This window comes from Balaenoptera musculus, chromosome 11 (genome assembly GCF_009873245.2).
Source record: "Balaenoptera musculus isolate JJ_BM4_2016_0621 chromosome 11, mBalMus1.pri.v3, whole genome shotgun sequence".
Taxonomy (NCBI): Eukaryota; Metazoa; Chordata; class Mammalia; order Artiodactyla; family Balaenopteridae; genus Balaenoptera; species Balaenoptera musculus.
In genome coordinates, this window is record NC_045795.1 from 101,178,195 (window position 1) to 101,319,380 (window position 141,186).

The following is a 141,186-nucleotide window of genomic DNA, read 5'->3' on the forward strand; positions in this document are numbered from 1 at the left end:
ACCTATTTATGAAATGGAAACAGAATCACGGACATAGAGAACAGACTGGTGGTTGCCAAGGGGGAGGAGATTGGAGGAGGGATGGATTGGGAGCTTGGGGTTAGCAGATGTAAGCTATTATATATAGAATAGATAAACAACAAGGTCCTACTGTATAGCACAGGGAACTATATTCAATATCCTATGATAAACCATAATGAAAAAGAATATTAAAAAAAAGAATGTATACATAGGTATAACTGAATCTCTTTGCTGTACAGCAGAAGTTGACACAACATTGGAAATCAACTATACTTCAATAAAAATTGTTAAAATAAATAAATAAATAAAAGTAAACTAATTAATAAAAATTTAAAAATTAAAATTAAAAATTGAAAATAAAACAAACAAACAAAACAGGCAGGGCCACACAGTGGCTATACAAGGGGGTGAGTTTCTGCAGTGGAGTCCTAGCTCCAGCCTCCATGACCTTGGCCAATGACCTCTCTGGGCTCAGTCCACCTTGTTGTAAAATAGGGATGTTTATTCTGTTAGGAACCGGGCCACACAGCAGGAGGTGAGCGGTGGGCGGGCGAGCAAGCGAAGCTTCATCTGCCACTCCCCATTGCTCGCGTTACCGCCTGAACCATCGCTCACATTACCACCTAAACCATCCCCCTCCTCTGTCCGTGGAAAAATTGTCTTCAGTGAAACCGGTCCCTGATGCCAAAAAGGCTGGGGACCGCCGCTGTGCTATAGGACTTACCACATACCATCCAGGTGCTATGAGGATTACATGAGGTACCCTATGCAGGTGCAAAGAACAGAGCCCCAGACATGGAAACGGCCAAGATGAAACTCTGCCTATTTCCACTACTGGGTACCAGACATGGCACCGGGCACCTGACATACATCACCACCTTTCTTCCTCACAACGCACATGCTAGTTAGAAAGCATTATTCCCATTTTACAGCTGAGGAAACTGAGATTCGGAGAAGGAACCAGGCCTGCTGCCCTCCCTGCCCCTCAAACTGCCCCATGTGTTCTGTTGAACAAGAGGCCAGAATGTCCACTCTCAGGTCACTGCCCACCTGCCTCCCAGCGCATGGTCATTCTCATTCACATTTCCAGGCACTGGGCTCTCGGGAGACTGCAGGGAAGGGCACAGGGGAGGCCCTGCTTCGTCTGTCGTGCAGAGACCTGGGCTGACCTTCAGCCAGTCCACTGCCTTCCTTTAGTGCCCCCGGTACCCCTTATGCAAATAAACAAATACCTAAAAAAGACAAATTCCAAAAGTGAAAGTGCTATGATGAGAATAAATAGAAGAATAAAGAGATGAGGGTGGGCAGGTATTTATTAGCTAGGACAGCCAAGGAAGACCTCTCAGGAAATACAATTTGAGTTGTTGAGGAAACAACTCAAATTGGCTGTCTGAGGGAAGGATTCCAGAAAGAGGAAACAGCAGGTGCAAAGGCCCCGAGGCAGGCATGTGTTTGGCAACTTGGAGGAACAGTGAGGTGGCCAGCCCGGCTAGAATGAACTAGAAGAGGCAGACAGTGTGAGGCTGACACGAAGGATCCCTAGGAATGAAGTCTGCCTCTCAGGAGGTATCAATTCTCCCAGAGCAGGGCAGATCGTGTTTGAAGGAGAAAACAAACAAGACACAATCACTTTTGATCCAGGACATTCTGCATAAAAACCAGCACACAGCTGCTGGGAATATGAACGGGTATCAAGAATCAAACATTAAAAATGCACATCCTGGGACTTCCCTGGTGGTCCAGTGGGTCAGACTCCACGCTCCCAATGCAGGGGGCCCGGGTTCGATCCCTGGTCAGGGAACTAGATCCCGCATGCACGCCGCAACTAAGAGTCCACATGCCACAACTAATAGTTCACATGCTGCAACTAAAGAGCCCACGTGCAGCAACGAAGCTCCTGCGTGCCACAACTAAGACCCGGTGCAGCTCAATAAATTTGTTAAATATTTATTTATTTTTTGAAAAATGCACATCCTTTGACCAGGCAATTTTAGCTGCAAGAGTGATGAGATGGGGTTTCCCTGGTGGCGCAGTGGTTAAGAATCTGCCTGCCAATGCAGGGGACAAGGGTTCAAGCCCTGGTCCAGGAAGTTCCCACATGCTGCAGAGCAACGAAGCCCGTGCGCCACAACTACTGAGCCTGCACTCTAGAGCCCAAAAGCCACAAATACTGAGTCCTCGTGCCACAACTACTGAAGCCCGCGCGCCTACAGTCCGTGCTCCGCAACAAGAGAAGCCACCACAATCAGAAGCCCACGCACCGCAATGAAGAGTAGCCCCCGCTTGCCGCAACTGGAGAAAGCCCGCGCGCAGCAATGAAGACCCAACTCAGCCAAAAATAAATAAATTAAATAAATAAATAAATATAAAAAAAAAAAGAAAAAGAGTGATCAGATGCATTTAATTACAGTGGGCGCGAGGTGGTGGTAGGGGAAGGGTATGGAATCTAGTAAACACTTTGTGTCAATGGAGGGTTTGGCTGGGTGGATCATTACACTGTATCAAGGCCTCAGTGTTAAGTGGTGGCCGTGTGAAATGATGCTGCAGAGAAATGATTCCCAGCATGGAAAGACGTGCACTATGTTCCATTAAAAGGAAAAACGGCGTTTTTTCCCTTTTATCTAAATATAGATACACACAGGCATAGCAGAAGAGACTGGAAATGCCAACGGCCATCTCTGGGGGAGGAAACTGCAGGCAAGTTTTCTTGTTTTCCTTTTGTTTATCTGGGGGTTTTCCCTCAAAAGTTACTTCAATTCCCCTGAGTTAAAATGGGAACTTCAAAGAGCTGCATGGCTTTGTGGTTCTATAGCTGGTGGGTGCTGGGCCGTGGCTCTGGGAGATGCGACAGATACGGTTGTCACCTCCATGCGTAAGTCTGCCATCCTCAGCCCTGGCTGGTGATGTGCTGACCCCCAGCTGAGTTCTCAAACAGGACACTCTTGGGGGACCCGGGGGGCCTACACGACCCTGGGCCAGCCCAAGGGGAGGGGAGGTGTGGCGGCAGGGCTGGGCCTGCCAGGCAGCCAAGACATCAGTGGCGAGCATCCGCGGGGCGGAGACCTTGGGTGCCCAGCCCCGTGTCAGAGCTTGCCCCACACAGCCTTCCTTCACGTCCCCAGCAACCCAATCTGGGGGATACTGTGGTCCCCACTTTACAGATGGGGAAACTGAGGTTCAGAGAAAGGCACCAAACTACCCTGGGTCTCACAGCTCAGCAGCACCAAAGCCAGGACCCAAACTCAAGCTGTGAGGACGTGTGATTGGATGAGAGGGTCAACTTACAGCCGGTGTCCACCTGCCCATTCACCATCTCTCAGCTACTGCCACAGCCTCACGATGGGAGACCAGGTACAGAGAGGTCAAGTAACTTACCAGAGGCCACACAGCCTGTAAGTGGCAGGACCTGGGGCTCCAACCCCCACTGCACACTTCGGCTTCCACAATGGGAACAGGCCAGAGGGAGCTGGCAAGACAGCCACCTCCTGTCCCTAAGGACTTGGTGGGGAAACTGAGGCAGTTGTGGGTGAGTCTTGGGAGCTGCTGATGACCCCCTTCTTGGGCATGCCAGCCTCCCATGCCAGCCTGAGGATCAGGGAACTGATCAAAGTATCCATTGGAGGTGCCCTCAGAGCCATGGGGTCCCAGGAGGAAGCCCAGAGGGGGCAGTGACTTGCCCAAGGTCACAAAGCACAACAGCAAGGTGGGCCCCCTCCCCGGGCACCACAGGCTGGAGTAAGGGGGTTGTCAAGGAGAATGAAGGAGAGGGGCTGCATCTTCCAGGCAGAGAGAGATTCCTCACGTCTGGCGATCACGTCATCGGCCGGGACGCCGGCCCCCGGAGTCTCCGTCCCCGTCCTTCATGACCTCATCTCTTGGCTGGGCCCCAGCGCAGCGCCTGGTGCCTGGAATCAATACCCCTTGGCAGGGCCTGAGGCCCCCTTGTCTTCCTGCCGGCCCCTCCCGGGCGGCCCTGCCCAGAAGCACATCAGCCTTCCGCCCACCTCCTGCTCCCAGGCAGGGAGTCAGGTCGGAGCTGCCACCGCTCACCGCAGGTTGGAGGTGACCCGGAGACCTTCAAGGGGTTCCAACTGATCCTCCTGCCCAGCAGCTCCCCCAGGCTGCGCTGTCTGTTCAAATCCAGATCCCTCCCACACTTGCCGCCCCATCAGGCAGCTCACACGGCCGCCCTGGGGCTCAGTTTCTTCGTACGTGAAAGCCGGTGACGAATCCAGCTTACAGAGTGGCTTACAGTGCCTGGCAAACAGCAGGTGCTCAATAAATGCTCCCTTCAGCCTGGAGCTTAATAAAGCATGTTCAGGGCCATTATCACTCTTGGCAGCAACCATGAGAAGGAGGCAGGGTGGGGACAAAGGACTCCACTTTACAGATGGGAAAGTGGAGGTTCAGGGAGGGACATATGGAAACAGATTTGGAATCCAGCACTTTATGACTTCAAACTGCAGCTCAAGGCTGCATTTAAGTGCCCAGGCTGGAAAGCCTGTGAAAGAACATGTCACCAGCCCCCTCCTCGTTCACAGGTGGGAAAACCAACCAAGGCCCAGCAAGGTCGAGGGAGCGCCGAAGGTCACAGAGCAAGTCCCAGGTCCGGTCCTGTGCATTCTGGTCAGGGCACACCCCTCACCACACACGTCACTCCCACTAGCCCTGACTCCCCCGAGGGCCACACCTGGCAGTGGGCAGGGGCCGCATGTTGGCCTTGAGAGGGCATGGCCGCTGCAAGAGGCAAATCATGCCCCCCACCCCGAGATGTCCACGTCCCAACCCTGGGACCCCTGAATGTGTTACCACACACAGCAAAAGAGACTTTGCAGATGTGGTTAAATTAAGGATGTTGAGATGGGGAGACGACCCAGGCTATCCAAGTAGGCCCCACATAATCACAAGGGTTCTGAAAAGGCAGAAAAAAGAGATAGGTCAGAGTCACAGGCACTTGCCTCAACAATCGGTCCAGGTAACCCAGAACAATCAGAGCATGGCGTCCTCCTGCCCCAGGAATTGGCACAGAAATGACCAAATCCCTGCAAAGGCCAGAGCCTCCGCTGACTCTGCTAAAAATCCCACACGTGAGGCCTGGAACCTCTGCAGCCACTTTGCCGTCTTGAGGGGGTGAAAAACCAGAGGCAGCGGAAGCAAGAGAATCACAGTCAGAGAAGCTGAGGCCTGAGCTGGAATAGTGGCTGTGAAGAAGGCAGAGGGGCCAGAAGGAGGAAGACTCAGGAGACGGGATGGGAAGCTGGAGCTCCATGCTGCTGGGGCAGGGGGACAGCCTGCAGGAAACCAGCCGCCAGCATCTCAGCTACGTTCTGCCCACAGCAGCAAGGGGCACCCCATGAAGACCTAGGTCAGATTGTGACCCTCCACCGCTCAGACCGCCGGCTCCCGCCTCACGCCCAGCAAGAGCCAAAGTCCTTACAATGGTTGCAAGGCCCACACGACCTGGCTCCGTGACCTCCCTGACCTTGCCTCCTGCCGCCTTCCCCTCTGCCCAGCCCGCTCCACCCTGGCCCTGCTCTGTAACTCAAATGCACCAGGCACACACCTGCCTCAGGGCCTTTACTTGGGCTGTGCCCTCTGCCCAGCATGCCTTCTGCAGATGCTTACTTGGCTCACTCCCTCCTCTATTTCAAGTCTTTTTGCCCAAGTGTCACCCTCCCAGCAAGTCCTTCCATGACCACCCATATCTAAAACTGCAATCCCTGCCATCACCCCAACCCCCTTTCCTGCTTGGTTTTGCTCCCGTTTATTCACTTATATCTTTTGTTAACTGACGGCAGCTCCCCGCAGGCCGGGAGCTTCTCTGCTGAGTGCCCAGTGCCTAGAACATAATCTTACTCGGAATAGCTGCAAAACATACCTGAATCAAAACCAGGAGGGCTCCAGGTAGAAGCTCTGGCTCTGACCCCACCCCCACCCCACCCAGCGCCAGGAGCCCGCTCTCAGGCGCCCCCTAGCGCCCGAGCCGGCCATGGCGCCAGACCTCCGGAGTCTGCACGGACAACTCTGCCTTAAAAAGAGCAGGCATTCCTGGGCGGCCCCCTCCTGCCGCCCCTGCCCCGGGCCTCCGGTGCACGAGGCACATGTGCAGACAGGCCGGCACGAGGGGATTCCAGGAGCCGAGGGAGCAGCCCGCCGTGGGGCACCACCAGCCCCCGTCCCCAAGCTCCCCGAATCTGCTACCTGAGCACTGCTCCTCAGCACCTGGGCACACACACACACAGGCACTCCATTTGGAAATGCTAGAATCTCAGAAATTTGAAAACTTATTTCAATTTAGCCCACGTTCTTTTCTTGAAAGTCTGGACATGGCAGATTGCACAATTCCAGACCCTCAGTCCCCTCAAGAGTCAAAGCAGAAAGGCCCCATGAGATCACGCTATGGCAGAGTCAGCTGGTGGCCCCCAGCACCACCCTCCTCTTCTTTCTCTGATTTTCAGCTGGGCTCCCAGTATGAAGACCTCATTCCCAGCCTCTGCACATCTAGGACTGGTCATGTGACTCAGCTCTGACCAGCAGGATGTAAGAAACAGTGTCAAGCATCAACTTCCATGAGCCTTTCTTAAAAGACATCTGATACCCACACTTTGCCCCCTTTTCTTCTTTCCTCCTTCCTCCTTTCTGCTGCTTAGAAGTCAGATGTGATAGCTGGAACTCTGGCAGCCATCTTGGACCCCAAGGACCAGATCTCCACCTCTGTTTGGTAGGGCCAGGAGATAGAGGGAGGCTGGTCCTCACACGACCCCTACACATACCCCTAGGTTTAGATGTGAAAGAGAGAGAAATTTCTCTCTTGTTTAAGCCATTGCTCTTTGGGGTTTTCATTTACAGTCCAACCCTCTTACTGCCTAGACGGGGCAAGTGGAATGGAGTGAGGCATGGACCTGTGCGCCAGATGATGAGTCAGGGCAGGGCCAGCGTGGAACTGAGGCACCCGCCTTGTCTTCTTGTGAGCCTTGGGCCAGCTCCTCTGATTTCTGCTCCAGTGGGTCACAGGACCTTCTTCGCCCAAGGTCGCCCAGGCCAGCCCGCTGCCTCATTCTCACCCACGGTGATCCCAAGATCCCTAGAGGCAGCCCTGGGTGGAGGCACTGGAGGCCTGGGCTCTGCCAGGGCGTCTACGTGAGCCCGGGCAAAGCCCTTCCCCTCTCTGGGCCGCATGTGTGCTTCATCAGCCCTGGCACTGCCCTCCACATCTGCTTTCCCTAGCCCCCCCCAGGACCCAGGATTCCTGGGTTCTGATTTGCCCTTAAATCTTAAGACCAGAGGTCCTCAGGAGTCCTCTGACCCAAACCCTGTCCCTCCCCTGGCATCCCTCGCACATGGTCACTCAGGTTCGGCTGAGACACCTCAGGTGACAGAAAGAACACTTCTTCCCCGACATCCTAGCTCAGCCCAGCCCTGCTGAGCTCTGACTGGGACACCTGAGGCACTCTCTGGGCTCACCTGGGGACGGGGACCAGGACTCCCTGAGGCTACTCCTCTCCAAGCTCATGGGTATTTGCTGACCTGCCGCTTCTGAAGTCTGCATCCCAGGAAGACGTCCTGCAGGAGATTGGAGGGAGGGAGGGAACTCAAACTCACTGGGCTTCTCGAGGACTGGGTGTCTATCTCCATGGGCAAGGGAGCTGCAGGAGCCGGCCCAGGCCTCGCACGGCATGCGACGGGACCCGGCCCATACTGAGCCCCGCTGTGCACTGTACAGAGCGCTGCTTCATCACAATTCTCTAAGGCACACTCAAGTATTAACCCCATTTCACAGATAAGGAAACTGAGGCGCGGAGGAAACTGTCCACAGTCACTCCCCTGACAAATCCAGATGCAACCCAGGTGTGTCCTACTCCAAGACCCACGCTCTTCCTGACCCAGCCCCAGCGGTGGGGTCTGGGCGCTGGCCCACGGCCTCCCAGGGCCCCTCCCTCGGCCCACGTTGGGACAAGACTCCGACTTGTAGGAGAAATTATGAATAAGGCGAAAGAAAGTTGTCCTGGCCCCTGTGCATGCCTTAAGTATTTAAATTCTTTTTCATAATTATCTCAAATAGTAATTATTGCAGGAGCAGATGCGCTTATCGCAGACAAGAAACCACCTGCCTTCCCATTTTTGTCAAAAGTGGAAACACTGACATTATTTTCGCGATTCGCTTCAATAGCTGTTTTCACTGTAAATACCACCTTAACCACAAGAAAAATACCCTGGGAGACGCTGGAGGTATTCGAGGTTTCGGAGGAATTACTCCAAGAGGGCTGTGGTGTTTCACAAGGACGTGGAAAAAAAGGAGCTCGGAAGACTGCCCACAAAACACCACAGGGAGAGGTGCACCCACTGGGAGAAGGGTTTACCCCACAGGGGTCCACACGCTGCTCCCCCAAACCCCCTCCTTCTCTTGTCCCAACTCCCACCCCCGCCATCACCTCCAGCTGCCCCACCCCGACGGCCCACCCTCCAGAAACACCTCCTTCACCCCAAAGGACATCAAAATCAAGGGGCGCTCCCACAGGCTCCATCGGAAATGAGGGGCCCCAGCTCCAAGAGGAAGCTCTAAGAATTACAAAGGCGGGAAGGGACCAGGTTTCCAAGAATGTGGCATTCCAAGATTTCCAGGTCTCTAGTCCTCCACAGTCTGGCACAGGGGACGCTGGGGAGAAAAAGGAACCCAGGCGCCACAGCCTGAAAAGTGCCCGCCCTCGCAAGCTCCTTCCTGGAGTTCTACAGAGGCCCAGCACCGGCCTGTCAGGGAGAGAGGTGACCTCCCTGGGGGTGTGCAAGCAGGGCCTGGACAGCCACCGCGGGGAGGAGTGTCCACAGCTGGATGATAGGCTGGGGACAGGGGCCTTGAAGGCGGAGGCTCTCTGGAAGGGCAGGATAAGCTGCGGCCACAAAGCGGGCGTCCTGGATTCCAGTCCCGTGTCAGCTGCAGGATGGCCGTGGCCGGGCTGACAGGCAGTCTTGGCGGGGCTCTCCGCCTGGTTCCTGGCGAGTAAAGTTGGGCAAACCACCCTCCCTCTTCATAAGCTTCAGCTTCTCATCTGAACTGCAGGTCTCTCTCGGCTCTGCGCCCGTCATGAACGCGCTTGTCGTGACCGAGTATCACCATGGAGCATTTACTAAGGGCCAGGTTCTGTGCTGAGTCCCTGGTGTGCATGATGCATTTTGTCAGTTTTCTCGCACAAGATTCCCTGCCATTGTTCTGCCATCATCCCCATTTTACAGTTGGGAAACTGAGGCTCAAAGAGTGTAAGCAGGTGGCCCCAGGCCACATAGCTAATTGGCCGAGGCACACAAGACGGCAAACAGACACCGTTACTGGGACCTACGCGCTCCTCGAGATGGAACTCTGTTCCTACCTCATAGATGCAGATTCCAGTCTCCAGGGGGACCCACCTTACCTCAAGAGCTGGAGCCAGGACTGTAGCATGTGTCCCTGCTGGTTAGAAGGGAGGAGCTTGAGAAGAGAGTAGCAGGATGGATGCAGAGAACGGAGAGGGAGGGGTCCAGTATTCAGCCCTGGTTCCCGACGGGGGTCCCGAGAGCCCGCAAGGCGCTCAGATCCAGCCCAGCCTCCCCAGTCCTTCCCAGTGGTGTTCTCTGTTGCCCCCATGTGGCCAAAGGAGTCAACACAGCCTCTTGCAGACGGCTTTGGGGTCTTGGAGCCAGCTTGAGTGAGGAAGGGGTGTCTGCACTGGGCAGGAGGCAAGGGGGCCCTGGGGCGTGGGGCACAGCCCTTCTCTGGAGTCTCACCCACCCCACTCCAGACATGCCGGCACATTCTTACTTCCCGGCTTTTGCCCTTGCAAATCCCTCCGCCCGGGACCCTTCCGGCCTTTCACATGGCAGCCACCTTCCCATCATCCAGGTGTCTGGTCCTGTGACACCTCTGCTCTGCAACCCAGGCCCCCGTGTTCTCCCTGCCCAGACTCTGCTCTGTTGTCCCTCTTCATACTTGTCACCACCTGTCATCACATTCTAATTTTATTTGTTCACTGTCCCTTTCTCCAGCAAAATAATGTCAGCTCCAGTGTCTGGCATACAGTAGGTGCTCAATAATGACTTTTGAACAAACAGCTGCATGAGCATTCCTGTCAAATGGCCATCCCAACCTGCTAACCCCCATTATGGGGCAGCTATGAGTAAAATGGGGGCACTTCCTCACAGGTTTGGGCCCTATCTTCCCAAGGGTCCCAGCCCAAGGGTGCCAACCCAGAGGCCTCCCAGGCCCTCCTGCCCCAGGACAGCCCTGCAGAGAATTAGGGACAGCAGCTGGAACCCCTGAGGCTGTGCTTCTCCTGGCCGAGCCACTCCATCTGTTCACAGGAAGGAGTCTCCAGGAGTTGCTCTCCATCTCAGAGTCCGCTGAAGGATCTGGAGCTGAGCACAGGAACCAAGAAGCTCAGAGAAGAGCAAAGCAGAACTGGACATCCCCTCCCTCATTACAAGCATAAACCTTTGGTAATGTGGCCTGACAGACAGAGTCATTCACACAGCAAGCAAATCTTCATGCCGAAAGGTCTGCAGAAGTGAACCTGGCCTGGATATTGTTTGCAGGAGAGGCATACGGGCTCAGCCCCGCTTCGTCCCACCCTCCTCTGTCTAGCCACGTGACCCTGGGCAAGTCCTTTATCCTCACTGGCTTCAGCTCCTCTTAGGCACAGTGCGGGGCTAGTGAGATGGTCACGAAGTTCCCTAGGACCCTGGCAGCCCCCACCTCATTGCCAATGATCCTGTCCCCATGCTGAATCTGTGCCTTTCACAAGAACCTGCCCCTGATGTGCTTTCCTGGTCCTGCAGCGACTGCCCATGGTGCCCTGCTGCTCAGGGGATGGCAGCCTCAGAAGGGAGCTGTGCCCAGGCCAGGGGGACAGCCAGTGGAAGTGAGGGCTGCCATCCACCTGCCCAGCACCCTTCCAAGATGGCCCGACAGCAGCTGCCATTGCCCTCTTCCGGGTGAATGGGCTGGCCTGCCCCAGGCCCCCCCACACAAGCCCCTCTCCTGCTGTGTGACGGAACTAGACGAGGCAGCCACCCACGTTTACTGAGCACCTACTGTGTGCCACGCGGCATCCTGGATGCGCCTCCTCAGCCCTACGTGAGAGGCGTCTGCATCCCGTTCGCGGGTGGGGAGACAGGTTCGGAGCACCCCACGACGTGCACACAGCACCCAGCTGGCCGGCGTCTCCCAGGCCACGGTCTGGACCCCACACAGACTTCAGCTTCTACAGCTCAACCTCCTAGGGCCCCTGGTCCTTTTCTTCCCAGCAACAGAAAAGTCTGGGCCAAATGTCTGTGGACGCCCCCAGCCAACAGGGTTCACACAAACTGCGTCTCTCAGCTTCCTGACTCTGCACCTCCAGTTGTGTCTCTGGGTTTCTGAGCCCATGAGCCAAACACGCTGTGATGAGTGATAATAATCCCCACTTCACAGAGATGGTGATGTGCAGCCATCTCTCAGGTGAGGAAACAAGGCACAGAGAAGTTAAGGGCTTGCCCACCGGCACTAGCTGCTTAGAGGCAGAGGGGGGATTTGAAGCCAAGACATCCGGCTCCAGGCTCTGTGCTAAAATTTAGAGCGCATGGAGCCCAGAATTCTGGTACTAGAATTTGGAAAACGCAGTATTACAGACACCGAAGAGACTGCAAGCTCCTTCATGGAACGTTTTCGAGAACTCAGCCTTCGGCCCTCCAGGAAAACATCGGTGCCCAGAGATCTCTGCGCACCCGTGCCCTTCGGAGAAGTGGCCCAGGATGCCTTGAGGGGGCGGCTTCCGCCAGGGGCACCTGTCGGTGGGCGCTCAAGCGTGAGCCGCGGCGATGTCGGGGTCTGAGCCGCCGGCCCGCCTCCCCGGGCAGCGATGAGCAGCCAGAGCGAGGGGTGAGGCGGGCGGTCCATCGCCTGGGCCTGGGGGGCAGCCGGGAGACCCGCAGCGCCGCAGCGCCCCCTGGCGGCGTCTTACGGTGCGGCTCCGACCTTCCTGCGGTACCCGGGGAGCCCAGCGGGGAGCCCAACGGGGCGCCAGGTGGCAGGGGAGCGGGGATGGGGCGCGGGGCGGCGGGAGGGAGCGACTCCGCACGGCCGGGCCCTGCCACCTGCGCGAAGGGCGGCCCTTCCGGGGGGCCCGGGCTTCCTACCCCTCCAGACCGGGCAGCAACAGGACGGGAAGAGAGCGGCCACACCCCAGCCCCGGGTCAGGGACCTTCCGGCCGCGATTGGCCGGGAGGCAGAGCAGGGCTTCCTGCAGCGCCGGCGCCCTGACCTCTCAGGGCACGTCTTTGGTGGAACCTAGCGGGGACCCCACCCACCCCCAGCAGAGCTGCATACTGCCCCGTAGGCCTGGGCACTGGGAGGGGGCCCAGCATCGATCTTCTCAAAGCAGAGCTGTGAGCTGATGGAAATGCCAGGGCTGGGGGTGCAGAGAAGGGCAGGGGATTTGCCTAAACACAGGGTTGGGTCCAGATGCCTTGGGTCCCTGGGCCCCTGATCCTCCACCCCACCCGGTGACTTCTGCCCTTCCAACAAGTGTCTCACAAACTGATGGAGCGAATGGCAGGCTGGAGGGTGAGGAGGATGGCCGGCCTTGCCCCTCAACAAGCACAGACCTCAGGCAGCATTCTTCCCCAAAACCAGGCAGCGGGGCCCCCAGAAGGCAGCCTTCCCTGGATCTAACAAAGGGAGGTGGATGCTCCTCCGCTGGAGCCTCAGCCTCTGTTTCCATGGCAACCTCTCTTCCAGGACAAAGCGAGGACTCAGAATTACCCACATCACATTAGCAGGCGGTGCCAGAGGGAGGGCCCAGGCCTCAGGGTACAGAGGAGAAACTGAGGCCGAGAGAGGGGCAGCGCCATGCTCCGAGTCCCCCCCCAGAGCCCCGAGTCGCCCCCATCGTAGCACTCATCACACCACTGGGTCGGTCTAGCAGGGACCCCAGACGGTAATCACACAACTAAATATACAAAATATTATCAGTGCATGTGCTTTAAAGGTAAATAAAAATGGCTAAGAAGACCAGGAATGCTAGGCAGTGGGTCGGGGGTTTGTTGTAGATGTGGGGTCAGGGAAGACCTCTGTGGGGAGGTGACAATTGAGGAAAGACCCACACGAAGGGAGGACAGGAGTCTTATAAGTACCTGGGAATCAAGCGTTCCAGTCAGAGGAAACAGCAGTGCAAAGGCCATGACGCACTAGGCGGGATCAGGAACAGTGAGCCGCTGTCGGTGGACATGGGAGTGAAGGATGTGAGGTCAGGTCAGGGGGTGGGCAGGAGCCAGAACTAGGAGGATCTTAACAGGCTGCAGTAAGCAACTGACATTTATCCTGGGTGTGATGTCAAACCATGGGGGCAGGGAGGGGGGGGTGGTGCAGGAGAGACTGAGAACAGGCAAGTTACTTAACACAACTGCTCAGGCAGTGAGGAGAAAGGGCTGTGCAGACGGCAGGGCTGTGGCTCAGGGATGAGGCTGAGGCCGCTGCCAGGACCCAGGTGAGAGATGCTGGCGGCTGGAGCCGCACTGCTGACGGGAGAGGAAGAGGAGCTGGCTGGGTTCTCAAGTGTTCTGAGGGTTACGGAGGCGGAGAGGCCGGGGAAGAGGTCGGGTTCTGGAATGTTCTGAGGGTCCAGCAGGCAGGGCTCACTGATGGTTTGGAGGTGGGGACTGAGAGGAGTCCAGCCACTCCAGATTTCTAACTGAGCAACTGGGTGACCTTAGACGCCACCTCCGTGCACCCCCTGATCCAACTCTGGCTCACCTGCCCCTTCCCCCCAACCCTGTCCACTGTGACTTCTGGAACTCAGTCTGCAGCCAGCAACCCCCCTAACACCACCTCTCCCTTGACTTCTTGAACATCTGAGCCACGGCCAGTGCCTGAGGAGGCTCCCTCTTCGACCCCGATGCCTGAAGGGATGGATGGGAAGGTGTTCGGCGAAGACCACGTGGATGGGGGAGGGGAGCGCCCCAAAAGAATATGGGGTTGGGGTGGCTGGTACAAGTAGGGAAGAGCCCCCCAGACAGACACAAACAGCCGGTGTCCCCACGTTAACCAACGTGGACGTACACTGTCCGAGGGGCCCAAGGGGTGGCTACTAAGATTTATGCCCATTGACAGTTGAGGAAACCGAAGCCCTAGCCAGTGTCTCAGCTGGACCAGGCTGGGCTCAGCTCAGGCCCGCACTCAGATGCTCGCCCTCACCACGGGAGCTCCCGTCCCCCATCAGTGACAGGGGGACCTGTGTTCACCCTGGGCCCGATCTGTGAGGGCAGCCGGGATCTCAGCATGCCTCTGCTCTTCCTGCCGCCTCCTGGCCAGCTCCCGGCCCTCAGGCCCGGCCAGGCCCCCTGCAGGGATGGCCCAGCGTCAGCCCAAGGGCGTCAGCCCGGTGACCAGCTCTCAGGGTGGGGGCATCGAAGCATAAATCCTGACGTGGCTGACAGTGTCCCGGGGCCGGCGCAGAGACCCACTGTCCCCTTCCTGTCCCCGCCCTTCCTGGTGTGTTTCACAGGGTCACAGTGGCTGGGGTAGGGAGGACAAGCACATAAACCTTGGCCCCAGCTGGGCCGGACCAGCCTTGAGCTTCCGACCTGATAAATGGACAGAGGAGAGGATAAGGTGTGGCCCAGCACTGACCTTTTAGGGCCGAGAGTGAAAGAACCACAAAGGGCTGAGCCCATGGGGGACCCTCGGGGGGACCCCCCCCCAAGGAGCACGCGGCGGGTGTGCAGCTCCCAGACCCCAGCCTGGGACCCCGCCCAACGCTGCCGTCACCACCAGCCAGCCCTGCTCCTCCTGCAGCTCTGGGCCCAGCCTAGACAGTTGAACAAACTCTGATTACCACCTGAATAGCTGGAAAGGACCCAACCTTTCTCTCGAGCAGCTCACGGGTGGGTGCAGGGGGTGTGCAAACATGTTTGTTTATTCATTCAATAAACATTTATTAGTGCCTACTTTATGCTGTGCCTGGTGCTAAGTGCTGGGGAAACAGAGATGATGTTTATCTGGGTAAATCCTGAGAAGGGCTGCCCCCAGGGCTGTGTGGAGGCGGTGGGGAGCAGAGCGGGACGTACCAACTCTATGTGGGGTGGTCAGAGCAGAGGTCTGCAGGATGAGTGAGTCTGCCAGGCATTCCCAGCACAGGGAACAGAATGGGCAGAGGCCTGGAGGTGTGCAGGCGCTCAAGGGAGCCAGGAAGGGCTAGTGCTGGGGTGGCTGGAGCACCAGGATGGATTGGGAGTAATACCAGGCCGTGGAACTTGGATTTGAAGCTGGGAAGGATGAGGAGTCGGGATGGGAATTGCACAGGAGAGGGGCCAACGCTGAGACCCCCCTTCTATCTCGGCCTCAGGCATCTTCCTCTCCTGAAATGACAGGCAAGGATGCTGAGGTTCAGAAAGACCAGGAATCCTGCCCCTCATCATCCATGGCTGCACTCCCTGTGTGTCCTGGGCAAAATACTCAACCTCTCTGGGCCTCAGTTTCTGCATCTGTAAAATGGGGGTGATCACGGGAGGGAGGATGAGTTTGGTGACGCAAGAAGGCAACACGGAGCCTACCTGTCTCCCTCAGACGAGGCAGGGCAGACCCCACCACAATACCACGTGCCACCCCTGGAAACACCTGAGCAAAATCTCCTCTGAGGGCCAGAATGACCAGGCTGAACACGGGGCTGTAGGTCAGGCGGCTGCCAGAACCCAAACACCAGAGACAGACCCCCTACACACACACACACACACACACACACACACAGCACCCCCCACATCAGATGCACTCCACTGTTTCCTCCACACTCAGGCTCACTCACCCACAGACAAAACCACTGACGCCCCATAGGCCCCCGATGCGAGGGAGAGTCTGTGCACACCTGCTGCCCCTTTTGCACCCAAGTGTGCAGATGCAGACAATAAATTATATGGTCAGCACCTTACACGGGGCACTCGCTGGTGTCGTCATTCCTCCTGGGAGGGGGTCGCAAACACTGTGTGCATGTGCATGTCTGCGTGGGCATGTGTGTTTGTGTGTGCATATCTGTGTGCACGTGTGTGTGCCAGAGGCACCTTTGGCAGTCTGGAGGACACTGTAGGTTTTTAACTGCCAATTAGTTTGAAATTATAGTTATCAAAATACTAAAAAGAAGTCTATACTACGGCACAACGTGGGCCTGCTTCCTAACACCATGCTTCCTAACACGATCCAGCGGCAGGTGGTAATTTCAAAGTACTGACGAGCCTAAGCGCTGTTTTGAGATTCCTGAGATGTGATGGGAACACAGCTAATGCTACTGCGGTTTGTTGCCTGAGCTCATAATGAAAGGAAACGCTTCATTTCCATTAGAGGTTAGTGACAAACAAAGGATGTCATATTTTGCGCATCTATATTCACGGACCCCCTGATTTCTCCTCCAGGACCGGGCCGGCACTCTGCCCAGCCCTGCCCGCCCAAGCGAGCACAGCTTCTCCCCGGTCTGCGCCTGCGCGGCCGCCCGCAGTTCCACGCGCTACCGCAAGGTGTCGCCGCGGACCCCCACCTCCACCCCGCGCCCAGAGGAGCCCGCGCAAACCCAGACCTCGCCTCCAGGCTAGCCGACCTCCTGCGACTCATCTCTGCCCTCGAAACCCCACTCTGCACCTCGAACTTCCGCTGTTCCCCCAGAGCCTCACACCTCCGTGCCTTTCTTCGTGCTGGTTCCTCTGCCTGTAATGCCTGCCCTGCTACTCCACCTGGGCCGTGAAAGCCCACTGGAGACAACACTTCCTCCAGGGAGCCTTCCCTGATGCCAGTGTAATAGCTCCTCTGAGTGTCCACAACCCCCGTGGCTTCCTCATCATTGCAGTGACTGTCCAAATAGTTGTACCTGTTTGTGTCCAAACCCCACCAGACTGTGAGTTTCCAGAGGCTGGTTAGGGCAACTCAGTGACTTCTTATTTTTCTGAGCAGTTTTAGGTTCACAGCAATATTGTGTGGGAAGTGCAGAGTTCCCGCATACCCGCTACTTGCACACATGTACAGCCTGCCTAACCATCAGCATCCCCCATCACAGTGCTGCATTTGTTACAACTGATGAGCCCTGTTATTGCACTGTTAGTAACAAAAGTCCATCATTTATACGAGGGTTCACTCTTGGTGGTGCACATCCTATGGGTTTAGAAAACGTATAATGACATCTGTCCACCATTATAATACGTAAAGAATAGTTTCACTCCCTTAAACAGCCTCTGGTCTCCACCTATTCATCCCTCCCTCCCCCCAAACTCCTGGCGACTACTCTTTTTACTGTCTCCACAGTTCTGGCTTTTCTAGAATGTCATAGAAGTTGGAATCATACAGTTTTCAGCCTTTTCAGATTGGCTTCTTTCACTTAGTAATATGCATTTAAGGTTCCTCCTGTCTTTTCATGACTTGATAGCTCATTTCTTCTTAGTGCTGAATAATATCCCATTGTCTGGAAGTACCACAGTTTATTTATCCCTTCACCTACGGAAGGACATCTTGGTTGCCTCCTAGTTTTGGCGAATATGAATAAAGCTGCTATAAACATCCATGTTCTCGTTTTTGGGTGCACGTAAGTTTTCAGCTCATTTGGGTAAATACCAACGATGGCAACTGCTGAACTGTATGTTAAAGAGTATTTTTAGGGCTTCCCTGGTGGCGCAGTGGTTAAGAGTCAGCTTGCCAATGAGGGGGACACGGGTTCGAGCCCTGATCTGGGAGGATCCCCCATGCCGCGGAGCAACTGAGCCCGTGTGCCACAACCACTGAGCCTGCGCTCTGGAGCCCGTGGGCCACAACTACTGAAGCCTGCGTGCCACAACTACTGGAGCCCACACACCGGGAGTCAGTGCTCCACAGCAGGAGAAGCCACCGCGGTGAGAAGCCCACGCACCACAACAAAGACCCAACACAGCCAAAAATAAATAAATAAATTTATAAAAAAAAAAAAGAGTATTTTTAATTTTGTAAGAAACTGCCAAGTATCTTCCAGAGTAGCCGTACAATTCTGTGTTCTCACCAGCAGTGAATGAGAAGGCCTGCTGATCCCCATCCTCACCAGAATTTAGTGTTATCAGCATTCAAGATTTTGGCCATTCTAAGAGGTGTGTGGTGATATTTCCCTGTTTTAATCTATAATTCCCTAATGACATACGATGTGGAGCATCTTTGCACCTGCTTGTTTGCCATCTGTAGATCTTCTCTGGTGAAGTGTGTGTTCAGATCTTTCGCCCATTTTAAAATTAGGTTATTCATTTTCTTATTGTTGAATTTTGAGTTCTTTGTGTTTTTTAGATAACTGCCCTTTATCAGCTGTGTCTTTTGCAAGTGTTTTGTCCCTTGTCCTCCCATTCCCTTGAGCCATGAGCTTTTGCAGTCAGGCACATCTGGGTTTGAGTCTCTGTATGACCTTGGGCAAGTCACATGCTCTGAGCCTCAGTTTCCACTTCTGTAGAATGGGAACAGAAGCCCTCCCTCACAGGTCACAGCAGGATGAAAAGTAATCTTAGCAACGCAGAGCCCCAAGCACAGCGGCTGAACCCCTGTGGTGTCTCCTGGTAGATGGTGGTGGAGCCCAGGCATGTCAGTTCTCTGGGTGGCACCATTTGCCCCCAGTTCCACCATTAAAGCACCTGGCCGTCAATGGTGGTCCCATCCATGGCAGGGCAGGCCAGGCCAGGTCAGTAAATCCACTTGCCAGGAAGATTCTTATGGGTGGGAATTCTTGGTCCCACAGATAGGGCAGAGGAGCAGAGCCCGGGAGACCTCAGCACTGGGGCCACGGACACACCTGCTGTTCAAGGGAGGGGTGATCACGCTGCCAAAGTCAGGGCGCCACTCAGGCCCACGTCCCCCTCGAGGACCACTCCTCGCTCCGCATCTGGTGCCCTCCCCATCTGGCCTCCCCCAGACCTCCAGCCTCTGCTCCCACTACAGCCTTCCCTCCAGCCACACTGGGCCATGGTCAGGGTCTCTCGTGCGCCGCCATGAGGTACCACGGCCCTCCTTGCCACCAGGAACACCTTCCCCCATCCCACCTGTCCAAATCCATCCCTCTGCATTGGTCACAGGTAGAGCTCCCAGGCTGGGCTGCAGCCACGAGGGGGCACCGTTGCCCGGCTCGTGTGCCTGGAAAGTCCAGCCTGCTGGAAAGAACCTCCTCCATCCCACTGGCTCGCAGAAGAGCAGGAGGGGACAACGCCTGCCTCACAAAATCACGGAACGTGGACAAGACAGAAACTCCAGGGCCCCATCCCATGTCCAGTGGACCTTCCGGGCCCAACTTGCACACCTCCCGCGACGGGACGCTCACCATCTCCAGCCAGGCTGTCATCGCTTTGCCATGGCCTGTTTCGCAGGGGCTGTGAGGTTCTAAGGGGCCACGGGGGCTACCAAATCGACACATTTTAAAAGAATAGCTTTACCTTGGGAAACCACAGGAAGGAAGAGGCCTAGGGTTTCCAGAAAAGCTGAAAACCTACAAGTTTGGGTGAAAATTCTCCATGTTTACATGTTGGCTCAAAATTTTCTAAACACTGTGCCAGCCATGCAATGGAGCCCGCGGGCCCTCAGCTCGCCGGGAAGGGCCCTGATGTTGGGGGAGCTCAGTGACTTGGATGAAGCAGGCCTGGGCACCCACGTACCATGCTCAGGACCACCACCACCCCCCTCCCCGCACACAGGCCAACGGCCCTGCCCGCTCCTCCGCTTGGCACGTGTCAGCAAGTGAGACCACCCATGGGCCACAGGGCACAGGAGGCTGACTGGTGCTGCCTTTCTGGAGCGCAGCCTGGGAGGCATCACAGGGTTTACTGTAGGGGGGCACCCCACGGAGGGCTCTGCAGCAACAGACCAGACCCACAGTGACAACGACACAAGTTTAAAGTGGTGCAAAGCAAGAGACTGAATGACACCTATAACAAGACCATTACAGAACGAAAAATACTACCAAAAAAAAAAAAAAAAAAAGCCCCCTACAGGGCTTGCCCTCATGCCTACCATCTACCCTCCAGACTGCAGCCAGAGGGACGTTTGTAAACTGCAAAGGTGGCCCCCCAGTGCTTCAACAGACCCCCACTGCCCTGAGAATTAATTAGGGTCGCATCTGAGGTCTGCTGTGACTCCGCCCCCCCACCCTCCAACCACGCCCCTCACTCCTCAAGTCTCCAGCACACCAGCCTTCTTCCCCAGCTCAGTAGCTTTGCACATGCCATTCCCTTTGCCTGGCACACCCTTCCTCACTTGTTACTGCATTCTGTTGGACTTTGCCTGTTGCATTTGACAGAAAACAATCAAGCTAGCTTATGCAAAAGAGAAGGTAAAGGCAGAAAATTCAAAGGTCGGGTGGCCTCAGGCCTGGTAGGTTTCAGAGCTCAGGCTCTGCCGTCCGCGCTGCCACCTCAGGGGCTCCACCCAGCCTTCAGTCTCAGCTTTCACCTGCTGCCACGTGGGGGTGGCCGCTCCAGGCCCGAGAGCCCCTCAGGTTCAAGGGCAGGGGTCAAGAGAACCATCTCTATCTCAGTATCCCCACAAAGACCTCGGGTACATCCGGGGCCCATCCCGGAACCAATCACAGTGTCGGGAAACACGGGTGTCATCGGCTCAGGCCCATCACATATGAACTCCACTGTGCAGGAGGGAAAACTCCCAAACAGACTGAATCTGTTATCAGCCTGGCAGCCAGCAGAGGAGGCGAGGGCAGCTCCTGCGGGGGCACCTGCTGCCTGGCGGTGGTGAGGGAAGGTAGCTAACAGCAGTCTCTTCAGGCACAGCAGCGCTGGCTCTTACTCAAAGGGCCGGCCTCCTCTGCACCTCCAGAGGGTCTCCTCCATTTTGAGGACCCCAGGTTTCCACACCAGCCCTTTAACGTCCCGCGGCAGACCTTGGCTGAGCAGTCAAACGTCCCTGGATCTCCGTGACTCTCACACGCAGGTCTTCAGCCTGCCACACAGCTCGGTCTGCCCTTCCACTGCAGGAGCCAGGTGCCTCTTTGGGAGCTGCCACCAAGGGCCCCTGCCTCTCACCCTTAGCCAATACCTGCCTGTTAACAGCTCCAACTTTCTCACTGTCCCTCTGCAGGGCAATGCAGCTTAGCGGCAACCAGCCAACTCTGCTGTTGTGTTTTTCAGATGCTTGCATCGTTGCATCTGCTGCAGCGTCCCCTCCACCAGGACATGCTCCCGGGTCACCACTGGTAAAATCACTAGCAACTGTGCTGCTCCCTTGTGTCAGGGAACAGGTGTGCCCCAACCACCAACCAGCTCCAATAAAAACCCTGGATACCAAAGGCTCAGGGGAGCTTCCCTGGTGGGCAGTGCTCACACATGAAGGCTGGGAGGAGGTGATGCCACCTGGGACTCCACGGGGAGGGCATAGCCAGAAACCGTGTTGGGACGCCTCCTGGACCCTGCCCTACGTGTCTCTTCCCTCGGCTGATTTTGATGTGCATCCTTTTGCTATAATAAAACTGTAAAAATAAGTATAGCACTTTTCTGAGTCTGTGAGTCATTCTAGCGATTCCTCGACCCTGAGGGTGGCCATGGACTCAGCAACCAGCTGATCTGAAGTGAGCGCGGCCCTTGGGAATCGTAGGGGGTCTGAAGTAAGACGTGATGCTTGACTGCGTGTACCAACTCGACTGGATCACGGGGTGCCCAGATATTCGGTTAAACGTTATTTCCGAGTGTATCTGCGAGGGTGTTTCTGGAAGAAATCAGCGTTTGAATTGGTGGATTCAGTAAAGCAGCCTGCCCTCTTCAGTGGGGCTGGGCATCACCCAATCTGTTGAGGGTCTGAATAGGACTAAGTGACAGAGGAAGGAAGAATTCAGCCCTTCCTGCCTGATGGCTTGAGCTGGGACACTGACCTTCTGTCCTCGGTACTGCTGGTTCTCAGGCCTTCAGACTTGCACTGAGTCACTCCACCAGCTTTCCTGGGTCAGATCGTGGGACTTCTCGGCTCCGTAACTGTGTAAGCCAATTCCTTATTTTATCTACCTATCTATCTATCTACACACACACACACACACACACATATGCATATATATACACTATTGGTTCTGTTTCTCTAGAGAACCCTGACTGATACACAAGGGCAGCTGTGAGAGGATTATTTCCTCAAACTGTGCAATTTGCCAAATGTGGATTTGGGACCAGAAGCTTTCCATTTGAGAGACAATTACTGGCTGCCTACTTTGATTGAGACTGCCCTCATGCCTGAAGACCATAAAATAATCTTGAAACCTGAAATACCCATAATGTCTTGGGTGATGTTAGAGAAACACTAGAAGGGAGGGCAGTGTCCGGAAGAGTTCCATAATAAAATGGAAATGGTTTGTGCAGGAAGATGCCCCAAGGGGAATGCAATGAGGTACTCAGCAGAATCACAAGCAGGTAGATTTCTCCCCTACAGCTGACTCTGGAATCACACGAGGTTCTTACCGAGGAGCTGCCAGATCCTACAGTCACTTGCATGGGGCCCTATGAAAGCCCTTGACTGACCAAGGTGTACGGACAACATCCTGTTTGGAAGGCTGGAAGAAGGTAAATACAAACGAGCTTGGTGGGCTGAACTGCATGCTGTTTGCCCCTACGTTTGGTTTTTCATTGACTTACAGGTGGTGGCCAATGGCCTGGTCCTACAGTCAGGCAGAGGGCAATGAAAACCTGGCCTATTACAGGGGTGTCCTTATGGGCACACCCTATGGAAATCACTATGGGGACTGGAGAGGTGCCTTAAAGTGGGACACGCTGACGCCCTTCAGAAGAACCCCCTTCCAGGATCAGAAAGGGATTAGAATCGGCAAGGAGGTACCCTGGGGCGCTCCTTGCAAGTGGCCACCTGGGTCCAGGGAGTAAGTGGACATCCGGGGTCCGCAGCAACACAGGGACGGGCTGGACCTAGACAGACTCCTCTCACACCCTCTGAGGCACGATACGTCAACAGAATTGTTGTACCAACTAGAGATATGGACACCATGGACAGCTATGGGGCAGAATCCCCGGGGGGAAGGCCTGCCCACAGCTGGCCGGATGGACTGATTATGGAGGCACCAGGAGGCTACAAACGGGTCCTGACAGGAAGAGACATCTACTCTGGAAGGGGCTTTGCACATCCAGCCCAGTGGTAGATGCAAATGCTCAAGATACTGTAAGAGTGTGGGCACGAGAGATAGTGTGCCAGTCTGGACCACCAAATCACATTTCTTCAAACCAAGGATCACACATTACACCCCACCGCGTCAACAGCGGGCAGACAGACCTCCTCCTTGGAATGACGTTTAGGCAGAGAGTTAGAATGGCATCTGAGACACCAGTCGTCTAACATGGGGTGGGGGGGAAGATAAAGGCGCGAAGAGCTGGCTTTCAAGCCTTCCTGAGTGTATGTTCACCCTCAACACCAGGGAGCCAAGGCAGGTCCCCACTAGGAAGATTCCTCTGCTTTTCTAGGTGATCTGGGACGGGGGGTGGGGGTAGGATTCTGTTGTGACCGCACCATTCTTCACACAGGGGGAGGATGCTGGCATGACATCATCTCCACTTTCTTTTTTTGTATCTGATGCAGCTGTCCCAGGAGCAAGGCTGCAACTGTGCATGCAGGAAGCAGGGCTGATTCCTAAGCAAGAAACCGTAACTAGACTTTTAAACCTTGGTGTCAGAATTCCTAAGGGCCTGATGGGGTGGACGACGCCTTCACCCCATCTGGCAAACTCAGGGTTGCAGCTGTGTGTCGCCTGCTGGTTGAGATGGCCCCCTGGTTACCTCTACCTATAGGAACGGAGTGGGCCGGGGGACGGAGGGGGGGGTGCTCACCGGACGACCATTGCTGCCTTGCATCTAGACCAGCACGACGGCCAAACCTAACGTCCGTTCCCAACGTGGAAGAACTGGGGTACAAATGGAGAGAAAGGGAATCGTAGCTGAGGGGAAAGGATGAATGGGTTACGCAACGACTACGTTTGTCCAGTACATTAATATCTCATGAGGCTTGGAGAAACAGGCAATACCATCTCTCAGCTCCATTATACCAGATGGCTGAAAGGGTGAAGCCGAGCTCACTCCTGCCTTTGGAACCTGACAAAGTGAAATGGACGCTGCAAACCTGAGTGGCCTTGTCCTGGAAGACATGTAGTCACATGAGAGACGATTCGCTGGATGAACTGCTAATGACTGGCTGGCACTCCAGTCTCATTTTGCAGGTTACTCCTACCTCCCGTGATGTGTCCCCACAGCCCTGGCACCATTGGTGAAGCTATAATACCGACAATGGCCAAGTACACTGGGACACGGAGTTACAGCCTCCGCAGGACGGAACACCAACGGAAAACGGCTGGCCCGAGAGAGAACTGGATTTAGCTACCCATTAGCTCATTTCTATGCTAAACAGTCTCACACACGTTCGTCATTAGGTGCGAACAGCAGTCGGTCAGGAGGTGAGAAAAGTAACACTAAACGTAGATGTCCAGTTTCTGGACAATGTCCAAAGTGACAAGCCAGGTGAGGCCCACATTTGGAGAAGGAGAGGAGGGAAGAGGGAAACGCGGGAGGAGGAAAAGTAGGACCAGAAGCGAGCACGCTCCCACTTCCGCCCTTTCAGCAACCCAAGGTGAGGCCCAAGGCGGGGCCCCAAGACACTCAGGCACCGCTGGCACGCGCAAACACTGCACAAAAGGAAGCGGGTCTTCTGTTTTCACTTTATAACCCTTTTGTACTATTTGAATATATATATATTTGCAATATACATGTACTACTTTTATAATTAAACAAAAACACTTAAAAACGATTTAAAAAAAGAAAAGTGAAGAGCTAATCACAGTGGAACATGAAACAGAATATCATCATTGGGGACAGGTCACCCAGCTGAGTCCAAAATCTCCAACGTGGTCGCTGATTCCAGTCTTGGTCACGTCCAGCCTCGGATCCTCCGACCCCATCCACGGGGCACCAGCACTGGCCTGCGCAAAGCTCCCTCCGGGGGCACAGGAGAGGCCGAAACGCGAGGAACAAGTCAGCAAAATCAAGTTAATTTACAGGGTCAGAGTAAACTGGCCACAGCGCCCGCCCCCCACGCGGCCGGCAGGGAGCGCGGAAAGAGGCGTGCGGCCGGGGCGCCGGACCAGCGGGGGACCCGGGGCTCCACGCGCTCGTCCGCGGCCGCGCCTCACAGGGCAAAGGTGGTGAAGAAGATGTGCATCTTGGCCAGGAAGGTGGTGACGGAGCCCTGCCGCCAGAGCTTCATCTCCACGTCCAGGGCGAAGTCCCGCGGCTCGCGCACGGACCGCTGCAGGAAGACGACGCCCGTGTAGGCGTTGAGGCGGCGCGTACCGAAGTAGCCCTCCTCGTTGCCCTTGGTGATGGTCAGTGCGATGGTGTCGCCGGCGAAGGCGGGCACCGGGCTGATGCGGAAGATGTGCGCCGGCACCAGCAGCCCGGTCTGGAAGTTGAGCCGGTAGTACGTGATGCGCGCCGGCGCGTTCTGGCACTCCATGAAGTCGTGGCACAGCGCGCGCTCGCACTTCCTGCGGGGCGCACGGCGGGGGCGTCAGCGGCGGGCTCGCTCCCACCGGACACTCACCCAGCCCGACCGACCGGGCGCAGGCCCCCCGCCCAGCTCCGCCCTCGGCAGCCTCGCAGCCTCTGCCGGGTCACCTGACCTCCCTGGACCTCAGCTTCCTTGTCCGTAGGCCTGGTTAATGGCCTTGAGGTTTCATTGGCGGGAAGGGGTGAGTTTATAAACATGCGGCTCTCGGCACAGCGCCAGGTAGCTTGTTAGCAGCTCTCTCTCGTCCCGGTGCGCCTTCCTACCTTCCTTCATTCTTACCTCCCTGCCTGCATTTTTTCCCTCGCACACTGCCTATCTGCATGGATTCCCTGGCCATGGTGTTTTCATTGTTGCAGTCTTTTCTCAGATTCCCTTTTCTTCCATAATTGACTCTCCTTCGGAGCCATTTCCTCTTCTGACTTGGGATGGCCTGCCCTTTCCCCTCTCCGAGTATCAGAGAGCTCCGAGTCACACCTGCTCCAGAGGACGCCTGGGAACTCGGCCACGCTACAGGACCATGATGACAGAACCTGCACCAAACCCCGTGGGGCCCAAGGCCTCGATTTCTAAGCCCAGCAACAATCTGGTCTCTTCTGGGTGCAATGAGACACTGCCACCTCCATCACTAAATCCCTGTCTCAAAGCTCAGTGCTTCCAAAATGGGCACCAGGGCTCAGCAGGTCTAGAGAATGTTGTGAGCAGAGTTCCCCAACTGGGGGACCACAGCGCATAGCCACGCAGGGTTGGGGTATGACGTCGCCAACACATGGCACTAATGCAGCACCAGGCCATGCCATATGCTGTGTAAACTCATGACGTGTTTTCACTCATGCCGTGCTCACACCCACCCTGGGGCTGGCGCTACCATCACCCACGTTGCAGGCGGAGCAGCTGAGACCCAGGGAAGGGAGGTCACCTGCCCAGGGTCACCCAGACACACTCACCCAAGTGTCCCAACACACCTACACGTAGACATTCCCCGGCACTGTGTGTATTAGCAAGCATGTCACAGAGTCAGCAGGGCAGCCGGCAAGTAAATCACGAGCGCATACATGCTAGGAAGTGCCACCCCAGGCGGGCTGCACGCACAGACGCAAAAGACGGCGACCAAGCAGAGAAAGCAAGCTTCGAACAACGGAGCACATCCACGTGACAGCACCGCGCAGAGAAAAGATGGACACCCCAGCAAGTACTCTACGGAAATGTATGTTTAGTAAGGAAAGGATAGGAAATATGGCGAAACACCAAGAGGCATCACTAGGGAGTGTGGTCACCAGCCTGCGAGATGGTCCCGGTGTCTCCCCTCCTGACAGTCACACTTCGAATGTTGCCTCCCAGGGTACCCCGTGCAGTGCTGGACTGTGTGGCCAGTGGCAGAAGTGATGATATGTCACTTTTAGGGTTAGGTTAGGTTACAAAGGACCATCACTTGCCTTCTTGATGACCCGTGCTGGGGGAGCTCCAGCCCCATGGAGAGGCCACATGGTGAGGCGCTGAGGCCTCCCGCCCAGAGCCATGAGTGGGCAGCGGGATCCTGCAGCCCTGGTCAAGGCTTCGGAGCACCCAGCCCTATGCGACCCTTAGCCAGGACCACCCAGCTAAGCGGCTCCTTGGCTCGTGACCCTCCAAAACCGTGTGAGATGGTAACTACTTGTCATGTTAAGATGCGAAGTGTTGCAAAAAACTCGTTACACAGCAAAAGATAACTAGTGTGTGTGTGTGTGTTTGAGAGAGAGAAAGAGAAGATTCTTTTTGTGAGTCTTCTTCCTTTCATGCTCTACGCACCGAGCTTTCTGCAAGGTGCTGTTTTATACCATTTATGGTCATCAGACCACAGACCTGGCAGTGGGGCCTGTGACGAGCAGGGGGTGGTGAAGGCACGCGCCACCGGTCACCTGGCCTCCGCCCGGGGCAGCGTGGATCGGGGCAGGGTCCCCGGCGAGGCCGGGGTGGGGGCACTCACGTTTCAGAGACCCGGACGTAGTTCGGAGGACACTCGAAACGCAGGCAGCGGAAGCCGCCCTGGATGTTATGGCAGGTCTCAGCCTCAGAGCAGTTGTGGGTGCCCAGCGCACACTCGTCCAGGTCTGGGGGGAGCAGAGGAGGGCGATGGGAGGGATGCCCAGAGCTGGAGACCCTCGTCCGAGCCACCCCAGCCCGCCCCGGGGGCCTGGGTCTCAGGGCAGCTCGTCCTGTGGGCACACAGCTCACATGCCACCCGAGCGTCACATACTCCCGTCTCTTCCACTCTGTACAGCACCCTTGTACACAAGGGCCTGGGAGCCTCTGTGCTGCCAGCACAGGCCATTCCCCAGCCCCCACGCCGGGATGGCCAGGGAGGAGGGGTTGGGAGAGATGTCCTGAACACGAACAGGTTTCCGGCCTGAAGCGCCTTCAAGAGCCAAAATCACTGCGGCGTCTGAGCTGTCCAAGAAGCCCATGCTGTGTTCCCACCATCAAGCAGAACAGGGCCTCAGGCTCAAAACTGAAATCACGCTCTAGGCACATAAAGTCATCATTCCCGCACAGCTGTTTATGGCAGGTAAGATCCTCACCTTTTACGGAGTCCAAGCTGATTATTTTTTAAATTAAAAAGCAGATAGCTCTGCAGCCAGGAAGCCCTGGCCAGCTTCTGGGACCCCTGAGGCTCCTCTTGTATGGGCTCCTCACTGGGTAGGGCTCCTGTCTTTAGGACCACCCCACAGGACCCCCGTCCCGCTCGCAGGGCAGGGCCCAGAGCAGAGTCCAAGCCTTGAAGACTCTAAGCTGGGTCAAGCAGCAGAAAGACTGCCACCTTCCTCATCCCAGGCGTAGAGCTCGGTGAACGTGGCCACCAGTGGCATGGGCCATTCTCTGCCTATGCACTTGGTGTCAGAGCTCTGGGAACACAGCCAGCTGCATGAGGCTTTCTGCGCCTGCTTGGAGGCTGCCTGAGGCCCCGGTGGCGCGGACCCCTCACTCACCCTTGCAGGACCTCCCGTTGGCCGTCATGGTGTAGCCGCGCTCCGGGCACGCGCACTGGTAGCTCCCTGGCACGTTGATGCAGCGGAAGGTGCAGAGGATGCCGGCGCCCTGAGCGCACTCGTCAATGTCTGCCAGAGAGAGTTTCAGCCCCTCGTGAACCCTGGGTCATCCTGCCACAGCCGTGGACCCTGGGGGCCCATTTTACAGATGAGGACGACAGGGCTGAGAGAGGAAGAGAGCTGCCCGAGGCCACAGAGCACACAGGACCCGCATTCCAGGGCTTGCTTCCCGGGGCCGCTCCATACTTGCTACGGCCAGCTGAGGGCCAATCAGGCACCAGACAGGGCGTGGACAAGGTACCGCCGACCCCTGCACCACACAGGTTTGAGCTGCACAGGCCCACTTACACGAGGACTTTTTTCAATAAATACTACAGTACTACGCAATCTGTCCTTGGTTCAACCACGCATGCGGAACCGCGGATACAGAGGGCCGACTGTAAAGTTATATGTGGATTTTTGACTATCGGGTGAGGGAGGCCCTAACCCCCGTGTCGTTCAAGGGTCAGCTGTAATTAACTTAATCCTTCATCCCACTGAGGTCAGACGTGGGAAGCATCTGTCCAAGGTGGCACAGCCAGGAAACGCACGGCTGGGACTCAAGCTCTGATACGACGCTAAGGCCTCCGTGTGCCCTGTGTCCCCGGCCCGGTGGGGACTCTAGGAGCCTGGCACACGGGAAGCGGTGTCTCTCAGGAAGGGGGCCCTGGGCAGGAGAGGTACCTGTGCAGGTGTGCCCGTCCTCGGCCAGCTGGTAGCCCTGGCGGCAGTAGCACTGATAGGAGCCATAGATGTTGGCGCACTCCTGGCTGCAGCGCTGGGCCTCACACTCGTTCACGTCTGCAGACAGACCAGCCGGCGGTCACCGAGGTGTCCTCCAGCCCAGAGGGCCCAGGTCCGGCTCACCTGGAGCCTTATCTTGACAGACCATCAGTTCCAGCCTCCCCTTCGGGCCGATGGGGAACCAGAGGCCCAGAAAAAGGCAAGGCGCCTGCCTGAGACATGCAGTGAGGCAGGGGCAGCAATGTATTATAGCTTGCTGGCGCAGTCCCGGCCTACTGCCTAGAGGAAGCAGCCACAGGTGGGGCTCAGATCCCCGCACGGGGAGCTAGATGCTGCCCTACTGAGGGTGCACAGCACTGGGTAGAGATGGCTCTGGGAGATGTCACCTAGGTGCTAACAAGGACCTGCCCTTGACCCCCAGGGCCGGCCCTGCCTGGGGGTGGGGGAGGGGTGAGAGCGGGCCTGCGAGGCAGCGGGTGAGCGGTGTGGGTGGAGGACGGGTGAGATGGGGCATCTGCTGGACTCTGAGCTCCCTGTGGGCAGGAACTTGTCTCTCATTCATCCAACCAAGACCTGCCGGGCTCCGACCAGCGCCAGGCCTGTGTGAGCGTGGGGACACGGCCACGAGCAAGACGGACAGCCACCTCCCCATCGTGGAGGTGACGTTCACATGTGTGCTGGGGAGGAAACGGGGGGATTAAATGAGTGGAATACCTAATACGTCAGAAGGTGGCGCGTGCTATGGGAAAAGAGCAGAGAAGGGGCAGGGGTGTGTGTGGGAGGGCTGCAGTGTTGGAGTCGTGCGGGCATCTGGGGAAGCATTCCAGACAGAAGGCACGGTGAGAGCACAGGCCCTGAGGTGAGGGTGTGCCCTGTGCACGCACAGAAGAGCAAGGAGGCCGGCGTGGTCAGAGCAGAGTGGGGGGGAGGGGGTCAGCTCACACATGGCCTTGAGGCCACCGTCTGCTGCATGACCCTCGGGACCTCACAACATACACAGGTTTCACACAAAATGATGGACGGCATGAATGAATGAATGAGTGGCTTCTCTCCTCTACCAGGCTCTGAGCTCCCGGGGGCCAGGGGCCACGCTGGTTCCATCTCTGAGTCTCTACCGTCCAGCCACAGATGGAGCTGGAGAGAAGTGGCCTGAAGTAGGGGTGGTGGGGGGGGAAGGCAGAAGGGCCAAGAAGTGAACGAATGAACTACAACTAGGGTGGGAAGGACGCTCCATCCCCACGGCTGTCTGCACCCAGCCTGGCTGGGGGGCGGGCTCACAGGTGGCTGTAACCCCCGTGAGTGAAAGGGAGTGCCAGGGTCTGTTTGGGGAGCCCATCCAAGTGCCATCTGACACAGCCAGGCCTGGGGTCGCTCCCCTGTCCTTGGGCTGGTCCCGTCCCACAGGAGGCCGGCTCTTTGGCCAGGCCAGGCGATCAGAGAGAGGTGCATGGCCTTCCCAGGGGCCTCAGCAGACTCATCTCCCCAGGAGGGAAATGAGGAAAGCACCTCCAGGGGAGGTGCTGGGAAAGACGGTGCCAGCTAAATGGGGCCAGAGACCCCACATCCCCTTTACTCACGGGACCCCTCCCCACTTCACCGAGCAGCCTGGGACCCCCGCACCCCTCCGCACCAACCCCACCAGACCTGGCCCAACCACACTGTGGACACAGGTGGGAACAGTATGACAGTCCCTCACGCATCCCCTCCGTCAGCCCCGGGCGCATCCCACATGGGTGAGGACTGGACCGCAGGTCCAGTTCACGTGCTTGGTTTAACACACAGTGTGTTTAAGTTTAGATCCACCAGCGACGTGTAAAACCCAGCAAACTTTGCATAAATATCTAGACTCCTGGGATCTGGAAAACCAAGATGGGGTCACTCTGCATGGCACTGCCGGGCCGTCCGCCTGGCCACGGGCCTACCTCTCACTCCCTCTGCTGCCTGCCTGGACCCCAGGGCACCGCAGTCATGGCCAGGACCAGCACCTACCAAGGGGCAGAGGCTGGGCTGCCCCCCTGCCTGCAGGGAGCTCCCGCCCAGGGGTGCAGACAGCACAGACGCCCAGCCCTTGGGTCTGAGATGGCAGTGGGGGCCCTGGCAGGAAACAGCCTGCAGCTGAGGCCTGGGGCCCTGCACAGTAGGCCACGGGTCAGAGGCCGGGTCGGCCGTACCTTCGCAACGCTTGCCGTCGGCCGCCAGCAGGAAGCCGGAGGCGCAGGAGCAGCGGTAGGAGCCGAGCGTGTTCTCGCACGTGTGCTGGCACAGGCGGCTGGGCGAGGTCCAGCACTCGTTCACGTCTGCGGGGCGGGCGGCAGGCGCAGGGCCTCAGGGAGGGCGCAGGTGGCCTGGACGCCAGCCCCCTCCACCCCCGGGGAGGAGAGGGACCCAGGAACCAGAAGGAGCGAGGGGGAAGAGGGAGCAGGGGAAGAAGGCAGAGGAGGTGTTGGACGGAGACCAGAGGCAGACGTGGAGAGACAGACGGCACAGCAGAGGGCAAGAGAAGAGCGCGATGGGGACCGAGAGCAGAGCCTCAGCTGGCCAGGACGGCAGGAAGGCAGTCCAGCCCAGAGAGGGCCGGGCACGTGGTCGGAGCAAGGCTGGCCGGGGGGAGGGCCTGGGGCAGGCGGGCACCTCTCAGGGGAGCCGGACGGGGTCCCGGCCACCAGTCCCACCTACCGACGCAGGCGCGGCCGAAGGCGTCCCGCTGGAAGCCAGGCTTGCAGTCACAGCGGTAGGAGCCGGGGAGGTTGTGGCATACCTGCCCCTCGCCGCAGCGGTGCACGCCCGACTCACACTCGTTCACGTCTGCAGGGGGAGGCGAGCAGGGCACCCTGAGGCCCGGAGTCTCCCCCTGCACCAGCTGCCCAGGCCCAGGGCACCCGGGAAGCGAGAGGCGAGGGGGAGGCGGGCCTTACCCACACACTTGGTCCCGTCCTGGCTGGCGTGGTAGCCACGCCCGCAGATCACTGGGTTCCTCTGGCACGTGTAGGAGCCCACCGTGTTGATGCAGCTGAAGCCTGGCCGACACGGCTCGGAGAGTGACGTGCACTCGTTGATGTCTGCGGAGGGGGGTGCGGGTGACGGGGAGCCTGCTGTAGCCCCTCCCCGAGCCCCAGCATCTGAGTCCAGGGCTGCACTGGGAGGCGGCCGGTCCTGGGCCCCAGACCAGCCCAGGTCGGGCTGGCAGGTCAGACTGTCCGGTCCCTGCGTGCCAGGAGCCGAGGGCTTTCCCTCCCAGAACCCAAGCGCTGTTGGGTAGGTTAAAAAAACGTGATACACCTTCATCCAGTCCAATCCCACAGATGGGTAAACTGAGGCCACAAGAGAAGTAACTCAGCCGCGATCAGACAGTTCAGGATAATAAGAGCTTCCATTTTGCAAGCGCCTCGTGGGGCCCAGGCACTGACACATCCATTCACAGGGGGACACTGAGGCCGGGAGAGGGAAAGTGCAGCAAGCCAGGCCTCCCTGATCTGTAAAGCCCTCAGAGCCTATCCCCCCAGCGACCCCTCCTAAAGACCCCCAGGGCCAGGCAGACACAGCCCCTCCAAGCCCCACTCACCCACGCAGTTGCCCTCGGGGTCCTGCAGGAAGCCCTCCATGCAGCGCTGCCGCGCCTGGCAGTAGAAGGAGCCCTTGGTGTTATGGCACGCGGAGCCCGCCTGGCAGTTGTGTGTGCCCAGCTCACACTCGTCCACGTCTGCCACACAGACCAGGCCGGGGGTCAGGGGCCGGCGGGCTGGCAGGCCCCTGCCCGCACATCCCCCCGGTGACCTTGACGGCTACAAAGGTCTTCTGCGTCACAGGGAGCTGCCGTGGCCCACGCCAGCAGTAACAACAACGTCACCCCTCTCACTGAACTGTGCCGTGCTACCAGGCGTTGCCCCAAGGGCTCTGAGACGTACTTATTCACTCAGCGCTCGCATGCACCCAGAAGCAGGCTATGACGAGCCCCCTCCTCCACAGGGGACACTGAGGCACAGGCAGGGTTCCATAGCTGCGGCACTGCTTCTGGGCAGGCAGGCTTGGAGCTTCCAACAATGGAACTGCCAGACCTGGATGGCACCGCTGTCCCCACCTGCGGTGTGGCACCAGCAGGTCACAAGGGCCCCTCCCCGCTGTGCAGCACCCAGTTTACAAAGTGCCGGCCCCACGCTTCCCGCACAGCAGGCACGTCGGGCTCTTTCCACAGATGAGGAAACCGAGGCACGGAGCAGAAAGGGGACACAGAGGGCTAGTGGCACAGCCGAGACTCCCTCGGCCTCCTGACGGCCTGCCCAACCATGTGTGTCTGTCTGTCTGTTGTTCATCCATCCACCCCCTCCAGTTTCCAAGGTTTCCACCACTTTCCCACAGGAGCCCAGCCTCTAGGCGGCCCTGTGCTGGGTTCTAGAACCCCATCCAAGGACCCCCGGGAGGCTGAGAACACAGCCCCTGCCCAGCCACTCTGGTCTAGGAAGGAGGCCCTGGGATGAGAGGGGCGGGGGTGGTGGGGCGTCCAGGGAGACGGCCCCCCTCCCCAGGTGCCAGGGTTCTCTAAAGGGGGCTCACCCTGGATCTGTGTGAGCCCTGTGGGCATGCGTGGTGCGCACAGGTGTGCGCCGAGGGGCCTGGGCTCATCTCCTCCCAGCTCATCCCACCCCTGCTCCACGCCCAGCTCAGGGCCCGGCATGGAGTGCGTACAGCACCTGCCTGAGCTCCCGCCGACCTCAGAGCCGCTTCCGACCGCCATTTTCCGGGCTTGCAACAATGGAGCACTGCTCTGGGTCTCACCTCCTGGGTGACTTTCTTCTAGACGTTTTCAGTTAAAATACAACGCTTCCCGTCACGGGTGAAACAAACTCCCAAGTGCCCGCCTACCTGGGCCTGCCAACCCCGCAGCCTCCTTCCACCGGCAGCGTGCTCCCACGCCAGACGCCCTTTCTGTTCTTTGCGCCAAGACTCCTCCCCTCCCTAAGGGCATGGCACCTGCTATTCCCTCTGCCTGGAACACCCTTCCCAGGGGCCTCTCATGCTGCAGGTCTCCGCCTGGACATCACACAGGCCACAGGGGGCCGGCCTCTTTGGACCACCACCTAAAGCAACACCCAGCCCCGTGCGCCTGTGGGCCCCCCGCCCCCCCTTCAGGAGACCAGAGACAAGAACACGCCCCCACCGGTACCCCTGCCACCCAGAACCCTGCCAGGTCCACAAACGACGCTGGGGAAGCATCTGCTGAAACAGTTCAATGGAACCTCTCTCTCTTCTGAGGCGGCTAGAATTTTCTGGTAAAAAGGACAGAAGTGACCCTTCTGTGGGAACTGAGGCATAGGGAGGGGAATAACTGACCCAGACACACTTACCTTGGGCCCCCCCCCGCCCCGCCTCTGCCCCCAAACCATCATCTGTGGGGTCTTCCCACAGGCAGGAAACCCCAGGGCTGGGAGCTTGCCAGAAGGGAGAAGGCTCTGGGCGGGCCAGGAGGTGGGCTGGGGGCGGGCTGGGGGCGGATCAGAAGGCGGGGCGGGGGGGGTGGGGAGGCGGGCGGGGCCTCCAGCCAGCACGCCTCACCTGTGCACTCGCCGTCCTTGAGCATGTAGCCGGACTCACAGGTGAGAGCCTTGTAGCAGCGGAAGGAGCCCACCGTGTTCATGCAGTGCTCGCCCCGGCTGCACGTGTGCAGGTCCGTCACGCACTCGTTGATGTCTGCAGGGAGGGTGAGGCCGTCAGAGGCTGCGGGGCGCTCCCGGTACGGCGCCGCCGGCCAGCCAGCCCTGCCCTCAAGGTGCTCACTTCCCAGAGAGCAGCACGGTCTGTGCAACCACCCATTCAACAAAGATTTATGGAGCACGTGCCATGGCCCCAGGGGTACACGGTGAACAAGACAGACAGAAAGTCTGCCATGGCACAGGACGCTCAGAGCGGGAGGACCAGCAGACAGACAAACCTAAGAGGGAGGGTGGTCCTGAGTGCTGTGGAAGAGAGAGTGAAGGAGACCAGGAGTGGGAGGTGCAGGGCGTGGAGGCACGAAGGATCCTCAGGGCAGAGGACACTTGAGCAAAGCATTGGAGGAGGTGCCAGAATGAGCCGAGCTCGTATCTCAGGCAGAGGGGCAGGCTGCCGGGCAGGTTCAGGGTCTGGCCCAGAGGGGCGTGACCGCGGGGAGAGGAGAGCGTTAGGAGATGCGGGGCAGGCGGGAGCCATAGAGGGCTCCAGCAGACGAGGGAAGTGGGCTGACCTATCGGTAACAGGGTCCCCTGGCTGAGTGCAGATACTCCAGGGGTGAGGGTATGTTAGAAGAGGAGATGATGGGGCTCAGGCTGCCACCCATGGAGGCGAGGAGAAGCAGTTGGGTTCTGGAAGTACTGTGAAGGTCAAACCGACAGCATCTATGATGGATGTGACGAAGCAGAGAGGAAAAGAGGAGCCCACTGGTCTCGGCAAAGCTTTCTGGACGAGCAGCCCTGCAGGTGGGGGCCCGGCACCTGGGAGCCCTGTGGGCATGTGGGAACGGCCCTCCCAGGCAGAGGGAACGGCCGGCTGGGAGGAGCAGGCTGACAGGGGAAGGTTGGGAGCCCTCGACGTCACCCTGAGCTTGAGGATCAAGGGCAGCCAGACACCTGCCTCGGAGTTCACGGAAGCGGGCTGAGGGGAGACATCAGCTTGGGAGTGGTCACTGCTGAGGTCACCTGGGGGCTGAGTACTGACCCCTGGGATGCGCAGGTGGGGAGGGGAGAAGCCAGCAAAGGAGGGAAAGAAGTAGCATCAGGGAGGGCGGAGGAGACCCAGAGAGGTGGCCAAGTCAGACGTCCCTGCAGGTGGGCAGAGGACACCCCATGTCTCCGCCACGCTCCACCTGGCAGGGGAGGTACAGCAGTCGTTGCGGATTCGTTCATTCACTGGACGCACCTTAACGAGCACCTATTCTGTGCTAAGCCCAGGTGGCCTAGCGGTGTGTCACAGCCTCTGCCCCCAAGGAACTGCCAGTCGGCAGGCCTGGAGAGAGGACGGGTCGGGTGGAGACGCTGGGGAGGAAAGCTGCACGGTCCTGGGCTCAGGCCAGAGCACTGCCCGCTCTGGGTCCTGCGTTGTCAGAGCTGCTCTCAAGGACAGTAATGTCTGAGCTGCGCCTACCAGGATGACAAGGACCAGGTGGAGAGGAGGGGTGCAGGGCTGTGCGGTAAGAGACTGTCCCAGACTCACAGGTGAACCAACTGGTGTACAGGCCCGGCCAAGGCTGGTTGGGTGGGGATGAGGAGGAGGAAAAGGGAGAGTTCTGGCCCGTGGTTTCCAAGGAAGGGTTGGCTGGGCCAGATAGACACTTCTGATTTATAAGCTGGATTGATAGAGAGAGACACATTCTCAGGAGCCCAGAAACGTCATGGGCCAGGAGCCCCCCCCTAGCCTGGGAGGAATCATGGTGAGAGATGACAGCAGACACCACTGACTGTGTGGCTCACTTAGGGATCAGGCGGCTTACAGGAACTGCCCTCGATCCCCCAGAGATACTGCTTCGCAGATAAGGAACTAGGTCTCACAGAGGGGATGTGACTGAAGTCTCCCAGCCTGCACGGGACCACAGCAAGAACAGAACCCAGAGCGCCCAGCCCTTTCCCCACTGCTGCAGAGTGGACCCCAGAGACGGGGCTCCCATCGTCTCAAAGCCAAGCCCACCTGGAACACTGTTTCCAGGGCCCAAGATATTCCTCAAAGGACAGGGCACAAAAGGCCAACAGCAAAGCACAGGGGATTCCCCACAGAGGTCACCTGTCTGTTAGAAGTCCTGTGGACTTGGCACCGCCCAATACTGTCCCACTTCGGCTTACATACCTCCAGTGATGGGGAGCTCACTACCTCTGCAGGCTGCCTCAGTATAACACGTTTGTTGAATCACAATTACGGCATCAAACACTAGCAAGTTCTTTACATGGACTCATGTAACCGCCACAGTGACCCTCTGAGGTAGACATTAGTCCTCTCTTTTCACAGGGGAGGAAACTGAGGTTCAGAGAGATCAAATGACTGATCTCAGGTCCTACAACTAGAAAGCGGCACAGCCAGGATTTGAACCCAGGCAGTCTGGCTGCAGAGGCCACACTCTTAACCCGGGCACCCGTCTCCCATCTCACCAGCCAGGGTTAATAGAACATGCCTGGAGCTCACAAACACACCGCAGAAGACACGTCTGTGGATGAGCAAGTGATGGAAAGAACGAGTGCTCACAGATGAGATGAACACATAAGTGGAACACAAGGACGAAGAGGAGACTGGGGTCCGTGCCGGATGATAAGGAGGGAAAGGCTGAAAGAATGACCATAAACTTAGCTGAATGGAATGCACCTCTGCTCTTTCATCCCAGAACCCGTTTTCCAGCTGCCCGGTGACCCCTTTTAGGACAAGGTCTTCTCTCCAGGCCGCCAGGGAAGCCTGCACACCCGCGTCCTGGGAGGGTGCTCACAGGGTGGACCGCCTTTTCCCAGACACACAGACACGACCCAGACGGGAGGAGCTGCCCCGCCACTGACAAGCAGGCTCCAGAGGGCGCGTGTTGGGCCGGCGGCTGGAGGCCAGGGGCGCACATGTCTGCAGCGGCCACTCCGCTGCCTGGCGGCGGAGGGTGAGGAAGAGGACATGTCCAGGTTGGGCACGGTCCCCAAGCACAAGGATGACACACGGGGGTCTGGGCACGTGCGGTGCAGTTCCCACCTCCACATGTTTGTCGCAGCCGTTCCTTCCTCCCTCATGCCCCTCCCAACTCCCAAATCCCCATCGTCCTTGGAGACACATGCACACGCCACCTTCTCCAGGGAGTGTGTCCAGACGCTGCCAGCTGGAATGGGCTCTCCCTCGGCCTCTCCTTGTGTCCCTGCCACAGCACTTCCCAGTCTGCCCCGAGCCCCCACTACCCTGGGTCTATCTCTGTTCAGGTCCATGATGTTTCCTCCATGAAAACATCAGACCCCCAGCCATGGGAGAACAGCAAGTCCTTGCTGCCCACAGAGCAGGCCTGGAGCCCCAGCCCTGGCCCACAAGGGCACCGAGAGGCAGGAGGGTAGACGCATTACTGAGCACCAGCCCATCCACGCACAGGCCGGGACCTGGGTACCAGCCCTTGCCAGGCCTCCGAGCCCCGAGGTTAGAGGTGAGGAAACAGGCTCAGAGAGGCGAGCACTACTGCTCAGGGTCACACAGCAAATGGACGCCTCGCTGGGGTATTTGCCTCTGAAGGGGCTCTGGCCGCATCTAAGGACAATCTCAGCAGCTGAGGTCACAGGCACACTGTGCCCCGGGCTCTGGCTACGCCACACACATGTCACATAATCTCCAAACGGGGAGCAGTGCCCTCGGTGCCCCCTTTTCACAGATGATAAAACACAGGCTTGGGAGGAGGTTCAAGCCCCCAGAGATACTAGGGGGTCCTGCTTCGAACCCAGGCCTCCCTATCCTGCTGCCCACATGTCTCAATGACCTCATTTCAGTGACCAGCCAGGTCACACCTCAGATGAAGTTCTGACTCAGGCACGTCCCTGTGGAAAGCAGCTTCCCGGTGGCGTGGGTGGAGAAGCAGGACAGGAACCAGGACACGAGGGGCATGACACGGAGCATGGGGTGGGGGGCCGTGCTGAGAGCTCACATGCAAAGGGCAGGCCCTTTAGCATGTGGCTGCAGTGTGGCGGGCTTGGCGTGGAGCGGAGCGGGGAGCCATGACGGTGGCGGCAAGCGGGGCTCTGGCTTACCCACGCACTTCCTGTGTGCGTTGAGGATAAAGCCCTCGGCACAGACCACTGTGTGGTTGACACAGTAGAAGGATCCCAGGGTGTTCACACAGAACTGTCGCCAGCTACAATCGTGAGTGCCCAGCAGGCACTCGTCTTGGTCTAGTGACGGCCGCGGGAGGAAAAACAGAAGGGCCGTTAGAGAGGCGTGGCCTCCAGTGACATGGAGCCTCCAGTGACAGATGGGGAAACTGAGACCCAGACGGGCAGGGACCTGCCCAGGACTTCCCAGCCCATCAGTGGTCCCTCTGGGCTTTGGGCCCAAGTCTGAGTTTGTCCAGTTGAAACATGTCAGAGCAGGAGCCCTAGCAGAGACAGGTGGCAAAGTGAAGCTCAGAGAGGGTAGACAGCCTGTCCGGGGTCACACAGCGGGCGGGACCAGAGGCCGTCTCCCACCCATGCTCTGGAGACCCGCCACCTCCACGGGCAGCCACGGGAGCCACACAATGGCAGGAGTTGCAAACCTAAGTGCTTAGGGGGCCAGGCTGGAGACATAAACAGGAGAAGGGGCCAAGGGGGCTCTAGGGCACTGCGGAGCCTGTGCTCTGTCGAAAGGGAGACCAAGGCTGTGGGCTCCTTGTGGACAGATGTTACAAAGTTTCAAGAAAAACCTGAAATTTGGACATTTAAAAAAAATTCTTGAGCTGTCATTGTTGGTAACTTGTTTGATTATTTTAAACAGATGATAAAATATCATCTGTTTAAATATCACCTGCAGGACTCCCCTGCAGGGCAGGCTACACCCACAAAACGCCCTCTGCATTCTCTGGCCTGGAGCCCACAGCCTCTACCACTGGGGGCACTGCAGAGAGAAAGGGAGGCCTGGAGGGATAGGGACACGGGCCCATGGCCTGAAGGAGTCCCAACCCAGAAGAGATACAGTCCTCATGTCTTCAGGGTCCTGGGAGATGAGGAGCAAAGCCAGATCTGCCCCCACCATCTGAGAGAAAGGCCTGTCAGTCACCACCATGCTGTGTGCTCTGGGCAAGTGTCCTGTCCTCTCTGGGCATGAGGTTGGTTTTCATCCACACCAGAACAGTCCTGGGCAATCGGCTAGAGGTGGGTTTCGGCTTCTGACAGGGGTGTGGGTCTCTTCCCAGGCAGACTTAACCCTGTTACCCATGGACCCAAACCAGGTTCATGTCTCCTGAACTTGAACCTGAACTAAAGCATTTCCTAGACCATCCGCACGCTCTCTGCCTGCCCTGCCTCCACACACGAGGAGGTGCCCCAGGTGTCATTCACTGTGGGAACCACCCCAGCAGGTGTCATTCACTGTGGGAACCACCCCAGCAGGTGTCATTCACTGTGGGAACCACCCCAGCAGGTGTCGGATTCCCATTCACTGTGGGAACCACCCCAGCAGGTGTCGGATCCCCATTCACTGTGGGAACCACCCCAGCAGGTGTCGGATCCGATGCCCCCCGGTTCACAGGCGGAGGTCCCAGCCCGCAGAGACCCCCACCGGGACAAGACCCAGACTGAGCGGGTTCGTAAGTAAGGGAGGCCCGTGCTTTTAAACCCTCTTCGGCCCTTCTGTGAAGGCAGAGTCACCAACATCCACCGTCCCTCCTTGATTTCAGAACTGAGAATGTGCCCTCCAGCTGGGGCTGCCTCTCCCCAGCCTCGTTCCCCATGGAGGCCAGCCGGAGCGCTGTCCTGCCGCAGGACAATAGGGCAGGCACTGCCCTCTGTCGGCTCCACCCGTGGCTGGAACGGGGGCAAGGCGGTCACAAACCAAGTCAGGCCACTCAGATGGGGTGACCCTCGAGGACAGAGCTAGTCAGAGTGTGACCCAGGGAGTCTCGGGCCTCCCCCCCGCCCCAAGACCTACTAGGTCAGACCCCTGGGGCCATGTGGACTTCTCAGGATCCTGTGGTCCCAGGCCCCCAGGTGACCCTGTTGCACACTGAAGTTTGCGGAGCCCTGCTCCAGGGAGCGGCGGGGCCGCGGCCAGCCCGTGTGCCCACCTGGGCTACACACACACCTGGCACGTGATGTGGGCGGACGCGGCTGTTTCAGCTGCTCAATTTGCAGCTGGTCGTCATGGCAGCCACACTGGCTCCCCGCTCACCAGCACAGCGAGGTTTGGCCCTGGAACACCTCCCCCGCTCCGGGCCCACTCAGGTGTGCGGGGCCCACGGTGGGGGGGACACTCACCTTCACAGGACACGCCGTCCGCCATGATGGCATAGCCGGGGAAGCAGGAGCACATGGCGGTGTCCCCGACCACGCTGCACACCTGCTTGCAGGGCCCGTTGTCTGCGAGGAAACCGCACGGAAGTCAGAGACCACGCGGCTCCGGCCTACAGGCAGAGGGGTTGGGAGCCAGGGAACCCCGCTCCTGCCCCTTTCACAAGGTCACCCCTTCCACCCGCTCACACACCGGCTGGGGTCTGCGACCTCCCCCAACACACCCCTCCCTCAAGTAACAGGGAGGCGGGTGAGGAGGAGGCAGAAGGAAGACGGAGGGGAGGAGAGGAAGGGCGCAGAGAACGTCCCGCACGTGTCTGAACGCAGGCTCCGTGATGCCTGGGCGGGCAAGGATTGTACTCTCTCAGTTTTACAGAAAGCGAGACTGAAAGCGGCTCATGGGCCATCCTGGGGTCACACACGCCTGGCCCAGGCTGCGCCCCCCATTCTCACCTCTCGCAGCTCCTCACCCAACCTCCGACGGCGAGGCCAACCGACCCCTGACCCCGAGCAGCAGCATGCCCTGGGGGGGCCACCCCGCACACGCCCAGCCCCGAGGGCTCCCCGCCTGCCCACGGCCAGCTTACCTTTGCAGGTGTTGGGCTGCGGCACGGGCAGCGCGATGGTGTTGGGGGCCACCTGGGAGGATTCGGGCCTCAGCGCGGACTCCTCGGCGGCCTCCGGCTTGGGGCGGTCACCGTCTGTCACAGAGCAGACAGGAGGGGCGTCTCGTGTCTTCAGGCGGCCTCAGGCCCTAACAGGCGCCATGCGGGCTCTCGAGGTCAGGGGGCCGCTCATTTTACCCACCCCCATCCTCCCCACGGGAGAGGAAACTGAGGCTCAGGGAGGGACGCACCTCAGGCCAGATCCGTCTCACAGCTAATCGGGGCAGGGAGGGTGGGGGAAGACCAGTCTGTGGACTCCAGTGAATCCACCCCTGGAAGCTGGCAGGGAGAGAGTCCTCCCAGACCAGGTGCCGGAGCCTGACCACCGCGGGCCCGGTACTGGGACGTGGCTGGGTAGGCGGGAGCCTCCATGGCCCAGGTCCTGGCCCTGCACTTGAATCCAGGGTCGGCCGCTGGCGCAGCCCTGCAGATGGGGCCCCAGGAGGGAGCCCGTCTGCCTGGCCTCACAAACCCATCGCTGGGGACCCTCGGCGCCGGCAGGTTCCACAGTGTGGGGTGGCGGGAGGCGAAGTCCCCCACGGTCCCCACCTGAGGAACACCACGCTCTGCGGGCAAGATCAGCCCCGCCCCAGCTCCTGCCCCGACCGTCCGGGCCCTCACCTGGGCGGCAGGTACGGCCATCGTCCTGCAGCGAGAAGCCAGGAAAGCAGGCACAGTGGTAGGAGCCCACGGTGTTGATGCACAGGTGTTGGCACAGCTCCCCCGGGAGGAGCAGGCACTCATCCTGGTCGTCACCGGGCAGGCTGTTGGGCAGCTCAGTCTCCGTGCCCAGTGACAGGGCCTCCCGGCTCGTCAACTCCGCCTCTGAAACTGGGGCAGGGGTCCATGCTCATGATGAGACCCAGGCTGGTCCCAGCAAGTGGTTGGGACCACAGGCCCTCAGGAAATCAGATCAGGTCCTCACCAGAACCTTCTGTGTGCTCTGCTGAGACAGCACGATGAAGGACGGATGGGGTGGGTGGATGGGTGGATGGATGGATGGATGAAGGATGGATGATGGATGAATGGAGGGGTGGGTGGATGGATGGATGGATGGGTAAGTGGATGGGTGGGTAGATGGAAGGAAGAAGAGATGGATGGATGGATGGATGGATGGATGGATGGAGGGGTGGGTGGATGGATGGATGGATGGAGGGTGGACAGAGAGGTGGATAGAGGGGTGGGTGGACGGAGGGGTGGATAGAGGGGCGTGTGTGGGCAGGTGGATGGATGGACGGGATGGAGGGGTGGGTGGGTGGATGGAGGGGTGGGTGTGGGGGGTGGATGGAGGGGTGGACGGATGTGTGAATAGATGGATGACAGGATGGGGGAAGGAGTGGTGGAAAGATGGACCAGAGGATGGGAGTGGGATGGGTGGATGGGGAGGAAGAAGTATGGATGTGTAGGTGAACAAAGAAACAGGAGGGTTGGTGGGTGGAGAGTGGAGGGAGATGGGTGGTACTAGTTGGGCAGAGCGGATGATAAGTAGAAAACTGAATGAGATCACCATCTCGAAAGTAACAGGAGTCCATCATCGGAGGCCACAGAAGAACTCTGTCCAGAGCTGAACTTGTGCCTTGAACCACAGACGAAGGTGACCAAGGTCCCCACAGAAGTCCAGAGAACACCCAGCCTTGCCCTAGAAGCCCCAGCAGCTCTCCCCCATCGCCCAGCTGGCCCACATGCCTGGCCTGGGGAGCAGCACCCACCTCTCCGTGGTACAGCCTCAGGCTCCGGAGGCCGGCGGACCTCGGGCACGATGAGGGGGTCTTCGCCCTCACAGCAGGAGAGCATGACGTGGTTGCAGGGGTAGCCGAGGTTGGGGTTGGACTCACACGACTGGCCCTCGGCCCGCACGCGGAGCCCCAGGCCGCAGCAGTCACAGCATTGCTGGAGAGAGACGTGCCGTCACTGCCCAGCCCGGCCGCTCAGGGCCTTCCGCACGGCCTGTGAGCCTGTGGGACTCACTCTGGACCCCCAGGCTCTAGGGAGGGGCTGATAAACAGGAGCGAATTCACCCTCGTCTTCACATTGTGCCCGGGATGTGCTCTCCAGGGGCAAAGGTGTCATCTGTCCCCATTTCCCATGTCTGGCTCAGCTAGTGCAAGTTTTTTGCAATAATTCATAAATGGCCTCTTATGAAAAGAACTACAAGTTAACCCACAGCCACACCCACTAACTGCTCCCATATTTACCAGCAGACTGCAAATCTATTCAGGCTACCTAAAAGGCAGCACTTCCCTTAAAGTTAGAGATAAGGGACACTGCGTGAAGCTTTCAGGAGAGCTTTTAGCTGGGGCTGACTCAACTTGAAAGTACATCTTTTTTGCTCTCCCCCTTCCTCCTTTTTGGAATAGATGTGATGGCTGGAGCTCTAGCAGCGATTTTGGGTCATGAGGTGACCTTAAAGATGGAAACTACAAGCTAAAGATGATCGAGCAGAAGTATAGAAGCCTGGGTGCCTGAAGATATTACATAGATTCACCCCTGTCCCAGACTGCATGCCTCCAAAAATAAAGTCTTTGATTCGTTTAAACTACTGTGGTAGACTGATTACAGTAACAGCCCCAGTTGTTCACTCTTCACCGTGTTCTCTGTCTTTGCAGTCTGATAGTACAGTTCCTCCTGTCGAAAGAGAGGGTGCATTTCCCAACCTCTTGATTGTGCCTCATGACTTGTTTTGGCCAACAGGAGGAGACAGAAGTGACAGTGTGCCTCTTCTGAGCCCAGGCCTCAAAAGGCCTTGCACACATCTATCCCCCATGTTGGAACCCTGCTCAGCCACTACCTAAACAAGCCCAGGCTAGCCTGCTGGAGGTTGAGACCACATGGAACAGGAAAGTGTCATCCCAGCTACAGCCATCCTAGATCTAGTGCCAGCAGAACCATTAGCTGGTGGCAGCCAAGGTCAGCTGGGCATGGCCCAGGACAGCACAACTACCTTGACCCATGACCTGAGCTGGTCATCAGCCACTAGGTTTGGGGTGGTTTGTTACACAGCAGTAGGTCACTGATACTCCAGACTGCATCTCCCAATGATGAACATATCCACTTAGTGAAGACCAACCACATACTTGGTAAACAGTCTGTATTACCTCTGATCCTCACAACCACCCCAAAAGACATGAACTATTATCCCCATTTTATAGATGGAGGATTTTATAGATGGAGGAAAAAGGACTGGTCCAGGGTCAAACATATAAACACAAATGAAATTCTAAACTCGCCGGTCACCAAGGTCCTTTCGCTAATATCAGTTGTTTTTAGGAAAAATTGACCCCAATGAGACAAAATTCGATGTCAAAATCCTCTGCCAAATGGTGCCCTCCTCCAGAGGTCCCTCGACCGTCATCCAGGCTTGTGGTTTCTTCAACTCCGTCCCTTTCTCTCCCCCAAACACAATATCCTTCTGTGATACTTCCCGAAACTGTTCCAAGTTTGCCCTCATCCTCTGCAGCACAGACAGCCAGCTGTTAGCCCCCAAAGTCCATTTTCCCTCCTTCCAGATTTGCAGTGGGCACACGACCTCTCCAGAATAAGGACTACATTTCCCAGCCTTCCTTGCAGCCAGGCAGCCATCAGACTAAGTTCTAGCCAATGTGATGTAAGTGGACGTACTGTCTGTCCTCTAGAGAGGCGCTTTCTTACACCCACGTTCGCAGCAGCAATATTCACAGTAGCCAAGAGGAAGAATCAACCCACGTGCCCATCGACAGATGATGGATAAACAAAATGTGGTCTCTCCATACACAGAATATTACTCAGCCTTACAAAGGAAGGAAGTTCTGCCACATGCAACAACATGGATGAACCTTGGGGACATTACTTACACTCAGCTGAAATGCCAGTTACAAAAAGACCAAAGAAAAAGAAAGCCCCGTGAGGGAAGGGGTTTTTGTGTTATTCATTTCTGCATTCTTAATGCCTAAAACAGAGCCAGCACAGACTGGTGTTCAAACAATATTTCCCGAATCAATTGGTCCACATGGTAACTGGTGATGTTTTCTATGCAGATGCAGAGCTCCCCCACCCCCAGGCGTGAGCACCCTCCCCTCAGAGGAGCCCCACAGGGCGGCCCACCCCCTCGGCCCTCAAGGACCTTCAGGCTCAGGCCACAACCGCCCCAGGGCAGGCTTGCCTTGTACAGGGAGACGCCGCAGGTGTCGTTGTCCTCGTCCCCGCATGCCTCGCCCTCCTTGGCCCCCATGACGCCGGCCATGCAGCTCTTCTCCTTCAAGTAGGACACACAGCAGTGCTTCTGGGCCGTCCTGCAACAGAGGTGCGCCTCAGCCCCACCAAGCGCCCCGTCCTCCCAGGGACCCCGCCAGGAGGGAACGCAGGCCCCGTTTCACACAGGAGGCTGCAGCTCAGGGAAGCGAAGCCCCCGCCAAGGTCCACCGCGGGTGGGGCCCCTGCTGGCACCAGGGCATCGGCAAGGCCAGCACATCTTCACCAAGTGACATGGGGTTTGTTCTCAGCTTAACTAAGACGACTCAGGCCTGGGTCCCACTGGGCTCTGTGTCCCTGACCGATGAGGGAGGGGGTCAGTACTCCAAGCCCCCCGACAGGGCTGAGAAGGAAAGGGAGACCCAATCTCAGGAAGGGCTGGGCGGTCGTCCTGGGACCGCCAGGGTCCCTGGTCATGCCTCCAATAACTGTAGGGCTGCCCCGGGCAGAGACAGCTGATGGGCCAGCACACAAAACGGGGCTGAAAAGGTGGGCTTCAGTCCCACTTGAGGAAGGGGTTCAGCTTCACTTGAGGAAGGGCGTGTCCCAGCAAGGGCCAGCCGGTGATGGAACCGGCTGGCTATAAAGTAGTGAGTGTCCCATCACAAGAGGGATACAAGCACGCACTAGTTCAAGCCTCCTGAATGCGGCATGCTCTAACTCCTAGGCAGCCCAAACTGGTGGGATGACCAAAGGGAAAGGAAAGGGACAAGGCTAGAATTTAAATGTTTCTAACGGAGGCATTGTGGGCTGGACAAGAGGAAACGTGGAGTCTAATCCTGGCCAAGCTCCCAACGAGCTGTGTGGCTTTGGGTGAATCACATCACCTCTCTGAACCTTATCTTCCTTATCTGGAAAGAGGAGTAGGCTGGACAAGATGGCATCCCTGGAATAAAGAAGGGGTGAACGGCTGAGCAGGATGTCGCCCGGGCCTGGCACAGGGAGGGTGTGGGTATGACTGCTTCCTTTGCGGAGAACACTGTTGTCAGAAGAAGCCGCCAGCACAGACAGCAGAGCACGGGGAGAGGCCAGCCTTCCTGAGACCCCAGCGTTGCAAAGTGGGGAAAGAAAGAGGGCTGACGGCCCCGGCTCAAGGCTGAGGTGGGAAATTCGAGTGGGCTGAGCACCGCCCAGCAGCAACGCAGCACCTGGTAAGAGAAGCACCTGGCTGTCCCCAGGTGACAGCAGTCCCAACGTGTGCTCTTCTGACCGTGCTCACCAGGCCGGCGACAAGTCTGCACGGTTAGTTCACCGTGCACCTGGGGCCCGTCTCGGGCTCCCCACACCCGGAGAGAGCCCGGCCAGCCGGCCAGGCAGCCCCATCCAGCCACCTGCGGGCACCTGGACGCAGGTGGAGTGGTGCTCACCTGGCAGTGCGGGGCCCGGGGTGGGGAGGAGGACGCAGGGGCATGGAGCCGGCGCCCACCCTACCTGCACACATCGCTCTCAGCGCCGCTCTCGGGGATGTCCAGGCACTCGTCGTTGTCAATGGCCCACTGCTGCCCGGCCGCACAGCACGTCTCGATCAGGTCCTTCGTGGACACTGCGGGTGGTAACACGGGCAGAGTCACCAGCTGGAGGAGGTGCACGGCTCCCAGGTGTCTAGGCCCAGCGAGGGTAGTAGACGCTGCTAGCGCTGGGCCAGATCCCCACGCACTACTGGACCGGGAACTCACTGACCCGCTGCCTGCGCCCGTTGCCCCCCAGCAGCTCACAAGCACAGCCTTCTCCGCAGAGCTGCCTGGGAGGGCAAGTCCACCCAGGGGGAGAGGGCTGGGAGGAGGACGGCCAATCACTGAGTAGTGGGGCCTCAAGGGCCAAGCCCGTCTCAAAGGGGACAGCCCTGTGCGGCCACTCCCGCTCCAGTGCTCCCCGTGCGACCAGGAGCATTACCAGCTCCTTCCCTGCCCCCCTCCCTGGGCAGCTTCTCCAAATGAACCACGTGCACCAGAACCCCCAACTCAGGCTCTGCTTCCAAGGGACCAGAGAAGACACCAAGACAGGACAAGACCTAAGAAATAGCGACAGCATCGAGGAAAGCTCCTGGGGAAAATACCTGTGACCGGGGAGGGCAGGAGTCGGGGGTTGGGAGAATGTCTTAAAACTCAAAGGCACAGACCATAGGCTAAAAAATGGATGAATTTTCCTACCTCAAAATTAAAATTCTCTGTATAACAAAGAACTCTGTGGAGAAATATAATAGACTGCTGACAGGTTAAGAGATGTTTTTGGAATGTTCTAAAACTGACAAAGAATTGCTACTGAGAAATACAGTAACCTCCTGAAGATTAACATGAGAAAAACCAACCCCAAAGTAAAATACCTCTGAAACTGGAAAAATGAGAAAGAGTGACAGATGCCAGGCACAGGTGCGAACCCTCGTGCGCTGGGCTGTGGGAGTGGTGACTGGAGCAGCCAGTCTGGAGGCAGACCCAGCACCTCTTACACAATTAAACACGGGCATCGCCCAGGATCCAGTGGTCCTGCTCCCGGGTGTGTACTGCAGGGAAGTTGTTACCTGGACCCATGAGTAACCAGTACCAGGATGCTCACTTCAGTGTGATTTATGGAAGTGGGTTGGCGGGAGCCTGGATGTCCATCACTGGAGGAGTATGAATAGAACACGGGGACGTCCTCCACGGAGGACTCCACAGACGTCGGAAATGGCAGACGAGACGTACACACAACATCATGAAGCTGGACACATGTACACACAGCAACACAGAGCAGCAAAGGACAGAGCGCTGAGGGGAAACAGGAAAAAACCAAGTGAGATCCATTACATGAATTGAAAAGATTGCATGCAAAATTACAACACACATTTGCATGAACACATTAAAAAAAAAAAAAAAAGAAAGAAACCCACACAGATTGAAGAGAACGGTTGCCTAGGGTAGGTGGAGGGAGAAATGGCAATGGGGAAAGGGGATAAAAGGGAATAAATGTATCAATTAAAAAAAAGAGAGTCTTGCTAAGATGATAAGGAACCAGGAAATAAGGAATGCAATTAATGCAGCCATTTGCCTCCGACATTCAAAGATGAAGCCCATCTCAGACACCTACATACATGCTGAGGAGCACCAGGGTGTCACAGAATAACTCTGAACCCGGGTCCACATCTTAGTACTACCATGTATAGCCATTTTTCCTCCCTAGAGACTCAGTGTCCTGCTCTGTTATGAGGACCTACAGCTGCACAGCTGCTGAAGCCTACAAGGATCTCTAAATGTCCTTGAGCAGTTCACATAACCTGGCAGGGCTGAGGAAGAAATGCACCAAGAAATGTCAGCAGCCTGCAAGATTCTAGGAACAGAAAGAGCTCACTAAGAATCATCCTCTTCACTGGCTTAGTGGGCGTTTCAAGTCGCTGAACTCTTCTGAGTTTCAATTTTCCTTCTGAAAACCAGGGAAATAAGCTTCAGTATCAACCTGAGGGCTGTTCTGAGGCACCAGGAGGAAAAAAAAAATTCTTGATAACCAGTGTCTACCAGAAACAAGTAGCAACATCACACCCCAGTGGAGAAACATTAGACACACACCACACTGAAGTCAGAAATATGACAAAAGTACCTACTGACACTACAGTTTAACAGTGTCCTAGAGATGCTAGCAGATGCAATAAAGCAAGAAAAAAAGCAGCAGCAGGAGTATTAGAAGAGACGACAGTCATTATTTGCAGATATTACGAGTTCATCTTTCTAGAAAATCCAAAGGAATCAATATTAACACCGTACTTAAATGAATACTAATTTATTATTATCATATGGTGGCCAAAACCAAAATCACCATACACAAATTAGTGGCTGTCCTATACACCAGCAACAATTAAATAGAAAAGGTAAGACAAAAAAATCCCACTGAAAAAAGAAATAAACCTGGAAATCAGTCTATGTAAACACACTAAATCTACATGAAGAAAAAAAATTGTCTCATAGATATATAACAGTTTACTTTGTTAGAAATATATACCATGTGTCTAGATGGGAAGATTCAATACCGTAAAGATGTCAATTTTCCTTTATTTAACCTACAACTTAAGTGGAATCCCAGAGTCCCAAAATAATTTGTCATGAAATTTGTCAAGTTGATTCTAAAATTCATCCCAACTAGGAAATGTCTAAAAATACCTGAGAAAATTTCCAAAAAGAAAAGAAGAGAGCATATTTTAAAGTTTTAATAATTAAAAAGACAAGGAGATCAACAGAACAGAATAAAATTCAGAAACAGGATGATGTGCATATGGGAATTTAGTATATAATAAAAGTGGCATTCACACTCAGTGGGGAAAGGATTGACTATCTGATGTTGGGCTCTACCACACATCACACACAAAAATAAATTCCAAATCTATAAAGTCAATATTAGAAGAAAACCAAGGAATATAATTTTATGATAAAGAGAGACTTCTTCAGAAATAAAATCCACCAAAGAATGATGTTGTACTCTTGTCTCACACCACATACAAATATCAACTCAAAATGAATTACTGAAAGCACACAACTCCTAGAAGAAATCATAGGGGGGAAAGATCCTTAACATTGGTCTTCACAACAAATTTTTGGTAATGACACCAAAAACACAAGCAATGAAAGCAAAAATCAACAGGTGGGACTACATCAAACTTAAAAGCTTCTGTATGGCAAAAGAAACAATAAAATTAAACGACAATTTACGGAATGGGAGAAAATATTTTCAAACCATGTATCTGATAAGGGGGTTAACATACAAAATATATAAGGAACTCATAAAACTCAATAGCAAAAAAAAAAAAAAAAAAAAAAAATATATATATATATATATATATATATATATATATATATATATATATATATTAAAAAATGGGCAAAGGACCAAAAGAGACATTTTTCCAAAGACATAAATGGCCAATAGGTATGTGAAAAGGTGCTCAACATCACTAATCACCAGAAAAATGTAAATCAAAACCACAAAGAGATATCACCTCACACCTGTTAGAATGGCTACTATCAAAAAGACGAGAGATAGCAAGCGTTGGTGAAGATGTAGAAAAAAGGGAACCCTCGTGCACTGTTGATGGGAATGTAAATTGGTGCAGCCACTATAGAAAACATTATGGAGGCTCCTCAAAAAAATTAAAACTAGAACTATCATACGATCCAGCAATCCTATTTCTGGGTATTTATCTGAAGAAAATGAAAATACTAACTTAAAAAGATATCTGCATCCCCATGTTCATCAAATTATTCACAATAACCAATAGCCAAGACATGGAAACAACCTAAGTGTCCATCAATGGACGAATGGATAAGGAAAATGTGGTGTACACACACACACACAATGGAATATTATTCAGCCATAAAAAGGAAGGAAATCTTGCCCTTTGCAACAACATGCATGGACCTTGAGGTCATTATGCTAAGTGAAATAACTCAGACAGAGAAAGACAAATTCTGTAATATCACTTATATGTGAAATCTAAAAAAGCCAAACTCATAGAAACAGAGTAGAATGTTTGCCAAGAACTGGGGGAGAGCAGGTTGGAGGAATGGACAGATGTGAGTCAAAGGGCACACACTTCCAGTTACAACACGAGTAAGTTCCGGGATCTAATGCACCGCACAGTGCTTATAGCTAACAACTTGAGAGTTGCAATGAGAGTAGGTCTTAAATGTTGTCACCACAAACAAGAACAAGAGAAAATGGTAACTGTGTGGGGTGACAGGTGTGTGAACTAACTTTATTGTAATAATCATTTCACTACACATGTGTATATCAAAGCATCACATTGTACACCTTAAACTTACACAATACTATAGGTCAATTACATCTCAATAAAGCTGGGGGAAAAAAAGAAATAAAATCCACAAGCAAAAAGGAAAACCTTAATACAATCGACTGCAGAAAAGTCTAAAATACCTGTATGGCAAAAGACAGCTCCAGTCTGATCACATCACTCACTTTCCAGTCTCCACACTGCATTTATCACTACGTGAAACCCTCGTGTTTATTTATGAGCTTACTTTTTCATTTGTCTGTTTCTTCCCCTACAATGTCAGAGTTGTGACTTGAGTCTCTGTGGCCCCTGAGAGTGACGCCACCATGCCACGCTTAATCCTCTCTCATCACACTCCGTGCACGTGGGGGTCTCACCTTGTTTGAATACCTCTGGTGGTGGGGATCTCGCTCCACCCAGGCAGCTTGTCCCTTTCTGCATAGCTCAGCTCAGAACGTCCTTTCTTTTACCGGACTGGACTTTTTCTCCCTAAGCCTTCTCCAAGATTGTCTTACAGAGATTAGGAGATTCCAACAGACCCCTGGGTCTCAGCCAGATGACGCGAGATGGGTGCCCTATCAGGGGAACAGTAACGGCTGGAATGCACTGGTGCTCGCCACGAGCCAGGCGTGAGTCCAGGCACTTTCATCCCCACAGGTATTATGGTGAGTACCGTTGCTAGGCTCACTCTAGATCAGGCGGGGAGTTAGAAGTCCCAAGCCTTAATTTCTCCTCTCCGGCCTCAGCTTCCTGTCTGTGCATGGGCAGCTTGATGCAGCCGATCCTGGAAGCCCTCTCTGCGAATCTAAGCACCAGCCTGAGGAGGCTCTACTTCCCTGTGAACTGAATGGGGCTCCCTTCCTGCCCCTCCCGAGCAGATGCAGGTTTCAGCCTGCACTTGGCGGCCTGCCCTCCATTCTCTCCTGGCCTTTCCCATCCTGGCTTCCCCTCTTTCCAGACAAAGGAACTCAGGGGCGTGACCCCTTATGCTGGGGAGGGCCACCCACTTGGAGCGGGAGGGGGAATCAGCACAGGGGCCAAGCGCGGCGCTGCCCGGTACCGTCCAAGGCGTGGGAGAGGGGCCCGGGTGAAGCCCACAAGGTGTGTACCCCTGCTGCTCGTCCAGAGGCCCACCCCCAGGCCCCCTCCCTGACCACCCACTCCGAGGCCCCAGCCTCTGTCTCTCTCTAACCCCTCAGAGTTTGAGCCCCAGGGCCTCTTCTCCTCCCCGTCCACGCCCCAGCCTGGCTGACCGCACCTGGGTGCCCTCCTTCATGTCCATCTCCTGCAAACACACAGCTGGCTAAGCGACCACCACCGGGCATCCCCGGCAATCCCACGGCCAGAATCTGTTCAGCAGCCGATTTTCCCCGGACCATCTCTCCCCTGGTCTTCCCTGTGCCAACCTCAGGACCCTCCTGGGCCCGTTCTCCTTCCTCCTCATCTCCCTCCTCCCATCCGTCACCCGCAGGGCCACCTCCAAAGTCACCCCCGTCACCACCTCGCCCCTCACTCTGCCACCATCTCGTGGGCCCGAGAGGTACCCTGCTCCCCTGTGTCCTCCTCTGGTCCATCTTCCGGATGGCGTCAGAATGACCATTCACAAGTATGAATCAGACTGTGTCTCTCCACGGCCTACAGCCCCCCCGAGTTCCCCCTTTCTTTACCAAGACCTACCTGGTATGGCCCTGCGACCTCCCCACCGCGTCTCCTTTCTCACTCACTCTCTCCACTTGAACCCCTCAGGCTCTTCCTGCCCCAGGGCCTTTGCACGCACTGTACTTTCTGCCTGGAATCCTCTGCCCTTTCCCTGAGCCCTGCCCCACCCCCACTCTCTACAGGGCTGTCCTTGTTTGGGGCTCTCATCTCCTCAGGCAGGATCTCCCTGACTTTTGAATCTAAACTAACCTGCACCCCAACCCTCATTGCAGCACCCTACTTAGTTTTGCTCATAACGCCCTGGCCTTCGCCAGCTCAGAGTCATCTCGGGGAGCCCTGTGGTCCACGGACCCCACTGGAAGGCCACTGCCCTGCAGGATAAAGCACCCCTGCCTGGAGCGACGATCGGGGCCCTCACAGCACAGCCCAGACTCACGTCTCAGCTCTTATTTCACCAGCTAGCAGGCTTCTCTGTGCCACCGTATCTTTGCACATGCCGCGCCAAGCTGGGAATGCCCTTCCTCTACCCTGCCCAACTACCCAGCCTTAACAAGCCAATCTGCACACCACTCCCTGCCTCTCCATCCTCTGTGGTCCCACCAGCATCCACCTCCGTCCCGGGCAGAACAAACAGCCCCTCCTCCAGCCTCATTCACAGCAGCACTTGGTACATACACAACGTCACTGCCAGGGACATGCCAGCCTCAGACACCAGAGGGAGAGGGTCTCGGGGGCCAAGAACGGGTCGCAGTCATTTCAGGGTCCCCAGTGTCCGGCACAGACCTGGTACTTGATAAAACCTGGGGCTGGGTGGAGCACCCCAGGCCCGTGGTGTATACCATCCCATGCAAAGCTCACACTGACAACGTGAAATCGGACAATTACGTTGATCTCCCAGATGTATAAATACACAGCCCAATGGCACAGACTTAGGAAAAGGAGGGAGAAGACCTTTACACTCACACACATCACCTCCACATAGCAGTTTCTACTGAGCCTCAGAGGTGAGCCTGGGCGTGTCTGACCCATCACCGCGAGCACAGGCGTTCAGCCAGGGCACCCCTCCCTGCCTGCGGGGCGTAGCCAAGTCACTCATCCTCAAGCCTCGGTGTCCTTGCCGGTGAAATGGGCAAACCACCCCTCCCGCCCGCATTTCACAAAGCGGGGAGGGGAGAAGCCAGTGTCTGGCAAAGAACAGGAGCTCAGTAGGCAGTACCTCCCCGCCCCCGGCACACAGAAGGTGTTTGGTGACTACTCTTCAGTTAATTAATTAATTACAGAGGAACAGGCTGATAGAAGGATGGACAGGACAGTAATCCCTCCAGGAGAAGAGGCAGGAGGGGCGTCCAGCGATCCCTCCCTGCTCTGCTCTGGGTTTTCATGGACTCCCCCATTTCTGTCCACTTTGCCTGCGCTCGGCCAGAGGGAGCATGGCCTTCCTTGCCTGCCGGTTAGGCACGAGCACTGTGGCCAGAGAGGTGAAGGCCACCTCCCACTGTGACAGCTGCACGCTGGCTGGCAGGCTCTCACCAGCCTCGTGGGTGACCCGGGCCGGGATCAGCCTGGCTCCCAGATGCGTCCCCACGGGCTGCCCCTCAGAGTCAGGACACCAGGCCCTGCCAGCCAGAGAGCACGACCTTGACTCTGGCAGGAGTCCCGCCTCTGACACCCCTAGGAGTGGAGGGAGGATAAATCCACTTTGGAAAATGATCTACCATCATCCAGGAAAGCGGAGACACGCAAACGCAATGACGTGGTGATTTCACCCCCAGGCCCACGCCCAGGAGAAACGGGCGCCCGTGGTCTCCACCTGGGGACCCACAAACAGTAGCTCCAAACTGGAAACAACCCAAGCGCCCAAGGACAGGAGAAGGTGGATACTAGGGCATGACCACGCCGTGCAAGTGGGCGCCCGGTGACCACACGGTGAACCACGGGGACACGGCCTCAGGGGAGAAGCAGTCACAAAAGGACACTGCGCACTGCCTTTCATGTGAAGTTCAAACCCAGAGGAAAGCAAAGCACCTGTTGAGGTGGTAAAACTGTAAAGAAAAGGAAGGAACTCGTGCTCACAGAAGCCAGGACAGTGGTAACCAGGGAGGAGGTCACGGCAGCCATGGCTTCTGTCCCCACGGCTGGTGCCTTGGTGGGTGCCCTTCTTTAACTGTTGAGACAGTCCCTTACGCTCTTCTACTCACAAATACTCCATGACAAAAATATTACTGGAAAACGTAGTATGATTAGAAAATTCTAAGACTAAAGAGGCAAAGAGTCTTTTAAAAATGTGACCCAAAAAGTGATACAAGCCAGACACAAAAGGACAACTCTTATATGATTCTACTTATATAAGGGCCCTAGAATAGGCCAATTCACAGAGACAGAAAGCAAAATAGAGGTTACCAGGGACAGGGAGAGGGGGATGGGGAGTTAGCGTTTAAAGGGGACAGAGCTTCAGTTTGGGAAGATGAGAAAGTTCTGGAGATGATGGTGGTGATGGCTGCACAACAGTGTGAATGTTCTTAACGCCACGGATTAGTACACTTAAAAATAGTTAAGGGGCTTCCCTGGTGGCACAGTGGTTGAGAATCCGCCTGCCAATGCAGGGGACACGGGTTCGAGCCCTGGTCTGGGAAGATCCCACATGCCGCAGGGCAACTGGGCCCGTGAGCCACAACTACTGAGCCTGCGCGTCTGGAGCCTGTGCTCCGCAACAAGAGAGGCCACGATAGTGAGAGGCCCGCGCACCGCGATGAAGAGTGGCCCCCGCTTGCCGCAACTGGAGAAAGCCCTCGCACAGAAACGAAGACCCAACACAGCCAACAATAAATAAATAAAAAATAAATTAAAAAAAAAAAAAAGCATTGCCTTGCTTAAAAAAAAAAAAAAAAAAAGTTAAAATGGCCAAATCTATGTTATGTGTATTTTACCACAATAAAGAGAACATAATGCATTGCAGTGTAAAAACAAAAAAGTGACCCAGCACTTCCCCTTCTAGAAATCTAACGGCTGACAGACGTGCCGCGGGCACAGACATGCAAGTCACGGATCCTGGCTGCGTCCGAATTTGTGACAGCAAAGATCCAGAAACAACCAACCCCCATCGACAGGGCAGTGATTAAATGATGGGTGTTATATCCGCCCAATCTCATGCAAGTGTTAAAAAGAACGCGTTAGATCTTCACTCACTTCTGTGGAACAGTTTCCAAATATATCACAAAGAATGAAGAAGACAGGCTCAATGCTGAACAGTATGTATAACAAGTCACTGTTGATCTTTTTTAAAGTAACATGTGGACATATGTGAAGGATTTCTGGAAGGAGGTCCCAGAAACGGGTAGCAGCGGGTGTCTCAGGGAGGGACCGGGCCCTGGGGAGGGAGGGAGCAAGCTGACATCCACTGTTTACCTCTTTTGTATCTTTTATGTGTTTTCCTTATCGTGGGCAGGTACTACCTATTCAAGAAACATGCTGTTATAAAAAGATCCTGAGATTCCAGGGAATCTAACCTCCTTTGATCACAGGCAGTGGGTGCCCAGAACAATCCGACCTGGAGGTCATGACCCCTCTAGACAGTCCCCTCTCCCGGACATCAGAGCCCGAAAGAATGGTGGCTTCGGAAATGCTGCAAAAAATGCTACACCTGCGGGGTGATGAGCGGCCACCTCCACCAGCACCCTGTTTGGACAGGATGTTTGCGGGGCCTGAGCAAACAGCCCAGGGAGTGCTGCAGCTCTGATGTTCTGTATTCTTGAGGGGGGGGGCAGGGTTGTCCCCCGCAGACGCTGGTGGTGCCGGGAGTCCTTTTACAATGACTAGAAGATGGACAAACAAGAAGGATCCTGAGCGCTGCCTTCCTGCCCCAGGATCCCGGACACGACGGCCGAGAACCAACAGGAGCTGCTGGGCTGAGCCCACCTGCTGGGCCCACCCAACCTAGCCCCTCAGAGATGCCTTCATCCATCACCCGGGGCAGGACAGCCCCCAGCACCGCCCCCCCCCGCCCTTTGCAGTGCCTCCCCCAGCCTAGCTCCCTCCCCCCGCCCAAGTCAGCACCCCGCCCACCTGCTCACCACCCCAGCCCGGCCTGGGAGGCCCTGGGCCACCCTGGCTGCTTAGCTGGATCTCTGGCCTGGCCGAGCCGCCTGGCGGGCCCCAACCTGCAGCCACGGCACCTTCCCTCCAGCTCTAGGAAGAGGGTCCTATGCCCACCACGGTTTTACAGGTGAGCAGGCAGCAGCCCAGATCACACGCCCCAGCCGGGGGCAGCCACACGACCAGGTATCAGGAATGACTGGAGGACTCCAACAAATCGAGGCGGTGTGCAAAGGCGGCTTGACAACAGAACAGAGCAGAGCGGCCAGAAGAGACCTACTCGTCTGCACCTGGTTCCTAAGGTAACAGTGCAGTGGGGGAAGACGGTCTTTACCCCACCCAGCAAGGGGGCAACTGAACATCCACCTGAAAAAAGAATGGGTTCTGACTCCTACTCACACCGTCCAGAGAAACAAATCTCAATGCGATCTAATGTGAAAGGTGAAACAAGTTAAAATATGTAGACTGTAACACAGGAAAATATCTTCATGACTCTGGGGTAGACAAAGGTTTCTTGAAAAGGACACAAAACACAATAACAGAAAAGTAAAGATCAGTAAATTGTATTTCCTTAAACCTAGGAATCTGTGTTCCTCAGAAGACAGCACGTGCAAGGTGCTCATCAGAAAATGTCCTCACGAGAGCGGAAAGAAACGTCAGAGAGCAAGATAAGGAACTTGTGATCCAACAAAAGACGCATCACCAGAATCTATCAAGAGCTCCTAGAAATCGGCAAGACAAAGAAACCTAATTTAGAAATGGGCAAAGAACAACAGGATTCCAACAGTAACACGAGAGTGTGTTCAACGTAATAAGTTATGAGGGAATGCAAATTAAAACCACAGTGAGATCCCACTACACAGCCATCAGGTTGGCGACAATGAAAAAGACAGACCACATCCAGTGTCGGCAAAGACTTTCACTCGTGGCTGGGGGGGACGGAAATTGGTGATGCTTCGGAAAACTGTTTGGCAATGTCAGCTAAAGCTGCCAAACCCTCCGATACAGCAATTCCACTTCTGGGTAAATACCCGACAGAAATTCACACAGAATGTCCACAGCCACTGTATTCATCACAGCCCCACACTGAAAACAGCCCAAACCTCCATCCACACTAGGACAGATCAATAAACTATGATTTATTCCTACGATGGAAAAATAAAGAGCAACTTCTTTAAGTGAATTACTGTTACATGCAAGAGACTGGATGAGTCTCAAACACAGGATCTTGAGCTAAAGAAGTTAAACACAAGCAAAATCATACCATATGGTTCCCACTACACAAAATGAATTCAAGAATAGGCAGGAGTCACTGATGGTGATAAAAGTCAGCCTCGTGGTTTCCGTGAGGGGTGGGGGACAGTGGGGGGAGGGAGAGTAGAATTGGCTGAGAAGGCACACCAGGAAAATTCTGGAGTGCTTGAGATGTTTTATATCTTGACTTGAGTGGAGCTGCCTGGAACCCACTGAGCTATTTTATGAAGATGCGTGTGCTTTACATACATAATACTTTATAAAACTACATAATCAGATATAAAAAAAAATTTTAAGGGAGGACTGTTATATTAATCTAGATTAAAAGATATTCAAGAGTATCTACAGTATACTTTAATAAATACTTTCAGAAAGAAGGAAATTCAAGAGATAAAACAACCAAATATGAACCAAAAAAGATCTCCCCACCCCTGATAAAATATTACTTTACTAAACGGGCTATACGTTACACTTTGGGGGCAAGTGGAGAACACAAATATGGCACAAGGGAACTGGTAACTGTGGCAGGTGTAGAATCAGTGTGTAGTACTACAGGAGATGTCTTTATTTCTCCGTTGCAACACACTGTGTCAAGGCTGAAATGTTTCCATCACGCGCACATGCGCACATGCCCGCGCACACACTGTATCTCAAACCAGAGAGAAAGAAGAGCAAGCACTGGACCGTTATGGGGCTGAGACTTCTTCCCTGAGCCCCTTGCCCTTAGAGGGTCTGTCCCAGCTGCCAGGTGGCGGCTGGGGTCCCAGGTGGGACTCCGGGATGCTGGTGCACTGCGGCTGGTGAAGCCACAGTTACGAGGGGACTCGACGGCGGGCTTTGCTCATGTGGAGGGGCCCTGAGGCCCCACGGTGCTTGGCTTCAGGCTGGTCCCCAGGAAGCTCTGGGAGGTGGGGGGGTGAGGGTTGGATGGCCCATGCACAGGCCCTACCCTCCCTCCATGGCCTCCCAGGGAGCGGGGGATGTGCGTCTGTCATGGGCATTTTAATGGGCTATGTCTATTGGTACTTTCACAATCAATGAGAAAAGCCGCTTGTACAAAAACAGGCTGCCCTGATCGGGTGCAGTGCAAAGACTTGTGACAAGCTCAGCTCTGTTCAAGAGGACTATGCGGCCCTGGCATCTGGGTTAGAGGATGCTGCCCCAGAAAGAGTCACCGGCCACATGGAACCTGCAGGCAAATGCTGAAAAACTGAATGGGACCAGCCTCATTTTCTGAGAAGATAACTTTCCCAGCACAAGGACAGAACAAAGAGATCCAAACACTTGGACACGGGAGTGGACAGCTCACGTCCTAAGAATGAACGAGTCACCGGGAGATCAGTCTAGAATCACACCACTGCAAGCATCCTTCTAGCACAGAGCGTGTGACCGAGGCTGGATGCCCATCAGGCTGGCCTTCACCTAAAAGGAGAGCTGTCCCTCCCTCCGCCAGGCTCGCCTCCGCCGCCAGCCGTGTCCACCCCCTGCTGTGCTCCCGGAGGCCTCCACGGACCCCCAGCCCCACCCAGCACAGCCTTCCAATGTAACTCACACTTCACACAAATCAAACGTGTGGACTTCCAGAACTTCGCCAAGACACTTGGGACGCATTCTGTTCCTCCTCAGAAAGAACTGCGAATTTTCTCTCTTTCATTATTCGTTGAAGAAACCGCAGCTACCCCAGACTATGCTATGGCTCAAACCAGAGTTTGATGGCATTTCGCTTCTTGGGATAGCGCTTTGTTTTATAGATGAATCTTGTAAACGACTTAATTCTATTTTACTGTTCTTTCCAGATAGTTTAATTACCAGTCCATCGTACATGCACACAGTTTAATAAGAGATGTTTAACTTTAAGGCAAGTTTGGTTTTCCCGGGCCAGTATTTACAATAAGAGAAATGTAAACATAACCTTATTTCCCACCTTAATAAAAGTGATTGCTTAAAAAAATACAAAAACTGAAAATATCACATAAAAAACTGGACATGTTTTTTTTCTCCTCTTAGAGGCAAACAGGAAGCAGGTCAACAGCGTGGCTTCCTGCGAAGCCCCAGGTGGCAGTATTGGGCCGGGCAGTGGCAACATGGAAATCCTGCCTGGGGAACAGGCAGTGGGCACCCTGGGGTCAGGCATCAGATGAGGCGGGGGTTGGGTGGGAGGGCTGTACTGGCCAGGGATCAGGGGGCAGCAAGTCTGTGACCTCAGGCTCCTAGCGTTCCCAAGTGGGATGCCATGGGGCCAGGTTGGGGCTCTTATAGACTAAATTCCCAGGGACCCCACCCAGCAACTTTCCATTTCTCTTAACCCACATACCTGGGCCACGGCCCCAACTAGACCTTGACCAGATCTCTTCTCCTCCCCGCCCCAAATATCTCCATCCTTTGTCCCACTCCCCCTGCAGCCTGCAGAGTGACTGGTGAATATTCAAAGTGAAGCAATGAGCCCCAATCAAGGGGCCCAGGAGACACCCCCACACTGAGGACCCTAAACTGGGTGTAGGTGGAAGCAGAGCTAGGAAGCCAGAACCCTGCTCTGCTTCCCACCAGCTGAGCCATGTCAGGCAACACCCTCGGCCTCTCTGTTCCTGCATCCAGGCTTCAGGGGCCAAGCGGTGACGGACAAGGAATAATGAGACCTTCCCCAGGTGATCACCCACCACCCCCCGGCTGCCCACCTGCCAAGTGAGGCCAACCGGGGGGGGGGGAAAAACAAAAGCCTGGCCGATCGTTTTCTGCCTCCGGCCCGGACCTCTGCCCCAACTCCTGAGGCACCTCCCCTCCCCTGGGGGTCAGCGAGTGGCTCCAACACTTCCAGGATGGGACTGACCACAAGCCGCCCTCAGCCACTGACCTGGGGTCGCCCATCTCAGGAAGCATGCTGCCGCACCTGGGCCTGGGAGGTGGGGTCCTGCATGTCCCGGTGCCTCCGCAGCCACCAAACCTGCCGCCCCAGATCCACCTTCCGCCCTGCCTGCTGCTGATGGAGCCTGGCCCCGACTCAGGCGTGGCCACCTCTACCTAAGGCCACAGCTCCCCTCCGGGCCTGGGGTGACAGCTCCCACTGCTGCTGTGTCCTCACCCTGCAGCCCCCTCGGTGACTCTCTCCAGGGGCTTTGAGCCTGTGCCACCTGTCTCCCGGGCTTTGACTCCGCTGGGCAGGGAGGTCTGCGGGGGAGCACACTGGCCTGGGAGTCGGAACTTCAGGGACCCCACCCTCGGAGCTCGCTGTGAGTCTCTGCCGGCCCCCTGCCCGCCTCTGGGCCTCTGCGACCCAGACGTATAATGAGAAGCAGCTGGCACTCTGTGAGTCTCAACTGTGGCAGCAAACCGGTGCCCACTTCATGCTTTACTGAGGCTTTGATATATGTGAATTAGTTGCCAACATTTACAAACGGGGAGATTTTATATAAAATTCCAGATCCTAGGCTTCTTTCAGAAAACTTAAAGTGATGGGCCACGCTGGGCCCCCCACTCCAGGGCGACAATTGGAGCCGGGGAGCGGCTGCAGCTGTGTCCTCGTCCCCACGGCCAGCGGCTCCCCTCCACCAGCTGCCTCACGGGGGGCACCTGGCTTTGCTCGCGTCCGTCCCAGGCCTGCGCGTCACGGCAGACACCCCCACCCCGGGCAGGAGTGTGCTGGGCGGGGAGGTCTCCACCGCTCTGGTTCCCACTGCATCCCCAGCACCCGATACAGTCTGGTCCAGAGCACGGGGCCCATGAACTATCATGAATGAGTACTCGAGTGGGGCAGGGAGTGGGGGGCTGGAAGGGAGACAAGACAGCTTGTCTCCTGCTCTCCCCGCCCACCCCGTCAGCTTCTGGGAGCACTGGGCCCAGGCAGGCAGGCTCCCCCCAGCCAGACTGGCTCGTTCTGCCCCCCCCCTCCATCATATGGACCCCAGAGAACCCCAGAATCTCAGACTCTGGGGCTGGGGGCCTGCCAGCCCCGCCCTGGGCCCTGCTTTGCCCCTCCTGGGCTGGGGACACGGGGCAGCCCTGGAGCCTCGATCTGCTGACAACAGGAAAATACCTACTCGTGCCAGGCAGCTGGGCAAACCCTGGGAGGTGCTGGGGCAAAGGCCGAGAGTCAGTGGTCGACAAACATCTGCTTCGCTGCCTTCAGTGACCCTGGACATTCACGTAACCTCCCTGTGCCTCAGTCACCTCAGCTCTGAAACGGGCATAATGACCGTCCCCCCGCACATGGGTGTCACGAGGCTTTAACGCACCGATCGATTCACGTCCGGGGATGCCCACAGCCACGTGATAAACGCTGCCCCTGCGAGGGTGAAGGAGGAGACCCTCCCCGTTTCTGGGACGTCAGCCCCGCAGCTAGGCTGTGCCACTGAAGGCGAGACCTCAGGACGGGGGTTTGCTGACTCCGTGGGCAGTCGCTGGAACAAAGGCGCAGGGCAGGGACGGAAGAGCGGGGGGGCAGCACCCCCTGCACATCTGGAGGGAGCTGGAGTGAGCGGCGGGGTGGGAGCAGTCAGTGAGCAGTCGAGCACCCTCAACCCAACCGCACGAGACCTGGCCCCTTTGCCGTTTCAACAGCGGGCCAACTCCTGGCCACCAGAAAAGACCCACATCTGTTCACTTAAGCAAAAACAAATCCGTGCCCCACCACCCAGAGTGCAGGGCCCTCGGGCAGGGAAAGGAAGGGGCTCACAGTCACAGCAGCTGCTCTGAGCCAGCGGACGTCCTCTCCCTACTCCTGTCGGTAATCCTGGGGGGACAGAGATTACTCTTCCATCTTGCAGACACGGAGGCTCAGAGAGCGCGAGTCCATCACCTGAGGTCACACAGCCAGGGCAGCAGAGGCAGGGTTCACACCCACGGATTCACCCTCTGAGGACCAAGCTGGCTCGTCCCCAGCACTTCTCGGCCCCAAGCCCGCTTTCCCTGTGTGGAGACCCCGGAGTACACAAGGAGGGCCCAGCAGGGCCCCAGTCCACGCAAAGCTGACCTTGGCTAGACGCAAGTTCCTCCTGAAAGCTCCAGATGCTGCAGGACAAGGGACCCCGAGGCCACACAGCCCCTGGCCCGGCGCGGAGGAGGTGCTGTCAGGCAGATGACGTTGACCCTCCCCCAGGGAAGCTCACAGCCCAGACTTCTGACTTCCAGTTCACGGAGGCACCCGGGATTCCGGAAGGCTCAGGGTGCAGGAGGCTGGGGTGGGGCGGCTTGGCTCAGCCTCAGGAGAGCCGCTCGGCATGTGAATGGGAAGCAGGCCGGAGCTCAGAGGCCGCCGCCCTCCCAGCAGAGTCCCCAGGGCTGAAACCTCAGCAACCAGGACACCAGTGTAAGTGGAGCCCTGCTACGCGGCAGGCCCCAGCGCCTGATGCCCGACACCAGCTTTCTCCCAGTGAGAACACGCTCTAGGAGGGAGCCCTCGGTAAGCCCACTTTACAGATGAGAAAACTGAGGCCCAGGGCAGTGAAGTGATTTGCCTAAAGTCTCACAGATAGTGAGGGGCAGAGCAGCCTCACCCCGGGGGAGCCTTGGACCAGGCCAGAGACGCCTGAAGCACTCAAGGACCTGGATCCAGAGCCGGGCCCACCACTGACTCGCTGCTGGCCTGTGGGCCCATGTTCCCCTGGGAAGGGGAAGGGACTCGTGGTAAGGTCGTGTGGGGACTGAGATGAGGCACCAGGAGCACCGGCCGGGGCCTGGGGTAGCTTCACTGTCTTGACCACCCCATCCTCCTCCCTGCCTTTCCCACACCCCCGGCAATGCCCATCAAGAGGAGCCCTCGACCCCGGGCCGGCCTCCTGACCGGCAGGCAGCAGAACGTGGAGAAAGCAGTGGCTGAGCCGGTTCTAAGCCCGGGCCCAAGAGTTCCTGTGCGCGTCTCATCTTTCGCTCGGAGCCCTGTTTCTGCGACGGGAACGAGCTCGTGCTGCAGAGGCAGCCGCCCTGGCAGAGGCTGTCCCAGACCAGCCACTCCCGGCAGCCACTCCCAGCCTGGGGCAGCAAGCCCGGCTGACCCGGGGACTTGGGATCAACAAGAAACGCCTACTGTGCGCCACAGAGGTTCTGCAGCCGCCTGCGACCCGCACTACTGAGGCAAGAGACTACTCATTCCATGACCGAGGCGTGTCCCCGGCAGGAAGGACTGGCACGGGTTTGGCGAGATGGCAGAAACACCACCCCACACGCCCACGTGGTGCTGGCGGGGGTGTGGCCAGACTCGCTGGGGAGCCCTCGGCCAAGGCGGGGGCGGGGGGAGCGGGGCACACTCACTCACTAACGCCCCTGCGAGACAGCTGCCACCAGCCAAGGTGGGAACGTCTGGCTGTTCCTGCTTGGTTTTCACAGCCCCTGCTCAGTTTTCTCCCCAGCGCTTTTCACCATCCAACGCAGATTTTACGTAATGAATGACTGTGTGCCCCCTGCCCCCGCCCCGATCCCACGGAACACAAGCCTCGTGAGGGGTACCCACTTCATCCATTCTGATTACGGCTGTATCCCTGGCACCTAGAACTATGCGGTAGGCACTCAATAAATATTTGTTGAACAAATAAACTGGGGAAACAGGCCTTCCCATACATGGCAGGTGTGAGCAAAATCTGGTACACCATCAATGGAGGTGAGCTGGCAAGTACCGGGTTTTAAGTAGGCATCCTGTGGCCTCTACAGTGGAGCCCATGGCAGCCAGCACCTCCCCAGAGAAAAGTGTGCAGACGATCATCGAAAGATTGGCACAGCAGGTGCACGGCAACCCTCTTCCTAACGGTCCAGGCTGGAAACAACCCCACAGCCCTTGGCAGGAGAAGGAGCCACCAAACTGGGGTCTGACCATACCATGGAGCAGCTCTCAGCCACGAAAAGGACCAACCACGGAGCCCACAGCACGTGGACCTAGAAATGCTGTGCTGAGCACGAGAAGCCACACGTGAGAGCAGACTGCATGGCCCCATTTACGGAAGTCCGAGAGCTAGCCACAGTCAGGGAAGCGGTTCCCGGGACGGGCACGGAGGAGGGGACCTGGGTTGTCTCGGGATGTTTCATGATCTGAGTGCCGAGCACACGGGGCGTTCCTTTGTGAAATGTATTACTGATTTGCATGCTTCTAATAGGTTCTCCTGGTCATACCTGGATAAATGGCTTACAAAGAGAAAATAAAGAAACGCATGGGCACACGGACCCAGCGATTCCACACCGGGCGCAGCAGGAAGCCATTCACTGCGGCAATGGACATAACACAGCATCCGCCCGCCAGGACGGTCAGTAACAGCTGGGACGTGCACACAGCGGAGCCCTGGCTGGTCAAGGGAGCTCCCCACGTGCCGACAGGGAGAGTCCCAAGGGGGGCTGTTCACGGAGGAAAGCACAGAACAGAAAGGTGTGCACAATATGCTATATGTGAGAAAAACAGTGCACACACGCTTGCCGTCGTAGGACCTGTGGTTCCCAAGTGTGGTCCTATAGGTCCTGAGGGTCCCTGGGACCTAATCAGGGGCCCACGGGATCAACGTTATTTTCAGAACAACACTGCAACACGGGTTGCCTCCTTCACGCCCTTTCTCCTCCGGGCATACAGTGGAGTCTTCCAGACACTACATGACTTAGTGATGATGTCACCACTTTGATGGCCAATGGAATGTGTACTTGTGTACTCTGTGTTTTCTAGAATTTTCTAAAGTAAACTAATGAAAAGATGCTCAACATCATTAGCCGCCAGGGAAGTGCAAATTAAACCTTCAGTGAGCTACCACTTCACACTTCACACGCTAGGACGGCTACATTCAAAACGACAGACGATAACAAGTGTTGGTGAAGACGTAGGGAAGCTGGAGCCCTTGTGCGCTGTGGCTGGGGATGTAACATGGTGAAGACGTAGGGAAGCTGGAGCCCTTGTGCGCTGTGGCTGGGGATGTAACATGGTGCAGCCGCTGAGGATAACAGTTCAGTGTTTCATCTTATGGTCACACACAGAGTTTCCAGATGACCCAGCAATTCTGCTCCTGGGTACATTCCCAAAAGAAATGAAAACATACGTCCACACAAAAATATGTCATGAATATTAACAGCAGCAGTGCTCGCAATAGCTAAAAGGTGCCAACACAGCGTCTACCACCTGGTGAATGAATAAACAAAATGGGGCCCATCCACACACTGGAATGTCCGCCACGGAAAGGAATGAAGCACTTATTCATGCTACAACGTGCAGGGGGCTTTGAAAGCGTTATGCTTAGTAACGGAGGACCGTCCATAAAGACCACATATTGTATGATTCCATGTCCAGGAATGTCCAGAATACGCAAATCCACAGCGACAGGGAGTAGACTGGAGGCTGCTGGGGGCTGGGAGGAGGGAGTGGGAGGTGGCTGCTATTGGCATAGCAGTAGGGTGACAAGAATGACCTAGAATTAGATTCTGATGATGTTCTCACGACCCTGACAAAAACTACTGAACCGTACACTTTAAATGGAAGGACTTTATGGTACATGAACAATATCTCAATAAAGCTGTCTAGGAAGGAAGGAAGGAAACACAGTTTTTAAAAATTAAAGAACCCCACCACAGGCCGAGCCTTGGCCCCAGACCCTCACTATGGGGCGCAGCTGTGAAATGCACCCATTCCCTCCAAGTGCCATAAGCTCTGGGGCCGCCAAACCCAGGGGGCCCAGCTACAAGCCGCTCAGACCCACTCCTGCCCCAAGTCCTCCATGGGAGCCACGAGCCCAGCCCCTCCCCTGGGAGACGAGGGCCCCCTGCCCAGCTCTACTATGACCCCCAGAAAAGCCCCCTCCCCTCTCAGGGTGCCATTTCTCTTCCATAAAACAGAATGACCAAACAGACTCTCTCAAGGTCGCCACAGGGTGAAACTCAGTGCCTGACAGATGCCCCCAGCAGAGGACCCAGCTCTCCTCGGTTTTATCACCCTCATCACCTTCAGAGCCCCCCCACCTCCCCCCAAGTCTGACGGGCAGGCAGCCCCTTCTCAGCTCCCCCAGTGGCTGGCCCAGGGCACATGGGCCTGGTGTGCCCGCAGCTGCCGATTTTCAACAAAAGCCAGAAAGCTGGAATTTATGTGAAGTCTTCCAGCTTCTAAATGTTTGCAACAAAATTCTAGTGTTTACGAAGATGCTCTGCAGAAAGAAGCTGACAGGCGACAGGGGCGTGAACCATTAGCAGAACAGCAGACAGAGGTGGGACCAACCCCGGCTACGCGGGGTCCGTGAGCAAACCGGGGCTCACAGGCATCGCGGCGCAGGCCCCAGGTCACGCAACGAGCGCGTGTGAGCTTCGGCCCGGGACTCACCACGGAGGAGCAGGGGCTGCGGGAAGCCCAGGCCCCTCGTTTGCGGGTCCCGCTGCCCTCGGCAGACCCTACGCTGCCCTGGAAGAGTCAGACGTCCCAGGTCAAGGCCCGTGGGCTGGGGGTGAGGAGGGGAAGGGCCGGCTGGCCCACCTGCAAGCTCTGCTCGCAGGGCGCCCCCTCCCCAGGCCGCTCTGGGAGCCGGGAGCTCCTGTGGCTGACTCTGGCACACAGAACATGAGCTCAGGTGTCCAGACCCCAAGGCTGGCTCCCTCTGGTCCCCAGGCTGTGCGCAGGGACCACTCAGACCCCACACGAGCTTAAGTCTCCCACAGCTGAGCCTGGAGAGAAGAGGGGGGGGGGGTCTGCAGGAATCCTCTGGGGAATAGGGGGAGGCTGGGCGGGTCTCCCTCTGCCCCCTGGAGCCACAGCCCAGTGATTCTGGGGGACCCTGGAGACCCCCAGACACTGAAGGCCCACGGCTGGCTCCTGGGGCTGCAGGGTGAGGCGGGGAGAGCCTGCTCCCGTGCTCTCCTCCCTTCACCCAGAGGAAGTGCTGCACGACACAGAGAAGATCCTGCCAGCTCCTGCCTGACACCTGCAGTGGCTCCCCACTGCCCCTGGGGAAAGGCCCAAATCTTCATCCTGAGGGGAAACGCCGTCGCCCTGGGCCTGGCCCCTGACCACTCCCCAGCCTCTTCTCACACCAGCTACACAGCCTCCTTTCAATCCAGCTCCTTCCCTCCAGCTGCAGGGCCTTTGCACATGCTATGTCCTCTGCCGGACGCACTCTCTGCTCTCTGCTCCCCACCTCTCACCCAGTCAGCAACTCCTTGTGCTCCAACAGCACTTCCCAGGAAGCCCTCCCTGATCCCCAGGGGAGTCCGATCCCCCGGACAGGCTCACAGAGCACAACCACCCCACTCCTCGGCCCTCGGCCTATGACTACCATGTTTTCTCCCCCGCTAAACCGTAAGGTCCCCAGGGCAGGGGCAACACGGTCCATCTGGCATCTGTCACAGCCCCTGCACACGCCGGGCACCAGAGATGGCTATCAGGGGTGAAGACGTGAAGAAATGGCGGGGGCACCTGGATCCACCGCTTCCTGCATGTGTGTCCATGGGCAAGTGGCCCTATTCCTCTGCTGTGCACCAAGGGGGTGGCTGTGATGATTAAAGAGGCCATTGATCTCAGAGGGCTTACGATGGTGCAGGCACAGGTCATAAGCCGATATGGTGTCTGCAATTAATATACAGTTATTTGAATTTTAAAGCTTCTCTATTAACTGGAACGTCAAACCGCCCGAGGACCGCTGCCCCACAGGATCCGGTAACGTGAGGCCCCGAGGAAGGGGCTCCTTTCCTGCCACGGGGTCCTGGGGCCTGCAGGTTTTGCTGGAGCCCTTTTCCAGGAGAGGGGCTGCTGCTACGGGAACCTCCAGCTTCTGAGGGCCACCCTGACCCGGGTTCCCACCCTTGTGGCCCCGGAGGGCGGGGGGTGGTCCCCGGCTCCCTCCACCGTGCCAGCCCCGTGGTAGAAGGCGCCCTCACAAGCCCCCTGAGGGACGACAGACGTCAGAGCCCTTCTCCGCGGCAGGGAGCCGGGCATGTGGCTTCCATTAGGCTCCATCTGGACATGCTCAGAGGCAGCCTGGATCCCTGGCACAGCTCCGGCTCAAAGACAGGACCCCTGCTGCAGCCGGGCCTGGGGCAATGGCTGGAAACCTCCTTCTCCAGGCCCCAGGGCTGCCATGGCAACGTGGCCGGGGGTCATTTCCGCCCCACGGCCCTCCTCTCAGCCGGCCCCACGGGCAAGCAGGACAAAGCTACCACCTCCCCAGTTCTCCCCACCGAGGACCCCTCCATCCCTTGGGAACCCCCAGGGCTCCCCGTACAACAGCAGCCACAAGGCTCTAAGGCCCTCACTGCCCCAAGGATGCTCATCGGGCCCCTGACCCCCACCCACCAGGCATCCCCCGGCCACCCTCCCCACTCCGTGTGCATGGCTGTGACCACGGACAAATCTGTGTGGGCTCATCCATTACCACCCTCCGCCCCCATCAGACCCCAAAGGGGAGAGGCTGTGCCCGCCCGGTTCACTGGACGGCCCCTGGTGCAGAGAGGGTGCTCCGCACCTATCTGCTGAAGAAATTAAGTGGGTGGATCGAGGAACGGATGGTGAATAATGACGGTTAACGTTTTTAATTACTCGGCAGTACTAGGCCCCATGCCGAGCTTGAATGAGTTAGCTCATCTAATCCTCAAAACACCCCCAAGAAGCAAGGCCTTCTCTGCTGCTTCCAGATGGAGAAAATGAGGCACAAGGCGGAGAGCCGCTCGCCTGCATTACAGAGCACGTGCCCTGGTGGGTGTCAGGTGGACACCGGCTGAGCAGCAGCAGGGAGGACGGCTGGGGGTGGTGGACGGCAACCAGCCTCCGCTTGCACGGCCTGGGCCAACTCCTGGGTCCCATTTATATTCACCCCGCCGGCCCACCACTCCCAGCTTCCTGCACCTCCCTTTCCCCGAGCTCCAAGGAGCACAGCCTGTCCGTGCCCTGCTCCGGGCTTTGCACGTGCTGGGCCTCTGATGGGATGAGGGGCGCTCAGTCAGGGGCCCCACCCCCAGGCGGCCTTCACCAACAGCCACACCCCAAAATCCATCTGAGAAAGCCTGGGGCAGAGGGAAGAACCCGGGGCTCCTGAGAACGAAGCAGCTCTCCAGGGTTCCAAGGCCCACACCACAGAGAGGCCTCTGGCAGCAAGGGGGCGGGTGATGGGGACGGGGCCGGGTCTATTCTGGAAACCCTGGAGGCTGCACGCACCATCCCCGGCGCCAGGCCTGCAAGCCCGCCCGGGCACACGTGGACTTCATTACACCCCCGCCCCACGCACACACCCCGCCCCCTGCAGGCTCGGGGCTGGGTGGGGAGGAGCCCAGGGCTGGATGGGGAGGAGCCCCCGGAAGCCCCCTGCCCTGGTCCCGGTGCCACCTCTCACGTGACCTGCCGCCACGAGCCACACCTCTCCCCCTCAACCTGGTCAGCTGAAAATAAGAAGGATCCCAGCTCCCAGCTTGTGGGAGGATCGAGTCACAGATGGGGCTGGGCACCTAGCAGGTGCTCAGCAAGGGCGAGTTCTGTGCCCGTCCACCGAGAGCAGGATGGAAGGAGCCGTCAGGGCGGGGGCCTGGGGGCTGGGGGAGCCTGCAGTCTCGGCCTCAGCCCACAGCGGACGCCCAGCAAGGGCCATAGCTCTGGACACACGGGCCCCCTCCCCCAGGAAACCATCCCAGACGCCACCCGGGCATCCCCCGCTCACAGCCTGCGGACCACACTGGCCAGTTCCTGCCTCCCAGGGGCCCATTAGGGCCTGTCCACAGTTGGTACCTAATGAAGGTCTACAGAGTGAATGACACAGGACTGAACAAGACATGGACTTGCAGCTGTGGAGAGAGATATCAGGACACCCAGACAACTCCTCGGGCTCCCTCAGAGCGGGGGCAGGGAGCTGCAGAGGAGGCATGGAGGAAGGGTCATACAAGACACAAAGACCCGGCGAAGGATCCCTGGCAGCGGTGCTGCCTGAGCTCACTGGGAAGAGTGTGAGCAAAGGGGTGGGACAGAGGGGAGATGACAGTGTAGGGTGCTCATGGGGTGGCAGGGAACTAGCATGAGGGGGGATGACTGGCAAAGGGGTGGCCAGAGAGCCCCCCCATTCCCTCATTAATTCACCCAGTGTTTACAGAGCACCAACTGTGTGCACAGCAGAGAAGATGGCAGACGGGGTCCCTCCACTCATGGCCCTAACATTCCAGCGGGGGAGACAAAACTAAACAAGTAACGACGTGCTACAATGCCAGGTATTACTGGGAGGAATTAAAGCAGTGTAAGAGGAAGGTGGGGTACTCTTTGACTGGGGTGGTCAGGGCAGGCCTCTCTAGGCAGGTAACCTTGAACAGAGAGCAAATGGAGGGAAGAAGCGAACTTCATGGACACCTGGAAGAGCACTTCAGGAAGAGGCAGTGGCAAGTGCAAAGGCTCTGGGGCTGGAAAGTACTGGAAGGGGCCAGGAGGCCCGTGCAGCTAAGCACAGTGCGGAGGGAGAGGGTTGCTAGGCACTGAGTGTTTATGCTCCCACCTCCAAACTCATGCGTTAAAACCCTAATCCCCAGTGGGATGGTATCTGGAGACGGAGCTTTGGGGAGACAACTTAGGTCTTGAGGGTGGAAGCCTCATGATGGGATTAGTGCCCTTCTAAGAAGAGATGCTGGAGAGCTTGCTCCACCTCTGACGTAACCCAGATGAGATGTGGCCTCATCTGCTCTGCCAGGTAAGGGCACAACAAGCAGACAGCTCTGCAAACCAGGAAGCAGGCTCTCATCGGACAACCGATCTGAGACTTCCCGACTCCAGGGCTACGGGACATAAACGTCTGCCGTTCAGCCACCCGGTCTATGTATTTTTGTTACAGCAGCCAGAAGGGACAAGGAAAGGGTCAAGAAGAGAAGGCCCGGGAGGCCCCAGGGGCAGGCTGTGCAGGGCCTGAGGCCCCTGAGAGGACTTCAGTATCTACTCTGAGCAGGTGGGAGCCACAGCAGGTACTGAGCAGACAGAGGAGGGACAGAAACCACCTGTATGTTAACAGGACCCCTGGCAGGAAGGGGTGACGGACCCGGTACTGGGCGCTTGCAAGGAGCCCCCACGAGAGCCTGCACCCCTTCTGCTGCCACCGCAGAGGCCAAAGCACAGCAGCCATGCCCAGAGGCTACTGTCGGGGAGGTGCGAGCAGGCAGCTGTATCAGGGTTGTGGGCTCCCACTTCCTGCCGGGCACCCCTGGACCCCTCCGCAGGGGCCCCCCAGCCCTGATAGGGTACATGTGAGAGGCCCTCGGCCACAGCCCTGTCAGGTAGCCCAGCACCGACCGTGACAGGGACCCCACCCATCCACCCACCACGCCCCCCCCAGAAGCTGAGCCAGGAGAAAGCTCCATCTCAGAGCCTCCAGCCCAGAGCTCTGGGGATGGCGCTGGCTGTCCCTGGCCTGGCCCCGCAAACCCAGCTTCCCCTGCTCCAGGCAGCTGGTCTGTGCACAGACCTGGGCCAGGCTACAGAGCCCCGAGGCTGCCCTTCCCTGGGATGAGTATCCCTGGAGGAACCAGGAAAGAGTCTTACCTTCAGGGTCAGCTCTGGGGACAGAATGGACAGAGTTGGGGTCTGTGTCTTCCTCTGGCCGAGAACGGGGCAGAACCGGTGGCTGCTTGGGCACTTCCTGGGTGGGTGGGACGCGGGCCACCTCCTGGTGAGGTGTGGTCAGGATGGCGTGGGAGCTGGGCTCTGCTGGGCCCTCGGGAGCGCTCTGCGTGGCCTGTGATGGGAGGACACTGGCCGTGCTTGACGCTGGAATGGGCCCAGCTCCCTCCTGCCCGGCGCTGCGAGGGGTGGCCTGGGCGTCCGGGATGAGGTTCTCTTCGGGCCGTGCCCTGGCCTCTGCCGCCTCCTCCTGGACAGGGAGACCAGGGGCCGGACCTGCCGTGGGCCGTCCATCCAGCCCCCTGGGGCCACCTGCTGCCGGCTGCTCCCTGACCGTCAATTCCTCTCTCTCCTCCTGTCTGTCCTCCGTCACGCTCCTGGCCTTGGCCTGCACGGGGGCTGGGGGTCCCAGGGCGGCAGCTGCCGTGGGCCTGGGGAGGGCGGCCGGCCAGCGGGTGGCCTGGAGGGCTGAAGGTGGCTGACCCCCACCTCCCAGAGCAGCCGGGCCCCCGGCGCCCGCCTGGAGCTCGCCCTCCAGGGCCGCCGCGGCCTCCGCCTCAGCCACCTCCTGGTCGTAGCTGTAGGGGTCTTCGTAGTGTCGCTCAGGGTCACCCTCCTCGGCGTCTGAGAAGTTTCCGGGGGCGGCGTCTCCGTGGCAGTCGGGGAGCCGGTAGCAGATGAGCTCGCCGCCGGCGTCGGGACAGTGGCAGGCCCGGCAGGGCGACAGGTGGACGGTGTGGCCGGCGGTGTACTTGCGGCCAGAGTGGACGCAGCCCACCTGGCCGCACTGCGGGCAGCTGTCGGCCGCCACCACGGCCTCGATGCAGTTGGGCGGCAGCTCCGGGCACGGCATGAACTGGCAGCTGATCTTGCCGCCGCCCGGCGGGCAGGAGCACTCGGTGCTGCCGAAGTCCACGAAGTAGGACTGGCCGGCGGGCACGCGGCCGCGCACGAAGCCGCCCTGCAGGCAGTCGTAGTACTGGTAGCCCTCGCAGGCGCAGCCCTGCTGCACGCACGTGGCGCAGCAGGCACCCGGCTCCAGCGCCTCCTCGATGCAGTTCTCCAGCGGGGGGCACTCGACGCCCGTGCAGTCCTGCCCTGGGACCGCCGTGCTGGGGCTTGGGCCCAGGGCCAGGGCCAGGGCCAGGGCCAGCCAGGCGCCCACGGGCTCCCCGAGTGGTGCCATGCCCCGCGGCCGGCCACGCGTCGCCTCCAGATCAACCGTTCTCTCTCACGAGGCCCTGGGGGAATCGGAAAGGACGGGGATCAGCACCACGTGGCGGCCCCAGGGGAGCACGTGTGCACACCTGGCACGTGTGCACACCTGGCACGCACGCCCGCACGTGTGCATGGCTGGGCGGCCTCCCCACCGTCACTCACACGCGTGCGCTCGTCCTCACATCCCTACGCACACGCTCCCTCTCACACCTGCTCAAGATGCACAGACAGGCACGGCCGTCGCTCACGTGTCGACAGAGTCGCCAGCGTGGCCCTGCCCAGGGCCGCTGACCCCCACTCTCACCTGCCACCTGACGCGTGTCCCCGGGTGGGACCCTCAGCCGACGGCCCCGCACACACGCACACCGTCACATGCGTTCTCCAGGCACATGGCTGGCACGCCTGGGGCATCGCGGTCTCACGCCCTCCATGGCAGGCACGCAGAGGCCTGGTTACAGCCCTCCAGGCACAGTTACGTGCGCCGTCTCACCCACAGCCTCACCCATGTGCCGGGACTCCACGGGTGGTCTCACACACACAGTCACCGGCACCCAAACAGTTTATCTCCCCCTGAAACCCAGCTTGATCCCCAGACATGCACCCAGAGTCCCGTGGCTGCCAGCCAGAGGACATGGCCAGGTGGACGCTGGGCAGGATCCAGGCCCTCCCAGGCCTCGGCACACAGCCAAGCCCCCTGCCACGGCCCTCGGACCCCAGGGCCCAGGAACACCCCCCAACAGATCCCCTTGCACTGCAAGTTACATTGCAGGGGAGCCTCCTGCCAACCTCCTCAGATGCCTCAGCAAACAATACCACCGTTCCCAGAATTACCCTGGACACCCGCTGTCCCCCGCACGTGCGCGCACGCACACACGCACACACACACACCAAGTCCCGTCCATCCACTGGGCTGCGTGAACAGCTCTCCGCCCTCTGCCCACTTCTCTCCACCACCACAGCCCCGCCCCGGCTCGAGCTGCACCCCCATCTGCCCTGGAACACGCCTGCCACCTCCCTCCCCGCCATCCACTCCTGCCCTTTCTCTGCAAAGCTGCTGTGATCTGAAAGCAGCTGACCCCAATGTGCATGGTTCCTGGCTTCCCAACCAGGAAGCAACAGTCTGGGTTCCCTGTGCGAGCCACCCTAACCCTCCCTCCAGGGGCTCTGGCATGACACTCTCGCAGCCCCTCCTTGTCACCCTCTACAAGCCACTCGAATGTCACCTTCTCACTGTCCTCGCTTCTCCCCCCACCTCCATCCTCGCAAAAGTCGCCGGTCCCACAGGCCTGGGACCCGCGTGACTCGGGGCCAGGCCTGCACCCCCGGGCTGCATGCTCCTCAGTCACAGACAAGGGCTCCCTCTCCACCCATTCCCGGCCCCGAAGCTACGCTATCGTTTACAGTCACTGCAACGATTGTCTGATTTAGAAAAAAAGACAATAAAGTGAGAGCTCTACTGTTTTAAGTTTGTAAGTTTCAAACCTAAAAAACAGAATAATAGGAACTTCTTAAAAGTCTTTAACAGAGAGGAGAAAGAAGCAGCCCTCGTGCTGCCCGCCTCCGGGCTGAGCTGGGGAGAGCATGACAGCAGCGCAAGGACCCTGTCGGGCGGGGCAGTGACGGAGTGACTCAGTTGCCACGCAGCAGGAGAGGAGGTCTGCCTCCGAGGCCAGTCAGCCAGGATTGAGTGCACAGGCCCTCCAAGCCGGCACCCTCCAGAACTGGGGCTTATCAGCAAGTGAGGCAGGCCCCGTGGACATTCTGCCAGCACTGGCACTCGAGTGCGGGGAGCAATTCCAGAGGTTACTGAACGCCAGGCAGTCATGAGGACAATGAAGACATAAATGAATGAAAGCCAGGAAGTGGGACAGGAAGAGGTCGGGGTGGGGGAGAGCCTATTTTAGCCAGGGTGGTCAAGCAAGGCTTCTCTAAGGAAGTGGCATTTGAGCTGAGGCCTGAGGCAATCGGTGGACACAGCCCCATGAATGTCTGGAGGCAAAGCATGTCAGGTGGCAGGAACAGCAAGTGCAAAGGGCCTGAGGCAGGACTGCACGAGGGAGGTGGGGAGCAGCAGGGGCCACTACAGCGGAACCAATGGGCAAGGGCCAGGGTGGTAACGCCAAGACAAGCCCTGGAGCCTGGAATGACCTGATGGGACGCTCTACTTAAAGGGTTCGTCTGCTGCCGTGCTGAGAATGGGAAGGTGGGGAAGAGATGGGCAGCGGGATAGGACGTGGCGGGATGTGCTGATGGCCTGGGTTGGGGTGAGGAAGGGAGTACAGGATGAGCAGAGGTTTGGGCCTGAGCACCTGGAAGGATAGAGCTGGGGCTTCTTGAGGCAGGGAAAGCTGCGGAGGAGGGCCACAGGCCTGCAGGGGAGATGGGCAGCCTGGTTTGGGCCTTGTCGAGTTTGAGAAGCCCAGAGATGGTCCAGGTGAGGATGGTAAGGGCGCCTCCAGGGAAAAGAGCCTGTGCTGGGTGCAGAAAGAGGCCGGGGGTGGGGGGTGGGGTCTCTGGACAAGAGCTGACACGCATGTCCCCCCAAGCTGAACGGCCACCTCAGGAGGGTGGAGGGCCCCATAGGACAGGGGCCCAAGATCCCCATGACAAACCACGGAAATGGGAGGGACGAAGGCCCTCCCTCCAGTCTGCCCTCAACAGTGTCATTTAAGAAAGAAGCTTCCTCCCCCTGTCCCCCCTACCCCAGCCCACCCCCGCCCCTCCTCATCACACACTCACAGGAACCCTGCATCCAGGAGGCAGTATTCCCACCACAGCCCACGCACGGCTCCCAGCGGGGCCTGGCCCTTGGACCCCCTACCGTCACATACTGCCCACAACCATGTGAATCCAGATCTTGGGTTCACCCCAGGCCCGGAGGAAAGACAAAGAACATAGCCCCCGGCTTGGTGTTTTCATTGGCTGTGCAACCCTGAGCAAGGCCCCTGCCCCCTCTAAGCCTCGGCTCTTCACCTGCACACAGCGGAGAGGAGGCTCTACCACACCTTAGGTCATAGTTGGGGCCCATGGGCACTACCTAGCCCACGAATGCATTGTGTGTCCCACGCAGTGAGCTTTTTTTTAAATTTATTTACTTTATTTATTTTTGGCTGCATTGGGTCTCCGTTGCTGTGCGTGGGCTTTCTCTAGTTGCGGTGAGCGGGGGCTACTCTTCGTTGCGGTGCGCGGGTTTCTCATTGCGGTGGCTTCTCTTGTTGCGGAGCATGGGCTCTAGGCGCGCGGGCTTCAGTAGTTGTGGCGCACGGGCTCAGTAGTTGTGGCTCGTGGGCTCTAGAGCACAGATTCAGTAGTTGTGGTGCACGGGCTTAGTTGCTCCGCGGCACATGGGATCTTCCCCAACCAGGGATCGAACCCGTGTCCCCTGCATTGGAAGGCGGATTCTCAACCACTGCGCCACCAGGGAAGTCCCCCACGCAGTGAGCTTTTATCTTTCAATTAGTAACCAGCACTTACAAATTGGAAATGCTCATGTGAAAATTCCAGCTTCTTGGGGCTTCCCTGGTGGAGCAGTGGTTGAGAGTATGCCTGCCAATGCGGGGGGCGCGGGTTCGGGCCCTGGTCTGGGAAGATCCCACATGCCGTGGAGCAACTGGGCCCGTGAGCCACAACTACTGAGCCTGCGCGTCTGGAGCTTGTGCTCCGCCACAAGAGAGGCCGCGATAGTGAGAGGCCCACGCAACGCGATGAAGAGTGGCCCCCGCTCGCTGCCACTAGAGAAAGCCCTCGCACAGAAACGAAGACCCAACACAGCCAAAAATAAATAAATTAATTAAAAAAAAAAAAAGAAAGAAAATTCCAGCTTCTTACTTCTCTGGAAAATTCCTGAGCCCCAGCCACCCTGAGGTGTCACACAGGGTGTGGGCTCCCGGTTCCCCACGGAGCCTACGCCACGGACTCTCTGCTCATTCACACGTGGCTGGACGTGCCTGAGCTCAGGGTCCCCCCAGGCTCACCTCTGAACTGGGAGCCCCATGGTCATTCCCACTGTGGTCTCCAGCTGGGAGAATGGAAGTCCGGGCCCCTGCATGCTGCTCAGAACCCCCGTCAGTCTGAAGGGGGTGGGCCCACCTTCGAGAGGGATGGGGCCGGCTGGGACGTGTCCGCAGGAGGTGGCCCAGGGGCGAGGGGCTGGGCCCCTTGGGGTGGCTGCCCTGGGGAAGAGCAGCCTCAGGGGCGCCTGGCACATCTCCACAGCTGCTCAGGACGCGTTACGGCCCCTCAGGTGTGTACGGAGGGTGGAGGGCAAGAGACCTCAGCTCCACGTGGGGAAAGCTTTCTCCAGGTCAGAGTCAGACCAGGCTGCAGGTGTGGAGGGAGCTCCCTGTCCCTGGAGATAAGCTAGCGGGGCTGGGAACACGCATACGCGTGAGAAGTAGGAGGGCACAATCTCTGCATTGCTGGTTCTCAGATTCAAACACGCCCCTCCTGGGGGGCTCCAGCTGCTGTCTCCCACGGCCCCTGCAGGAAGTGGTCCCCTGAATGTGTGGCTTCTGCAAATGGGCCCCCCTCCAATCTGAAAAGAGGAGTCATGAGGGGAGGGGCTGAAAAAGGGGACCTGACCTCCCTGAAGTGCGGAGCCCCGGCAGGCAGACTGTGGTGACAAAGACCCCTGCGGCTGGGCCTGAGGCTGGGTCATGGGGCTCACACTCCGAGGTAGGGGCTCATCGGGGACCAGGCAGACGCAGAGAAAGACCCCCAGGATCGCCCGACACCCACAGATGAACGAAGCTGGGTAATGCACGCACGTTAACAAGACTACGATTGTTACAGTGCCAGCTGGCCTCCGTGAGCCCTGGAGCGGACACCAGGAGAGGGGCACGTACACACGCAGGCCACACGTGCGTGTGGGGTGAGTGCCGAGCTCTCCTGCCCCATGCATTTCCCTGAGAACCCTGCACCATGTGGCTGCTGGGTATTTGTCCAGTGGTGGAGGGGACACAGGACACGGGTGCAGGCCACTAGGCTGGTGACCTGCCCGCAGACCCACTCCCTGCCCTGCCCTTCTCCACCCGGCTCTGCACCGGCAGGGACGGGGGTGCTGCCCTCCTCAGACTGCGTTCCCGGGCTCCCACAGTGCCAGGGGTCACCACTGACGGGATCAGAGAGCAGGAGAGGGGTTGGGGTATTGGTTCCCCACCTCCCTTGCTCCTTCCCTCCAGAGCAGGGGTTTGGAGGTAGCTCCTCCCCCACCCCCATGGCCACAGCTCCCGCTGGAACCCCACTAGCCTGCAGGAGGGCTCAGGTGAGGGCATGAACACATCCAGCCAACCCACAAGCCCATCCCCCCTTCGCTGCGACTGGTGGCGGGGGGCTGTAACCACGAACCAGTGAGACTCAGAATGGTGACCACTCCCACAGGGGACGCAGAGGGACGATGACCTCGCCCCCCAGGAGCTGGCAGCTTCCGCCCTGGTCTCTGGAGTCCTGAGCCACCAGGAAAATGGGTGAGGACCCTGCCCGGGAGACCCTGCAAGCCCAGTGTCCACTCCTGCTGGCCACGCGCTGGCATGTGAGTGAGGCCATTTCGGACACCCCCATCAGCCCAGAGACGGGTATAAATACCACCAGTGTCCCCAGCAATGCCACATGGAGCTGAGAGAAGGACCAGCCACATGTGCCTAAACCCCTGAGCAAATACACCGCTACCACCAGGTGTCGGGCCGCCGGTCACGCGGCAGCTGGACCCGCAAGCACTGGGACCCAAGTCAGCAGCCCCAGCAGAGAGTCCAGGGGGGGACCTTCTAAAGGACAAAGGCCCCGAGTCCTGGGCACACAGCAAACGTGGGCAGAGGAGATGCTGTGCTGGGTTCACACTGGCCTGAGACGTGACAGCCACTGCGTGCGGGATTCCCACTCGGACCTGGAGGGAACAGACAGCTGAGAGACACCGGGCTCCCTGGGGCTCCGAGATGGACCACGGGCCACGGGCCACGGGCCATGAAGGAACAGCATCATTCCGTGAGCTCTGACAGCTGCAGACGGTGGTGTTTCTGAAAGACCGACACTGTGAGTACCAGCAAGCCTGCGACGTGCCCTCACACACTCAGCGTGAAACAAAGGCCACGCAGCCAACTGTGCCCAGCAGTGAAAGCCGGTGATGGGCGTCTGGGCATCCTCTCCGGGCTTCACGCTCCATAACCAAGAGACGGAGACAACAGGCCTCAGACGGGAAGGAAGATGGGAGCCCCCAACACCACGCCAGGTGCGTCCAGCTCTGCGGGGCTGAAGCAGGCTCAAGGCAGGAGCGGGGAGGTGGCGGAGGCCCTGGCTGGCCAGACCCCTGCTAGGGCGGGGGCAGCGGGCTTCTCACGTAGCCCGGGGTCAGCTTCTCACAACCAGGATGTGGGGGGACGGGGCAGGGGCACACTCAGCAAGGGTCTCTTCCCGGGAGCGTCCAGGGAGACAGGAGGCTGAGGGCTCTGTGGAAGACACGCCCACTGTCCCGTATCCTCCCTCCCCCACCCCAGGGCGCCCGGGCAAGGGGGGCTGGCGATCAGAGCTGACCGCGCCTCTGCCGCCCTCACTTGCCTGGCTGTGAGCTCCTCTCTCTGCCGTCCTCACTGCTACCCGCCCGCAAACACAGATACACGTCCCTACAGTAAGTGACCCCGTCCTGATAAATTAACCTCAGTGGCCATCCAGAGAAGGCCCCAGATGCAAACTCTCCGAGTGGGCAAGGCCACCCTGGTGCCCCCCTCATGGCCCTGGGGTACTGACTGATCACCAGCACCACCACTACCGAAAGTGGGGTCTGGCCTCATGGGACACCGAATCACGAGGTAAGGAAATTCTTCTTTTCTCCAGTTCTCTGAGCCTTCTGATTCTGACAAGAACAGGCTTGCCAGAGCTAGCAAATAAAAATACAAGACATGCAGTTACAGAGGAATTTCAGATAAACAATGCATCATGGTTTAGTATTAAGTATGTCCTGTGCAATATTTGGGAGATACTTATCCACCACTTCTCTGAAATTCCAATTTAACTGGGCATCCTACATCTTTACTGGGCAACCCCAGACGAGAACAAAGTCTCAGGTTGGTGCTGGTGTGGTTTCAAAACTTCAAAAATGTTTGCAGGGGATCTTTCTTTTAAACAAGTGGCAGCTACAGCCAAACACAGATTCTCAAGCAGCTGGGGATGACAGAAGGGAAACAGACACTCAGGACCCTGGAGGCACACCAGTTACAAGCACGCGAGTAATCAGGACCACCTGGCCCGCCGGCCACCACCTCTGAGGGCAGTGCCGCTCCCGGCTTCTCCCGGAAGCCTGCCCAGACGGCTGCCCGCTGCCCCCAAGTCCAGCCAGAGGGTGGTCACCAACCAGCCGCCTGGCCGTCTGTCTATGGAGTGTGTTTGGGGGCCCACACGGAGCTTTTGAAATTACTTGCTGTTATTAAAACATTGCAATGTTATTAATTTATAATTGATTTAATGTCGTAACACTTAAAATCAGAACATTTTACACCAAAGTTGCATTCCCAACTTCTCTAGGAAAATCAGAAGCTGGGCCTGATGGCGGGGTGTCAGTGGTCCACGGCAACTGGTCCACGCTCACTCTCCATCGGCATCACTGGGCTCCCCGGTTCCCCTCTATCCTCCGGAACCCTCCTGGGCTTCCCCTGTCTACACACGGAGGAGGGAGGCCCAGGGGAGGTAGGAGTTCCTGCTCCCCCTGGCCCAAAGCCACTGCCTGAACGGCCTGGTTTCCTGGGTTAGCACCTGTCTCTTCTGTAAGTGGCAGATACTGGGAATTGTGCCCCTTCCAAGGAGCCCGCTCCTACCCAGGTAGGCTCGAAGGTCAATCGTATCAGAATCCAGTGGCATCCCCACAGCCGCACAAACATGGGAGGGAACGCTCGAGTTAATTACACACTGTCTGAAGCCGGGACCTCCCAGAAGTAGAGCCTGAGATGGGGTTCTGAGCATGTGGTTTATTGGGAGAAACCCTGGGAGAAGGGAACAGGAAACAGGATGGCAAAGATGTGGTCTTAGCTGAAGTCCGACACCAGCCTGACCCCACAGGGAGCTCTGCAGCGTGACTGGCACCCCAGGGCTCATCCCACTCAGGGACATCAGTGGGTCATTGGCCAAAGATGGCAGTGGGACGAAGGGGGGGATCACCTCCTGGGCCCATGCGGGGAACCAACACCTGTTGGCCAAGGGCGTCTGGAGAAGCGCGCAGGTGTGAGCCACTAGCAGCAGCTGGGGGACGAGTGCACCAGGAGGAGGAACCAGCCCAGGTACCAGCGGGGGGCACAGGCTCTGCCACACACACATACACCCCCCCCCCCGCAAGAGCAGGTCAGAGAGTCTACTCCTAGAAACAATCCCCAAACCTACCTGTAATTTCTAATCTGGGCTGAGATCACCCCAGGCTCAGAAAGGTAAGAAAGTAATGTACTAAAAATAGTATTTGCACACCGATGTTCATAGCAGCATTACTCACAGTGGCCAAAAGGCAGAGGTAACCCAGGTGTCCATCAACAGATGAATGGATAAACAAAATGTGGTCTCTCTACACAATGGAATATTACTCAGCCTTAAAAAGGATGTTCTGGGACTTCCCTGGTGGCGCAGTGGTTAAGAATCCGCCTGCCAACGCAGGGGACACGGGTTCGAGCCCCGGTCCGGGAAGATTCCACATGCCGTGGAGCAATGAAGCCCGTGCGCCACAACTACTGAGCCTGTGATCCAGAGCCCGCAAGCCACAACTGCTGAGCCCGTGTGCCACAACTACTGAAGCGTGCACGCCTAGAGCCTGTGCTCCGCAACAAGAGAAGCCACCACAATGAGAAGCCCGCGCACCGCAACCAAGAGTAGCCCCCGCTCGCCGAAACTAGAGAAAGCCTGCACGCAGCAACAAAGACCGAACGCAGTCAAAAATAAATTAAAATTTCTAAAAAATGGCTAAGAGGGTCAGTTTTATATATACTTTACTACAGTAAAAAGTAACAAAACGTGCACTGTGGAGCCAAAAGTGAATAATCAAAGAGCAGAGAGAGGAAAGGAAAAACAGTGCTGCACTGAAGACCCAACAGGAAACAAGAGCTGCCCCTGAGACCTCCCCATCATGGTAAGCTTCCTGGCACCCAAGGCCAAAAGGGAAATTAGAGGATGACCTGGTGCTCCTTGTATGATAAGAGGAAGTCATCTAATTCACTGGGAAAAATAATAAACGTGTTCTTGGCACAGAAACTTAGGAGGGATTTTAGCTGTTGATCAGGTTCACATTAACTATCACTTCCTCGGCACCGACACGATGCCAAGCACTGGCCTGAGAGCTTCTAGGGATGTTGATTTCATTTAACCACGCTCTGCAGATAAGGAAACTCAGGCCCAGACAGGATAAATGACCTGCCTCCGGTCACACCATCAGTAAAAGGTGGTGCGCGGACACGAAGCCAGGTCTGCCTGGCCAGGGGAGCACAGCCAGAGTCCTTCAGTTTGTCGATATTCATTGCGCGCCTGCTACCTGCCAGTTCCCACAACAGGTACTGCGATGTGGCGGTGAGCAAGACCCACAGAGGCCCTACCCCCGTGTGGCCAACATCCTGGTGAAGAGAAGAGACAAATAACAAGTAAGTAAGAAGATAGTAAGGAGGTTGTGAAGGACAGGGCCTGGGGCCCTCCCCTGGCAAGAGCGGGCAGAGAAGCCCTCATTGAGGAGGTGACGCTTCGGCTGAGACTTGCCTGGCGCAGATGCGGCAGCCGTGCAAAGATCTGGGAAAGGCATCCCAGGCAGAGGTAATAGCACGGGCAAAGGCCCTGAGGCAGGAACCAGCTGGACCCGCTGTGGCCGGCATGCAAGGGACCAAGAAGGGAGCGGGAGGAGGTGAGGTGCGCAGCAAGAGGGAAAGGGGCGCGGGGCGTGAAAATTAAGGACGGAGACAAGGTCAGAAGAGGACACTGGTCAGTCAGTCACCCACGCCCAGGGCCCCAGGGAATGTAGCAAAGTGTCTTGACTTAGTAGACACTGTTCCAACGGGGCGGGGGCGGTGCACCAATGGGCCACAGCACGCTGGGAAGTCCTCAGGAAGGCGGAGGAAGATGGAAGATTCCAGCCACAGGAAGCGCAGAGCTGGGTAACACCTTAACATCACGGAGGGAGTAGGGCACCTGCGGGGGGAGATGGGGAAAAGACCAGCGGAGGGGGGAGGGTGCTGGGGTTAGGGCGATGGGGGGCGGGTGTACGCTGACTTCCATGTACTTTTTGTATGTTTTTATATGTATTTTTTCACAAGAGCAGAGACTTTTAAAAGAAAAGAGCCTATTATAATAGTCCAGAAAAAGGAAACAGAGCAGAGGCCAGAGACTTTTTGGCAGAAGAAATGGATAGGAGGGGAGGGATATGAAAAACAATCACAAATCACCGAAAGAAAAATGATCAAGCCTGGCTTCCACCGTTAAACACTTATTTTCCTTCATTTCCTCATGGGCAAAAATCTCAATAATTGATGCCATCGTTTGCAAAAAGACACGTCTAGCCTGGGGAGAGCGGCCAAGGCTGAGGGCACAGGGGGCTGGTCTGAGACCCCCGAGGGGGTGGTGGGGGGCTGGGTCCAGAGCACAGGGACACCGGGTCTCAGGCCAACCCTGGCTGCAAAGTGCTGACAGCAGTCAGGCCCAGGTGGAATGCACAGAGGGTGCTGGGGGCCTGTGCCCTCATGCTCATGGGCCCCTGGGGACCCTCCCTGGGTGAGCTCATGAAAACACTGGGAAAATCGTCCTTCCAGGACAACAGCCAGGTCTTGTTCCCTTCCCTTCCCTCTCTTAGCCAATAAAGAAAAAATAAGTAAAATGAATAAAAAGCTCCTTAAACCCTGGGTGAGAGGTGACCCTGCATATATAATCACTAATCTCATTATCGACATAAACAGGTGAAAAATTACACAGATGAATGTCCGTGACTTATAATCAACCTTTGAGAAAAGAAAATGTTGCTTTTGGCACAGGAGGGAGCTGATATTTTCCTTCCCCACAAGTCATGACTCTGAAGAGAGGAAACACTCTTTGAGCAGAGTGATGAGAAACGGTCCTGCCTGTGGCCAAGGCTGAGTTCACCGTTCTCCCCACCTGCGTCCCCAGTACCCTCCACCCAGCCCCAGACAGGCATCCAGCTCGCCCGTGGTCCTGCCTGCCGAGGACTTCTCGTCTGATCTCCTCCCACCCTGCTCGAAATCCTGATGGTTCCCTACCACCTCTGGCCCTTGGATAATCCACCCACGTCCACCAAAAAAGGAAAATGTGAACAAAGCTTAGTAGTGGACATGGGGTGGTTTCTCATCACCCATCGTACATTCACCCTCCTTCCAAGAAGGGCCCCTGGATTTCATTCTGGGGTCCACACCACTCAACTGTCAGGCCAATCAGTGTTTCTCATTCCTCTCGCAACAATGCCTAACTCAGGGATGGACACCAGGCCAACCTGAGCCCATGAGACCCAATTCAAGTGAGACATCAGGCAAATGGCCTCTTGTTCCCACTGTATCAGACAAGAGATGATTTAACCTTGAGGGTCCCTGAAGCCATCTTGTTGTCAGGTGGAGACTGTCTGAGGCTGGAGTCAACTCAAAAAAAAAAAATGGGAAAAGGAAAAGCCACGATAACAGAGTCACAGTGACAGCTGCTGAGTACCTAGATCCAGCCATACCTGCAGCTAACTGAAAAGCTGAACTTTGCAATGACAAAGTTGCTCAAGCAACTTTTTACTCAAGCGACCATTTTGCTCAAGCTAACTTGGACCAGGTTTTCTGTCACTTGCAACCAAGAGTCTTAACAGATATATGGGCCTATATAAAAAAAAAATTGTTGCCTATCATTTTAGGGGTCTTACAGACTCCCTGGAACTCACTCATGGACCCCAGGTTGAATACCCTTGGACCAAGGATAAAGTGAAAACTCCTAAGGGTGGCATTCTAAGTCCTTCACCATCTAGCTCTCACCTATCTTTCCCTCCCACCTTTTCTTTCCATTTCCCTCGGTCGCCCTCCATACACCCAATTCCTGCTAAACTTGAAGACTCTGGTTCCCAACTCCTGATCTTGGTTTGTATCATTATCCCAAACCAGGGTGCCCTCCCTCCTGAATCTCTCCACACCCAAACCCTACCCCCTACCTTAAGGCCAAGCCCCAAGGGCAGGTAGATGGATGAATGGGCGACTGGATGTGATGGATGGATGGATGGATGGACGGACGGATGATGGGTGGATGGATGGATGGATGATGGGTGGATGGATGGATGGATGATGGGTGGATGGACGGATGGATGATGGGTGGATGGATGGATGGATGATGGGTGGATGGACGGATGGATGATGGGTAGATGGATGGATGGATGATGGGTGGATGGATGAATGGATGCATGGATGAGTGGACAGATGAGTGGGTGGGTATCACATGGAAGACAGATGCAGGAGAAGGTGGACCAGCGGATGGTTAAGTGAACTGGTAGGTGGATGGATCGTTGATGGAGAGATGGTTGGGTGTCAGATGGGTGGTGGTCCCATCATGGATAAATGGGTGAGTGAATGGATGGCGGATGGAGGACAGATGGACGGGAAGGTGGAAAAGTGGCTGGATGAGTAACCAGCCTGTGGATAAATGTCTAACAGATGGGCAGGTGGGTGGGCGGAAAGGTGGGTGAGGAGATGGAGGAGGCGAGGATGGGAAGGTGGGTTAATGGTGGGTGCATCGGCATGGGGACAAATGGCTGAAGGACGGCTGGCCGACCGGGCAGGTAATGGAAGCGCGGACAAGCGGACGCATGGATGGCGGGTGGGCCAGTGGATGGGGAGCAGGGCGAGGCAAGTTCTCCTGGTGCTCCATCAGGGCTCTTCCCAGCCTCCCCGGAACACCCAGAGCAAGGGCAACGGCCCTCCTGCAGGCCAGCATCTCAGACGATCCTTGCGCCGTGGCGAGCAGCGTGAAAAGCACAGGCCCAGGGAGAGTCAGACTGGCCCGCGCTCACAGCCCAGCAGAGCCGCCACCTGCTGTCTGACCACGGAGCAGGGGCTCCGGCTCTGTGAGCCCCATCTTCCCCGTCTGTTCAACGAGAAGCATCACGTTCCCCCCACAGGGTGCTGTGGGATGAAATTTACAAGTATCTACAGAGGCCAACCCGAGACATGGTACAGTCAGCGCTGACAATAATTCCCACCCTATTAAAAAATTGTTCCAACACCCAGAAAAAGGAAGGTGGCTCCTCCTCCCATTTTATGAGAGTAGGAAAGTCCTGATACCAAAAGCAGACGTGGATACTACAAGAGGAAGGTACAGGCCAGGCTCACTTATGAATCTAGCTGCCAAGCCCTAAGTAAAATAGCAGAAAATTGAACCCGGCAGCATATTACAGGGATAATAATATATTGTGTCCAAATAGGGTTTACCTCAGGAATGCAAATGTAGTGCAATACCAACAAATCAATGCAATTCACTAAAAGACAAATCTACGTGATCAGTTCAGTAGATGCTACTCAATAAACTTCAACATTTTGTAATTACAAGCTCTGAGAAAAGTAAGCTTCTCCTGGTAAAGGGGATCATCTACTAGGTCCCTACGGGAGGGGCCCCTCCGTACCAGGCACTGAGAATGGGTTTACCCATCACCCCTCTCACAGAATAAACTGGCCTTTGGGGGATTTAATTCCTCCCCTGAAAGGAAGACAAAGGTGGGAGATAAACTTTGGGGTCCATCCTTCCTCCAGAGCCTCACAAACCATGGCACGGCCCCTTCTCACTCCTTCTCCAGATCCTGGAGTTGAGTCCAGGGGTCCATCTACACTAAGAAACCGCTCCAGGAGGTGAGGGAGTCCCCAGAGCGGGGCGCGGACCCCATCCTCACCCTACCTCTGAGCTCACGCAGACCATCTCCTGCTTTCTTTTTTCCTTCTCCTTTGGATACAAGATGTGTTTTCAGGGGAAGCTGAAAGACCAAGGGTCCCTGCAGGAGAGGTGCGTGTACATGCGGGTCCGTGTGAGTGCTGGGGGGCCGGGGGGGCGGGGGGGGGGAGTTTGGGTGTGTAAGTGCACCTGTGCGCATGTGAAATCTAAGTCTGTGTGAGTGTGGGGAGGTGTGTGCACGTGAGGCGTGTTTAGGCATGTATGTGCGTGTGAGAGTGAGCCTGCGTGTGCATGCACGTGCATGCCGGGCCGCCCTTACCTGGTGGCTCCTGTCCCTTCTCCAGCCCCAGCAGGGGGCAGGGGGTCCCTAGTCCCCGAAGCCCCTGACCCTGACCTTCTGCCCAGACCACGCTGCTTCCTAGAACCCAGGACTTGCTTCCTGCTCCCGCCGGGTTCACAGCTGCACCGGAGCCCGTCAGCACCTAAGGCATCACGTGTCCTGTCCGGCCTCAGCGCAGGCAGCCCTGCCAAAGTCCCCTCAGCGAGGCTCACGCAGCGCCCTGCCAGGCGCATTCTGCTGCCACCTCTTCTCTAACCAGACGGGACGCTCACTGGGGCTCAGCCGGGCTGGCAGGTTCCCTCCCCACGCTAGGAGCTGACATCTCACACGGATGAGACTGAGGCAGGGACCCTGCTCTCCTGCTCAGCCCTGACCCGGGGGCTGGCCCACGTGGGCACTCAGATGCTTTTGGTGGGTGGCAGGGTGGGGATGGGTGGATTGATTAACTTGTAAGGCCCCAGCACAGGGCTGACACAGGACATGAGATGAGTTATAAATGTGAGTGTCACCAACACTCATCCCCGCAGGGCCTTCAAAGACGGAGAAAAACTTGCCTAAGGCCCCCCTGGCAAGTCAGGGGCTGCGCTGGGAGCCTCACACCGTAACCACCACCGTCCACCCTTCAGACAGAAGCCCCTCTGTGTCCTCCTCGGAGCCTCGCGGAGGCGTGGGACGCTGCTCAGCCGGGGAAGCCCTGCAACGCTCTCGCGCCTTTGCCAGGCCAGCGCCCCTCTTCATTTGCACGGCCCTGAAATTTAGGAATTTCTCAAGGCTGCCAGCAGGGCAGCTGGTGTGCAGCCAACCGCGGGGTCTAGCCCAGGCTGTGGCATGACCGTGGGCCCCCGAGGCCGTCAGCCGCCCCAGCCGGAGCAGGGATGGGCAGCAAGTGGCATCAAGCCCTGGGCCCCAGAGGTCAGGGTTCAAATGGGAACCCAGCTCCCCCCAGGCTGCCGGGCGGCTCAGAGCACATGACCCCGGAACAGACACGCTCCCGTCTGCTCATGGGCCCAATCACAATGGCCTCCCAGCAACACGGGGAGGACTCAAGGAGGGCACGTAAAGACCCCAGCACCTCAACGGGCAAACAACAAGCATTCGATACACAGTCAATATAAAAAATAAATGACCTGCCCTAGCTCCTCTAAATCTTTCACAGCTGCTCAAGTCTGCCCATTCCTTTGTTCCCTCTGCCAGGCACACCCTTCTGCCTCTGAGCAAACTCCTGTTCATCCCTAAAAACCCAGCTCACTATTCCCTCTTCAGGGAAACCTTTCCTCAGAGTTCATGGCTGCCTCTTTTGACCTCCCCGCGCTCTGTAGATGGAGTTCCCGACCACTTGGACTTAAGTGTGGCTGGGCTGGAGGCCAGGACCCCGCAGTCCCAACCCCAGTCTCCAACTCCCCATTCTAACAGGAACTACCCCAGGTGGTGAAGAGCTGCCTTTACTCACACTGGGACATCCTCACGTTCCCTCGGGCTGGGTCTGCCATGTGAGATGGGGACGGGGAAGGAAACGTGGGGGCCATTTATGGAGAGCAGGCTGGCGATGCTGTGTGGCTCTCTGCCCCCTCCTCCTGGTAAGAGGACCCCAACTTTCCCACTCTTCAGGCTACGTGGCCCACAGAATGGCCAATCAAAGGCTCCTTCCTCCTTCACAATGACTGCTGAGGGATGTCCCGTAACCCAGTTGCGTGGGCCCACGGTGAAGCCCCTGGGCCTAAGGGAGGGAGCCTGGAGCTGCTGGGCCACCCGACTGCCACATGGCAGAGCCCGCCTGAGAATAACCAACATGGAGGATGGAGACAGACCCCTCACGGCATCTCTAGAGCCCACTGATACAGCCAAGCCTGAAGCCAGCCATTGTACATTTTAGTCCCATGACATTTTTGCTTAAGTCATACTTTCTATCACCTGCAACCAGAACACTCCTGACAGCTGTGATGAGGAAGCAAGAGTAGCACCTGTGTTGTACGTGTCACTGACTAGATTCCTAGAACATCTGAGTCTCTGGAGTTACTGAACTTTGTCCCTGCAATGGACACCTCCTGGGGTGGCAGCCGGCTTCATTCAATGCCCATCCTTAGGGACCAGCTGGAGCTACAGTCACTGTCAGGACTAAGTGACCCCACCCCTAGCCACAGCCAACTGACTGGCCCAGTGTGGAGGTTTGCCCAAGCTGGGCCAATCAGAGTTCTTCACCCTCAGCTCAGCCAATTAGAGCTCCCCCACCCCAAACTGGGCCAATCAGAGCTCTTCCCCAGGATTTTGAACTGGAACTAGAAGAAAACACAGACCATCTCTGGTGGGAAGAAACTGTGAGTTGAGGGTGGGCACATTTAAGTCATTTTGAGAGAATGACCCAGACTCACAGAGAAAAGCAGAGACAAAAAAAGATGGGGCATGAGGCAGCCTTGGCGGCATGGGGTCCCCAGCCCTGCACTGACCATGCGGGGACCCCCTCAGACACAGATAAGCCCACGTGAGGGAGACCCTCCCCCACAGCGATGGGAAGGCCCCTCCTGATGCCCGGAGCAGGGAGAGCACTATGGGGGTCTGAGCCCAGGTCGTGGAGGGCTACCTGGCCACGTGCTCAGGCTCCACCATCCCTGTGGGACCCCCCGGGATCTGAGGCCAAGGAAGGGTCACTCCTCCCACCCCATGCATGGGAAGCCACAGCCACGCCGAGGGGGTGTACCTGGGTCAGGCATGTCCTGCCTTGGGGGCAGGCAGGTGATGTCACCACAACCTTTCCATCCCCAGCAGTCCCTTAAACGATTCTCTCTCACTTGTGAGAGTGTAAGGTCGGGCACTCAGAAAACACGTTAGGGGACTAGTGGCGCAGTGGTTGGGAGTCCGCCTGCCAATGCAGGGGACACGGGTTTGAGCCCTGGTCCGGGAAGACCCCACATGCCGCGGAGCAACTAAGCCCGTGAACCACAACTACCGAGCCTGCGCTCTAGAGCCCGTGTGCCACAACTACTGAGCCCACGTGCCACAACTACTGGAGCCTGCGTGCCTAGAGCCTGTGCTCCACAACGAGAAGCCACCACAAGGACAAGCCCGTGCACCACAACGAAGAGTAGCCCCCGCTCACCGCAACCAGAGAAAGCCCACACGCAGCAACGAAGACCCAACGCAGCCAAAAATAAATAAATAAAATTTAAAAAAAGAAAAGAAAACATGTTAGGTGGGGGGATGGTACGAGGACTGGGGCAAACTTTCCTCCACGCTAGGTCCCGTGGCTAAGTAGGGCCTGACCGGCCATTACTGTGGTGTCAGTGGTGTGACCCGCAAGAAGTAACATTAATGACTGCTCAGCTGGGCGCCGAACTTTACAGTTTACAAGGCACCCTGCCATCTGGGCAGGCCTAGTTCCCCACCTCCTCCCTGGACTGGGCCCAGCCTCACCTTGCCAGGCGCCATCGCCCCCTTTTCTCGGCACTGGAGCCCTGGCCCTGAGCTCCAGCCTGTCCCCCACTAGCATGGACCCCAGGCCACAGGACGGCCCAGGCTAAGCTGCCTTCACCCTCCAGGGCTCTGCCCAGGCAGCCAGAAGGGCACAGAGCTGGGGGGTAGGGGACACCCCCGCCCCCACGTGGGAATGGGGACCAGCCGCTGCCTGAGAACCAGGAACTTGGTCTGAGAGAAGACATCTCTGTTGGAGGGACAGCAGTCTCCTCTCGTGGCCCCGCCCAGCAGGAAATGTGCCAAGGGGGGCCCAGAAAGCAGGAAGGGATCCCCAGAAGATGCAAGGTGTGTAATGACCAGCTAGAGGGTCCTCCCCCCGTCGGGCTAGAGATGACCTCTCGGGGTGAGGTGAGACCTCAGGGAGAAGGCAGAAGTACCAGCGGCCCCGTGGTGAGCAATCATCCCCCTTTACCCTCTTACGCAGTCAGGATGGCAGAGAACTCTGTGTGGAGCGAACGTCTCCCTGACCCTTGCCAACCTTCCTTCGCAGCACAGAGGGGGCAGGAGCACTGGGCTTAAGGCCGACAGAGGCAGGGAACAGCAGGGGCTGGGATTCAGTCCTGCACTGGGGCTGTCATCTTTGTTCTCACGGGTATTGCTGATTAAGAGCGAGCGATCCTGAGTCTATCTACAGTTGTGAAAAACGGCCTCCTGTTAGTATAAGCGTAAGCAAAACAGGGGAGGAACTTTTTAAAGCCTATTAACTATAATGTAAAGGCACAGGAGGTGGGGGCAATCCAGCAGAAAATGTGATGGCACTGTGCTAACGGTCGCTTGAGCACAAGCGGAAGCCAACACGCTCTGGCTTTTTTTTTTTTTTTTTGCCAAGAAAGGGCACAAGACCCCCTATGCAGTGCCCATGTTCGGACAACATTTGAATTCATCTGCTCTGAGGATACGCAGGGGAACAGATGAGGGACCCAGGAGCTCGGCCAGCACTGAACCCCCAGGAGGATGGCTAATCTCTGAGCTCATGAGGACTCGGAAAGTTGACATGGAAACCAGAGTGAAGCATGGTGGTCTTGAAAGAGAGCATGTGTGCGTGTGTGTGCTTACAGGTGCCTGTGTGTGTTTCAGGTCAAGGAGGGTACCGTGTGGTTGTGCACGTGTGTCAAGACCATTGTGGGGAGACTCTAAGAACAGAATTTTCTGGAGCGCCAAAAGCTCACTTGGTGATCACAGACACAGCTGGATGAGAGACCCAGGCTGAGGCAGGAAGAACTCTGGGAGGCTTATCAACAATGGGTGAGCCCGGAGCACAAGGCCCAGGGCCAGCCCTGATGCAGACGACGGCATCTCAGTGATCACGGAGAAGGGGGGCATGACCCTTGACAGAACCGAGCTAACACGTGTTAACTAAGCACTGCATACGTGCCAAAAGCCGTGCTGGGGGCTTTCCACAGGCCCCTCCTATGCCGGCACCACCACCAGGCCCATGTTACAGATGGAGAAGCCAAGGCCCCCATCATCTGGGCCCAGGCAGGTGCTTCCCTGGCCTGGCGGGGTCCTCACCCCACCATCACCCAGCCCCTCAGAACCCTCTTCCCACGCTTCAGGCCATTCCTGGGCACCAAATGACAGCAGAACCAGGAGGACTGTCCCCAATGTGCAGATGAGGAAACTGAGGCCCTGGGAGGTGAGATGGCCTGAGGCCAGCAGGGTCTGCTTGAAGACAAAAGCCTCCCGTGGCCGCGGGCGGCCATCCACTCCCGGGCACATGGGTGCCTGCGGCCCCCACCCTCTTGGCCATGCGGAGGCTCTCGACGCTCCCCCCACCCCCCGGCCGCACCCGCGCCCCCAGCAGGCAGGCGGCACCACTTCCTCACCAACACTGACCCGGGCGGGGTCGCCGTGGCCGCCCACGTTATAGCTCCCCCCCCTCCCCCCCGCCGAAGAGCCAGGCTCCCCACCCTCGAGGAAGGAAATAACCTTTCCCCAAACCAGCACTTTCTTTGCAATAATCTCCATATATGAGAAGACAGAGGCGTTTTTGCAATGTTTCCAAATTCCAACAACCCTGAGGACAATGGGGCAAAATGACGCATGGCTTGACCCCAGATGGGCCCCAGGAAGGGACCGGCCCAAAGGAGAGGAATCAGTGGTGCGTGCGTGCCACAGTACCCCGTAATCCAGGGGCGGCCAGCCCGGGGCAGGACCTCGAGGTGGACAGACCTAGCCCCCGCCCAGCCCCTCCTCCTCACTTGCTGTGCGGCTGCAGCCAGGCCCACCCCTCTGGGCCTGTTTCCCTGCCGTCACCCGCTCAGGCCTCCTGCCTGCCGGCTTGCCCCTCCACTCCCCACCCCCCACACCTGGGCTGCCAGAGGGCCCCTCCAGCACTCTGGCCATGCCCCTCCCCTGCTCAGAAACACCCCGAGGCTGCCCATCTGCCACCCTCAGGGCAGGACATGAGGTCCTCCACGTCTGGTCCAGTGCACGAGGCCAGCCTTACTTCCCGCCTCCTCCAATCCTCCTTCCACTGTCCACCCCTCAACCTTCACATCACAGCGCCAGTATCACCCCCTCCAGGGAGCCCTCCCTGACCATGCCTAGGCTCCCAGAGCCTCTGTGCTCTCCTCCAGGACAGCCGTGACTGAAGCATTTCAGAACTGCCTACATAGGTCTCTGGGGCCCTGGGGATGGCCAGGGAGGGACCGTGGGCCGGCCCACACCAGACACTATTGTGAGTGCTGTGTGCAAGGAGAGGGGCCAAGGCCCCTGATGTGGAAGGAACCCCGAGTCCAGCCAGCCTCTCCCAGCTGCCCCCACACAACCCCTGCCCAGGGTTGCCCACCCTCAAGGAGGGAGGCTGCAACTCCACTCCCACTGCCCCACAAGGCCCGGATCGAGGCCCCAGGCTGCTGCCACCCTCCAGCCTGCTCCCCTCCCAGCAGCTGGGGTGGGGAGTAGGGGGATCCCGGAAATCCCAGGAAGACCTCACCCCTCCCCGAACTGAATCCTCACCACACCCAAGATAAAACTGAAAGCCCTCCTGTACCCCCAGATCTGACCACCTTCCTTGCTCACAGGGGTCCTGTCCTCCAGCTGCTCCAGGTCATTTGCACGTGCTGTGCCCTCTGCCTGAGTGTCCGTACTCCACGGGCCTCCTCTGATGCCCTACCTAAAGCAGCCCCACCCACACCCTGGTCTCAGCCAGCTCCGTCTGCTTTTTAGCCCAGGCGCGCACGGCCAGCTCTGACGTTACGGTGAGCATCCGTCTGCATCTCCCCACAGAAAGTAAGCTCTGTGGGGGCAGTGGAGGTCGTATTGGTACTGCTTTATCCCAAGAACAGTGACCAGCACCCTGTAGGTATCACTTACTTCCTCCTTCCAACAACCCTAAGAGAGGGGTTACGACACCCATTTGACAGATGAGGAAACTGAGGCTCAGAAAAGGTCACTGGCCCGAAGGAAGCAGGGCCTGTGAGTGGCAGAGGTGGGATCTGAGCCTGGCAGGTGTCCAAAGCGGGGACTTCCCTGTGCCCAGCTGCCACCTGCACAGACCCCCGGGGGTCTGGATCTGCCGCTAAGCTCTGGTCTGGCTGGCAGGCAGACTGTGGAAACAGGCTGAGGATGGGATGCTAAGTGCTGTGGTGCCCACCCCAGGAAAAGCCAGCAGTCAAATCAGCAGAAGGAAACACCCACAGGAAAAGGGGGAAGACAAAAAGGGGGCATTTTTTCTTTTGTCCGATTGCCAAACTTTGCAAAATGTGACTTTGTTCCCATCGAATTTTAATCACAGTGGAAACCTTTGTATACCACGCCAGGAAGAAGTCAGTCTGTTCAACAACAAGGTCGGTAAAGGGAACTTAAAACCCATCCTTAAACACTGCACTTAAAACTCACAAATGAACAGTCACCCACCAACTGCCCAACTGCTTTTGAATTTAATGTAACATTTGAACAGGCAATATAGTGGTACGGCTCAAAATCCAGAAAATATAAGAAGGCACACAATGGGAGTGTCACCTCACCTTGTGCCCTTGTCCCCACCTGCACACGCCCTCCAGGTAACCACAGGTAACCACCGCAACTCACCCCAGTGCTTCCTCTCAGTGCTTGCCTATGAGCCTATAAGCAAACGTGGATTTACGTCTTATTTGACACGAGGCAGCGTATTTTACACACCACTGAGCACCCTGTTTTCCTCTCTCAACAGATCCAGAAGATCAGAGCCTCCTCATTTTTTACAGCTGCATAATATCCCATTGTACGGCTGCACCAACATCTATTTGACCAGCACATATCACCCTGGATCTCAAGTGTCTGTCCACAGCCCTGCTTCCCCACCTACCTGTGGCTTCTCAAGGGTGAGACCTGCCCTCCGGCACAGGGCCCGGGACGGGGCCTGCACACTCCTGCCAACATCCTCACTGCGGAGGCCCACAACCTCTAGATCTTGCAGCTAGGGAGGGTGTCTTAAAATGGGAATCAGATCTCATTGCTCCCTGGAGAGAAACTTCTCTTAGCTTTCAAATGTCTTGCCCCACCCCTCTCCTCCTCCCCCCCCCCCACCCGCTCCAGCCCCCTCCCTTCCTGTCCCTCGCACACACCAAGCCAGGCCCCACCGAAAGTCCTTTCTTTGCACCAGCTGTACACTCTGCCCACACCCTCCCATCTCAGCTCAGAGATCCCCTTCCCAGAGGGCCCTGCCCTCCTGCCTGGATTGGGTTGCCCACTTCAAGCTGGAACTACATCCCAGGGCAGGGTCTTCAGTTGGTGGGGAGGCAGGTGCTCAGAGCTCAAGAAGCCAGAGAGGGGGGGCTTCCCTGGTGGCGCAGTGGTTGAGAATCTGCCTGCTAATGCAGGGAACACGGGTTCGAGCCCTGGTCTGGGAGGATCCCACATGCCGCGGAGCGGCTAGGCCCGTGGGCCACGACTGCTGAGCCTGCGCATCTGGAGCCTGTGCTCCGCAACAAGAGAGGCCGCGATAGTGAGAGGCCCGCGCACCGCGATGAAGAGTGGCCCCCGCTCGCCGCAACTAGAGAAAGCCCTCGCACAGAAACGAAGACCCAACACAGCCAAAAATAAATAAATAAATAAATAAATAATTCTGCTAAAAAAAAAAACCTTCCACCTTCCCCCACCTCTGTCCTGCTCATCTTAATCTCAACCAGCATCAGCTCTTTCCAGACAAGAATCTTTAAAAAAAAAAAGAAGCCAGAGAGAGGATACACCACCTATCTCCTAGGCAACAGACCCCCGGCTCCCATCCCCAACACCCACTTCAGTACTGTGAGCCCCAGAAAGCGGTCAGACAGCACCCACTTTACAGAAAGGAAGACTGAGGCTCACTGATGGGAGGGAGAGGCCCTCTGCACCACCTGTGCGGCCAGGCCCAGCACCTTCCTCCCCAGCAGGAACGAAAACCTCCAGGAGGTACACGAATGAGGCCAGGGGCTGCCCACCATCCCCAAGTCCCATGTGCCGCCGATAGGGTTGGTCCTCGTTCAGTCAGTCAACAAACTTCCAGGAGGCCCACACATCGCAGGGACACTCAGATCCCATGAATTCAGCCGCATACACGTGGTAAACAGAGAGAGCAGAGAGTCACAGGAACCAGGACTTAAAATAATTCAGCAGCTGCCCCACCCCACGCCACCCAGCGAGAGGCCACCAAGGAGCACGAGCGGGAGCTGGGCCTGTCCCTCGGCCCGAGTCCCACCCTGCAGAGCGCCTCCTCCACCAAGGCCAGCCAGGGAGTGAAGGAAAAAATGCTCCCACCCACAGCCCCACGTGCAAGGCAAACACAGAATTCTGACGCCCAACAGGACACACCGTGGTCCTCCTGAGGCCCTGCAGGGACTTGGGGTCTTCACCACAGTGGTCTTGGGGTCACAGTCACTCGAAAGCAGAGCAGGAAAGTGTGCTGGGCTTTCGGGCCGATCAAATGGAACCGTAGTGGTCCTCTAGGTCATGTGAGACTGTCATCTTAGGTCCTGAATTGAGCTCCACCTTGACCCCTGCTGAGAAGGCAGCTTCACTGCCCTCAGTCCTTCCACAAGCGTTTATTAAGCACCTACTGCCTGTCAGGTGTGAACGTGGTTTGGGGAATTTGCCCAGGGTCAATGAGACCAAGTCCCTCCCCTCGTGGACTGAAAGGCTGGCAAAGAGCTTGGTTTTAGAGTCAGAAAAACCTAGGTTGAAATCCCAGCTGCGTCCTTTGTTTGCTGGGAGACCCTTCCTGGGCCTCAGTCTCCCCATCTTTCAAAAGAGGTAAGACTGCGACCTTGCAGGATCATGGATGGGATCTGGGGAGAAAAGCGAAGGACGAGGCCTGGCTCTGAGATCCCTGCCTCCCTCCCACAGGGACCCCAGCCCCCATCCTCAGAGCCCAGCAGAAAGTGCCGGCCACCGTCACCAAGAGGCCCTGTGGTCCAGGTCCCCTCATGGCTCCCACCACTAAGGCCATACAAGGCTCACTCAAGGCTTCCCCAGCCATGGGCGAGGAGACTACCCTAGGTCCACTTTGGGGTGGGCACTGCTGCAAAAACAGCCCAGTTTACACAGCAGGCACAGCCAACACAGAGGTCTACGCAGGCCGGGTGGGAAATGTGGCCAAATGGTCTCCTGCCCCAGCCCAGGGGCAGAAGAAAAGCAGCACTAGCCAAGGGCACCTCACAGGGATGTGGGTCCTGAGCTCCAGACCTTGTAATTTTTCAGAAGACGGAAATCCGGACTTTTATGTGAAAGCTGCCAATTTGTGAAAGCTGCCAATTTGTGAATGCTGGCAGCTAATTAACTTTTTAAAAATAATAACAACATGGTAAGAGCCAAACAAAACATGCACAGCCAGCTGCGGTAGGGGCTGGCAAGTTTGCGCCTGCAGGAGGTAACAGCCTTTGACTTCATCCCTCCCCTGCCCACTCCTCTTAACACGGGCGGGCGCTGGACGCAAGAGGGGAGGGTGGGGGCAGTAGTTCCTAGGCCCTCCCTTTCTCCTGGTGGGGATGGTCACCCCCATTTGCACGTGGGGAAGGTGAGGCTCAGAGCCCCAGTGATTCGGCCACAAACACGTCCCAGGACCAGGCATCAGGGCTTGCTCGGGCAGGGCCCTGGACCGGCACCTTTACTCAAGGGGCTCTGGATGATGACCACCCCCCAAATTTTCTTTCCATTTCTGGCCTGTCACGGCGACACCTGCTGGCTCGGACCCGCCCAAGTGGTGGTCACAAACCAAGGTGGGGTGAGACCTTGTGACAGCAAAGGGAGGGAGGGCACCCCTGCAGGGAGAGTGGGAAGGGGGAGAGGATGCAGGGGGGCAGGGGTTGAGGAGGAATGGGGAGGTCCCCGGAGTTGGGCCCACCCCTGCCTACTGAGCCCCCTGCCTGTGCGCCCCACACCCTAAGGGAGCCTCACCCCAGAGCCTCCCCCAGCCCGACTCGGGGCCCACCCGGCTCAGGACGGCACGGAGGACTGTGCCCGCCCAGGGGGGAGGGCCGGGGTCCGCTGGACTCTGAAGTTGTTGGCGTGTACGACTCTGTGTGCAAGATTCACGGTGGGGGGGTGAGGGGGTCTGTTTGCCGCCCCAGTGATGTGAGAGACACGTGTGTGACACATGAGAGACATATGTGTGTGTGACAGACACGCGTGTGTGTTAACGAGGCACACGCGTTTCATAGACGGCGGGCTGATAGAGGCGTGCGTGTCTGGGAGACGCCCGTGTGCCAGGCACGTGTGTGTGAAGCCTGCGTGCGCAACAGCGACGTGTGAGAGATGAGTGTGAGGGGCCGGGCGTGCGTGAGAGCGAAAGGGTCTGGAGGGGGGATGCGGGACGGAGACGCGGGGCCGCCCCGTGGAGCCTGAGGAACTTCTGCCGCCTGCGATGGGCGAACGCGAGGGGGAGGAGAGCGCGCGGCGGCGGCGGTGCCCGACCGAGGGCCCAGTTCCCTCCCGGGACGGTGACCCGGGCTCGGGACTTGCCGGGGGGGGGGGGGGGGCGCGGGAGGGGGGGGGGGCGGCGGGACCCGGGCGGGTGGGGGCCCTCAGCCACCTCGCGCCCCGCCGGGCGCCGGCCAGGGTGTCGCATCTGCCCGCCGGGGCGCCGTCCCCACGGCCGGCCCGGGGGCGTGGAGCCCGCGGCGCGGGCCGAGGTCCGCGTGCACTCACCGCGCTGCGCTCCGCTCGTCCCGCCGCGGGCGCTTCTGTCCGCTAGTCCGTCCGCCCCGCCGTCGGCGCGTCTAGAGCTCGGGAGTCCCGCGGCGGCGCGGGGCGGCGCGAGGCGGGGCGGGGCGGGTCGAGGGGCGGGCTGAGCCGGCGCCGGGCCCCCTGCCCGCCCTGCCCCCTCCACCTCCGGGGCGGGGTCTCAGCCGCGGCCGGGGAGGGGGCCGAGCCGGCGCCGACGCTCCTCGCCCAGCCGCGCACCCGGGGCCGGACGTGGCCGCGCCGCGCGTGCGCCCCGAGCCCCGCGCCCCCGTGGCGCGCCCCCCTCGCCGCACCCCCCCGTCGCCCCGTCTAAACGCGGAGCCCCAACCCCCGCCCTGCTGCCCTCAGCGTTCTTTGGCCCGGAACCTCAGCCAGCCTGGGCCTCAGTGTCCCCGCCGGGAAGATGGGCCCGGCCACGTTGGGAGGGCCTGAGGGGCTTAGGAGTAACACTGGCCTGAGGGAATCCCAGCTTGGCCGCCTCCCATCCCCTTGCTGCCTGCCCGGGGGACTCCCACACCCCTCCCCCAAACCCCGGCCTGCTGGCACCGGGTCCCAGCCTCCAGCCTAGGTTTGTCCTTTCCTTAACCTCCACATCTGCCTGTTGCCACTGTGTGACCTCAACCAAGGCCCTTGACCTCTCTGAGCCCAGCCTCCTCATCTCTTGGACAGATTAACCCTGGGCTGTTGGTGGGGAGCCATGGAGAACCCCATGTTGTGCCCTCGGCACAGGGCCCAACAGGCAGTGAACAGTCCAGGCTCTCAGCTCAAAACGCTAAGTACCATAACTCTCACCCCCAGAGCAGAGACAGGATGGGTCACCGTCGGGTCCCCACTCACCAGGTTTGGCAGCCTTGGAGCCTGTGCCTGGTAAGAGGACCTACAGGGAACAGGCTACCTCCCAGATGCTTTCTGCAGGCCAAGGGCTCAGAACCCCATCCCAAAACCCACACAAGCAAAATCAGGCACTGCCAGACCAGGGCAAACATTTGGCACCAGAGCAGACCCGGTGAAAGGGGGACTGACCCCAAACCCACTGGGCCCTGCAAGCCTGGACTCTGGCACAGGGACCCACACCCTGGTCCCTTCCCCACCACCATCTTAGGGTCCCAAGAGAGTCGGGATCCCAGGACTCTGTCCTTCCATCTCTGTCTCTCTCTTTGCCACCTTCTGTCTCTCCTTAATGTAGTAAAATTCACATAGTGTAAAATTCACCATTGAAAGTGTACAATTCAGGGGCACTTAGAGCACTCACAACTTTTTCTCTTGTTATCTCTTAGCCACTCCGTCTTGATCTCTCTTTGCTGCTGTGAATCGACATCTCTTTGTAGCTCTCGGTGTCCGCTTCAGATGGCCCATGTCTCCCTGTCTCTCTGGAGCGTCTCACTCTTCACCCACCCTGTCTCTCCTGCTCTGTGTCTCCCTCTGGGTCTCCATCTCAGTTTTGACGGCAGTCTGTCTCCCTGTCTTACTCTGTCCTTGGTCTCTGCATTTCCCTCCGACTCTGTCCTTAGTCTCTGTGTCTCCCGCAGTCCTGGGGCCACATTCTCCAGGACCTGAGGCCTAGCCCAGGACCTCTGGGAGCCCCTTCCATCCCTGCCAGGAGACACATGGCCCAGCGGCTGCCACCTCACATAAGAGCAGCAGCCGTGCGCCCAGAGTGTGCCCCACCCCCATGCCGGGGGCCTCCGGAGCCCAGGACTGGGGTGAGGCAGCGAAGAGCAAAAGCAAAGAGAGGGGAAGCCACCTGCCTGGGGTCACACAGCTGGGAGGCGGTGAAGCCACAAAGTGCCCAGGGGCTCAGACAGGGCTGGCCGCGGAGGAGCCACGATGAGACGGAGGGGCAAAGCCTGCACTGAGAGCCTGGGGCCAGGCTACCCCGGCTTTCTGTGTAACTGTGCCAGGCCCTTCCTCTCCGGGCCCTTTTCCCCACTGGAGCTTGTTCTCCCTCGGGGCCTCTGCACTTGCTGTTCCCTCTGCCTGGAATGCCCTTCCTCCAGGTCCCCATGGCTGGCTCATCCAATGTCACCACCCCAGAGAGCCCTCCCTGAGACCCCAGCAGAGATAGCAACTGCCCCTCCCTCGGTCACTCTCTCCCCTCTCTACTCCTCAGAGTACTTGTCACTAGCGGCCTTTTTAAAATTCATTTATAAGTGACTGTAGGTAAGATAGCCTGGTAAGAACTCCACCACCACCCACCAGCTGTGTGACCTTGGGCAAGTTGCTTGACTTCCCTGGGTCTTGATTGCCTCAACTGTAAAATGAGCTGAATGACATCAGGGCCAATCTGGTGGGATTGTTGGGAAGATTAACTGAACTGAAATCCAAGAGTACTTTGAACAGGGCTTGGCCCCAGGGGCAAGCTCAGTAAGCATCTGATGACTGAGTGAGTGGTAGATTGAATCCTTCCTCCTGTCATGACTTGTGGAAGGCACCAGGCTTTGCCTCACGTGAGCCTGGGCAACTCTCTGCCCTCCAGTGCGCTCCCTTCCTGCCCCAGGTGTCCAAGCCGAGATTTGGCCTCACCTTCCAGCCCGCCCCCAAGGCCTGGCCAGCTTTCCAGGAGAGAAAGTGGAGATACTTCCCTGTTATCTGAGCTGGAGATGCACCAAGGCAGCCGCCCCCTCGGAGCCCTGCCAGAGCTGTTATCGCAGATGGAGTGCACATCACCCACCAGGAATTTGGGGCCGGGGGCCCGGCCAAGACGCGGTTGGAGGGAGTTCCGGGCCGATAAGGCCAAGACAGAATGCTCAGGGTGGGCAGCCGGGTTACATCGGTGACATCGCGGCAGCCTCCCGGGCATCGAGGCGCCAGGGCTGGCGGGTGCGGGGCCCACCTGCACCCCAGCCAGCCCGGGTGGAGCGGAGGAGGCCCGCCGGGCTTCCCGGGTCTGCATCCTCGCTGGGTAGCCAGGAGGAGGTCACTGTGCCTCTTCCGGCATCTGAGAAATGAGACTGACAATAATAATAACCCACACGACAGCAGCGTAGGGTTTAGACACATGGGCTCTGTAGCCAAATGGTTGGTTTAAAGCCACGTGCCCCTGTGTGATGTTCACGGTGGCTTTAGCCCTCTGCCCTCAGTGGACTCATCTATAAAGTATTTCCTGTCTCCTGTGATTGTTTTGGAGATGCTTAGAGCGGGTCTGGCAGGTGATGAGCCCTCAGTTAAATGTCTGTTGCTCCTAATGGCACACGACCTAGACCAACTTGAGCCAGCGTGGAGCCCCCATCTCCCTGCACGCCTGGGTGCCGGCAGCATGGGGGCAGCTAGCTCCTTGAATGGTGGGCCTGACCTCCCTGCCGGGACTTGGCCTGCTGCTGCTTCTGGGGGCCAAGGGGCCCCCCTTTGTCCAGGGGTGAGCTCTGCACTGGGCCGGCTCCATCATCGCTCTGGCCACACATTCAGCATCCAATGTAGCCACCATGGCTGGGCAGCACGGAAAGTGAGTGTCTGGGCCCAGGCAGACTCGAGAATATTCCGTAACTACGGGACAGATTTTCAGAGTGGATGGGCAGTGATTTTCAGACAGAGGCGCTCCTCACCCAGGGGTGGCACTGCCTGTCAGACTTCTGCCCAACAAGCCCCAGGGCAGCACCACCCAGACCTCAGCTGTAGGACAAGTCCGTCTTCTAGAATCACCCGGGGGCATCTACACCCGACTCCAGAACAGGTCAAGCTGAGTCTCCAGAGGATGCAGCTGGGCATCAGTATTTTTTAAGCCCCAGTTGCCTGGAGATGCTGCCAAGTGTGGAAAGCCCAGCCTCCCTCTACCCTTCTTCCAACTGTGTCCCTCCCACCTGGAGCCCACGATGCCTCGTGCCAGGCCCCGGCATCCCCTGCTCAGACGGCCCTGAGTCCCAGGGTCTGTGCTGGCCCTGCCCCCAGGTGTGGGCCGCAGTAGACACACCCCAGGCCCAAGGGGTGGCCGAGGGCAACAGCTGGCAGGTGGCGTGAATGGAGCTCAGATCTGTGGGCACACAGGCAGTCCTGGGAACGCAATTCAGGTCCTCTCTGGTCTGGACTCCACCCACCTCTCCAGCCTCTTCGCCCACCCCACGCACGCTCCTGTCCGTAGCCCCGGCCTCCTACTTTTCAACCCAATGAAAAGCTGATCGTGCACTGAAAACTTCCCCACCTCCTGGCCTTCCCATCCCCTGTGGATGCTGGGCCACCCGGGGCAGACATGACCAGCCATCCCCCACTCTTCATGTAAGAAACAGAACTATAGAAACGTGACACAGACCCACGGCTGCCTGGCTAAAGACTACATTCCCAGCCTCTCCAGCACCCAGGTAGGACAGTGAAAATTTGAACCACTGAATGGGAGCAAAAGTGGTGTGGCCCCTCCCTCCCTTCCTGCTTCCTGCTGGCTGAAGCGACGGCCTGGGGTGGGCACGGAGCTGCAGCACCGCCTCGACTACCAGGTGGAAGTCACACTTGGGTGGAAGGCATCCCTGAGCATCATGGAGCCACTGTACCTGGCCCGGACCTTCACCTAAAAGAGAAATGAGCTCTCAAATGCAGTAAGCTGTGAGTCTGTAAGGCCTGAAGCCAGCCCACCCCTTTCAGTTCCAGGGGCCACTAAATTCCCTTTAGGGCTTCAGCCAATCTAAATTGGGCTTTTATTACTTGCACCCAAGAGCCTTGGCTAATAGCCTGAGTTTCACTGTGGCGACATTACCTACCGGCATTTCCCAGGCCCACTTTGGACGCCGGGTTAGTTAGCCATCAGGATCCCTTTGGATCCCTGAGCCATCAGGGATCAGTTTTTTATGATCCCCAAGGATGCTTTGCCTGAAATAAAGGAAAAATAAACTCATCATACACTTTAATAGACACCCTACACTGATTAATTCATTCAATCCTCAAAACAATCCTAGAGGGACTAGATATTATTACCCCCATCTCACAGACAAAGAAACTGAGGCTCGGTGGCATAGCTAGGGCCCCAGCCCAGAGCAGTCTGACTCGAGTTCACACGCTCTCCCTGCCCTTCCCGAGGCAGGAGGGAAGCACCTTGCAGTCAGGCAGTGGGTTCCCCATCCCCAAGGGTATGAACAGGGACCGGGCGCCCCCCTGGCAGAGTGGCTGGAGGGGCTGATGCACGTGGAGTGGGGTATGCAGAGAGAGGAGGTGGGGGAAGCCATTACAATTTTTCTCTCACTCACACTTTCCCAAGCTGTCTGCTCATTCCAGGAAAGCTGCCCAGCCTAACGCCTCCCTTCTGGGAATGGTCAGCCCCTACCTCCTGTGGCCTAGCTCATTCGTGACTCACCCCCGCCCATCCCTCCGCTTGGTGTGATGAAATTTCTGGCACTTCTGAAAAGTTCTGGCCACCCTAGACAAGACTTGGCCCAGCCTTGCAATCAGGCCAGCTCTCCTGGCAGGGGGGAGAGCAAGGAGGCCAGGGGCACTCCGTTCAGGGGCTGGGACCTCCCTAGCGGGCTGGAAAACTAGGCTGAAGGGTCTCAGAGCCGTTTCCCTACTGGAGCAGCCCAGAGACGGGAGGCCTGGTCCCAGCAGGTTTCTTGCTTACTCCAAGCCTCAGTCTTCCCATCTGTGAAGTGGGAGAGGCTGACTCTGATTTTAATAAACAAGTTAGGAAACACACATAATAAAACATTCAACACCAGCAAATCCACCTTCACAAGAGAACCTCTTCCAGCCTCTTTTGTTTTATACATATAAGTAGTTGCACGAATGAATGTATATATGTATACCCACGATCAAATTCTAATGAACACTTTTTCTGCTACATTTTTATGTGATATATTGCGGCCATTTTCTACAACAAAACATGTATCTACACAATCACTGTCAAGAGCTGCCCAGTATTCCACTATCTGCTATAACCACAGTTGATCTGATCCTCCACTGATCATTTCCAATTTTTTTATCATGAAAAATGATTTGAAGAATATTCTTGAATCTGTATCTTGGGACATTTGTCCACCTCACAGAAGTTGCAAGGTCGAAGGGTGTGTACATTTGTAAATGCTTATGATATGTCTGCCAGGGGAAGATGTTGTCCTGTTGTTTGAAGCTGATTGCCTTTGTAAATGTTTACCAGCCATTTGTGTGTCTTCTGAGAACTCCATGTACATGTCCTTCATTCACTTTCATTCTTGAGGCGTTCATCTTAATAATTTTTAAGACTTCTCTGTATAGTAGTAGTGCTGGCCCTTTGTCTACCAAGTACCTACAGCAGACACCTCTGTTTTAACTTTGTTTCTGTATATATATATTTTTTTACATGTAGAACTTGTAAAGTTTGATGTAGAAAAACTTTCCAGTATTTTCCTTTGTGCTTAGAAAGGCTTTCTCCATTCTAAGATAGACGTAGTAAGCTACCTATGTTTTCTTCCAGCTCTTTTTTTGTTCATTCATTCATCCATCCTTCATTCATTGTCACCCTTTAATCTAACCCCAAGTCCTCTGGTTACCCGGGTCCACAGAGTTGGTGGCTGGACCCTTAGCACAATGCCTTGTTGAGGGACAGGAATTTCCGATAATTCCTGGAAGCCTCCCCTTCTAGGAATGTGGGGAGGGGAAACACATCTCTAAATAATGAACCTTGGCCTCTGAGGCTCCAAATGACCTCCAGTTACCTGACAGGGCTCCACCCGACCAGTCCTTGGGTGCCAAGGAGTTTAGGGTAATGACGCTCGTGGCGGCCATGGGAACGCATCACTCAGATCTCCCGCTCTAAGCAGAGCGGGTGACCGCCCACCCCCTCCATCTGAGCTGCCCCCCAGCCAGCAACGGAGCACAGTGGCTACAAATGCAGGATCACTCCAGCAAGACCCAGTATCCCCCCAGCAGCAAAGTGGCTGAGGGCCCCCTCGTCCTGGCTGAAGCTTTCTGGAATAATGGTAAAGACAGTAACTAAAATAGTCATGGTGTCATACACTTTATGAAGCTCTGGTACGACCATGTCTCTTGCAGACCTCTCCACCACACCGCTGAGCCTCAGAGCTGAGCTTGGGTCCAAATCCAGGCTCTCTCTGTCCCACCAGGCAGCTTGTGTGAGCCCCGTGCCCACTCCCACCCCAGGGTCCCAAGCCCTTCAATCTAGGCCTCCCAGTCCAGAGCCACGGCCCAGCAGGCTCTGTGTTTCCTGATCCAACTCTGAGACCCCTGGGGCCGCACTTGGCCATAGCGATGCCAGGGGACAGGGCCCAGAACACCCTTCCCTGAGTGGACGAGCCTGGATCCTCCTGCCCCAGGTGAACCTGGAAGAAGGAGCCAGAAACTGGGCTATTAGGTGTGGAGAGAAAAGTCTTCCTCGCACAGAGAGGCGACTCCTTCTTGGGTTCCGGCCCTGCCCTCTGGTAACTGCAGACCTCCCTGCTTCCCCTCAGTCAGAGCCCCAGGGCGACTATTTTCCACACCGACCAAGCCCAGCACCCTGTGGCCCACTCAGCCTGTCCCCCTCCCAAGGCTGGGCCAGAGGCTGAGCTCAGGATCCCGGGGCTCTCTGTGCAGCCTAGAGAGAAGTTTCACCTTCCACGTTTAGACCTCAGGCGATGTGACCCAGGCTGGAAGTAGTTATTTGGGGTGACTATTGAACTGCCCATACACACGGCCCGCAGTGCCCCTCGGCTGCCGGCTGAGCACACAAAGCTGAGGACTCCTTTGAAGGAAGGGCTGTGGAAGGACAGGATTTGACGAGGCCCGGTGGGCTATCGGAAGCATTCGGTGTTTATTCTGAGAGCTGTGGGGAGCTGCTGGAGGATTTTAGTGGGAAGTGCTGAGGAGGCTGGTACTAGAGTCCAGGTGGGAGATGATGGAGTTCGGGTGAGGGTGGTGACGTGAGGACGTGGTAGGATTGCAGAGGTACTGAGGAGAGAGACCACACAGGCTGGTGTGATGCTGGGAGCTGGGGAGAGAGGGGCGGGGGTGACTCCTGGGTTTCTGGCTCGGGAGGTGTCACTGATGAGCTGGGGAAGGGTGCCGGTCTGGACTTCCTGCTGCAAGTCACAGAACACTTGACTCAAAGAGGCGTAAGCCAAAAAAGGGAGGACTTCAAGCATAGCTGGATCCACGTACTCAAATGTCTCCAGGAACAAGTTTCTCCCCCCTTGTCTCTGAGCTCTCCTCCCCTCTCCTCCATTTTCCACCAAAAGCACCTCTCCTGGTGACCAAAATTCCCAGCAGCTCTGGCCCACAACCCTTCAAGTCCAGACAAAATGAAGCAATACTCCACTGGTGGTAAGGTTCTCTCCAGTTGGAGGGGTTCAAGTCAGATGCTCAGGCCTGGACCAATCACTGCAGCCAGAGGAATGGGCTGTGCTGATTAGCTCAGCCCAGGTCATATGCTCTCCCAAAAGCCTGGCTGGGGGTGGTGAACCTCTAATTGGAAACTGGGGTCCATTGCCAGATGCTGGAGAGGAATCCATGAATGACCCCGACAGGGCGGGTAAATTTGCATTCTTGGATTTGAAGTTGATTTTTTCTACTTTCAACTCAGATACTGTCAGATAATAGCACACATTCTTAAAGCATGTTCTCTGTAAAAGCCCCAACAGACATAAGGGGACTTCATCAAGCTCATCAGTGATTGGCTCTCAGCCGAGGAAGCCCTGAGCCAGTCCAGCCAATGAGAGCCCAGAGATTCCCGGATCTCACACAGTCATTGACTCCTGCTAGGCTGGGTACCAGAGGCCACGGCACCACCGTGGAAGCAACGTGGGCCTGATAGGAATGCTGTCGCCTGTGGCTGGTGACTAATAATAAAACAAGCAGGTTACACCCATTGCAAAAATGTTAAGCCAGCAGGAGAGAATGTGACATGAGCCCAGTGGCTGATTCCCATTTTGTGAAAATGCCAGAAGGGGAGATTGTGAAAGACAGGGCCTTCCAGATCCAGAAGTCCTCTCCCAGGCCCCTCCCCAGTTGCAGCATCTCTCCAGTTTTCCTTAAAAGGGTGACTACCTCTGGGTACATCCCTAAACTGTTATGTCGTTTGGGCTGTATTTGGACTTGACCTAAACAAACACCCTGTAAATGTTCCTATTTGCATTGATGAGCGCACCCATGTCAGTCAGCAGCTGGTTTGCATTTCCTTTCGGTGCTGTATAATATTCCACTGCCCCTAACACACTGGGTGAATCTCCTGTCTATCGATATTTAGGCTGCTGTCTGATTTTCCCGATTACAAGTGATGCTAATCTGACTGCTCTCGCACCAGTACTTCCCGTGACACCCGTGACATTTGTCCTAGTCCTCTAGGGCCAGGGTCCAGGAGAGGCAGCGCTGGGTCACGGGTGTGCACATTTTCAAGTTCACCAGCTTAAGCCAAACTGCTGTTTCCGCGTGTTTGTACCAACATGCGCTCCCGCCAGCTGCTGCCAACCCTGTTAACGTTAGCCCATGTAGTAGGTGTGAAATGGTATCTCAGTGTGGTTTTAATTTACATGTCCCTTGTTACTAATGAGGATGAGCATCCTGACGTGTGTTTGCCAGCCATCTGCATTTCCTCTTCAGTGAAATTTCTGCTCATGTCTTTTGCCCCCGAAGATATTGTTTTCTTCTTGGCAATCACTGATTTCTAAAGCACAGTCTGGCCACGTGACTCCCTGCCTTTAAGCCCTTCTGGGGCTTCCCAGGGGCCATGGAGCAAAGCCCACGCCCGGAGGCCAGGCCGGCAAGGCCCTACAGTGGTTGGGCTCTGATCTTCGTCTAGCCTCAATAGGAGCAGAGTGTTTCTGACTCTCCTCTCACAGTGTCCCTTCCCCTCCATGCCTACGGGGCTTCTTCCACTTGCTTGCCCACACCCTTCTCTCTGCAACCTCCCAGCTCCTGCTCGTGATGTGGCACCTGCCAGAAACACCCTCCCTCTCCCCACTGGCCCCACATCCTTGCCTGCCTGCTTCTTTCTCAGCCTTCAGGTCTCAGCTGAAACATCACTTCCTCCAGGGAGCCCTCCTGGCTTCTCCCCACCCCAACCCAGACTGTGGGGCCACAGTGCCTGTGTGCTCTGTCTCCGGGCACTGCTCCTGTGCCATAATTGTCAGCAGTCTCATCAGTCTTTGCCACTGGACTGCAAACTCCCTGACGGTCAAGGGTATGACTGTTTCGCTCACACTTATGTTCCTCGTAAGTGGGAATGTGGCTGCACAGAGCCAGATCAACACAACTCTCTGTGGAAGACAGGGATGGAAAGGGGCAGCATGGGCTTGTTTAAGAAAAGTGGCGGCCCCGACACAGACCCTGGGAGGGACCCAGGGACGACTAGGAGCCGACGTTAGGGTGGGGGAGGGGGGAGCACTGGACTGGGAATCCGGGACCTGGGTTCTGGTCCTGCCGGACTAAGCCCTCTCTGTGTCCCCGTCTCACAGAGGGGAGCCCTGGCCTTCTTCCCATCAGAGATCATGCCCTGGGTGGCCAGCCTGAGGTCTGACCCACCATCTCAGGCCAAGGGAGTGGGCAGATGTGGGACCGAACAAAGGGGCCATGTTCTGGACTCTTTCAACAGCTTGGCTGCAGCTGAACAAAGCCACATGCCAACATGTGGGAGGAGGGGGTGGCGGGCAAGCAGCATCCCAGCGTCCCTCTCAGCCTCCGGGCCCTGCCATCTGAGTCTCCCGTGGGCCCGAGAGTCCCGGTCGAAGCATGTTCCTCCCTTGGCTCGTGCAGGGCTCACACCAGCCCTCCAGGCAGGCGCCGCCACCAGTCCCGTTTAACAGATGAGGAACTTGAGAGGCTTGGAGGTCACGGTCACGGGCCCTCAGACTCCGCCAGCAGGGGCAGAGGCTGGACCGAGCGTCGCTGCACCGCCCAGAGGCTCCCTGCCCGGGGTCACAGCATGGTGTCCTCCGGTGCTCTCAGCAGCCAGGGCGGGGGCGTCCCCCACCCAACCTCCCCTGACCCTGCCCTGAGAAGACGGGGTGCAGCACAGCCTCCCCTCGGCAGATCAGAGGACAGGCAGGGGCGGCTGTCGTCACCCGGCCTGCTGCACAGCTTCAAGGGGAGGAGCGCGTCTCCGTCCCACTCACCACTTGGTGTCAGGAAATCTGCGGAGCGTCCACCCACGGCCCCTCCACCCGCCGCCTGCCAGCAGAAGGCCTCCCGCGGAGAGCCTGGCTCAAGTCCCATCCCGCCTCCCACACGCTGTGTGACGTGGGGCAAGGGACTCCCTCTCTGGGCCTCTGTCCTGTCGTCTGTGAAGTGTGCTAGAGGCTCGTGGGGGAGCAGAAGGGCACGGTGCGTGCGAACGAGCCCCACACCCACTAGGTCTGTGGAAGGAAGAGGATGGAAGTCTCCAGTGTGGGCAGGGAGGAACAGCAGCTGGAATTCGTGTCCGCCGCTGCTGGGAGCTTCACACAGTACGATCATCTCAGAAAACTGTTTGGTAGAATTGGCTAAAGCTGAACACTTGAACTTGGATAACCCGGAAACTCTCCTCCAGAGGAGGTGAGCGGGTGTCCTCCAGCGGCCCGACGAGAAGATCCCCAGCAGCACTGCCCGTAGTTCCCCAAACTGGAAGTCACTCGAATGCCCACCACAGCGGGGATGGACAAGCGAGTCAGGGTGTGTCCACACAGCTGCAGATGGTATCGCAGTGAAAACAAACAATTCCCGGTCACGCACGACAACACTGACATCGCTCACTAACTCAGCCCAAGAAGTCAGGCGCGAACGATCACGCAGAGAGGAGGCCGGTTTTTACCAACTTCTGCAACAGGCAAAGCTAATCTGTGTGGCTAGAAGTTGGGAGCGGGTACCCTCAGGGTGGTTGGGACTGGGAGGGGGCACAGAGGGGACTTTCGGGGGTCTGCTCAGGTTCTGATTCTTGATCTGGGGGCCAGTTGCATGAGTCTGTGTGATCTGTGAAAATCCAGCACGCCCACACTTATGCCGGGGGCATGAGAAGTTACCCAAAGACGGGACTGCGGTGAGCTGCGATGTCCCCCCAGGTCTGTTTATGTGTGTTTTGATTAGGTGTCCAGAGGGTAGCAGAGTGGTCCAGTGGCAGACAACGTCCGTGCCCCGCCCGCCGCCCTTCAGCCCATGTGGGAGGTCACCGCAGCCCCCGTGGTCAGCCCTGCTCACACGTGGCTTCTGGTCGCAGGGGTGCACCTGGCCCACGTGTGCAGGGCCACCCGAGTGCCACGGAGTTAACCTTGGCCAGCGAGGGGCAGGATGGCTGGGCAAACGCCTGGTTTCCTCGGCTCCCGCCAGGGCAGTTCTGAGGGGTGCGCTGCACAGGCCCTTCAGGGTCCCCAGCTGGCTTGCGCCCCAGTTGTCCCGGTGGTGACTCGCTAATGAACACGCCCCCTGCTGGTGACTTTCCTCCTTCTCTTGCCTCCACCCTCACTGTGCTTTCTGGGGTCACTACTTGTACCCGAATCCTTGCTCCTTGTGTCTTTAGATGTCAGAGCAAGAGGGAGTGATGCAGGGATTATCCCTATCTGGGGATCTAGAGGAGGGAAGGCAGCCTCAGATCTAATCAGGACACCCTGTGGGGTCGGGGCTGAGTCACCGCCTTATCTGAGCCTGTCAGTAGCCCAGGGTGTTGAAAGAGACTTTTGCTTTTCCAGGAACTAGTGGCCAGGACCCAAAGCTAAGGACAAAGAAGCCCCCCGAAGCCCACATTCTATGAGAGTTTCAGATTATGGTTTTCTTACATATTTTCTTTTCTGGGGGGCGCTGCACCACATGGCTTGTGGGATCTTCGTTCCCCGACCAGGGATCGCACCCAGGCCCTCGGCAGTGAGAGCGCTGAGTCCTAACCACTGGACCCCCAGGGAAGTCCCAAAGCCCACGTTCTAAAGAGAGTCAGAAGCCTGCAGCTCCGGCCACCCCCCCCATGAACCCCTCACGCCCCACCCACCCATCTGAATCTGTAGCCGACCAGGAGGACGTGGGGCGCTGGGGGTGCATTCAACAACCATCAGGGCTGTGCACTGTTCTTACAGGACATAAGCCGAACTTTCCCTCCCCCAGAAGCCAAATCTCCGGGAGATCAGGTGGATCTGCAAGGACACAGGCCCCTCACTCTCAGTTTGGATGTCACGTCCTGCAGAGGCCCGGCGGCCCTGTATCCTGCGTCTGCGTGTGCAGGGGAGAGGAGGGCAGGAGAGAGCGGGCAGGGCAGACAGCGGCTGCAGGGACTGTCCGCTGGTGCCCGATGGTCACCACAATAAAGGGGCCTGGCGTGGGCTGTCTTGTCTGTTTCCAACCCTAGAGGGACGCCTGGCAATGGGGGGACTACAGCAGCAGGGGGCCCTGCTGGGGCAGGAACCGCGCAGATGGGAAAGAGTCCAGCTGTGCCCAGGTGCCCCAGGTCAGGCCTCTCCGCAGAGGGGGCCTCTCCCTAACCGCTTTTGGAAGAATCACATGTGCCGTGAATGTGATGGTGGGGATGGAGGCCACACTGGGGACACTGACAGCCGCTCAGTGCAGCCCAGGAGGCTACAGAGACCAGCAGAGAGAGGACAGCAGACTTGGACACCGGCCTCCTCCCTGCAACCCCCCACCTCCGCAGGCTGGATGCAGAGGAGGGCGGGGAGCAGTGGAAGGCCGGCCGCACCCTCCCACCATGTCCCGGGCCACAGACCACATCCAACCCGGGAGGGGAAAAAGGGGAGGAGATTTGCAGTGGCCGGAACCCGACTTTCCCTAGCTGAGCCCTCTGGGATCTGCCGGAGGTAGAGATCATGGAACAGCCAGCCAGCAGAGCTGGGGGCAGCACGGATGGAAGGAAAAGAACCTTCTGCTTTGTCCCCCCAGGAGTGCAGGCTGCTCAGTGAACCGGTGGCAGTGAATTAGGAAGCTGGGCCTTGTGAAGGAAGAGACGGGGGTTTCACGGGGCACCAGGTTGCGGCCCAGCTGCAGGAGACCCCATCCACCAAGTCAAGCCCCCACCTGCCACGCAGACTGAGGGGGTCCCGCCCGCTTGATGACTTTGCCAGCGGCCACCAGCCTCACACATCAGGACCCCCCCCGAACCCCCCAGGCTGTACAGATGGGCTCAGGTCTACGCAGACCCAGGAAGTTGCACCCCCAATGACGACCTGGCCCTCGGTCTTGGGGCCCCGTCCAGCTTAGACGGCTGAGCTGGTGAGAGCATAGCGGGGCAGGGGGAGCTGAAAAATAGAAGACTCCCCCAAGTACAAGGAAGGACAAGCACAGGCCAGTCTCATCCAGAGACACAGATGCAAAAATCCTGAACAAAGACGAACAAACCAAATCCAGCCTCCTCTACAGAGGGAAGGCATCATGTGCAAGCACGGCCCATTCGGGAGCCTGGCTTCACCTGGAGGGCAGGTGGGCCGGGTCACCAGAGACGCAAAAGGCCATTCCATCGTCTCAATGGGCACAGGAAAAAGTGCTTAATGAAGTCAACGTCTTCGCACAGACTGGGGTGGCAAGTAACCTGATAAAGTATGTAAATATATCAATTCCACTTCTGCAGAAGACTGAAGGCAGGGCTGGACGAGCCCATGCCTAGTGTCCAGTCTCATCTCAACACCAATTGCTCTTCCAGACAACAGCGTCCCTCAGCACCTCCCGGGCCGGGCCCATCGCTGTGCTGACGTCGTACAACAGCACTGGGTCCCCATCTGGTGGACTAAGTACCCCGTGGGCTGTGCAGAGAGAGCCCTTGCCTTGGTGCAGAGCTAGCTGCCCCGGGGCTTTGGGAACAGTCAGCACTGGCCCTGGTGCCACCATGCCAGCCTCCCTGGCCTGCCTTTCCCCTCCCCACGTGAATATCACGGCCACCGTCTTTAAATTGTAGTCATTTATACATAACACATAATTGTAGTAAAATACACATAACATAGAATTTACCATCTAAACTATTGTTAAGAGTACAGTTCAGTGGCATTAAGTACATTCACATTGTTGTGCAGCCATCACCACCATCCATCTCCAGAACTTTCTTATCTTCTCAAACTGAAACTGTCCCCATTTAACACTAACTCTCCCTCCCCCACTCCCTGGTCCACACACACATACACGCCCCCATCCTCCTTTCTGTCTCTACGGATTTGACTGCTCTAGGGGCCTCATATAAGTGGAATCATATGCTATTTGTCCTTTTGTGACTGGCTTATTTCACTGAGCATAATGTCCTCAAGGTTCATCCATGTTGCAGCAGGTGTCAGAATCTCCTTTCTTTTATGCCCAAATAATATTCCATTATAGGTACAGACCACATTTTGTTTATCCATTTATATGAATAAATGAATCAACCCTGGGGTGTCCAAGCCAGTCCACCTTTGGCTATTGTGAAGACTACTGCTGTGAACATGGGTGTGCAGATATCTGTTCAAGACTCCACTTTTAATCATGAAATGGAAATATTTTATGTCTGGACAAAAACATGCACCCAGGACTTCCCTGGTGGCACAGTGGTTAAGAATCCGCCTGCCAATGCAGGGGACACGGGTTCGAGCCCTGGTCCGGGAAGATCCCACATACCACGGAGCAACTAAGCCTGTGCGCCACAACTCCTGAGCCTGCGCTCTAGAGCCCGCAAGCACTGCAGCTACTGAAGCCCACGTACCCTAGAGCCCGTGCTCCGCAACAAGAGAAGACACGGCAATGAGAAGCCCACGCACCGCAACGAAGAGTAGCCCCTGCTTGCTGCAACTAGAGGAAGCCCGCATGCGGCAACAAAGACCCAACACAGCCAAAAATTAAAAAAAACAAAACAAAAAAAACCCATGCACCCACCAAGTGAAAGCATTTCTCTCAGAGTTTGCATTTTTTTCCCCACTGTTTTTAGATTTTAAACCCAAGTAAAAGCTCCATGTGGTCACATAGAAAGAACAAAAGTAACTCAAGCTCTGCTTTTCCATCTTTAAACTCACTGAGCAGTCACCGATTATTTCCAATCACTGCCTAAACACAGGAGTAGGTGGCACCACAGGCAGTAGAGACACCAAATGCACTGTAAGTGACCTGAGTACTCTGAGCCGTCACCAACTCACCCCCCAAACACATGCCTAGAGCTGAATCCACAGGTGCTGGGGTGACTGGATCACGGGGACTTAATTAAATTCCACATACGACATAATGCTTATGAAAAGATACGTCGTCAAAATCCGCACATCTGAAGCACGCATCTATGTTATTAAAACAACCGTATCACAGCAGTGGTTGAGCACAGTGAAGTATTTTATCCTTGACCTCTTTTTAGACGTTTTGGCGCATGGTGATAATAAAAAGCAGACTGCCTTTATTATTGATTCAAATCATGTACAGGCGAGGCCCCCACGTTCGCTGTCAGGGGCATGGGGGGCTGTTCCCCCACCCCGGTCCCCACGGCCCCGGGAAGTCGCCAGCTGTGAGAAAGGGTCCTGCTCCCCAGGCCTCGCCCTGGGGCCACCACGCGGGCCCTGTGGCTGGAGCCTTTGTCTTATTTGCTGGGCCCACCCGGTGGGCATCAGATCAACAGGGTCCTCGCCCTGACTGTGTCCCACCTGGAGCGACCACCAGGCCTCTGATCTGAGTAGTGGCAGGGCTGGCCCGGGGGGTAATCTCTGAGGTTGCGGACATTTCCGGCTCTGCCCTGTTACCCCAGAAAGATACTTGTCAGGCTCTCTCTCTCTGGCTCTCGTTTTCCCAGCCCAGATGGCTGTGAGCCCACCGCTGCAGAGACGTGACCCAGCAGCCAAGCCCCACACCAGCAGGGATGCTGGATCAACCCATGCCTGCTCTGCCAGACTGATGACCCTAATCCCACGTGCAGACGGGGCCAGCCAGGATCCCTCCTACGCACAAAAGGCCTTTGTTCTGCTGCCCTTGCCCCTGGCCCCCCATCTCAGCCTTCCCTGAGGCCAGGGAGGAAGGAGGTTTCCTGCCTAGCATCTACCACTGCCAGGCCCTGTGCAGGCCAGCCCTTGTGTTGCAGCTGCGGAAAATGCTAGAAAGGTCAAACGTGGGCTTTGGTGTCACACCCAAGGGGGCCGGCTCCTGATGGCCACACACCAGCTGCACAAGTCTGAGCCCCGCTTCCCGGACAAAGAGATGTTCTAACTCCCGAAACAGATCTCAGGGCAGTGGGAGTCCCCGCTGTCCCCATGTGTCCCCTGCTCCTCGCTGTGTCTCCCACCCCCCAGCCTGCCTGGACCCCGGGCCCTGGCGTCTGTGGAGCCCTGTGTCTGGGCCGTGGTGTCACCGCGGCCCTGGTCACACTGAGCAAGCAGGCTCTCCCTCCGTCTCTGCATTCTTACCCGGTGTAACACCTACAGGTGTGTAACCCAGTGGGTCTCAAATAGTTTCCTCTCTGGATCCTTTACTAGGGTTGCCAGGTTTAGTACATAAATAAAAATACAGAATGCCCAGTTCAATTTGAATTTCAGATAAATGATGAGCAATTTTCTTAGTATAAGTGTGTCTCAAATATTGGACATACTTGCATTTTATCTGGCAACCCTCTCCTTTACACTCTTAACAATTATTGAAAACCTCAAAGAGCTTATGTTTATGGGATTATAAACACTGATATTTACTGTATTAGAAACTAAAATGGAAAAATTGCTAAAATATTTATTTTTAAAAAACAAGAAATAACATATTTTTATGAAAAAGAGCTCCATTTTGCAAAACAAAAGAAATTAATAAGAAAAGTGGCATTGTTTTGCACTTTTGCAAATCTCTTTAATGTTTGGCTTAATTGAAGATAGCTGGGTTCTGTTATCTGCTTCTGCATTCAGTTTACTGTGACATGTGATTCTGGTTGGACGACGTGAGGAATACCTGACCTCACACAGATAATGTAGTCAGCAAAGGGAGGAGTATTCTAATAGCCTTTTCAGATTGCTGTGAATAATTGTCTTTGCTTTCACACCAAAACTCAACAAATGGTAATTTCTTAAACTTCAGTTGCTACATGGAATCTGAAAACACATGAATGAACTTTTCATACTTGGTTACACAAAAATCCATTGGTCTACCTTGCACTTTGAATGGGTCTTTTATTTACACAAGATTTTGTATTAATAACAACCTGCATTGGTCATTTGAGAAATACAGGTTTCCTGGTCTTCCTAATGTTTGCATATTTCATTAACTAGCTACTAAACTTCACATTTGTTGATAACACTGCCTATCTCATCAGGAAAGGCTTAAAGTTTTGGTTTCTAGTGCACATGGAAGTTTTCCCATATTCTAATTTTCTAGCTCAAATTTTATCACTGGCAACGATCACCGTCAGCTGCTTCCCTTGAAGTGACAGCTCACTTCACTTTCAAGAATATGTCTGTCAGATGCCCAAGTCTGAATAACCCGTGTTTTTCTTTCAGTTTTCCTTTCCATAAAAAGGCAAGTGGTTGAGCTGGCAACTCAAACAGTCATACACGTGCTTTTCCCTGAGACAACCATCATACTTGGGGATGCTTTCTGTGTGCCTCCCGTGTCTTCACACAGAATAGGAAAAAGATGCACACTCAAGAGCAATACAGTTGGTTATGTCCTCGCTTTCGCAAGGACATAGCGCAAGGGCACGGTGGTGAAGAGCAAAGACCACTACTGCAGCTGTGCTGTGGCCCTGATCCATGCTGGACCCGCCATCTTTTGCATCAGCAGTGCAAATATCAGCAAGAGAAAAGGGCAAATGATCTCTTAGGATTATTAGGAAGGTAGTTTTGACCTTGTGGATCTTCTAAGAGAGTCGTGGGGATGGCCGGGGCTGTGCGGACCACACTTTGAGAACCTCTGCGTTAGCATGGACTCTTAGCCCCTCCACCAGTGCCTGGCACTTAGGCAGTGCTCCCTAACACACCACAGAGGAGGCTGATGTCTCCTTAAGAGGCAGGATTGACCATCACGGCTTCTCCTCACTGCCCAGAGGGACCCATGGCCACGACTCTGCTGCATAGACATTCAGACATTTTTCTATGGGTTTCCATACATGTATAACACACCCCCCTAGGAAATAAGTAATATTAATTCAACACATACTTCCTGAGCACTGACTCTGTGCCCGTCACTGCTCCAGGCACTGTGGACCCAGCAATCGACAAGTCACATTCTCCGCTCTCATGGAGCTGACGGCTTAGTGGAAGAGACCACTGGACAAGACGGTGTGTCCGACGGTGACTCGGGCAGCAGGAGAAATGCAGGAAGATCTGGCACCTGCTGGAGGGTGAATATTTAGCAGGGAGTCAGGCTCCTCTGAGAAGGTAACATTTAAGCAAAAAACCAAATAAAATGATGGAGTAAGCTGCGTGCATACTTAGGGAAAGAATGCACGTGCAAAGGCCCTGAGGCGGGAATATGCCGGCTTCCTGTATTAGCCAACAGTACACGGGGTTCATTCAACACCCCTGAGATATTTACTAAGTAGACTGCCAGGCACTGTTCTAGATCCTCATGGAGCCAGACACAGAAAGAGGAGAGAGACAGTAAGAAAGAATAAATGAACAAATAAATAGGTAACATGTCCGAAAGTGGTAGGTAAAAAAAAAAATCCATCAGGGAAGAAGGACAAGGACAGACTGGTTGCTGTTTTTAAAACAGAAGCTAGTGAGGGCCTCCCCGAGGAGGTGACATGAGGAAGAAGAGGAGAGCCTTGCTGACTTCATTCCCATTTCACAGACAGGGAAACTGACCTTCCAGAGGCACAACCACCCAAGGGCACACAGCTGTACAAGAAGGAGGCAGGAGGGGACCCAGGGGTCCCAGAGCAGAGCCCCCTCTTGCCGCCTCAAGCCAGCAGGGCCCAGAACTCAGGGTGGGGCTGCAGGGGGGCCAGGCAGCTCTCACTAACCGGCTCACACTGCCCCAATCACTTCACGAGCACCCAGTGAGAAAGCGCTATTATTACCCACATTTTATAGGCGAGGAAACGGAGGCTCAGAGAAGACATCTCACACTTGGGGCTACAGGCACACTGACTCTGAAACCATGATTTTTTTTTTTTTTTTTTTTACAATTTTCAATACAAAACACTTCATTGTTTAATACTGGCGTATTCCCATATGCCATTCCAGATCCGGCCACAGTGTAACAGGGGCCAGCGCTCTGGGCCTTGTTATGGCCAAATAACATTCTGCTGTGTGGACAGACCACGTTTAGTGTCCGCGTTCATCCATGGATGGACATTTGAGCTGTTTCCACTTTGGGGCACACATTTATTTGCACGAAACTGTAAACCATAGGGCCCGTCTACACCCACGTGAAGGCAGAATACTTCCCTATATTGTCATAAATAAAATAGTCCGGGGCTGAAGATTCAAAGTGAGAAATTTCACACCACAATGGACAAAGCACTTTGCTATTCTTTAGGATTTGCTTCATGACTTTTTACTGCCTCAAATTTCCACCAGAAGTAGAGAGCACGGTATAACCACCACCCCAGGTGCCCACCGCGAGGCTCCCTGAGCTTCCGACCCCAGGACGAGTCTGCCCTCACCCCGAGACCCCCAAGCCCAGCGTCCTGTGGGGCTGTCAGGAAGGGGTGCTGCCACCGGGTCTGCTAGGGGATCGTCCAACTGGTGGCCGCCCAGGTGTCCCTGGTCACACTGCCAGCTTCCCCCCATTAAAGATTTTGGCCTGGGCTCAGGCAGCGTTATCTCTGGGTGGATCCCTTCCCTGTGGAGCCGTCTGGGCAGGACGGAATGCTCAGAGGGCGGGGGCCTCCCTGAGGGGGGCCCAGCACTGTCCCCACCTGGGCAGCTGGCCACCGTCCCCTGCCTCATCTTTCCCTGGCCCTGACCTCGGAATCGCCTCCATCCATCCAGGGACAGCCTGGCTGGAGCTGGAGTCGGGGAAACAGAGGCCCAGAAGGGTCAGGGAGATCTCCCCACGTCTCCGGGACGCTCAGGCTGCGGAGGGGGCACACTCCTCAGGGAGCTCCTCCCTGGGGTGCCGCGGAGGGAGGGCCGCCCTGTCTCAGCCTGGCGCTGCCCGGGGTGGGGAGGGGAGCTGCGGGCCAGGTGCGACGGGGCTTCCGCAGCGCCCCAGGGCGTGGGGCGAAGACGCACCTGCAGGAGGGAGCCAGCCTCAGCCTGAGCCTGCGGGTATCTGCGGGGGCAGCCGGGCATCCCTTTGGTCACACACGGCGACCACCGTGCTCTCACTCTGGGGACTCACTTCCCTCTGGTGGTGCCTAAGTCTTCACAGGGTTTTCTAAACGGTCCAGCCCTGGTGCAGGACCCTGGGGAAGGACCCCAGCACACTGGGGTCAGGGCGTCCGAGAAAGGTCACCCCCAGCCCACCCCAAGGCCTGGAGTCATGGGTGAGGGGGGAAGGGACTCGAGGTCAAGTTCGGTGGGGGCACCGTGATCCAGCTTCCCCACCAAGGAGGCTGCCCCTCCAGGACCAGCCCTGGGGAAGGGAAGCACCAGCTCTGAGGACGACCAGGGCTGCTGTGTCTGGTGACGCCGGGACACCGGGGCACGGGCAGCCGTGCCCCCCACCAAGCCTGAGCATGCCTGCTGTGTCTGCTGAAGCGCCACCTTCTTGCAACACACTCAAAGGCATGCTGAGGCCTACAGCTGCTCTGCGGGGCCACACAGGCTGGGCCCACTGCCTCCTGCCAGCCCTCCCGGGGACAGAGATCTGACCCCAGGAGTCCTGGCCCCAGGCCTGGAAGCCTGGTTCCAGCTCCCTGGCTCCGCACCCCATCTGCCAAGCCCGGCTAGACGTCCTCCCCTCACTCTCAGCAGCTGCTCCCCTTCCCGCCCCCCCAGGCCACGTGCCCAGCTGCCACAGGGAGCTCCCCGAGTCAGCCCTGCTGCAAGCATCCTTTGGGGAGGTATTTGCTCACAGCCTGCAGGCTTCCCCGGCTCCCCTTTCCAGCCCTCAGTGGGGAGCACCGCTGTTTGCTCTAGACCCTGGCCGGCAGCCCCTGGCGCTGGACCTGGCGGGCAGTGCCCACTCTCCGTCCCAGGCCCAAGAGAGCTTGGCAGACCCCTGCCCTCCTGTTCCTGGGATGGACCCAAGTTCCCACGGGCAGAGGATCTGTCTCTGGGCTGGCGTCGTCAGGGAGAGGCAGCCGAGGGCTGGCCTGGAGGTTCCCAGGGCCTTGGGAACCAGAGCCGGTGCCCACGCTACCCACACCTGCATCCTCAGCCCCCAGGACAGGGAAGGGGGGTGGAGATGGCCAGAGGCACAGAGCCCCAGTTGCTCGCGGGCTGTGGGTACACACGAGGGCCAAGTTGCACACGTTGGGGGCATTACTTCCCCGCTTTGTGGAAGAGGAGTGGGGACTCAGAGAGGAGAAGGGCCCTGGCCAAGGTCACACGGCCGGGAAGCAGCCCAGGCAGGATTAGCACCAGGGCCCTGTCTCCTCAACGCTCCTCAAGCCGGCCTCTCCCTGCCTGGGGCCCGGGCCTTCCTGACCAGGGAGGCAGGGGACAGCAGCCTCTCTCCCATCAGCAGGTAGGGCTGTGGGCCCTGCCCTGACCATGACCCTGGGGCCTGAGTGCCCACTTAGTAGCTGTCTCCCTGCTGGGTCATGTTCATCAGGTCCTATAACTGGGCTCCTGCCTCCATTTTCCTGCTGCCCCAAAGGCTGGGCCCTGCTGCCCCTGCTGGTTCCAGCAGACAGTAACAAGGTCCCACGTGGGCCCAGCCCGTCCCCAGGATCCATCTGGCCCGGGACAAGCTCCCCAGGCCAATGTTGTAAGTCTCCCCTCCCCTCCGCTTCCCGAGGGCCCCGGTCCCATTCTGGGCTACGTGGTCCTTCCACAGCCGAGGAAGGGTCAGGGTGGGAGGAGGGGGTGGAGGAGGAGGGCAGGCAGGGACTCTGGGGGAGCTGTCCCCACCCCCGGATGCGCACCTGGGCATCTTCTTCCCTAAAAGGGCAACGGCCATTTCTGCCTCTCACATGCCATCAGGAGGTGGCTCCCGGGGCCGTGCCCCCGCCCCGCTGCGCCCCCGTCCGCTGTCCCCCAGGCCTGGAGTGGGAAGGGCACGCGGAGACCGACAGCTACATCCCCTAGTTTTCGGGTGGAAGCAGGGAATGGAGGGCCAGAGAGCACCAGGCCTACCGCTGGCCACCCAGGGCACGACTCTGTCAGCCAGGGGCTGTCCCGGGCCAAGGAGCCAGGGGAGCCAAGGGACAGGGGGGCGCCGGGGGCTGATGACTGCCGTCCCCTCCAAACAACAGCGAGGGACGGCGGCCAGGCGGGTAGGGACAGCTTGTTCTCACAGCCGGGCCCAAGGGACCTGACTGACCACACCTCAGCTGTGCTGGACCTCACATCTGCTCGGCGGTGGCTCTGTCCCCACCGCAGCCTCAGTTTTTAATTCTGCACAAAGGGGGCCGGGACATGGCAATATCCGGGGCCACAGGTCCACCGCTTCTACGGCCAACGGAGCTGTCCCCTGCCTCTCAGGGCAGCTCCCAGGCTAAAAGAAGGAAGAAGGAAGACAGAAGGGGAAGGGGAGCAGGAAGGGGGAAGGGGCTTCCACCTACCCCGTGTCTATCGGCTCACAGCTTCCCTACGCACCGGGTCCACTGAGGCTCGAGGCCGGACAGAACTGCTTCACCGTAAAACTAGAACCTGCAAGGACGATGACTTACAATCATAATAATCAAGGCAACGCACTTCTGGAGTATTCATTCTGTGCCAGGCGTTATTCTAAGTGCTTTGCATGGGCCGACAGCAAGGCTGAGAGGTAGGCACTGATGTTATCCCCATTTTACGGATGAAATTGAGACCAGAGAGGTTAAGTCACTCACCCAAGTCAAAGGAAAGTGCCAACCAGCACCATCCACTTTACCCCTGTGGATGGAGAGGGTGAAGCTTGGCTCCTCCCATGCCCACCAGCGTCTCACCCTGAGCCCCCCAGCTTGGCTGCCAGCAGCTCCTTGGAAGCTCCAGGTGGAAAAACAATTGTGGTGTTGGCCCGGGGCTGCCGGAGGGGCCCAGGGCGCCCTCCTCCATGTCCCACAGATGCCAAGCTGCCCTGACGGAGAGACCTGGGAAGGGCCTGGGCAGGGGCTGGGGATGGGCAAGTGATGGGGCGCTTGCTCAGGATTCAGAGGGGGTGTTGGGCTCCCCCCGCAGACGTGGGATGGGGAGGTGGTCTCTAGGCTTGCCTGGCAGAGACTGCTCCTGGCCTGTCCACACCCCCAGCCTGCAGGGCGCAGACCACCCTGACGAGCACCAGCCAGTTCCCCTCGCCACCGGAACACGGATGGAGTGCTTATGGAGCACCTACTATGTGCCAGCTGGCCCTGTTCTGGGGATGGTGCTGGGGGGCAGACCCCATCCCTGACCGCTGTCCGGCAGGGAGCACAGAGAACGGAAGCAGAAAGGGACCGACTGCTCCTCACACCCTGCGAAGTTGCATTTGACGGATAAGGAAACCGAGGCTCCAAGCAGTGAAGCAACTTGCCACCACGCCCTGTGCCAGTCCGTGCGCTGAGCACCCTCTAGGTGCCAGGGTGCTCCCATGCCCACCTGACCCTCCCGACGAACCGGCAGGTGGGTGTCAGCTTCCCGTCTCTTGAGAAGTGGCAACTGCGGCTCCGAAGCGGGGAGCGCTTGCCTGGAGTCATCTAGCTGGAAAAGGCCACACCAAGACGCCACCCCAGATGGTCTGACACCAGAGCCCCCAGCCTTCCCCAAACCTTTCCTGGAAACTCCTGGCATTTCGAGTCGTGAGCTCTCCTGAGCCGGGCAGAGTGGGGTCAGGGCGCTGGCCACTGGGCAGACCCTCCAGTGCGGGGGACAGCTGGGGGGCTGGACCTCGGCCAACACCATCCTTTCACAATGATACATTATTTATCTAGCTTAAGCCACACACACATGTGCCCTCTCCAGATAATTCTGGTCTATCCTTTTAAGCGAGAACACAGTTATACTTAACCATCCAAGAGGAAGTGAAGCCCACACAATGTCTCCTCTGTGCTCCTAAAGAAAAACGACCACGCCAACCATGTTCAGGCCTCAGCACAACAGAGCAAGAAACTGGGTGCTTGTGGAGAGAGGGATGGTTACTCACGCCCACACAAAAGGCCCCAAACTGATATTTTGTTGATGCTGTTCTTGTGTCTGCTTTTAATGGTTGTTCTGTCTCCTCTCTTATTGTTGGACTGTTACTTCTAGAAGCACCTAGGGTTTGCTTGGAAAGCAGCTAATAAGCTCGATGCATCTTGCTGGTCAACGACTGGACAGTCAAAGACTCTTAACGACAAAGGGAGTTCATCACGAGAACAAACGCCACCAAGTCCTGCTCGAGCTCCGGATGCTCTGGGGACTCCAGGACTGAACTTGGGGACATGACACCGCAAGGCTGCCATCCTGGACAACAGTTCTGTGCCAAGTAGAGCACGATTCCACTTCCTTGAGACACTCTACTGCCACCTGCTGGAAAACTGTCCTGATAAATACACACGTCTACCCTGATTACTGTGCGAACAGGACACTACAGAGTTGTGCAGTGCACAACTTGTACAGCTGTCCATGGCAGCCCTGTCTTGACGCCACCAGGATTCCCTCTTTCTCCATCATGTTTTATCTTTTTCTCCCTCCATTTCACTCTCTTGTACCTTAGACAGGCTTTATCTTTGTGATTGAAGTAGGGCTGCTCTGTAACTCGTGAGACAAGGTCCCTTCCCTTCCTGCCCCCAAATTTAAAAATCTAGGTAAAGACTCTGGTCCAGCTGGAGTCACACTGCATCACTGAACCATCCCCGCGGTTAGGGGAAGGGGATGGGTATCAGTCAGAACCGTCAAGGTTGTGCTGTGCAACACGCTGTGTAAAACCTCAGTTCATTTCTCGCTCACACTGAATGTCTGCCCCCGTCTGCCTGGGGGCTCTGCTCACCGGGGGCTTTCAGAAACCCAGACTAACAGATGCCACGGCTCAGAATGTGCTCGCGCCATTGCTGCAGCCAAGGGGAGGCACTCGGAGAAACGCCCACTGCCTGGGAAAGCTTCCCCCCGGGAGACACACAAGCCACTGAGCTCACCGTTCATGAAGCAAGTCCGTGGACACATCCAAGTTCTGAGGGCGGGGAGGCGCAGCCCTCTAGGATGATTGACCTTGAATCGCATTCTACTCTTGGGGCAGCGGGGGCTGGGCTGAGGGTGGGCAGGGGACCGTGCCTGTTACAGGCTGGGACTGAGGGGTGGGAGTTCCTCCAGGAAGGGAGGAGGGTCCCAGCGGCTCTAAACAATTGTCCGGGGCAGCAGCTAAGCGTGAGCCAGGCCAGGCGGGAGGGCCGTGTGTGAGAGAGGGTGCCGAGCGGCCACACCAGCCTCCGGACGCTGCCGCAGCAGGAGCCCCGACGGACCCACAGGGACCAGCACCCCGGGAAGAAGAGCACGAGTGGCCCGGCCTGGACTCCACGTGGATGTTTTAGATGCAGAGGCTCTGCATTTGTTTCTCCTCTGGTTCTGGGGATGGCTGTGGGTGGGCGGAGGTGCCAGGTGAGTCAGGAATGATTATCGACTTCCCTCAGAGCTGCAGACCCCGTTCGACAGAGGCTACTGGCACTTGGATGGGTTAAGGAACTTTCTCGGGTTCATGGAGCTGATTGGGAAACCGGTGCTGACTAGGTACCCACCACATGCCAGGCTAGTGTGCCCCCCTCCAGGAGCTCCTGTCTCTGCTGCACGGGCAAGGAAGCACAGAGGCCGGGGGCACATCACCCAGCCAGGCACCCCCCTCCAAGGCCTTAGCCCCCCACGGCATCTCAGGACTCCTGGGGAAGGAGCCGCGGCCTTTAAAAGGATGATGGGTCCTCACGTGATCGAGGACCTCGGGAACCAGATGGGCGTTTGCCGGCCTGTGTTTTCGGCACATTCCTGAGCTCCGAAAGGAGAAATAAAAGTGTTGCCTTGTCTGCGAGCTGAAGAGACAGCAATATTGTGGTGTAACTAGGACCAGATGGGCTCCAGGAATTTCCAAAGGCCTTTTAACATATTAGACAAAATAGCCTCCCAGCCACACACCATAACTCCGTCTGGCCGCCTGGGTATCGGTTACCGCGACGACCGGCGGGCTGCAAGCACTGGCTCGGGGGTCCCCGCAGGGAGGAGTCTCTGGCCGGGCCCTGCCCACTCCTCCCGGCCCCGCGGGAGCGCCCCTCTGATGTGACCCTTCCCCGCACCTCCAAGGCCAGGGAACCTGCCGAGAATCTCACGTTCAGAGTCAGAAAGGGGTGGGAAGTCCCAGCAGCCGCCTAGCTGGATCCCCGACCAGCCCTCGCTAGCACACCCCCTGGGAGGGGAGGTCATGGCCATGGGGCACCCAAAGGTGGGGTACCTGCAGCATGCTGGGCCCAGGCTCTGGGGTGGGCAGGGGCCGTATCCGGGTGGACACCCACCCTCCCTGCGCCCCTTTCCTCCTCCACAGACACAGTTGTGTTGAGAACAAAGCGGTTGAACACACGCCTGTGCAAGAACCGTGCCATGAACCCAGAGGCTGCATTGTGTCCCGGCCATGAGATGATCTTCGGATGCCCCAGCTCTGAGAACATCCTGCCTCGTTCCCACCTGAATGACATCATTAGCTAATGTTAACTAAGCACCTGCTGATGCCAGGGCACCTTATGGGGGGAAGATCGGGGCTCAGGGAGGTGACTGCCTTCCTCAGGGCCGCACAGGTGGCGGAAAAGCCAGGATCCGACCACCATGTACACCGCCTCCCGATGGGTGAGCTCCCACATGCAGCGAGGTCCCCGTCTCTCCGGGTCTCCGTTTCTGTCTGTGCAGCGAGAAGGTGGGGAGCAAGCCAGAAGGATGCATCCCACACTCACCCTCTGGACCCTAATTCTGCCCTCAAGTGACCCAGAAAGTATAGGCCAGCCCACTTCCGTCACCTCACACAGGCCTCTGCAGAGGGAGGGCCAGCTTCCGAGCGGGGACACACCTGCCCAGGGTCACTCGCAGGCCAGCGGCAGAGCAGGTTCAAACCAAGGCTGGCCAGCCCCAAAGTCCACGTCCTTCCTCCAGAGGCCCCCCGCCGTCCCGGCAGAGCTCGGGACTCCCACTTGCCCCGTCAACCGTGCCTTGACCCTGGTGGCAACAAGGGGTGCAGAGGAAAACGCCCGGGGTGGTGGCGGAAGCGATGCTTGGCCCCCCCATGGGAGGAAGCCAGGAGGCCGGGCTCTGGTACCAGTTGGCCGCCAGGGCTGTCAGGCTCCTTAATAGCCCTCCCTGGGCCTCACTTTCCCCATTGATAAATTGACGGTGGTGACCACCAGCACTGAGCCAGGATCCCAGCGGGCCCTCCGCGAGGACAGCCTTCCCTCTCCTCTCCTGCAGTGTGTCCCACCCACTGTCCAGCTGCCATGCACGAGGTGGCCTCCGGGTGCCATCTGCACGAGAGGTGAACAGGCGGCCCCGGGGCAGGACGCGGAAGCCGCCTGAGCAGACAGCCACTTAAAACCGTCACATGTACCTCAGCCTGGCCCTGACACCACACTGCAGGACCCAGGAGGGCTGCCTTCCCTTTGGGGTCCCGTCTCATCTGGACATCGGGGTCTGACACCTGCCTCTCCCGGGATTGCTGGTAAGGGCGTGAACCAGGGAACGGCTGAGAGGTCCAGGTGGGTGGGGGGACGCCATGTCCCCCAAGATGCTCTCATTGCAAACCTTTGCCAGAGGGTCTGGTTGTGGGAAAAGGGCACTCGTTCTACAGTCAGGGGGCCTTAGGTCCCTTCCCTGGCTTTTCCATTGCCTGACTGTGTGACCTCGGGCAAGTCACTTGACGTCTCTGAGTCTCGATCTCATCATCTGTAAAATGGTAATGATGACGATGATGGGTAACTTGTACTGAGTGTATGCTCCATGCTGGGACTGCTCTAAGCACTTCAGAAATATTAACTCATTTAATTCTCATGACAGTCATCCCCATTTGGGGTATCATCCCACTTTACAGATGAGTACATTAAGGCACAGAAAGGTAAAGTCACCCAGCTAGAAACGGCAGGAGGTAGGACTCAAGGCCAGTCCAGTGAGGCATGGATTAACCACTGCCCCCTGCAGCCTGGCTAACAATCACGGGACAACATCGCTCCCAGGGTGGCACCGAGCTTCCCCGTGTTGGCCCTGGGCTCAGAGAGGAGCGTCCCCAGCCAGTGTTGGCTGAGCTAAATGAAACCAACTCAAGGGCAGGCGGCCTTGGAGGATTTCCTCGCCCTAAACCCCAAGCATTTGGCCGAGGAGCCAGGGAGGCGTCCTACGTCTCCTTCAGCTCTGCCCAGGAGTCCTGCTAGGCTGGGGGGCCCTGGCAACGCCCCCGCCTTTGTTTATGCCCCAGGCATCAGGCTGGGTACATTCGTTCCTGCCTCTGCCCCCACCAGCCTCAGGAGGGGGTAGGTGGGGGGACACTGCTGCCCCAGTGCTGCCTGACAGCCCGCCACCGGCCCCCCTGCAGATAATAGGGCTATGACTCTGCGAGGGCACCCCCTTCCCCTAGGCCTAGCAGGCGCCCGCCAGCGCCAGGCACAGTGCGGGGTCTGGAGGAGGAGGGGGACGGCCGAGATCACACAGCACTCTCGCGGTGCCAGGTTCTGAGCTGCCTCCAGGGTCACCCGACACCCCTGCTCAGCCTTGCAGGCTCAGGATGTGACCCGCCAGGAGGGCTGAGGAAGGAGGCTCTGAGAGGCTGCCACTTGCCCAAGGCCCCACACCCAGGCCCAGGCCCTGCAGGCCTCCCCACGTGGCGGGCTTGGGGTCCCAGGTCTGCCCACTCCCCAGCATGCTCCCCAGCACATGGTGGGGGGAAGGGGCCTCATCTGAGCTCAGACGTTCAGGAGGCTCTGGAGCTGCCCGTTGCAGAAACCCCACACCCGCCAGGATCGGGCTGGCCCACGCGGGCTCCTTTTTGGAGGTTCTCCCCGGAGCACGTGTCTGACCCCAGAGCTCCCAGCCTGGCCCCAGTCTCACCCTGGGCTGCAGCACCCGCCCGGATGGCCAGGGCTTGGAGTGTGCGCCCTGGGTTTTGACAACTTGGAGAATAATTTGCAAAGAGAACAAAGTGCACAGACCTTAAGAACAGATCCTGAACACCTCACCGGAACTCGCCTTGGCTCTTCTCTCTGCCCTACAGGAGAATCACCCTCATTGCTAACACCCCCTGGGCACTCGCCGCGTCCTAGGTGTTTACTCCTGGGCCCACCCTCCAGGTGACTACAGTATCCTTAAAGGCCCATATTACGGAGGAGGAAAGAGCTGCGGGTTCTGGAACCAAGGCCTTGGTTGGAATCCTGCTCCTCCACCTCCCAGCTGTGTGCTCTGAGCAAGGAACCAACCCCCCGTGCCTCGGTGTCTGCCTCTGGAAAACAGAGATGACGGGGCCGTGCCAGCCTTCACCCCCCTCACACCTAGCACAGGGCCCACCTGGACACCCGCCCACCACCCCGATGTCTTCATCTCCTGCCCTTGCCCTGGCCCTGACCCTCGTGGAACGGCCCATTCCCCACCCAGGCTGTGCCACTAACCCTGGGGGTGCCCTGGTCACCCTGCCAGGCTGAGGACAAGGTCCTGCTCCCCACCTGCCCCAACCCTGCCCCCACCCAGCCCATCCCCACCTGTGCTCCCAGTCCAGGGCTGGAAGACCCCCCCACACACACACCCACCACCCGCCAGGGCCCCCAGCTGCCTCCTACACTGGGCAGAGCCCAGCCCAGCCTGCCCTCCCATCCCCACCCTTCCCCGCCCCTGAACCCCTCTCTGTCTGGAGAGCACCCGCCCCCCCCTTCACCCTTGCCAAACCTGAGGCAGCTGAGAACACATACTTTGGAACCTGGCAGAGCTGAGGTCAAACTTGGCTCTACCATTCACGAGACGTGTGGCCTGAAGCAAACTCCTCACCGAGTCTCAGCGCCCTCATCTGTAAAATGGGAATAATGACCTTCTCCATGGGACTCTGTGCATGGACTAAAACACTAGCATTTATCAGGCAGCTACCCCACGCCAGGCCTCTTGCTGTGTGAACTTTCGATCTTTATTTCCTTTAATCCTTAGGAGGTATGGATTCTTCATCTCAAGAACACACGGCAAGGCTTCCCTGGTGGCGCAGTGGTTAAGAATCTGTCTGTCAATGCAGGGGACACGGGTTCGAGCCCTGGTCCGGGAAGATCCCACATGCCGCGGAGCAACTAAGCCCGTGCGTCACAACTACTGAGCCTGCGTTCTAGAGCCTGAGAGCCACAACTACCGAAGCCCGCGTGCCACAACTACTGAAGCCCGCACATCTACAGCCCGTGCTCCGCAACGAGAAGCCACCGCAATGAGAAGCCCGTGCACCGCAATGAAGAGTAGCCCCCGCTCGCCGCAAGTAGAGAAAGCCCACACGCAGCAACGAAGACCCAACGCAGCCAAAAATAAAATTAATTAATTAATTAAAATAAAAAAAACCACACGCCAGCCAGGTCGGATCAAAAGAGCCTTTATGGTTCTCTGGAGCAGAGGCTCCGTGGGGACAAGCCCGTCGCCACCTGCCCCGCAAGGCTGCAGGCCATGTCGGAGGTGAAGGGGAGTTAGGTGCCTCGAGTCCGATGCAGAGACCAAGGGCAGGGGTGGGGCAGGGACGGGGCGGGGCGGGTGGGGCGTCCAAGCCATAATTAGTGCCTCGGGTCTGGTCCGGGAGTTCAGCGTCTTTGACACTTGGTGATCTTGGAACCCTTCCTGCCCCGCCCCCTCCAGCAGAGGGAGCGGCGAGGGGGGTGTGAGGGAGAAGGTGGGAGAATTCAGGAGACCCCCAGATGGCAATGAGCACAAGTCCCGTGGGGGGGTTGATCAGGGACGGCCCTCTTTCCCTCCCCACCCGCTTTGACCACTAAGAACACACCCAGGCAATGGAGCAGTGGACGCTCCCCCCAACCCCCAGCTTCCTGGGGGGTCCCGAGCATCCCCTTCAGAGTAGAGCTGACGACAAGGTCAGCGCCTGGCATTTTGGATGAGCCCAGTGGAGGCTGCAGCCCCCGCCGGGGCCCCGCCCCAGCCCCCTACCCGTACAACCTGCAGGCCAGGATGGAGACCCTCTGCTCCCCTCCAGCAACGCCAGCCTGGCCTCGCCAGCGCCTCAGTCCCCACCTGGGCCTCGGGGCCTGCGGGACCCAGCTTGGCCACCTGTCCCTCCCCAATTACCTGGTCCAGGCCTCATCTTCCTCTGTCCCTCAAGCCTTCAGAGCTAAGGCCTGTCCCTGAGCCAAGCGTTCTTTCCCCCAAAGCCGGCGCTCTCCCTGGATGGGCAAGATGCTGCTGAAGCAGGGGTCTGGGGCTCCTCAGGCCTCCCCTCCCCTCCCCACCCCACCAGGGAGGGGCTCTGGGACAGCAGGTCCAGCCCTCGCTTCATTGAAGGAGAAGCCAGATGGGAAAACCCACCTGCATCCCCTTCCCTGCCGTCCCCTCACATCCAGGACCAGGGCCCCTGCCTGCTGGCTGGGAATCCAGGGACCCCAGAGGCCTGGCTCCAGCCCCCTCTCAGGTCTCCCACCCCTGAAGGGAGGAAGAGAGGGTGCAGAAGAGGAGGGAGGGGGCCCAACTGTGGAAGAGATGGAAGCTTCCTTGGTCTGAAACGGTCACACTGTTTTGAAAACCAGAACACCACACCCCTGGGGGCCCGCCCTGCACCTGGGAGCTTCAACTGCCCTCCTCCCTCCTGGGAGAACTGCCGCCTCCTCAGGGCCTGGTCAGGCCATGACCGTGACCGTGACCGTGTGGGTCTTGCTGGGACTCAGGCCCTGCCCTCTGCCCCCACCCACAGAAGGGCCCGGAGACCGCGACACCCAGTGGGGAGAGTGCAGCTGCGCGCGAGGTCCCCCCCCTCATTTGGAAAAGGAGAAGCACTGAGGGGCAGGTGGGCGGGCGGGCGGGTGGGCGGCAGGCAGGGAGCCACTCAGAGGGCAGTGTGGTCAGGGCACCTCCAGGGGCAGCAGGGGTGTGTCAGAGTTCTGTGCTGAGACGTTGGCTGACTGGGGCCCGATGAGCCCCTGGCCATACAAATTAAGGATGGAGTCGGCAATGATGCGGGCTGTACGCTTCTGGTACCCGCCCGAGGTCACCATGAGGATAGGCACCTGGTGGCCTCGGACCATCCGGAACACCAGCTCATCCCGCTTCACGACACCCTGGTGTGGGGGATGGGGAAGGCTGGCTCAGGCAGGCCCAGATCCTCAGGGTACCGGAAAGTCCTGCTGCAGGTCTAACCCTGTTCCAGACTGCTGCTGCTTTTGCCCTTCCCCTCTGGCTTCAAGAGAAGCACCAGTGCTGCCCACCTTCCCTGCCGCTGCTGTGTCCCTGGACCCTCCCCTGCCCCAGGGTCAGGAGGTACCTGCGGACTGATGGACAGCCCCCCGAGGCGGTCCCCCTCAAGGACGTCAGTGCCTGCGTTGTACACCACCACGTCCGGCTGATGCTCCTGGAGGGCTTTCTCCAGGTTCCTCTCCACCCTCCTCAGGTACTCATCATCTTCCGTGCCCCACTCCAGCTCCACCTTCCGCCTGATGGCCTCTGCAAGGGAGACAGCAATAGCCCCAATGTGCAGAGACGGGAACCTGAGGCTGGGGAGGGCGAGGATGGCCCATTTCCCCATCTGACTCCCCAGTGCTCGACCTCTCATTCACCCAAAGCTAAGCTAAAAAGAGCACACGAGCTGCAAGGGGGGCCCAAAGGAAAGAAGGGGGATCACAGATGAAACACTGCCCTGGGGATTCAGGGACCCATGTCGGGTGTCTGAGCCCACTGTCTCCATAAGCCCTTGCCTGGATGCACGGACACCCCATATGCCCTCAGGTCCAAATCCAGAACATCTGACATTCAGTTCAGAAACGGGTCCCTGGGGCCGCAAAGTGGCTGATGTACCCACAGCAGACCCGCCGGCACTTACTGCATAAATGTCCCCTCCCCACAGCGTGGGCAGGTCCCTGTGTTTCCAAAGCTCATCTGAGAGTCTCTGCCTTTTAATTAATGAGTTTAATCCACCTGCATTTACTTAGTAACTATTATATTTGAACTGATTTCTGCCGTCTTATTTTATATTTTCTATTTATATATCTTTCCTTCTTTTTTCTTTTTTGGCCTTCCCTGTTTTTGACCAGACAGCTGCATACCTAGGAGAGAAGTCTACTTTAGTTTTCTGGTGGTTACCCCAATAGAAGGACTCACAGTGTTTATTGGGCAGGTTTATGTGGTCTTGGGTGGGTCAAGTGACCTTTTTAGGTCTCCGTTTCCTCGTCAGTCTCCCCCTCACAGGGATGCTGAGGATAAATAAATGAAGGGACCTCTGCAGTCCCCAGCATGTAGGAAATGCCCCGGAGAGAGCCCCATCCAAGCAAGAGGCCCTGGGGCTGAGGGACAGGGCAGCTTACGCTTGGCAAAGCGGTCCCCGGGGTAGATGTGGCGGTTGTAGACGTCCATGATGTACACGCGCTTGTCGCCCATGAAGTCCCGCTCGTGCCCGTTGCCCTGTGGGGAACACACGGAAGCCACTCACAGGCAGGTGCCCCGGGCAAGGCACCCCCAACCACACCCCAGGAAACACCCCACGTGCCTGGGTGCGGGCGGCAGAGGCCCAGCCTGGGGCTCGCGGGATGTTCCTGGGGGAGGGGAGCCCACAGCACGGTGCTGCGCAGCAGAGGCAGCTGGGGGGTGCAGGGAGGTGGCCTGGGGGACCCCAGGCCCCACCAGGCACTCACCTGATGGGCATCGAGATCAACGATGGTGGCTCTGGAGACACCCTCCACTCGCTCAAACAGAAACTGCCCAGGGCGGGAGAGGGGAGAGGTAAGGACCACACAGGCCAGAGGACACAGCCCTGCAGGGGCTCCCAGTTAGCGAGGGGGCGGGCCGAAGCCTGTACATGCTGATGGGAGAACAGGCCACCGGGCAGAGCCCTGGGGAGCTGTGTGGCTCCGGAGAAGCCTGTGTGCGTATTCAGGGAAGGCTCCCTGGAGGGGCACGTGCTGTGCCCTGAAGGGCCAGAGGTGAGGACGTTAAGAGGGCTGGCCCTCAGCGACAGCTCAGGATTCCCAGGGAAATGCGTGCGGTGCAGAGCGGGGAACCCCCCCAAGGCTGTGCCTGGAACTTCATTCTGCCATCTCTGCCTTCCTACAAGGCCCAGCCCTAAAGCCTCCTCCTCTGAGAAGCCCTCCTTCCCCTCCCCCACCCTCCAAGAAGGTCTCCTTGCGTCCCCCTCTCCGAATGACCAGGGTGTGCTGACTTGTCCCTCCTCCCCATTAGTCCCCGTGGGGACAGGAGCCACGGGGCCCACGGCGACCCCCAGCACGAGGCCAGGCGCGGGTGCTGAGGCAGCGCTGCGGTCTGACAGAGGTGGAGACCGCTGCCGGCTCTGCCCCTTCAGGCTGTGCCCTCGCCCCTCTGGGCCCGTTTCCCCGTCTCCTCATCTGTAAAACGTGAGGATGCAGGGGCGAGCCCGGGAGGACGGAGGCGGCCACAGGGCCGGGCCCGCGGTAAATGCCAGCCGTTGTCACCACCGTCAGGGTCATTATTTCTATCTCGGCCTCACTCTTCTCATAATTTAATATTGACATGGAAGTTGTTCCCCTCCGGTCCCCTGCCACTGCTGAAGGCTGCCACCTCTGGACCATCTCAGGCAACACGAAAAAGCAAGTGTCAGATCTGGGTTTGGGTCCCAGCCCGGCTGAGGGACCCGGGCGAGCTCCCGTCCCTCTGGGCCTCAGCTCCCTTCTCTACAATGGGGGGTGAGCACACCAGATTGGGGGATTCTAGGGAGGCTCTCGGAGGCGACCCCCCCACATGCTCTCGGGCACACCTTGATGGCGAGCGTGATGTCTGCGTAGGCGCAGAAGCCCCCGCCCCGGTCGCTGGAGCAGTGGTGGAAGCCGCCGCCTGCGAGGACAGCCGAGGTGTTGCCAGGGCCAGGCTCAAGGCCCAGACACCCCCCTCCCACCTTCCTCCCGGTGCCCCCTCCCCGCTCAGCTCCCAGGGACGGCTCCGGACTCCAGGCTGCCTAAGCCAGCTGACCCCGCCTGGGCACGTCACCATCCCCGGGTCAGGAGGCAGCTTTGCCACATGGCCAGCCCTGTCCACAGTGGCACCAGAGCTGCTGCCCCCAGGACCCAGGCCAGGCCACGGGGCACTCACCTACGTTGATGGCCCAGCCTCGCTCCATGGCCAGCTTCCCCGCCTTTGGAAACAAGCACAGGATGAGGGGTGCGGGAGGCCAGTTCCTTCACTTACATATTCATTGAATCACTCACCCCATAAACACCATTTCCAGCCAGCTCCAAGGTGGGGATGAGCTGGGAGGTGGGATACGGGAAGCACCCACCCACCCCCAGCAAACCCCGAAGTGGCTGGCTTATGAGACATGCAGTGCGTAAGCCCCTGTGCAATTTGCTGAGGAAACTGGAGGAAATCAAAGTTCAGTTCTTAGGATGGAACGTGAGCTGACAAGGATTCTCAGGCAGCTTTTGAAGGGAAAATGGACAAATTTTTGGTCCTGGAAATACTGTCGCCTTAATACTGAAATCCTGTAGGAAATCATAATTTTGGGGTGGGCAGTAATATTCTGATAAACTTTCAAAATGCACAAATTTGCAAAGCTAAAAGGAAAACTATAGGGGTCAACAGGTATTGATCCATGTCTGGGTTAGATCACTGTACATTTAAATCATTTCAGCTCCTCTACCTCCAATCAACTCAGCAGTCTGTGGCTAGTTTTAGAGAAAACTACACACAGAATGTGAAACCGAGTTTTGCTGCAAGTGTTTGTGATTGTCACACCCACGATGGGGGGAGGGGCACGATCCATCGCTGACGTCATAGGGGTTTGTTTCCATCTGAAATCTGAGTAGCTCAGAGTCACAGTTTTAGGACATACTCTCTAGGGGGTGAGGATACATGTTATACGCCAGCAAATACGGTAACTCTAACAGGTGGTCTTGGGGGCAGAACCGTGAATTCTGATGTCCCAGCCAGACAGGAGAGGCTTTGGAAGAAGAGTTCTTGTTGCTGCCTTGAGGAATATTTAGGATTTTGCTCAACTACTCAGCAGCACAAGGCATTCTAGACGGAGAGCCCAGGGTGGGCAAAGACCCAGGGTGGGAAGGAGCCTGGGGTGGAGGGCCCAGCCCAGCCGCTGCTCCCCCCGCCAGCTCCCCACCTACCATTATGGTTCCTCCCGTCTGGGTCCGGAGGGGCTTCAGCACCTTCCTCTGTACCAGGAAGTTGGGCAGGAAGATGACAGGGGGGATTTCTGTGATGGTTGCGACAGCAAAGGACCACTGTGGAAAGAGATGCGGGCCATTGGCCTCCCTCTGCACGGTGAGCCCAGAGGCAGCAGCGGGGAAGCAGATTCCCCCTGGGCCAGCTTCGGGGTGGCGGGTGGGGGGACTCCGGGCGAGCGCAGCTCCTTGGGTGAGAAATGGGAGCTCCCACTGTGGCTGAGCTTTGGGCTCAGTACAGAGATGCTCTCAACCGCACTCTCCTTAAAGCTAAGTCAGCCCTCGGTCCTCGTGCTCCAAGGCCCTCGGCTGCCCTCTTGTGCCCAGAAGGAGAGCTGCAGGGGACTCCAGGTCACCACGGAGCCCACCCAGAACTGGCCCAGCCCGCCCACTGCACAGAGGGGCACCGAGGCCCCGGAGAGGCGGGGGGCTGGGGGGAGGATCTTTCTTTCCAGGGTCACAGGGAGTCACTGACAGAGCCAGGACTGGACGCCCAGGGCTCCTGCTCCCCAGGCACAGCGCAGCCTCTCCAGCCACTGGGAATCAGTCATCCCTTCAAATGGGGCTGGATGTCCTCATCCTCCACTGCTGAGGCAGGAGGGTCTGGGGCACCCAGAAGGCGTCTGCACCAAGATAAGGACACAGCCTTCCCTATAACCTCCCGAGCCCTGGGCAAGCATCCAAGCACCCCGTTCCTAGACCATCTCCTGCCTGCCTGGGAACGCCCGAGGTCCAGACCCTGCTCTCCACTGACCCCAAGCAGAGCCCTGGAGGGGCCCCGGCACTTGGTAGATATTTACTAAGCGCGTGCTAGGCTGCAGGTCCCAAGATGGCACTACTCCTGGCCTCACGGACACATAGCAGCCTAGCGGGGAGGCGCTGATATGCAATGGGACAGCCTTGCTGGGGAGAGGGAGAACATGGTCTGGCTGGACAGATGCAAGACGTGTGTGTGTGTGTGTGTGTGTGTGTGTGTGTGTTCGCGCACGCGTGCACAGGTGTGCATACGCACATGCATTCATGTGTATGCGTGTGTGGTAGGGGGCAGACCCAGAGAGGGGAAGACGGCCAGCTCCACCCGTCTGTCCCGCCAAGCCCATCACCCAGCACCGGTCCGGCACACGTGAGGCAGGGAACCACTGTTCGCTACGAGTAAGTGAGCAACGAGCCCCTGAAGGAAAACACCGAGTCGCTACCCCCTCCCACCCTCAGCAAGCCAGCAGGGGACAGAGAATGAAAGAAAAGGAAGCCATAGCCCCAGACAGAAATTAAGAAAGCAATTTCATTTACATCTTCGAAAAGAATAAAGTTACCAAGCAGGTATAAGACTCATACACGGAAAACTACAAAACGCCACTGAAAGAACTTAAAGAAGATCTAAATAAGTGGAAAGACATCTTGTGCTCATGGGCTGGAAGACCTAACATTGTGAAGATGTCACTTCTCTCCTAATTCATCTACAGATGCACAATCCCTGCCAAAATCCCAATGGCCTTTTTTTTTTCTCTGCAGAAATGGAGAAGCTGATCCTGTAACCCCGGGAGTCCCATTTCCCTGGGACTCTCTGAGGCTCGCCCCCCGGGTGCTCCGTGGCACACACCGGGGCCTGTGTCTCTTCTCCCACAGACGCCAGGCGCTGTGAGGGCAACAACGAGGCCCAAGTTGTGCCCAGACTCCCTGGGGCTCCAGCCACAATTTCTGGGACATCCTTGGCTTGCAGACCCCACACCCAATCTGAACAAAAGAAAATCCTATTGTTCCAACTTCATAATAAACCCCAAGTTCTGCCACGTCCCCCCCAGGCCACAGCTGCTTCCAGCCTCATCTGAGAGGCCGGGCTCTCTCACCAGGATCATTGCCACCACCTGCTCCCTCCCAGGCTCCCTGCTTTTGTTCTGACAGACTGGTCTCATCCATTCCCATCACAGCTGCCAAGCAATCCTGTTAAAACCTAGGTCAGATCACGTCCCACTGCTTGAAACACTCCTGGGCTCCCACCTCCTTCAGAGCAAAGTCACAGCGACCACAGGCCCTCCGTGGTCTGGCCCCGATCATTTTCTGACCCCACCTCTTACCGTCTCCCTCCCATCCCTCTGATCCAGTCGCTTCTTCCTCGCTGCTACTGGAACACACTGGAGACACTCCTGCCTCAGGGCCTTTGCACTCGCTGATACTTCTGCTCGGAATGCCCTACCCCCAGACGCCCACCGAGCCCACTCCCTCGGGGCCCTCAGTCCACGGTCACATGGCAGTGAGACCCCCGGCCTCCTGTTTTGAAGGGCGGTCCTCCCCACCCCCTTTCCCTCTGCCCTTTCCGCAAGGCACTGAGCGCCTTTTAACACACCAACTCCGTCCCATCAAGAGAGGGATTCAGTCTCTTCTGTTCTGCCGTCACTCTGCACCCAGAGCAGAGCCTGGTGCTCTAACCACTCGCTACATAAAGGTGTCCCGAGCACTGCCCAGCGCAGGGTACACAGGGACTACATGTCGGGTCTGCGTCCCACCACCCGGCGCCCCACAGCAAACTGTCACAGGGTCAGCACAAGGCAGGAGCCTGGCCCTGGCCCGACCCAAACCCCACCCTCAGTGGGGCCGACTCTGGGCCTTGCACACAGCAGGCGCTCAATAAACACTTGTTCCCCTGAATGGACGTCATCTGGCAAACATCAGGCCACTGCACCTCCATCAATGTCCGGTGTATTAAGCATTGAAGGCCACACCAGCGCAGGGCCAGGCATGCAGTCAGTCCCACACCGTTCCCTGAAAAGCCCTTCAAACGGATGGAGCCCCGGAGCCCATCCCCCATCCCCAGCGTTATCCTGGCACTGGCTCCAGCCTGGCGCCGCTCTGTTCTGGTCTCTCCCTGCCCCCACCCTCACCCTCTGGACTCTGGCAGGCATGTCCTCCTGACCCAGCTGCTGGGCTGTGGGCTGTGACCACGCATGTCCGGGCCCTGGGAAACCAGAGCAGCCAAGTGCTGGGCTTCGTGCCAAGGCCTCGCACACCTCGCTCTCCCGGGAGCCAGGTTTCAACCTCTTCCTGGTAATCTTTCATGAGCTCACACTGTCACGGATCCATCTAGTATTCTCACAGCTCGGGCCGGCGTGGAGGAGGACGGGGGGCAGCTGCCGTGGCCAGGAACCCAGAAGACCTGACCGGATGCCCTGCCTGGGGTCTCCCCCGGGCCTGCTGGACTTCCCAGGTGACCTTGAGTAGGTGTGGCCTCTTTCTGGGCCTAGGTGTTTCCACCTGTGAGGGAGGAGCCTGGGGACCTCTGGCGCCCACTCTAGCTCTGAGGCTAAGATGAGTCCTGCTGGGAAGCCTAGCGGTCAGGGGTCAGGACTCCACGCCCTTGGGGACAGAGAACCTGTGGCATCCCTGACGCACCAGGTTCTGATGCCACCCCGAGCCCAGTCTGCCTTCTTCTCCCACACAGGGGACTGACTGAACGCCTCTAGCCTCAGAACCACACTGACGGGAGCCAAGTAGCTCCTCTAGAAGGGGGTCACCACGGGCAGACCCCAGGTGGTCTGCAGGTGGGATTCAAAAATCTTCCAGTGAGTTGCTACATTAAGAAATCAGGAACTGTCACTTAATGATCTGGACTTCTGGCTTC

At 57.4% G+C, this 141,186-nt stretch overlaps 2 protein-coding genes across 8 annotated transcripts in view; both read right to left on the bottom strand.

The window, feature by feature from the left end:
* Positions 1–24,697: 24,697 nt before the first annotated feature.
* On the bottom strand, positions 24,698–100,578 carry FBLN2 (fibulin 2). 4 transcript variants are annotated; one of them, XM_036869087.1, is made up of 18 exons: positions 100,463–100,578; positions 73,393–74,711; positions 47,630–47,741; positions 46,110–46,239; positions 43,681–43,861; positions 42,593–42,802; positions 41,894–42,007; positions 41,274–41,375; positions 39,075–39,215; positions 34,909–35,043; positions 32,921–33,058; positions 32,274–32,417; positions 32,035–32,163; positions 31,530–31,655; positions 29,299–29,415; positions 28,516–28,644; positions 27,516–27,639; positions 25,172–25,529 (listed from the first exon to the last, which is right to left on the bottom strand). In XM_036869087.1, exons 2-18 carry the CDS (start codon positions 74,654–74,656, stop codon positions 25,172–25,174), a joined length of 3,654 nt encoding a protein of 1,217 aa, XP_036724982.1. In that variant the 5' UTR covers positions 74,657–74,711; positions 100,463–100,578. The 4 variants fall into 4 exon arrangements, with proteins under 4 accessions (XP_036724984.1, XP_036724983.1, XP_036724982.1 ...); XM_036869088.1 differs by lacking the exon at positions 100,463–100,578 and having other exon boundaries at positions 24,699–25,529; positions 73,393–74,656; XM_036869089.1 differs by lacking the exons at positions 39,075–39,215; positions 100,463–100,578 and having other exon boundaries at positions 24,698–25,529; positions 73,393–74,656.
* A 31,215-nt stretch (positions 100,579–131,793) lies between these two features.
* HDAC11 (histone deacetylase 11) overlaps positions 131,794–141,186 on the bottom strand; it is a 13,646-nt gene continuing 4,253 nt past the window's right edge. Inside the window, exons 4-10 of one of the 4 annotated variants that reach the window (XM_036869943.1) lie at positions 137,514–137,630; positions 136,489–136,531; positions 136,157–136,233; positions 135,060–135,122; positions 134,733–134,829; positions 133,697–133,875; positions 131,794–132,605 (exon numbers count right to left, since the gene is read on the bottom strand). In XM_036869943.1, the coding sequence (XP_036725838.1) occupies positions 132,540–132,605; positions 133,697–133,875; positions 134,733–134,829; positions 135,060–135,122; positions 136,157–136,233; positions 136,489–136,531; positions 137,514–137,630 (642 nt within the window). In that variant the 3' untranslated portion in view covers positions 131,794–132,539. Of the gene's footprint in view, positions 133,494–133,696; positions 133,876–134,732; positions 134,830–135,059; positions 135,123–136,156; positions 136,234–136,488; positions 136,532–137,513; positions 137,631–141,186 lie in introns of all 4 variants that reach the window. The other 3 variants (XM_036869941.1, XM_036869942.1, XM_036869945.1) reach the window with 3 other exon arrangements.

What these genes read in the sequence shown, in the direction of transcription:
- FBLN2 (XM_036869088.1), bottom strand. Translation starts at nt 74,656, where the DNA reads ATGGCACCACTCGGGGAGCCCGTGGGCGCCTGGCTGGCCCTGGCCCTG. An exon ending in GGACGGCGTGTCCTGTGAAG is followed by an intron (nt 39,216 to 41,273) that starts GTGAGTGTCCCC and finishes GGCCGTCACTAG; the next exon opens with ACCAAGACGAGTGCCTGCTG. An exon ending in TACGTCCGGGTCTCTGAAAC is followed by an intron (nt 25,530 to 27,515) that starts GTGAGTGCCCCC and finishes TGCGCCCCGCAG; the next exon opens with GAAGTGCGAGCGCGCGCTGT.